This window comes from Nuphar pumila, chromosome 12, assembly GCF_984573655.1.
Source record: "Nuphar pumila chromosome 12, dmNupPumi1.hap1.1, whole genome shotgun sequence".
Classification (NCBI taxonomy): domain Eukaryota; kingdom Viridiplantae; phylum Streptophyta; class Magnoliopsida; order Nymphaeales; family Nymphaeaceae; genus Nuphar; species Nuphar pumila.
The window spans coordinates 31,222,846-31,354,421 of record NC_143260.1 but is presented as its reverse complement, the minus strand read 5'-3'; the positions used below and the strand labels follow the sequence as shown (position 1 = coordinate 31,354,421).

General features: G+C 38.1%; 3 protein-coding genes, 1 long non-coding RNA gene and 1 pseudogene across 7 annotated transcripts; 2 read left to right on the top strand and 3 right to left on the bottom strand.

The window, feature by feature from the left end:
• Positions 1 to 10,352: 10,352 nt before the first annotated feature.
• On the top strand, positions 10,353 to 18,701 carry LOC149820528 (pectinesterase pseudogene; annotated as a pseudogene). Its single transcript, XR_016426375.1, has 3 exons — positions 10,353 to 11,234; positions 11,382 to 11,767; positions 18,178 to 18,701. The product of XR_016426375.1 is annotated as a pectinesterase pseudogene (transcript).
• Positions 18,702 to 47,178: 28,477 nt separating this feature from the next.
• Positions 47,179 to 51,449, bottom strand: LOC149820527 (polyadenylate-binding protein-interacting protein 6-like). Of its 3 annotated transcripts, none has more exons than XM_089983063.1 (3): positions 51,232 to 51,449; positions 48,148 to 48,628; positions 47,179 to 47,555 (listed from the first exon to the last, which is right to left on the bottom strand). In XM_089983063.1, the coding sequence occupies exons 2-3, from the start codon at positions 48,562 to 48,564 to the stop codon at positions 47,433 to 47,435; spliced, it is 540 nt and encodes a 179-aa protein (XP_089839189.1). In that variant the 5' UTR covers positions 48,565 to 48,628; positions 51,232 to 51,449; the 3' UTR covers positions 47,179 to 47,432. The 3 variants fall into 3 exon arrangements, with proteins under 3 accessions (XP_089839189.1, XP_089839188.1, XP_089839187.1); XM_089983062.1 differs by having other exon boundaries at positions 48,148 to 48,594; XM_089983061.1 differs by lacking the exon at positions 51,232 to 51,449 and having other exon boundaries at positions 48,148 to 48,904.
• A 16,031-nt stretch (positions 51,450 to 67,480) lies between these two features.
• LOC149820526 (HXXXD-type acyl-transferase family protein) lies at positions 67,481 to 68,842 on the bottom strand. Its single transcript, XM_089981817.1, has one exon. It carries the CDS (start codon positions 68,840 to 68,842, stop codon positions 67,481 to 67,483), a length of 1,362 nt encoding a protein of 453 aa, XP_089837943.1.
• Positions 68,843 to 69,765: 923 nt separating this feature from the next.
• Positions 69,766 to 77,394, top strand: LOC149820525 (uncharacterized). Its single transcript, XR_016426844.1, has 4 exons — positions 69,766 to 69,856; positions 70,000 to 70,194; positions 76,883 to 76,932; positions 77,089 to 77,394. It is a non-coding gene; the product is annotated as an uncharacterized LOC149820525 (long non-coding RNA).
• A 17,389-nt stretch (positions 77,395 to 94,783) lies between these two features.
• On the bottom strand, positions 94,784 to 116,796 carry LOC149820524 (uncharacterized). Its single transcript, XM_089981792.1, has 3 exons — positions 115,526 to 116,796; positions 96,035 to 96,281; positions 94,784 to 95,491 (listed from the first exon to the last, which is right to left on the bottom strand). The coding sequence occupies exons 1-3, from the start codon at positions 115,829 to 115,831 to the stop codon at positions 95,112 to 95,114; spliced, it is 933 nt and encodes a 310-aa protein (XP_089837918.1). The 5' UTR covers positions 115,832 to 116,796; the 3' UTR covers positions 94,784 to 95,111.
• Positions 116,797 to 131,576: the final 14,780 nt, after the last annotated feature.

The following is a 131,576-nucleotide window of genomic DNA, read 5'->3' as shown; positions in this document are numbered from 1 at the left end:
TCATTTTCCTACTCTTGTGGTTGTGGGTCAATCCAAAACTTGTTTGACTGGGCCTTGTGGGTCTGGTCGTATGAGTTGTCTCGCCTCCTGTGGGTTAGACTCGGTTTGATCTTCTTCCGGGTTACGTCAAAAACTAGATGCCATTTTGCACGTGGAATCTGAGTCGATTGCCTTAGACTTCTTTAACCATGCACCTAGCAAGGAAAATGACGTCCAAACACTGTTGACAATGATAGACGACAATATTTGTGGAGAGAATATATGCTGTGGGTATTCGTCAAATTAGTACTACTTGATGCCATTTGGCCATTGAATACCGATGAATGCCCAAGACCGAGCTAGATAAACCAGGATTACCCGAAACTTCACATACATATGGGAAACTCATTTTCTAACAAACCGTTTTCGAAACCTATGGAAACTTCTAAAAATGCATGGGAAACTCGTTTTCCTTCAAGTGAGAAACCTGTTTCACATCACTCTCAAACATTCATTCTCACATAAAATCTGTTGTAAATTCAGTTTCTAAAAATTTTATCATTAAAATATAAGTTTTCCTTAAAACAACAGTCTTGAATTCAAAATAAACCACACTTGAAAACAACTATTATCTTAAAACAGAGTTTCACTACAAGAAAAATGTCAAGTAGAAAATTTGTGATGGATTAGAGAGAGAAAATGAGCCATCCCTAAAGTTTGATTTAGTTGTGGGATTTACGATGAAACAATTCTGTCGCCAAATCTATCGCTTAGTAGCAACGGATTTGCGACGGACATACATCCATCTTAAACTATGTCGCAACTTAGCGACGATAAAAAGTCATCGCTAAGTTGCGATGGTGTTTGCAAGAGAATGTTTCTGTCTCGAATTCGTCGCTAAGTAGCGTCGGTGTTGACGACAGAATTGTTCCATCGCGATTCCGTCACTAATTTTCGATGTAAAACACCCATCTAGGGCTCAAAATTAACTATACTCGCTCTTGCTCTCTCTCTCTCTCACTCGCGTTGTTCGCCCCGGCCATCTACCTCTCTCCGGCGACCGCCCCGGCCATCTACCGCCATCCGACAACCACCCCGCCCACCTCCCGCCCTCTGGCAACCGCTCCGACCACCTACTCGTCCTTATGTCTGGCAGACACCCCAACGACCCCGAGAACCCTCCCTCTCTGTGTCTCCTCTCGCTTCCCCTGCGGCAACCGGCCACCCGCATTGGAGCTCTGGTGAGCCACCGCCTCCCTGACACTGACTCTCTCTGACCTCATTCGTCGGCATCCTCACTGTTGTCGCTCCCCTCTCTATGTCCATCGGCATTCGCCTGAGTCACCACCCTGCTCCTTCTTCCCTGTGTTCTTTCTGCTAGCCGCCGACGACATCGCCAACCATCGATCAACGTTCACATGTATTGACCCTCCTCCCTTTCTTTTTTTTCATTCCTATAGCCCGTCGGTCAGCGTTCGCATGTTTTTTTTTTTCACCAGGGAGGGGCCGAGCCCCCTCCCTATTTTTTTTTCGCTAGGGAGGGGCCGAGCCCCTTCCCTATCTCCCTGTCTTACGGAATGTGCAGAAGGGAATCAGCCCCCTCCCCTATTTTTTTTCGCCAGGGACTGTCTCCCTGTCTTACGGGATGCTAGGGAGTGGCTTGGCCCCCTCCGGTGTTTTTTTTTTTTTGCCAGGGAGGGGCCGAGCCTCCTCCCTATTATTTTTTTCGCTAGGGAGGGGTTGTGCCCCCTCCCTGTCTCCCTGTCTTACGGGATGAGAGGGAGTGGTCGAGCCCTCTCCTTTTTTTTTTGCCAGTGAGGGGCCGAGCCTCCTCCTTGTCTTACGAGATGTGAGGGAGGGACTCCAACCCCTCCCTGTTTTCTTTTTCGCGAGGGAAGAGTCGAGCCTCCTCCTTTTATTGTTTTGTATATTTGTGCTTTGTAGGTACGTTGCTGAGCTAATTGTGTGATGCTTAGTGCTAAGCATCGCATGCGGCTAAAAATGTAATGCAAAAAGAAATAAGAAAAAAATGAAAAGGCAAAAGCAATTCAAATCGGGTAAATACCCTTGGTGAGTAAGTGATGCAAGCGCATCACATGTTATTTAATTTCTTAGATGCAACACTTTTCTGTTCACACACTCACTTAGTTGTGGATATCTAAGACTACTTTGATGGAGTTTGGAGATCATGTTGAGCATGATTTTAATGTATAAAATAGAAGTGTTCTTATTTTTGGAGTACAGATTCATGCACATATAATCCATTTACAAAATCTGATGAACTACAAATATGAATATACAAAATGTCAAAATTTAAAATACGTGAAAGTCTCAAAATACACAATGGTCCCAAGACTACAAGGGCCACTGATCTACACTACAAGAAAAATGCGTATTAGCGATGGATGCTATCCGTCGCTACTCCGTTGTAAATTCCATCACTAATGTGTTTAGCGGCAGATTCTTGACGGATAGCGTTTGTCGCATAATCTTAGTCGCTAAATGATGACAAAACTTATCTGTCGCTATTTAGTGACGGATTAGCGATGACTTATTTTCGTCGCTAGTCCATTGCTAATTATTGATGGACTAGCGATGGACTATATCCGGATATAATCCATCACTAACTTGTCGTTGGCAAGTTAGCGACGGATTAGCGACAGATTAAACTCCATTGCAAACCATCTCCTGATTGAAATTGGTGACGGCTTGGCGACAAAAATAATTCATCACTAATTTAAAAAAAAAAATTAAAAAGAGCCTTGAGGCATGCGTCTCATACGCCTCGAGGCGAGGCACGCCTCATGCTCTTTAGGTGAACAAAGATCTTGAGGTCGAGTTGAACATAGAAGCCAGAATTGAACATAGAAGTGGTGTTAAAAGATATGAAACATTCCAATATTTAGCTTCTTCAGACCAGACTACAACCAAAAGACAAGAAACATAGGGACAATCACGCAATTAAATGAGGCACTCAAAAGATATCTTAAACGTTTGGAGACAAATATTAATATTGAAACAAAGTAATTACATTGCATCATGTAGAAAGCAAAAAAAAACTTAAACGAAAAAAGGTATTTTAAGTATGTGCGTGCACTTAGGATTGTGCATGTCTTGGTCTGTGTGACCTATTGTCTGTGTTTTCCTCTAGAGTTAAAGGATGTGTTCATGTATTCAGTTTTCCCAAAAAAGAGTGTTTGTACCTTTATAGTTGTACCTTGAACCTTTGGTAGGTTTTGTGTGCTTGTAGACCTTGCCATGTTCACTATCACTAGACGAAAGGTTAAGTTACCTTCTGAGACAGTGGTTGGTCTCACCCTTTCTTACTTTTTGTTTTTTAGGTATCCATATGTAGATGTGGTTGGTGGCGATGTATGCAAGGGTCAAGTATCTTTAAATTAAGCTAGCACTACAAGAAAAATGCTAATTAGCGACGGACATTTACGATGAATTTTTTTCATCGCAAATTAGTGACGGATTGGTGAGAGAAAATAATCTGTCGCTAAACTACAAAATATTTATGAAATTAGCGCCAGAAAAAAAATTTATCGAGATTCCGTCACTACTTAGCGACAGACTCACGATGGAAAAATTCTGTTGCTAATTAGCAATGGATGTGCGACGGAATTTTTTCTGTCGCCAATTAGCGACGGATTTGCGACATAATATTTCTGTCGCTAAGTCCATCGCTAGTTTTCGATAAAAATTTAGCGTGAAAGTCTCCCTCCTTGCCTCTTTCTCTCTCTGATTACCCTCAAATTTGTGACGCCTCACCATAACCACCATTGACCCGCAAATGTTCGTCGCCCTCAGCTCGCGATTCTCTTCTCAGTTCTTTGCCAGAAGGCGGATCTTTCCATTGGCACTCCGCCGAACGGAGACTGACGGCAATCCGAGAGCCGAGATGAACAGGTTGATCGTCGGCTCGAGCTCCTCCGCGTCCATGCTCTCTAAAAACCCTAGAATTTCTTCTTCCTCTTCCTCTTCTGACAGTTGTTCCTCAAATGCCAACCCTACCTTCAGCTCCAGCGGAGAGGCAGCAACGTCCCGATCATCCTCATCATATCCATCCAGAATTGAGGTGAGGCAAGGCGCTGGAGCTCGTCGGAGATGTCGCTGTTTTGGGTGGAGAGATCATTGAATGCTTGCGAGAGATTGAGAAATTTGTGGGCGTCGCAGAATGAGGTAGGGGAGCCCACGAGCCGGGCGAGGTCGATGCCTCCGGAGTCGATGAGTGATGAGGCGTCGGAAGGCGGGCTCATTAAGTCGTTCTGATAAAAGTTCTCTTTATGATGATTTGCTCTTGTCCATGTATTTATTTGAATCTCCACATAAGTTCATTTTTCCTTTCACCAGAGATTTATGTTCCTTGTAGTTTTTAACAAATTTTGGCTAAAATCGATGCAGGATACATATGGATTATTGCAAATTGTATTGCATTTGGACATTGCTTTTCTGATAAGAAGATTTTCACTGTTCTTTATTTCATAAGGTGATTATTTCACACAATTTTGTGGCTTTAGCTTTTTTATTCTCTTTGAAGAAATGCAACAGATTTTCCAACAAATCTTGTTCTCTTGTTTTTCCACAGCTTTGTATGTGATGAGTTGGACGGCCGATTTGCTCGCATGCATAATCAAGGTGAGTAAAGTTTTCAGGAGCAAAACATTTTTCAATGTCTTCAATAATCCATGCTTGTTAATGATTTTAGAGTAAACCATAATCCATGAAAATGCCTTATTTATTTAGTTATTTATATTTTTGTATTTCGTGCTTTAGTACACAACTGTATGTGCATGAAGTCTTTAAGCCTTTCCATTGTGTTTTGATAAAGTTTGTTTTTACTCTTTTATTATCTATCAAATGTTATATTGTGTTTTTTGTAGTGATGATTCTTTAGCAAGGCTTAATCTATTGAAAAGTTTTCCTCCTAGAATACCTTCAGGCATGTAGTTCTTTTAACTTTTCTTTTTACTTATTTGTTTACTTGTTATGCAGTATCAACTTTTGGAGCAGTCCTTGACAGGTTTTCCTCTATTCATTGTTTGTTAGTATTTCCTTGGTATGATTTATTTTGTATGAGTTCGGCTGCAATTTTCTTCTGAGATCTACTAATGCCATTAACCTTCCTACATTATGGTCATAGTTTGCCACATGATTTGCTCGAATTGGTATTGAGACTGCTCGGCTTCCTTCATGCATGTTTTGTAATTGTACCTTATTGATCATTAGTGTCATTAACTTATCTTGATGCCTTCCTGTTGATATGATATCTTTTGAGTGCCTCGTTTAATTTCATGATTGTCCCTATGTTTCTTGTCTTTTGGTTGTAGTCTGGTCTGAAGAAGCTGAATATTGGAATGTTTCATATCTTTCAGCACCACTTCTATGTTCAACTCGACCTCAAGATCTTTATTCACCTAAAGAGCTTGAGTGGCGCCTCACCTCGAGGCGTGCACCTCAAGGAGTATGAGTTGCATGCCTCAGGGCTCTTTTTTTTTTTTTTTTTTTTTAAATTAGCTACTAATTATTTTTGTCCCCAAGTCATTGCCAATTTCAATCAGGCGATGATTTGCGACGAACTTTAATCCGTTGCTAATCCATCACTAACTTGCCAACGACAAGTTAGCGACAGATTATATCCGGATACATCGCTAATCCGTCGTTAAATAGCGATAGACTAGCGACAAATAAATTTGTTTGCCATTTAGTGACTAAGATTATGCGACGAACGCTATTCGTCATGAATCCGCCGCTAAACACGTTAGCGACAGAATTTGCAACGGAGTAACGACAGATAGCATCCGTCGCTAATACGCATTTTTCTTGTAGTGTAGATCATTGGCCCTTATAGTCTTGAGGTCGTTGTGTATTTTGAGACTTTCACGTATTTTAAATTTTGACATTTTGTATATTCATATTTGTAGTTCATCAGATTTTGTAAATGGATTATATATGCATGAATCCGTACTCCAAAAATAAGAACACTTCTATTTTATACATTAAAATCATGCTCAGCATGATCTCCAAACTCCATCCAAGCAGTCCTAGATATCCACAACTAAGTGAGTGTGTGAACAGAAAAGTGTTGCATCTAAGAAATTAACTAACATGTGATGCACTTGCATCACTTACTCACCACGGGTATTTACCCGATTTGAATTGCTTTTGCCTTTTCATTTTTTTCTTATTTCTTTTTGCATTGCATTTTTAGCCGCGTGCGATGCTTAGCACTAAGCATCGCACAATTAGCTCAGCAACATACCTATAAAGCACAAATACACAAAACAATAAAGGGAGGAGGCTCAACCCCTCCCTGGTGAAAAAGAAAATAGGGAGGGGTCGGAGTCCCTCCCTTGCATCTCGTAAGACAAGGAGGAGGCTCGGCCCCTCCCTGGCGAAAAAAAAAGGGAGGAGGCTTGGCCACTCCCTCTCATCCCGTAAGACAGGGAGACAGGGAGGGGGCACAACCCCTCCCTAGCGAAAAAAATAATAGGGAGGGGGCTCGGCCCCTCCCTGACGAAAAAAAAAAAACACGGGAGGGGTTCAAGCCACTCCCTAGCATCCTGTAAGATAGGGAGACAGGGAGGGGGCATGGCCCCTCCCTGGCGAAAAAAAAATAAGGGAGGGGGCTGAGCCCCTTCCGCACATCCCGTAAGACAGGGAGATAGGAAGGGGGCTTGACCCCTCCCTAGCGAAAAAAAACTGGGAGGGGGCTCAGCCCCTCCCTGGCAAAAAAAAAAAAAAACTGCGAACGCTGACTGGGAGGCTATAGGAAGGGAAAAAAAAGGGAGGAGGGTCAATACCTGTGAACGTCGATTGATGGCTGGCGATGACGTCGTCGGCTAGCAGACAGAACACGGGGAAGAAGGAGCAGGGCGGTGACTCAGGCGGATGCCAATGGACACAGAGAGGGGAGCGACAATGGTGAGGATGCCGACGAATGAGGTCGGAGAGAGACGATGTTAGGTAGGGGGTGGCCCACCAGAGCTTTGGTGCGGGTCGTCGGTTGCCGCAGAGGAATCTAGAGGAGACACGAAGAGGGAGGGTTCTCGGGGTCATTGGGGTGTCTGCCAGACACAGAAAGGAGTAGGTGGTCGGGGCGGTCGCCGGAGGGCGGGAGGTGGGCGGGGTGGTCGTCGGAGGGCGGTAGGTGGCCTGGGCGGTCGTCTGAGAGAGGTAGATGGCTGGGGTGAACAACGCGGGTGAGAGAGAGAGCAAGAGCGAGTATAGTTAATTTCGTGCCCTAGATGGGCGTTTTACATAAAAAATTAGTGATGGATTCGCAATGGAATAATTTCATCGTCAACACCGACACTACTTAGCGACGAATTCGAGACAAAAACATTATGTCGCAAACACCATCACAACTTAGCGACAAAATAGCGATGGCTTTTTTTTGTCGCTACTCCGTCGCTAAGTTGCGACATAGTTTATGATGGATGTAAGTCCGTCGGAAATCCGTCACTACTTAGCGACGGATTTGGCAACGAAATTGTTTCATCGTAAATCCCACAACTAAATCAAACTTTAGGGATGGCTCATTCTCTCTCTCTCTAATCCATCACAAATTTGCTACGGATAATTTATGTCGCTAATTGACATTTTTCTTGTAGTGAAACTCTCTTTTAACATGATTGTTGTTTTCAAAGTGGTTTATTTTGAAATCAAGACTGTTGTTTTAAGGAAAACTTATATTTTAATGATAAAATTTTTAGAAACCGAATTTACAACAGATTTTATGTGAGAATGAATGTTTGAGCATATTTCTAGGTTTTACATGCTTTTAATAGTGTTAATGTTTAGTTTTTTAGGTAAAATTTATGCTTAAAATGAATCTTGGATTGAAATGTATATGCTTTAGTTTATGCAGCCCAAGTTCGTATTCATGTTATGAATGTTTAAAAATATGTTGTATGCTTGAAATTTTATGAACTATATGTGTTGGATCTTTTGTTTTAACCCCCAGTATGTTGGGTTGAAGTTTGTTAATATAGACCCACCTTTTGGTGGCATTTTTTAGCTCATAAATGAATTTTTGAGAGCTACCCGATTCTACAAAGCGAGGGTCGACTTGTACTTCTCAGTGTTGACTCCTTTCTCTTTGGACAGAATCGACTCAAGTTTTTAAAACATGGGTCGATTCTTACTTTTAAAGAGTCGACCCATTTCAAATTAGTCGATCACTATTTAGAAGAGTCAAGTTTTTGTTTTAGAAGAGTCGACACTCTCCTAAAGGAGAGTCGACCTTGTTCTCTGTTTGAGCCGACTCTTTTCAGAAGAGTTGACTCTTATACTGTAAAGCCAACTCTATGCAGTGGAAGAGTGAACTCACTCTGTTAAGACTTTGATCCTTGTAACCTATGAGTCGACTCTTGAAAGTAAGAGAATTGACTCATGAGAGTGATTTTTGAAACCCTTTAAAAAACCTAATTACTTATCATAATCACATGATTCAAAATAAGTTTCTCCATAAATAAACTAACAATTGATGTACAAGAATTTAGAAATTTTTGAATAAAAAAGTGTTACTCATTAGTTTCATATCTTTCTTAGTAGCCAATAATTATCATATATATATATATATATATATATATATATATATATATATATATATATATATATATATATATATATATATATATATAGAGAGAGAGAGAGAGAGAGAGAGAGAGAGAGAGAGAGAGAGAGAGAGAGAGAGCACTTTGATTTGGATGGCGACCGAGAGAGACATCTCACAACACAATGATGGAGTTTATGAATTGGTTTTGCTCCACTCACCTAAAGGACAAAGAACAAAAAACGGGGCTCCCTTGTAGGGAAGGGGCGGCTAAATCAAGGTTTGATTCTCATGGGCACCGCCCTTCTACACAAGTCAACGCATAGCATAGGCTTCGGGGCCAGGGCTCCTAGTCTTGGAGTCTTACGCTGCCATCCTGACAACCGTAGGCATGGCAGGCTGAGCCTGCGCGGTTTCTTCAGGTTATAAATTACAAAAAAAAAAAGGTGATGTGAAACAGGTTTCTCACTTGAAGGAAAACGAGTTTCCCATGCATTTTTAGAAGTTTCCATAGGTTTCGAAAACGGTTTGTTAGAAAATGAGTTTCCCATATGTAAGTGAAGTTTCGGGTAATCCTGGTTTATCTAGCCCGGTCTTGGGCATTCATCGGTATTCAATGGCCAAATGGCATCAAGTAGTCTCAGCAGGTTGTATGTTACCCAGTCTCAAGTAGTACTAATTTGACGAATACCCACAGCATATATTGTCTCCGGAAATATTGTCGTCTATCATTGTCAACAGTGTTTGGACGTCATTTTCCTTGCTAGGTGGATGGTTAAAGAAGTCTAAGGCAATCGGCTCAGATTCCACGTGCAAAATGGCATCTAGTTTTTGACGTAACAAGGAAGAAGATCAAACCGAGTCTAACCCATAGCAGGCGAGACAACTCATACGACCAGACCCACAAGGCCCAGTCAAACAAGTTTTTGCTTGACCCACAACCACAAGAGTAGGAAAATGACACGAGCATCTTGTGGCTTCTCTCGGCTTGGCTCGTCGAGAGTTTTATCGGGAGCACAAAATAATAACTTAACATGTGGCTCGTGAAGAATTATCAAGCTGAGCACGAATAAACACTGCACGGCTTAGCTCCAAAATTGTTGTTCTCAACAAGCATAGCTTGAACTCGGCTCATCTAAGTGATCTTGTCATACGACCTAGGATGGCTGGGCTTGACACTCGTCTATAGTTGATTGGATCCGCTCAGGACAGTTGGGGGGTAGAGCAGGTCCAAAGTCCACCAAATCATCAACCAGGCATTGGCCTGGTCACCCTCTATATAGAGATATGGGCTCCGCTCAGCGAATGATGTACAGGTCAACCAGACTAGTTGAGGCCGCTAGTGGTCACCGATTTTCCTGGTCATGTCGGAATGATGAAGCGCTTGAATCGGTGTCAAACGGAGTTCAATTGAATGTCCTGAGTCGCACTGTGTTGGTTCAACCTTAGAGAGAGAGAGTCAATAAAGAAGACAGTTTCATTTGGACGGCTACCAAGATAGACAGAGAGCGAGAGCCGCAGTCTTCAATTGTATTTTACAATTTTTGAATTCTTGGCTCATGTACATCAATCGATAGAAAGAGTAACGTGCAAATATTGTCTATCACGCCTATCAGGCAAACTGAAACAGCCAAGGATTCCTTATATATATGCCTCCTTCACCGCAGCTCTTTCCAACTCGGAAGTTTGATAGATAGATAGAGAGAGAGAAAGACCACCAATCCAAACACGAAGATGGTTCCCTCCAAAGCCCTCCTCATCATCTTCATCCCTCTCATCTTTACCTTCCTCCCCTCCTCTTCCTCACAAGACCTCACTGCCCCACTCACCCCAGACAAGGCCTGTAACCTGATCACCTCCAACCCTTCCTTCTGCAAGTCCCTCTTACCCCAACAATCACTCTCTACCCTCTCCGGCTACGGCCGATACCTGGTCAAGAAATCCGTCGAAGAGTCGACGAGGTTTTCTTCCCTCATCGACCGAACCATAAGGGAGAACAACACCCTCACACCGCAGGCAGCAGGTGCACTCAAAGACTGCCTCCTCCTCTCCCAACTCACCACCGACTTCTTGATCTCCTCCCTCTCAACCCTCAACTCCAACGACATCACCAACCTGACCAGCGACCAAGCCGACTTGGTGCACACCCTCCTGAGCGCCATCGTCACCAACCATCAGACATGCTACGAAGGGCTCACCCAAGCATCAGTATTGCACCGGGGGCACAAACTCTATGCTTCACTTGTCAGTGGCTCCCAGCTCTATAGCGTCTCCCTCTCCATGTTCGTTCATTCCTGCGCCCATAAGAACAACAAGGCCAACCCCGGCAGGCAATTGTTGGACGATCTCAGAGTAGGGAGCGATGGTGCCCCTCGCTGGGTGAAGAAGAAAATCTTCCTGTCCAGCCCCGGAAGGAGGATGGCTCTGCAAACTCTGGGCAGTGTGGTGGTCGCCCAGGATGGGAGTGGCAACTACCGAACTATCAGCGAGGCTGTTGCAGCAGCTCCCGTCAACAACGACGGTAGCAAGGGATACTACGTGATACACGTAAAGGCGGGAGTGTACCAGGAGTACGTGACCATCCCTAAGAACAACAAGTACATAACGATGACGGGAGACGGGATCGGCAAGACCATCATCACCGGACAGCATAGCGTCGCTGATGGCTCGACCACTTTCAATTCTGCAACTCTAGGTTAGCTGGTTTGTAATTAGGACAATGTAGATGAGTTAATATACATCATATTTGGGTTGCCAATCCTAAGTTTTGTAGTCTTAATTTTGGCGTTGCACAATGGCTGTTATTTAACATATAAAGTTTTTTTATGTTGGAAATGTGCAGCTGTGTTTGGTGAAGGCTTCGTGGCAGTTGGCATCACGGTGCGCAACACGGCCGGCGCAGCCAAGCAACAGGCAGTGGCAGTCAGGAACGGAGCTGATCTCTCCACCTTCTATCAATGCAGCTTCGAGGGATACCAAGACACTCTCTACACCTACTCCCTTCGTCAGTTCTACAGAGAGTGCGACATCTACGGCACCGTCGACTTCATCTTCGGCAACGCAGCAGTCGTCTTCCAAAACTGCAACATCTATGCTAGGCTCCCTTCTGCGGGGCAGTTCAACACGGTGACAGCTCAAGGCAGAATGGATCCCAATCAAAACACAGGCACCTCTATCATAAACTGCAATGTCCTGGCTGCTTCAGATCTCTCTGCAGGCAATGCCAATGTGAAGACGTATCTGCTGGATCATTTTTCGGATCACACAGTTTCACAATCGTCATCATGATATAAAACACAATATAAATCAGGAAATACAACAGTGTAAATAACATGATTAACAGACGACAGAAACAATAACAGGGTTCAGGCATATCGGTTTCTGCAAGCAACCAAAATCCAGACCACAGCAAATAGACAAACAGTTGCATATAATACAATGAAAACAACGAACGCATGTTAATACTGTGCAAAAAGCTAAGGCGTACGAAAGTACTCCCCTTAGAGAAGATTCGCCCCCACATACTCTGCAGATCAGGGTCCGGCGTCCTTCCCCCAGGATACAATAGTCACGACGAACCAAACGGTGCACTCCGGCGGATCGTCCTTCGAAAACAGCCTCTTCGAACCAAAGTTGCAGAACAACCCCTTTCGGGATAACTCACAGGAAAGAGGGAGAGAGAGTAACAGGGGAGATGGGAAATCGCAGAGCTCCAGGAATTCGTCTGTCTCAGCCTTTACGTAACCCCAGCCCTCACCACGCTTTTATAACCCATGAACGGTTATGAAACGTGGAAGGACCCGTTACGGATTCTGAGGAGACGTGATCCGTTAACGGTCATCGAAAGATCGATACCCGTTACAGAATCTGAGGGACTATAACGGGCACGAAATACGAGGAGTCGTGACCCGTTATCCATTCCCATAACCCTTTACCGAATCCAAATAACCGAAGAAACTTTGGGTAAAAAGATACTTTGTCTTGATTGGATATGGCCCTAAAGGGCCAATTACCCGAACCCAAGCCCGGCCCGGCCCGGCTCGGCACGACACGACACGGCACGGCGCGGCGGGCGGGCGCGTGTGTGTGTGGTGGTCATCCCACTCCATTGTTCTCAGGAACAAGTGTATGAGTTCACTAATTGCTTATAAAGCCCTCAAAAAATTCAAGCAAAAGCAATATGGGACTATTCCACCTCATCAAGACCACTATCTATAAACAACCCATTTTCTTCTTTGAATTTTCTCTCCCTTCTTTCTTACACCTAACATTCCCCCACAAATTCAAAGAATGAAACGGGAGGAAACCAAGGTGCAAAATGAGACAATCTGCAACAGGATATATCATGCTTTCAGCAATGGTACCTTCCGGTTTGAACCACTACCTTAGTTGACTAACTTTACCCCCACAGGAATGAAGTGAACTGAAGTCTTGAACATGAACCTTAGTTGTAGGAGTGTCCATTAGCAACAACACGATAAAGGTTCTGGTTGTAATATTTAGGGGCGGCGCGTTAAAGGCCATGCGCCCGAATCCTGTTTCATGAGTGACTTCAGAAATAACCCAATTCCTTAAACTGCGGCCACACAGTCACACTCACATAGGTGGGCTTCTCCAAAGATGCACTGCTAACATCTCGCCTTGAAGGCTTTGAATCCATTCAGAGTTTTAACTCTTCCTTAACTTGCAGCTACAACACCTTTCCAGAGTAAACAAGGGAACAGACACAGATACAAGGTATCATATTTAATAAGGTGCTATCCGGTTCACCCTACAACTTGTTATTACCACATTGAACCTACTTTGTGGGATCTCCACTCAGATAGGTTGGGTTGCTACTGTAGATGAACTACTGATGGGTTTCAGTCTCATCCCCTCTCTGGATTTTAGGACTAACGACTTATCTAGTCCTTTCGTTAATGGATCAGTTGTGTTCTCTTTGGATCCAACATAGTCCACAACAACCACTAACTGAGACACCAGTTCCCTTACAGATTTTATTCTGACTTGGATGTGTCTCCTCTGCTTTTGGTTATATTTTGTGCTTTTAATCTTTGCAATAGTGGCCATATTGTCACAATGCACAGATATCACAGGAATTGGCTTGCACATTAAAGGAAGTTCCTCAAGAAGTCCCTTTAACCATTCAACTTCCAATTCTGTGACATCTAAAGCACAGAGTTCAGCTTCAAAAGTAGACCGAGACAAGATGGTCTGCTTTACTGATCTCCAGGCGACTGCGCCGCCACCCAAGGTAAATACATACCCTGTCACGCCATAACTACTAGAGTTCATGGCTATCCAGCTTGCATCACTATATCCCTCAAGAACTGCAGGGAATCTCTTGTAATGCAAACTCAAGGAAATAGTTCCTTTCAGGTATCTAAGTACCCTGTCCAATGCCTTCCAATGAGTGTGATTTGGACAACTTGTGTATCTACTTAATTTTGTCATGGAAAACGAAATATCCGGTCTCGTGCAATTTGCAAGATATATCAAACTTCCAATAATCTGGGAATACCTCAATTGAGACACAGGAACACCAGTCGTATTCTTATGAAGAGTGATAGAAGGGTCATATGGAGTTGCTACAGATCTCCCTTGGTTATAACCAAATTTCACAAGTACTTTCTCAACAAAGTGAGATTGAGAAATGACTATTCCCTCAGCTGAACGAGTCAGCTTTAAGCCTAAGATCACATTTGCAACACCCATATCCTTCATATCAAACTTACTACTAAAAAAGGACTTTGTCTCATTTACAATTCCCATATTGGAACCAAACAAAAGAATGTCATCTACATACAAGCATAAAATAATACAATCATCACTTTTAATTTTACAATAAACACACTTATCAAATTCATTGACAACAAAGTCAAATGATAAAATAATATTATCAAATTTTTTATGCCATTGTTTAGGGGCTTGTTTTAGTCTATATAATGACTTAACAAGTCTACAAACTTTATCTTCATTACCAGGAGCCACATAACCCTCAGGTTGATCCATATAGATCTCTTCTTCAAGATCGCCATGCAAGAAAGCGGTCTTCACGTCCATTTGATGGACCGAGAGATCATAAATGGAAGTCAGTGCAATAAGCACTCTAATAGTGGTCATCCGGGTAACCGGAGAATAGGTATCAAAGTAATCTATTCCCTCCTTTTGTTTGAACCCCTTGGCAACCAGTCTCGCCTTGTACTTGTCAATGAATCCATCTGGTTTTAACTTCTTCTTAAAGATCCATTTGCACCCAATTGTGGAACTACCACGAGGGAGGTCAACCAGTTCCCAAGTACCATTAGAGATAATGGAGTCCATTTCACTCTTGATGGCATTTTTCCAATGCTTTGCTTCAGGTGAAGCCATTGCATCTCGGAAAGTGGGAGGATCATCTTCGATAAGGTAAGTGATAAAGTCACTTCCAAAATCCTTGGTAATCCTTGGTCTCTTGCTCTTTCTAGGTTCAACCACTTCCACAGACTCATCGGGTCTAGGATGGGAACAAGATGGTTCTACCCCCACATCTGTCATCCTTTCCACATGTTCGGGAATAGAACCAGAAGTTGAAGGTATATCTAAAGAAGACAAATTCTGAGGTACACCAACTTTCATGGGAAATACATCCTCAAAGAATGTAGCTTCTCGAAGCTCTACAATAGAGTTAACATCTATGCCAGATATCTCAGATTTAATTACTAAGAACTTGTAGACATAGCTGTTCTCTACATAACCCAAAAAGACAACATCTACTGTTTTAGGACCTAGCTTCTTCCTATTGTGTTCTGGGACAAGTACCTTAGCAAGGCACCCCCAGACTTTAAGGTATTTTAAGCTAGCTTTCCTATTTCTCCAGAGTTCAAAAGGGCTACTGTCCTTATGCTTCTGAGGTACTCTATTTAGAATATGGAAAGCCGTATTCATAGCATCCCCCCACATATAGGTAGGTAATCCAGAACTCCTAAGTAGAGTATTTATCATGTCAGTTAGGGTTCTATTCTTTCTTTCTGCAATCCCATTGGATTGAGGAGAATACGGAGCAGTAAACTCATGAACTATTCCAACAAACTTGCAATATTCATCGAGTTTATTAGAGGTATATTCTCCTCCTCTATCAGACCTCAATCTTTTAAGTTTTCTACCAGTTTGTGTTTCTGCTTCATTCTTAAAATTAAGAAACTTATCAAAAGCTTCATCTTTTGATTTTAGCAGATACATATAACAGTATTTAGTGCTATCATCTATAAAAGTGATAAAATACTTTTTATGATTTCTGGTTAATACTCCATTAAATTCACAGATATCTGTATGCACCAGATTCAATATTTCAGAATCTCTAACAATCGTATGGAAATGTTTCCTACATTGTTTTGCTTGCACACAAATTTCACATTTTTTAGTTTTATCAATGGAATGCTCAGGAATCATTTTCAAGTTCATCATGCGTTTCACAAAGTTGAAATTCACATGACCTAATCTATTATGCCATAAGTCAGATGATTCTATGTTATATGCAACATTAGACAATGAATCAAAAGAAACATTATTTTCTAATTTATCACTGCAAACATGTTCAACACGAAGTTTGAATAAACCATCATCTAAATATCCCTTGCCAATAAAAGTTCCAGAATGTAAAATAACAACTTTATTACATTTAAAGTTAAATTCATAACCCTCTCTAACAAGACATGAACCACTTAGAATGTTCCTTCTAACTACAGGCACATGGTGTACTCTATGTAAAGATAGAACTCATCCTGAAGGAAACTTCAGATCCACGCGTCCAATCCCTAACACCTTAGCAGCCGTTGAATTGCCCATAGTCACGGATCTGCCTGCAGCAGCCTGGTATGAGACAAAGACAGACTTATCAGCACAAACGTGCACATTAGCCCCAGTGTCAACCAGCCACTCAGTTGGCTCATAAACGTGATAGATTTCCTGGTTAACAGAAACATACCCAGTACTGGTCCCAACGACCTCAGTCACCATGTTGACTTGAGGCGTTTCGTCTGTGGTCCCATGAGCTTTGGTCTTCTTGGAAGGACATTCCTTAGCCCAGTGCCCAACCTGCCCACAGTTCCAGCACGGTTTGTTCTTTGCCTTTTTCTGGATTTTGGCCTTAGGTTTAAACTGGTTTTTTATTGCAGATTTCGATTTTTGTCCTTTGCCCTTAAAAGTTCCAATCATCATGTTCACCTTAGGCGGTTCAGTTGGCATTACGATCTGTTTCTAGCTCCTATGCTCCTCTTCAATGGCAATGGCTACCATAAGATCATCTAGAGAAATTTTCCCTCTACGGTGCTTGATAGACATACCGAAGTCTACCCAAGACTTAGGAAATTTCTCTACGATGGTCATAACTTGAAACTTCTCAGAAAGTTTTATTTCAGCCTCAGCCAAACTATGGAGCAGTAGCAGAAACTCGTGTGCCTGCTCAGTGACCGACTTGCCTTCTACCATCTGATATTTCAGAAACTTGGCAACGGAGTACTTTTCAAGACCTTGGTCTTCGGTATTGTACTTCTTGTCCAGTTGATCCCATAAACCCTTAGCAGTGGTAGATGAAGAACAGTACACATCGAACAATGTGTTTGACAGAGCCAACAGTATGCAACCACGGCATATACTGTCCTTTTCTTTCCACTCTACAGACGCAGTGACTGCAGAAGGGTCAGGGTTAATATCAGACACCGAAGGGCAGTCGATTTCCAGAACATTCAACAGCCCTATCGTAGTGAACCAGATCTTCATGCGTTGCTGCCAACGCTTGAAGTTCTGATCGACAAACTTTTCCGGCATACCGGACATGTCCACTTTTGGTACAAACGCAGAAGAAGACGACATGCTTTGAATCTTCTCTAAGACTGCTGGATCATTTTTCGGATCACACAGTTTCACAATCGTCATCATGATATAAAACACAATATAAATCAGGAAATACAACAGTGTAAATAACATGATTAACAGACGACAGAAACAATAATAGGGTTTAGGCATGTCGGTTTCCGCAAGCAACCAAAATCCAGACCACAGCAAATAGACAAACAGTTGCATAGAACACAATGAAAACAACGAACACATGTTAATACTGTGCAAAAAGCTAAGGCGTACGAAAGTACTCCCCTTAGAGAAGATTCGCCCCCACATACTGTGCAGATCAGGGTCCGACGTCCTTCCCCCAGGATACAATAGCTACGACGAACCGAACAGTGCACTCCGACGAATCGTTCTTCGAAAACAGCCTCTTCGAACCAAAGTTGCAGAACAACCCCTTTCGAGATAACTCACAGGAAAGAGGGAGAGAGAGTAACAGGGAAGAAACTTTGGGTAAAAAGATACTTTGTCTTGATTGGATATGGCCCTAAAGGGCCAATTACCCGAACCCGAACCCGAACCCGACTCGGCTCGGCATGGCGCGGCGAGCGGGCACGCGTGCGCGTGTGTGTGTGGTGGTCATCTCACTCCCTTGTTCTCAGGAACAAGTGTATGAGTTCACTAATTGCTTATAAAGCCCTCAGAAAACTCAAGCAAAAGCAATATGGGACTATTCCACCTCATCAAGACCACTATCTATAAACAACCCATTTTCTTCTTTGAATTTTCTCTCCCTTCCTTCTTACACCTAACAGTATCTGGGTAGGCCGTGGCGGCAGTACTCAAGGACGGTGTTCATACAATCCAATCTTGGTAGCTTGATCGACCCTGCTGGTTGGACGCCTTGGTCCGGTAATTTTGCTCTGACCACATTGTACTACAGTGAGTATAACAACCGTGGCCCTGGTGCTGCTACTAGCGGGAGAGTGAAATGGCCTGGGTTCCATGTGATGACTTCGAGTGATGCGACCATGTTCACCGTGTCCAATTTTGTTCAAGGAGATGTTTGGCTGCCCAAGACAAGTGTGCCATTTACGGCTTGATTGGCTTTGAAGAAGAAGAAGCTGATGGTACCAGAAGTGTGCTTAGATCATTAATTCTTTTTGGATTAGTCAAATAGATGACCTTCATTTGTTTATTTATATGCAATTTACAAGGCCCAAGTCATGTTATACATGATTAGTTTGTTCCGCAGAAAAATCAATTTGTAGGAAAGTATGTCACCTTATTTTTTCAATTGAAAAGTATATATACAGGATTGGACATTCCATATGTAGAACGCCATCGTATTCGTTCTTATGTATAAGATTTTTCCTCGTTTAAAGGTCTCTCAGTAACACCTAATTAAATTGTTGGTATTTTCATTTCCTATTATTCACCCCCATCTTCTTCTGTTTGTTTTCAGCTAGTTAAGAAACAAAGATCCACACATTATAACGGTCACGATCGAGTTTCACCGGACCCAGTGGGTCCAGACCAGGATCTGGCTGTGAGGCAATGGTACCGGGTCCAGACCCACATCCGACTGCACCTACCATGTGAAAAACTATACCCAGGTCCTATATGGTATGTTTGAATCACCATCCTCCATCCAAAATGGGATGAAATGAACGCAGGGGACAGTGATTTCAACAAAAGTCGGATGCGGTGACGCTTAGAACAGTGCTCAGCGCATTCTTAGAAAGGTGTTATTTTTGTAACACCTATCCCCCTGTTACAAAAAGGACAGGATGCGGGAAACGCATGTTAAAAAAAAAAGTTGGGGGCAGGGGTCCTCCGACTCTCTCTCTCTCCTTTGCAGTCAGGGGGTCACTGATGCCGGTGATTAGGCCGCCGTTGAGGTGATGCGAAGCCAGCGAGGCGATGCAAGGCCATCGGGGATGAGGCTGCCATCAAGGTGACGTGAGGCCGGCAAAGTTTCTCTTTTCTTCTTCTTGTTCTTCTTTTATTATCAAAGTTCTTTTTAGGACACTTTTAGGTTTTCATTTGTGAGGGTTTTCTTAAGTTTAAGATTTTTGTTTGATTTTCATAGATTAGGTTTTTGTTTGATTTTTTTATTAGGTCTCTCTTCTTGATTAGGGTTTCTTTTTCTTCATTCTTTCTCCGTCAAACAACGGACATTTGTTGGACTTGAACAAAAAGAATGGGGGGGGGGGCAAACAGAACCAATGTTGTGTTCCATTCTATTCATTTCATCCAATCATGGACAAGCCATCAAATATACCCATAAGGTTTAAATAAAATATGCCGGGTCCATGGCCAGTAAAACAATATATATTTTCTTGTCTTTTAATTGAAAAATCTGCCCATTGACTGATTTGCTATAAAATGACACTTGGATTATGCTTTTTTATGAAAAAAAGCTTAAAATTTTCAGCTTAAATATTTTTTAAAGTTGTAGACCATGGGTTTATAACATATCTTACAAAAATGTTTGAGAGAGAGAGAGAGAACACAAAACACATTGATGAATTCCTCGGCAAAATGCTTTAAAAGAAAAACATGTCCAAAGAGTTTATGAACCGGGTGTACATCACTTGCCTAAGGGAGAAAGCATAATGCTCCTTGGTCGGCAAGGCTTTACGGTAGAGTGTCAATCTCTTCCTTGCCCCCACCACTTGAATCAGCGATTCTCCTCGCCAAAAAAACAAAAAAAAAAATTGCACTAAAAGACATTTCTGCCTCCTGATTAGGTTCTACTCATCCCCCATTTGTATACCCCCTCTTAATTTGATCAAATCTGACCCTGCAGAAGCATGGTCAATTTAATAAGAATCGACCATAGGATGGTATTTTTTCAATGAAAAAATGTGATTTTTTTAAATTACCAAAAAAGTCCTACACACGTCAGATTTAGACGTTTTATTAAATGTGGAACTTCAATAAATGAACGATGTAGATCTAATCTGTGGATTCTGATTTACTCAAAACAACTTTCATCAACGAAATCTGGAGGGGTATGAAGATAAGGATGACACAGGGGATGAATGGAATTCATTTGCCTCCTAACTTAGGGAGAGATGAAGCTTCCTTTCATCAGAGACTTCTTGTGGCTTTTTTTTTATAGTTAAGCTGGGGTTAGGCAGACCCCCACCATTTATACAACCATACCATTGGGTTTTGAACTTGCAACATCCCAACAGAAGGTGACGTGCAGTAGCTGCTCCTACCAGACAACGGAGCCCCCATTGGTGTGACTCTTAGTTAGTGTGAGCCAGAAAGATGCATGGACCATGGATTCCATATGAATTACGGATTCTAATTGGTGCCAATACATCACGGGATCATGAGAGCAAACGGTCCGACTGAGGCACTGCTCCAAAGTTTAGGACCAAAAACCATAGTTAGGCGTGGATCTGGATCGACCAAATGTCCAGGTGACTTGTTCGGGCTATGTGGATCCGCTTCTTACCCAACTCAAAATACTCTTGAGGTATGCTTGCTACCGCCTGTGGCACTGTTCAGGGTACAATTCAAGAGATGCAATAAGTACAAGATGTTACATGAATTTGGTCCATATAGGGCTGGACTGGAGTGGTAGTTGTCATGACTTCTACAAATAGTTCAAAATATTTTTAATATTTATAATATTTTTTTAATATTTTTTTAATATTTTTTTAAACTCATGTGTTACTGGCTCACAATCTAAGTTAATTTGTCAATCCCTGAGCCAATGAGTGGACCAAATGCAGTAGGTCCAGAGAAAGGGCTCGAGTCGATTTACGCATATAGCTCATGCGGTCACATGTACTTGGCTTACTTATGGACTTTATCCATCGCAAACAATAAAAAAAAAAAAAAAAAATTGTTTAAAACATAAATATCGAAAAAAAAAATCTCGTGATACAATTTATATTTCCTGTGTATAAAAAATAAAGTACACATAAAAAATACATATAAAAAGCAACTAAAATAATTTATAACTAAAACAATTTATCGATCCACTATAATCCTTGCCAAGTTCTAATTATTTACAAGTGAACATTTACAAATATTTTCTTTTGAAACAATAAGAAGGTACAACAAATTCAACACATGAATCTAATCATCGCCAATATTTTGTGCATCATCTTCTTCATTGTCTCGATCTGCCCCTTCAGCTCCTCTACACTGATTATCTCCAGCATCCTACAAGATAAAAAAAAGGTTAGTATTGATTAATAAAATATAATGAAATAAATTATATGCAATGCACCTAAGTTAAGGCAATCAAAGTAACATGAGTGAATTACACATAATCTAGCTAGCAATGAAGCAAAGGATATTAATAGAATTCAGATGTATTCTAAGGCTGACATAAAAAATTCATAATGATTCAATCATGCAAATATATGTTCTAATCATGCATATACTAGCTTGAAATTTAACAACATGAAACTTTCATACCTGAGAGGCACCTGCAGACGAAGTTTTCCTGTCCTCAAAAAAGTTGCACAACTCATTACGGACAACATCGGAAATTGCTTCATATAAATAGTCATGCATTGTATCATTAACAATGCTGACAGACACCATCCCAAGAATTAAGCGGGTCATTCGGATGCTTGGAGCTGATGCTGTCGGGAGAACTATGTGACCTGTGACTGGAGGAGGCAACGACTGGTGAGGTATTCATATTACTCCCAAACCTGAATACACGACCCTTTTTGGGTTCACCTGTTGCAGTCACTCATGCTGCAGGATCAAAAGGTGGATACTGAGTGTAGTCATCGCCATATCGCTCTACCATCTGTTGCTCATATGACTCCTACAAAGTAATGATTATAGTATAAATTAATAATTAAGAATTACAATATTTATGATAACATATATAATACAATGTTTATCAATACAATAAATACATATCGTTGTCGTTCTTGCCTTCTTTGATACGAACTCTCACGTGGTCTTATATTTATGTGTTTCAACAAATACATCCTTGCATGGCACAATGCCTCATTTTTCTGCTTCCTGCGAAGTTAAATAATAAAAAAATTATTTAATAGGTATGCAACAATACTTATAAAATTGACAATATATATATATATATATATTGATGAGTTATCATTTTCTTCAGGTAGCTCCCAAAAGTCCTAGATCCACCTGTGTGTAGATGGGCATCGGGCATCTTCACTCGATTTTGTGCAGCCTTCACTGAGCGGTTTCGAAATTCATGTTCCGCCCACTTATTGAACATTGCATCCCAAACATCTGACCTGATAGTAGGAGGTTCATGGCCCTTCCACTGCAGTAGATCATCTATCCTGCTAGATGTTTTTCTTGCTGCAGTCTTCATATTATGCAGCATGTCTGCAAATTGAGTGACAACCACCTTCTGTCATATGTTTCTCATGTCCTACTCCTCTATTGTAGTCGCGAAGCGATTCAAAGCCTATAAATAAACTGGAGAGGAGGTTTGATGTTGTTTTCATTGGAAACAGCTTGTTTCCTACGAAAACGTGTGGCCCACGTCCAATGGTTTTTCATATGTAGGGTCATTTTCCCATGAAACGAACAATGTTGCCCAGAGGCACATTTGCTTACATGAGAAATGACAACTTTCTGAGGTCAGTTGAGAAAATTCAACACCCAAGACCTGTTGTCTATTTTCCCAACTCAGCAAATCCTACCTTATGGTGCAGAATGGCATGTCTGTGCTTCACTCCAATGCACTATAGAAACTTGGACTCAGATCATATGATTGTTTGACCCGTACTTATTGTCAGATATTGGCTTTTGAAATTAGACTTGTCTCCCCAAACTATAGATCCATATCCATTTACTATGACCAGATCCACACCCCCATGCTTCAACAAGATTCAAAATATGGGGCCCACAGTTCTAACCGCTCTTGCCATAATGTGAGTCAAATTAATCGTACCCCTGTGGGTTAAGTTGGTCCTTCTCCGAAAGGTCCCATATTTTATTGGCCCTTTGTCATTTAAAACTGAACTAGGGGTGAGCAACCGGCACGGCAGCCCCATGGGCCGGGTTTGGACCATGATTTTAGGCCCGGGCTCATTAGATACCAGGCCAAAACCCGACCCATTATATACGTGGGCTAGGCTCAGACCAGCCTACAGGCTACTGGTCCATCCTGACGGGCCTCATTTATTTATTAAATTTGTTAATAATATAAAAAAATTAAAATTAAACTTGGATAACTATTAATATTTAGCTAATTAGTTGCATTGGAGACTGCCATTTATTAATTATCATTATTTACACAATTAGGAATTAATTGCATGAGAACTTTCTATTCTCTCATTAACCCATAGTTTCAGTCAAGCATTTATGCATTTTAGGATTAGGTCAGGCCGAGCCGGGCTGGACCCGACCTGCTTTACATTGGCCTGTTGGGCTAATCGGTCGGGCAATGGGCTTCTCTTCAAACCCGAGCCTGTTAAAAACCGAGCCAAAAGCCAGCCCATTAGTAAACGGGGCGGGTCGGCCCGATGCCCACTCCTAAACATGACCATCATGCCATTGTGGGTTAGGTATGGAGTGTGGTTAGGATTCGGTCAGACCTCCAATCCAAACCCAGCACATACTTGTAGGATATGGATCTTAAGATAAAATCCGAATTTATGTTTACATCAGATTCAAGAGGATAAGCTCCGTATTCAGGTTCAAAATTGGATCTATAGTTTCTGTCTGATCTACATTTGGATCTAGTCGATTTTTGATGTGTTTGCACTTAATATTACATGTAAAACCTTTTTTTTATCAGATCCAATATTATAATTTTCAATTTGAATTCAGATTTAACTCTACTGTATTTGATCTAATTTGAATTTGGATTCAATCTTAATTACCATTATTGGTATTTCAGTGATCTTACCAGTTTGCACACTTGTACCCTCGTAGATGTGCAAATGGGTTAGATAGGGCTGGATCCTTGTAAATCCAGATCTGCATATAAATCTTCTCATATACTATGCAACAGATCCTAATACCGAACCGAATCAAAAATTCCTATAATGGAGTGTAGTTGACTCGAGATATATTTTCTTTGTTTTTTTTGTCAATTCATTCTTTGTTTCATTGTGGGGCCCTTCCTGGGAGGGATGAAATTAGGGTTAGCTTATATTTAATAAGAATCGACCATAGGATCATATTTTTTCAATGAAAAAAATGTATTTGTATACCTCTCTCTCTCTCTCTCTCTCTCTCTTCTACCTTCTTCCTCCTTCTCCTCTTTCTTCTAACCTGGTCTTCACCCTATTCTGATTTTGATGTAAAATATGTTGAACACATGTTCGACATTAAGGGTATCCACTGTTACGGTATATGTGTGTGTGTGTGTGCGCTGCGACATTTTCTCATTTTTCCCCATAGTTTGATGTGTTGTATGATAGATCTGAACCGTTAGATGTGTTAAGCATGCTTGATTTAGTGGGAATCAACTACTGGATCATATTTTTTTGATGAAAAAATGTATTTTTATGAGTCAAAAAAATTTGATGCCTTCATAGCCATTGATTTTGGATCACCAAAAAAACTTGTATATACATCAAATTTTGGTGATCCAAAAGCCTATTCTCACTAAATGAAACCTATAGATCACATTCATGGAGTTAGATGTGAGAAAAAATACAAAAAAAAAAAACTATGATTTTGAAGGGGCCAAATGAAAAAGTGGCAAAACCACCATATTATTCTCTTTCTTATATAACTGAAATATGTTTACCAATAAAATATGTATACTGGTATGAACCAAGATTTTCATAATTTTTTTTTTACTTTTTTTTAAAATTTCGCTGTTAGGATGTGATCTACATGCTTCATTTTATAGAAACAGACTCTTAGAACATCTGATAATAAAGTTTTCTTATAATCTTGTCACACTCACCAAATCATCTAAGAGGGCTACCTAAGCCCATGGTGAGCATCATATTCTTTTATTTTTATCTATTTTATTGTATTTATCTTAAAATTGATTTGTCTAACATGTCGTTTACTTTGCTTGTGTTTTTCATGTTTTTCTCAAGCTTAGGTCACCATCAAAGTCTCAATTTTCATTTTAAGAGATCCAAAAGATGTATGGAGCACAGGATATGCATAGAACCAAGACACAACGCAGAGGTCTTGTCTGAGCTGATCCTTTGACACTTATGGAGGAAAGGCGATCAACTTGCAAGCTGAAACTTTATATTTAAAAAAAAAACTGTTTTAAAAATCTTATTCATTCTTTCTAATTTTTTTTTTTGGAAAAATTCAGCATATTTACAGAATCCATAAATTTTGGGTGTCAAGAGCATGAGCAAATTAAAAAGTTGGCACTAAAACTGGTTCTATCATTATGGTCGACAACTTTTCCAGATATGTTTAGATATATCCGTTGAAATTGAAATTTGATTTAATTTATAGATTTTATGGCTTTCATAAATTGATTTCAAACATATTCAATGCTATTGTCAAAATATTTCAATTTGATGTTGGCGAAGAGTTCATGGGACACAATGTTTCATGTCCTCATATGCCTGAACAAAATGGACGAGCGAAAAGAAAATATTGTAGTATTAATGAACTAAGTCTTGCGATGATATTTTATGCTTCTTTGCCTCCAAAGTTTTGGGTTGAAGCTTTTTTCACTACCGTTTGGTTAATCAATCGTTTACCAGTTCCACATTAAAAATGGCATTCCCATATGAGAAGTTATTTTGCAAACGGCTCGAGTATGGATATCTTCCTGTTTTGGGAACAAGATGTTTTCCACACTTGCATGATTATGCCAAGAACAAATTTTCTTTGCGGTCTCTATCATGTGTGTTTTTGGGCTATAGCGATAACTACAAGGGATAGCATTGCCTACATGTTGATACTAATCGAATTTACATCAGTCGTCACATTATTTTTTACGAAGATTACTTTCCTTTCCAAAGTACCTTGTCTCTATGATCATGATATTTCTCTTCGAAAGCAAGTCAACCAACATCCAAACATTTATATAGATGATTGAAATCAAAGCACTATCCTAGATTGTCTGGAGCCTCCATAATGTCTTCGACTCCCATTCCACCAGGACCCTCGGCCTCCCCCGCCTCTCATCTCCCGACCTCTTCCCTTGTTTCCTCTTCTTCTACTGCCCTCCCTACTAATGCTCATCCCATGCTGACTCGTGCCAAAGTCGGTGTTGTCAAGCCCAATCTTAAGTATTTTTTAGCTACTCTTGACTTTCCTATTGAACCCATGATCATGCATAATTTTATACGTTTTCATGCATGATCATGTGCGATAAATGTTTAAAAATGTTTTTTTTTGCGAAGGTTTTCACATTTTTATCAAAATTAAAATTTTAGCAAATTTAAGCCTTTTTGGAATAATTTGGGGAGAATAATTAAGTTTTTAGAAAATAATTTTTAGAAAGAGAGGTCTTTTGAAATATTGAAAATTTTACAGACTCTTTCTGAAAGATTTTCTGAAAACCTAACTAGAAAACTATAAAAAGAAGTTTTTTAGAAAGAGAGGACATTTTTCCCCTCTGGAGTCCATGCCCCCTCCTCTGTATCTTTCTCTTCTCTTTCTCTTTCCCCTCTCTCTCCATTGGGTTTCCTCCTCTTTTCGTCTCTTCTTCTTCTTCTTCTAGCCCCTATCTTCGCTGGTATCTTCTTTCTTCTTCATCGAGGAGGTATTTGCGACAAGTGGAAAAGTTGTTTCTTCTTCTCAACCCCTTCATCAGAAGTAGCTGTGACGTTTGCTTCTTCTCCCTCATCTCGTTATTGGAGTAATGCATAGTTTAGATTTATTTTCAGCATTGCATACCATATAATTTATTTCTAGCAATATCGTTTTATCCAGACTAGTTAATTTCTGATTTTGTTTTTCGTTTCTATATATTAGATTAGAAACACACTACATCATAGAATAGTTTTATTTATTTTATTTATTTTTTGGATATCATTTTAGTCTAGTTAACAACTAGTTTTTTTTAGAATACGCAGCATAGACAACATCTATTCCATGTTCTTTAGGCCTGAAAACAAACCTGTGTGATTTGCATACTCATGCAGGTATGTTTGGATTCGTGAAACACTTAAAAGATCAGCGTGATCACGCTGCTTATTTTCATCACTTCTAAACGTGATTTTTTCATAACGTTCTTTTTTTTTTACCAGAATTTGGTCCACACGATGTTTTGTTTGAAACGTCGATCATGTTCTTGGTCGATTCACATCAAGTCATGCACGCCCCGCAGGTTATCCAAATCATGCAGATCACATTACACCTTGTTGAATCGCGCTGATTAACATCCATCATGCATACCAGCATGATTGACGTTGGTTGTTCACAGGCCGCATGATCATGATAGTTGTTGCATTAGTTAGTAGGTTTGAAAATTTTTAGTATTATTTAGATTGGGTTGTTTGATACTTTGAACTTGTGATGATATGAATAATTAGTTCATAGTTTAAATTCATGTCTCACTCACTAGTTAGTTAATTTAACAAGTCAACATTAGGTAATTAGAATTGTTAAATTAGTTTATAATAATTAGTTAGATTAGAATTTTTTGTCTAGTTAGTTTTGATTCAACGTCTTTCTTGAATTTTAACTAGTTAGCCAGTTAGTTAGTTTTTCTATTTTGTCATTCAGTGTTTAGTTGGTTCATGTTAGTTCATGTTTGTTATATGTTGAGTTAGTTCTTCTTAATTATATTCTGGTTTTTGTGATTTTTCCTCAAACTAATATTGCATTTTTGTTTAGTTTTTCTGTTATTTGTTTTTATTTTATATTTTTGCTTTGCAAGAAAGCGTTTGGACATGCAGTGAGCCCTCAAAAATACCCTCAAAGAGCCCTCTGAGGTCCCCTCAAAAGACCCTTCAAGCCTTTCAAAAAGCCCCTCAGAGAACCCTTAAAGAAGAAAAAAGGTACATAAGTTAATATTCAAGCAACAAAGAAGAAACTAGAAGCTCAGAGCACTAAAGACATTTTCTTTTATTTTAGATTAGGATTTATTTATTCAATTCATTGGGTCTGTAATAAGGCACTTCGTAATATTATTTTTTATTTGTTTAAGCCCTTTGCAGAGGGTCACACTCTCTTTTATTTAATTAATTTTATTTTCAAGGCAATAAAGAGTAGCTTAGTTATTTGTGGAATACAAAGTATTTTTGCCGTTCTTTGAGATCGACCCGGATTCCACCACTCGTGCAAGCCGGCTTTTATTATTTGGTGTCTGGCATTCACATTGTTTTTTATTGAAAATATCTGTTTTAAAAATCTATTTTATAAAATTCACACCAAATTTTTGGCGACGTTGTTGAGAAACAGTGATTAAAATACGAGTATTCTCTTTATTGCCATTGTGTGTTCTCGTTTGTTTAGGATTGTTAGTTTTTTTTATTACTTAGAATTTAGAACCACGTGTGTGCAAACCCTAGATACCAGCTTACTATTCTTGCATGACCCACCTATTAGGCTACCCCTAGGAGGTGATTGTGCATGATTGGTATCGTGCTCATAGTTTACTTTTTCGCATAATATCTGTTTAGGTGCAAGTGTGTGGTGCATATTTATTGTTTTTTTGCCTGCTTTATGGTTTGTTGTGGTTTGATTACGTTTGTGCATTAGGTAGATAGAAACCCCCTCTTTAGGACAGTTGCTACACTGGTCTACTCTCAAGTGTATGCAAGGGCGACACTCGCTTGACCTCGAGCTTGTGGACACTTTAGAGGACCCCGAGTCCCTCATTATGAAAGCCCGTATACCCGACCCCATGGATGAGGATCAATAATTGACCTGTCCTCTCAGGGAGTACTTCATTCCTAATGCTTACACTCCCACCTCCTACATCATGAGACCTGATGCAGAAGCAAATCATTTTGAGATCAAGGCTAGTGTCATTCAATTGTTACCAGCATTTTGCGGCCTTAGCAATGAAGACCTCTGCCTTCATCTCAATGAGTTTCTCGATATCACTTTTACGATGTGGATTAATAATTTCGGGAATAACGCATTGAAGTTGACATTGTTCTCTTTCTCCCTCAAGGACAAAGCCAAGCATTCGATGAAGGCCTTAGATATAATTCAGATTACCACTTGAGAATACATGCAAAGAGAATTCTTCGAGAAATACTTTCCAATTGGTAAGACGAACTAATATTGAAAAGCCATCACCAACTTTTTATAAATTGAGGAAGAAATGTTTCATGAGACATGATAAAAGATGAAAGATCTTCTCTGAAAGTGTCCCCACCATTAGGTGCCCTGTTGGCAACTGGTACAATATTTTTATGACGGGATGACCGAGAAGAACCGTCAAATGGTTGATATTGTCTGTGGGGGTACTTTCATTCTGAAGAGAGAGGATGAGGTGTGGGTCCTGTTTCAGATCCTGAGTGAAAATTTGATGCACCACGCTTCAGCCTCACGATCTGAGAGGGCTACATCTGCCCCTATTGGAGCCAAGAAGGTTGGTATCTTTGAATTAGAGACAACCCTTGAGTTGCATAATAAGGTCGACCTGCTGACCCAGAAATTAAATCAGCTATTGTTGAATCCCTCCCCAGCCATGCAGACGTGTGCGTTGTGTACTAGCCCATCCCACCATGTCTTTGGCTGCCTCATGGCGCTACATAATCCTGAGTTTGTCCAAGAGCAAGCTCAGATGGTGCAAGGTTTTGCTAAACCCGTACCCAACCCATTTTTCAATACCTATAATCTGAGTTGGCGTAACCATTTCGATTTCTCGTGCAAAAATCCACAAGTCCAACCCCCATCCCTTCCCAGAACCAACCCAGGCAAGGAGATTACACACCTGATTTTCAGATATCTAGCTACCTCACAACCCAGCCTTCCTATAATTAGCCTCTGTCCCAAGAGCTTGCTTCTAGCCAGTCCTTCAAGGATAAGATGCTGCAGGCCTTCTCGGATCTCAAGGCGAACTTGAATTCCCACACACACTCCATTACAAAACTTGAGACGCAAATGGGACAACTCACTGAGGTGCTTAGCAGCCAAAGCGAAGGGGCATTACCTAGCCAATCGTTGGTTAACCCTAGGGGTAAGGAATCGATGCATGTCCTACACATGACAGATGCCCATCAAGAGCAGGCTCAAGCGGTTATAACCCTTTGGAGCGAGAAGCAATGTAGAGTGAGGGAGGATGCAGAAGAAAGCTAGAGACCTAGTGAAAAGCAGTCAGTCTCTACTAACATACCTCAGGAAAGTGAGAGGGCTCCCCTATCTGAGCCTTCTAAGTCCTATATCCCCAAAGTCCCCTTTCTTGAGGCGTTAGAGAGACCGAAGTCATTCGGCAAGAAGGGAGTGAACATGCAAGAGATGCTTGAAATTTTCAACTACATTCAGATAAACCTCCCCTTGCTAGATGTCATCCAGCAAGTCCTTACATATGCAAAGTTTCTAAAGAAACTTTACACGCAAAAGAAGAAGTTGATGTCCCATGTGCCAAAGAAGATTTATCTGACTGAGCAGGTGAGTGTGGTGTTACAGTACCAAACCCCACCAAAGCTCAAAGACCCAGGGACTCCCATTATTTTGTATGTCATAGGAGACATCACTGTTGAGCGTGCCTTGCTCAACCTTGGGACAAGTATGAATATCTTGCCAAGTTTTTTTTATGACAAATTCAGACTAAAGGAGATGAAGCTGACGCCTGTGACTCTATAGTTGATAGATAAATTAATCAAGGTCTCGCGAGGGATTCTTAAAGATGTTCTGGTCAAGGTGAAAGACTTCTACTTCTCTATTGACTTTATTATCTTGGATATAGAGAGAGTGAATGATATGAGGCATACCTCCATTTTAGATCGCCTCTTTCTGTCCACCACAAATGCGTGCATTAATTGTTGCACAAACGCAATGGATGTTTTATTCATCAATAGGAAGATAAGGCTGTATATTTTTTATGTCGCGATGGGCCCTGTAGGCGATGAGGTTTCTTTCTAAGTTGATCTCATTCAGGACCTCGTAGAAGCGGAGGATGGTTGGACGTTGAATGATCCACCTCAGGAGGAGGTTGATGCATCACTCGAGGGAGAGAGCCTTCGATTGATTGATAGATGGTCAGGCGAACTGAATTGGACCTAGCACTTCGAACCACTCCCTTAGTTGGCAGAGAAGTTTGTCCGACCGTCCATTGAGAGTCTGCCCGAACTTGAGTTAAAGCCCTTGCCGGCTTCGCATAAGTATGCCTTTTTAGGCAATGATCGGACTCTTCCTGTCAATATTTCTGTAAACCTGATTGACACTTAGGAGTGACAGTTTCTTCAGGTTCTACATGCGCATAAAAAGGTAATTGGATGGTCGGTGGCAGATCTAAAGAGGATAGACCCTTCCTTTTGCATGCATCGAATTATCATGGATGAGAATGACAAGACTTTTAGAGAGATGCAAAGGAGGTTGAATCCTCATATGAAGGAGGTGGTGAAGAAGGTAGTCAAATGGTTGAATGCAGGAATCATTTATCTCATCTTCGATAGTCAGTGGGTGAGCCCCACCCAAGTAGTCCCTAAGAAGTTTGTGCTCACTATTGCACTGAATTAGAAGGGAGAGAGTGTTCTCATGAGGACTACCATGGGGTGGCAAGTATGCATTGATTATAGAAAGTTGAACAGTGCAACTAAGAAGGATCACTTTTTGTTGTCGTTCATCGATTAGATTTTAAAGAAACTCACAAGCTAGCATTATTTTTGTTTCCTGGATGGTTATTCAGGATATAATCTGGTCATCGTTCACCCCAAGGACCAGGAGAAGATGATGTTTACCTACTCATATGGCACCTTTGCATTTACAAGAATGTCATTTGGGCTCTGCAATGCCTCAACAACATTTTAGTTGTGTATGATGGTGATCTTTTCTTATATGGTAGATGATATCCTTCAAATTTTCATGGATGCTTTTTCGGCCTATGACTCTTCATTTGATGATTGTCTCATCTGTTGGATCCTCTTGCAATAAGAATTTGATCTCGAGATTCAAGATAAGAGTGGATGCAAGAATCTTGTAGTAGATCATCTATTCAGACTAACCGTGGAGGCATCCACTGATCAGGGACAGATTGATGATTCCTTCCTAGATGAGTAGCTTCTTTATGTCAAGTGTCTGCCATGGTTTGCGCATATCATCAACTTGTTGGTGACCAGAGAGTTCCCTACACATTAGAATATGAATGAGAGAGATCGCTTCTTGTCGCCGAAGAAACATTATTTCTGGGAGGATCCTGAGTTGTTTCGATTATGCATAGATCAGATGATTCGGAGGTGCATCTCCGATGAGGAGTTCAATTATATTCTAGAGTTTTGTCATTCCTTGGCCTGTGGAGGCTAATTTTCTAGCCAGAAAACCGCTACGAAGGTCCTCCTGTGTAAATTTTTGTGGCCAATACTTCATAGAGATGCTCATAATTTTTTTCGGAGGTGCCTACGCTGTCAACGAACAGGGAGCATTTTCAAGCACAATATGATGCCCTTTCTTCCCATTCTTGTTGTTGAGATTTTTGACATATGGGGTATCGACTTTATGGGCCTCTTCCCGCCATTATTTAGTTTTGTTTATATTTTAGTGGTGGTCGATTATATGTCCAAGTGGGTCGAGGACGTGGCCACTCGAACCAATGATTATAAAGAGATGCTTCAATTTATAAAGCATAATATCTTTAGTAGGTTCGGTGTCCCGAGAGCGATGATTAGTGATGGAGGTACGCACTTCCAAAATGTGCAAGTAGCTTTCTTACTCAGGAAATACTCTATACACCATCGAATTGTCACACCATACCATCCACAAACAAGTGGCCAGGTCGAGGTCTCCAACAGGGAGATCCAACATATTCTTGAAAAGACAGTCCGACCAGACTAAAAACACTAGTCACAACACCTTGACGATGCCTTATGGGCATATAGGACTACTTTCAAGATTCTGATTGGCATGTTCCTCGTACAGATTGGTTTTTGAGAAGCCATGTCATCTTTCTGTTGAGTTGGAGCATAGGGCATACTGGGCGATTAAGAAGTTCAATTTTGATATGGCCCAAGCTGAAGCATAGCACAAACTGCAGATGAATGAGCTTGAGGAGTTGTGAAATGAGGCCTACGAGAGTGCCAAGATCTACATGGCTTGAACAAAGCATTTTCATGATCAACATATTTTGAGAAAGCAGTTTGAGCCTAGTGACAAGGCCTGGCTTTATAATTTGCATCTCCATCTTTTTTTAGGGAAGCTGAAGTCCAGATAGGATGGCCCGTTCTGTAACGCCCCGGATTTCCAAAACAAAGCTAAGTTAAAATTTTCATGAATTTTTTTTTCTTTGCAGCGGAACTTAGAAAAGCTTTTAGCAGCGGAATAAGACGATAATGAGTCGGCGATTTTAGAAAACTCCGAGCACGTTGCAGGTATGTGACCAAGCAACTCATTGACCACCAAAGTGTTCCATTTTATCGAAAGCACATGTTTATTACAACACTACTGCTTAGAAAAGTAGTGAAGGTTCAATAAAAAGGAAGCAGTACAACTCTGTCTAGAGAAACCCTGGAACTCGATGCCGCCTTGCTCCGCATATCGCCACGCAGGTTCAACACCTGAAATCCTCATTAAACGGGGTCAAAACCACTGATGGTCTGGTAAGTAGGCAAACACCTATCTATTCAACTCAAGTAAATGCATAGACTACTCAGGGTCGCAGTTCGTAATACGACGCTCAAGCCTCCATGACTTAGCGTATATCGCAAAAGCCTCATCAGGGCTATGCGTTGAACATCCACGCAAGTCTTCATGACTTCGCATAAGCCTCTTCAGGGCTGTGAGTTTGAATAACCGCTTAAGTCTTTACGACTTAGCTTTGACCTCTTCAGGGTCACGAATGGATGTCTAGCTCAAGCCTTTATGCTTGGCACATCCATATCCTACGAATCTAAGGACAACTCTCTGAGCTTCGCTTAGTCGTACGGATATCAATGGGGTTCTTTCTCAATCGGTCCTGTAGTATACCGACCATGACACCTTCACAAAGGTTATGCAGGACTGGCTCAACAACGTCATCCACTCATACATTCAAAGTAGCGCTGTACCTAAGCTAATGCTTTGTTTCGATAATTGCACCTCCCCCTGGGCTTAGGGGACTCATATCTGGGCGACAACGCGACGATCTGGGGGTTGATTATTCTATGTATTTTAGATACCCCAGAGGTCTGTTGACCCCATTCCCCTAGTAGGACGGTACAGCATACCGAAAGAGATCCTTACTAGGTATCCGAATGCATTCTGCTACTGCAGTAGTTGGGTTCAATCCTTAGATATTTAAGGATAACCACGACCTCCATACCTCTGAGTGACGAAGGCCATCAATGAACTCTATCAGGTTTGGGTGAAATATATGTCACTCAAGGCTGCGCCATCACCGTCTTCCTCGGTGAGAAATTCTGAAAGGGGCCTGCCGGTCTTACAATTACTTGACGAACATTGCATGCCTATAGGGCGGCCTTTGAGAAGTATGTACCCGACCCAATCAACCACACGGTTTTCACCGTGGAACAAAGGTTTTATTCATATGCATGCTTAACTCTGCTCTCGGCACTTCGGCCTTGACGAGCACTTCACCTCTTTCGGTGGAAACAACACACTCCGGCTCAGCGGCCCTTACGAGTCTGGTTGTCTGATAATTCTCAATGAGCATGACATGACTTGATCTCTACGGATTGGCTACTCGGCGTATTTTTACGCAACGATCTCAGGACCTCGTCAAGGTGCTACCATTACTTTGGCGCAACGGCCCTTACAAGTATGGTGCCCTTGCAGATGCCAGGGAGACAAGTCATTCTGACATCGTTCCAACAAAGGACATCATTGTGTCACTTAACTGGTTCTGGCAGCTCTTCTGCCAACCATTTTGTCAACACCTTCTCTGCTCTACCGGCAGTGGTGCGACGAACCTTTCTACATTGTAGAAGGCGTTCCATAACTGGGTAGCACTTCTGCTACGTTCTTTATGAGCCATTCTTTAGCTCTTTCAGGAATTTCAGCAGCACTTCCTCTCTTTAACGGAGAAAGCGTCAGTTTTCTTTTATCCATTTCAGCGGCATCTCCCCTCTTTGGTGGGAAATTGCTACGCTTAACTCGGGAAATGGATGCGCACCGTTGTGCGTACTTTGCATCCATCAAGGTTGCAGGAACCTTGGGCCATAGCCAGGCCATACGTAATTGATTTAGTCTTTACGTAAAGAGCATTTTGCCAAAAGGCGAAGCCTTTCCAATAGGGGCTTCATTCGTCAAGCAGAATCTTATATGAGGAGCGATAAGGGAATCGCATGGGCGATTTTGGAGTTGATCTCCATTTGAACGCTCACTTACGCGTCATATATGTAATATAAGCAGAAGCCTGTGCTTTATACAGCGGCGGCGTAAAGGAAATGCATATACTATTGTTCAGGGTGTGTAACTGAACGAAATATTCTACATATATAACAAAACAGGAGCCTTGGCATCGTTCGACGCGACGGCGTAAGTAAATACATTGCAGAAAGCAGGAGCCTTGGCATCGTTCGACGCGACGGCGTAAGTAAATGCATAATCGGAAGTGCAGTAATCGTAAATTGCAGAAAGCAGGAGCCTTGGCATCATACGACGCGACGGCAAAGGTAAATTACATGGCCTGTGCGATATAAGACGCGTCGGCAGTATCAGCAGATATACACCTAGATCTGTATCCAACGATAGTTACGAGGCGAGCGAGTGAACACTGAAGTGTCCTAGAGGGCTCAACCAAGAACTAGGGTGAGATACTATTTTGAAGAACGCATATACTGCGTATTCGAACATATATATCCGACGATAATTACGAGGCGAGCGCGTGAACACCGAAGCGTCCTAGAGGGCTCAACCAAGAACTAAAGCAAGATACTACTTGAGAAAGTATATGCTATATACAAACAATCAAATACTTGAGAGAGATGGTTTAATGAAGCGAACTTACTTCAAATCGTGGAAGAAACGACTCCGATTGCTTCAAACGCTTCGAACGAGGCTCGACTTCGAAAAAGGATCAACTTCGAACTTCGGACGAAAAAGGACTTGGACTTTAACTTTGAACCAAACCAGGTTCAGGTCAAGTCAACTGGGTTCAGACTTAGGTCAAGTAGGTTCAGACCTAGGTCAGGTGGGTTAGGACCAGGTCAGGCAGGCTCAGACCAGGTCAAGCAGGCTCAGGCTAAGTTAGGCAGGCTCAGACCAGGTCAGGTGGGCTCAGGTGGGCTAGGCTAGGTAGGGGAGGTTTGGGAAAGGAGGAGAGAGAGAGGGGTTGGCGATTTTTAAAGAGAGGGGGGCTCCTTTATTTATAGATTCTGAAACTTGGGCCCCAAGTTTCAGAATCTCCTTTTTACCCTTGGCTATTCCGGAAATTCCAAGAGGTTCCTTGGAGTGGGGCCCACTTGGATATTTCCATGGGATATTTTTGTGGGTCCCACCAGATATTTTCTGAGGAATATTCCTGTGGGTCCCACCAATATTTTCGTGGGTCCCGCAAGAATTTCGGGTTTTCGGCGATTTTTTTCCGAAAAATTCTGAGTACGCCATTCCCTTTGTATTGACGTAACTAAGAAAGTTGGCTCGCAGGAATCCTTTGATTTCGTTCAGGTAGGAAGTTATGGCTTCCAGAGTGTTTGGGTATATATTCGCGATTCGACAAATATCCTAAGTATAACTGGCTCGCAGGAATTGATTCGTTTCGCATTCTGAGAAAAAATGCTATTTTTACCGGTAAATGCCTCATGAATTTTATTCAGATATTTTCTGAAAAATTGTGGGTCTTACACGTTCGTGGTCCATAGAGTTTTTCCATGTGGAACTATTGATCTTTTGGACTCTCAAACGGGCACCATTTTCAAGGTCAATGGATAATGACTGAAGCTCTATATTTTTTATGTTGTGGTTAGTCAGGACATCAAGGTCATTGACCTCGTTGATGAGTGAGGCAGTAAACAGGGTTTGTATGTTGTATTTTTAGGATTAGATTTTTGGTTTTTTCATAGTTTTCTTAGGATGTATTTTTCCTTGATCATGAGCATGAATGATTGATTATGTATGCATTGCAGTTTGTGTATTTTTATGAGTTATATACATTAAGACAGGTGGAATCTTTGCAGAGCTAGTATAAAGCATAATCAGGTAAGATTTCACAGTGTGGTTCAGGTGACTTCTACCATGTTTCTCCTTTTCTTTCTGTTTTTTATGTGTATTCATATAGTTTCATGCAAGCATAGGGGAGTGCCACTGAGGACAGTGTCATTCAAGAATGGGGGAGGGTGTAGTTTGCACACCCAATTTTTTTCTGTCTTTATACTTGCACATTGATGAAAACTCATAAAAATTAGGCTTTTAAGGAATGAGTTTGACCTTATATGAATGATTTACATAATCTAATATTTTTAGAGAATTTTTTAGCCCCACAAAAAAAAATTTCTAACACTAATCTAGAAAAATATGGTTATTTATGTGGATTTCAAAGAAATGGTGATAGATGCATGTTAGAATTTATTTTGAATCATAAGTATGAATATGCAAAAAAAAAAAAAATTTAAAACTAAGCAAATGAACAATATTGAAAATAAAACCTCCAAAAGTGAAAAAAAACATATGTTTAGTTGTTTGATATCTTTGTATTCGCCAGGCCTGTAAAGGGCTCTAATTATATTTTAAAAATGTAATGGCACAAAATATTTGTGAAAATGAACTCCTTAACTGCCTAATGCTTTTTAAAATTGAAATCTTTATGCATACATGACAAAGACGTTTGCGGGTAGCATCACTGCAAACCCTCACAAGACCTTACTCCTCCACTGGGGTAACTCAGGGGTTTAAAGGGTTTGTTGTATATGTTAAATGCAATTATGATTCCTATGAAAGTGAGTTAGGTTTTTGTTTTCTTTATCTTGTTTTTGTTTTATTAGGTCAGTTTGCTTGAGGACTAACAAACGATAAGCATAAAAAATTTTGATCATGCATAATTTCATACATTTTCATGCATGATCATGTGCGATAAATGTTTAAAAATGCTTGTTTGCAAGGGCTTTCACATTTTTATCAAAATTGAAATTTAAGCAAATTTGAGCCTTTTTAGAGTAATTTGGGGAGAATAATTAAGTTTTTAGAAATTAATTTTTAGAAAGAGAGGTCTTTTGAAATATTAAAAATTTTATGGACTCTTTCTGACAGATTTTCTAAAAACCTAACTAGAAAACTATAAAAAAAATGAAAAAGAGGGGATGTTTTCCCCTCTGGAGTTCATGCCCCCTCCTCTCTCTCTCTCTCTCTCCTCTGTTTTTTCTCCTCTTTTCGTCTCTTCTCTTCTCTTTTCTTCTCTTCTCTTCTCTTCTTCTTCTTTTTTACTTCTTTTCTTCTTCTTCTAGCACCTATCTTCATTGTTATCTTCTTTCTTCTTCGTCGTAGAGGTGTTTGCAACAAGTGGAAAAACTATTTCTTCTTCTAAACCCCTCCACCGAAAGCAGTTGTGAGGTTTGCTTCTTCTCCCTCATCTCATTATTTGAGTAATGCATAGTTTTGATTTATTTTCAGCATTGCATACCATATAATTTATTTCTGGCAATATCGTTTCATCAAGAATAGTTAATTTCTGATTTTTTTTCGTTTCTGCATATTAGATTAGAAACACAGTGCAACATAGAATAGTTTTATTTATTTATTTTGGATATCTTTTTAGTCTAGTTAACAACTAATTTTGTTTAGAATATGCAACATACGCAACATCTATTCCATGTTCTTTAGGCCTGAAAACAAACCTGTGTGATTTGCATACTTACGCAAGTCTGTTTGGATTCGTGAAATGCTTAAAAGATCAGCGTGATCACGCTGCTTATTTTCATCACTGCTCAACATGATTTTTAGATCACATTCTTTTTTTTACCAGAATTCGGCCCACACACAGTTCTATTTGAAACATTGATCACGGTCTTGATTGATTCACATCAAGTCATGCATGTCCCATAGGTTATCCAAATCACGCAGATCTACACGACTTGTGATCTGTAGCATAGCGTGAGGTCATCAAGTGTTTAGTGTTTTTCGGTAGATGGCACACACACGTGTGAATCAAATCACACTTGATCGTGTTACATCCTACTGAATCACACTGATTAACATCCATCACCATACCAGCATGATTGACGTTGGTTGTTCACATGCCGCATGATCATTATAGTTGTTGCATTAGTTAGTAGGTTTGAAATTTTTTAGTAGTATTTAGATTGGGTTGTTTGATGCTTTAAACTTGTGATGATATGATTAATTAGTTCATAGTTCAAATTCATATGTCTCACTCACTAGTTAGTTAATTTAACAAGCCATCATTAGGTTTATTAGAATTGTTAAATTAGTTTATAGTAATTAGTTATATTAGAATTTATTGTCTAGTTTGTTTTGATTCAATGTCTTTCTTGAATTGTAACTAGTTAGCCAGTTAGTTTGTTTTGCTATTTTGTCATTTAGTATTTAATTGGTTCATGTTAGTTCATGTTTGTTACATGTTGAGTTGTTCTTCTTAGTTATATTCTGGTTTTTATGATTTTTCCTTAAGCTAACATTGCTTTTTTGTTTAGTTTTTTTGTTCTTTGTTTTCATTTTATATTTTTGCTTTGCAGAGAAACATTTGAACGTGCAGTGAGACCTAAAAAATACCCTTGAAGAGCCCTCTATGGTCCCTAAAAGGTTCTCTCAAAAGGCCCTTCAAGCCCTTTAGAAAGCCCCTCAGGGAACCCTCAAAGAAGAAAAAAGGAACATAAGTTAATATTCAAGCAACAAAGAAGAAACTAGAAGCTGAGAGCACTCAAGACCTTTTCTTTTTATTTTAGATTATGATTTATTTATTTAATTCATTGGGTTTGTAATAAGGCACTTATTATTATTATTTTTTATTTGTTTAAGCCATCCGTAGAGGGCCGCACTCTCTTTTACTTAATTATTTTTTTTCAGGGCAATAAAGAGTAGCTTAGTTATTTGTGGAATACAAAATATTTTTTTCGTTCTCTCAGATTGACCTAGACTCCACTGCTTGTGCAAGTCGGTTTTTATTATTTGGTGTTTGACTTTCACATTGTTTTTATTGAAAATATCTATTTTAAAAATCTATTTTACAGGCTGTTAAAGGGCATGAAAATGAACATCTTTGGCTTTTACAGCCCCAGAATTTGAACTATGGTGAGCTCGGTAGCAGAGATTTGGTTCTGACGGAACTAAAATCAGCATGATCGGATATGAAAATGGATAAAAAATAATAATTGACCATAAAAATTTCTGAAATTTAAATGGGGGACTACTGACATGTATATGAACAACTTTCATTTGTATGTATTCAGCATTTGATCAACAGGAAAAGAAATAAAAAGACGACATTATATGCATAAATCAGAAGAATAGATGAACATGCCAAAACAGGAAACTGACAAGAAAAATACGAAACTGGTATTAAGACTGTCCTAAAAATCACAAAATTTTAGAATCAAATAGAGGAAAATTCACACCAACCCAAATCCGTCAAAGCTGCCTTCTCTCACCCCGATTGGCGTCAGGACATGCAGAATGAAATGACCGCTCTTTTCCAAATGAAAACTTGGGAGCATGTTCCTCAAACTCCGAACTTGCATATTATCGGTTTTTAATGGGCTTTTAAGACCAAACTTCATGCTGACGATTTTCTAGATCGTCTCAAAGCTCGCTTGGTGCCAAGGGAGTTACCTAACTTCCCAAAATCGATTTTCTTGAGGCTTTCTCTCTTGTTATTAAGCACACCACTATTTGCATCATCCTCTTTATTGCCTTAACTTTCTCTTGGCCTATTCATCAGCTTGATATAAAAAATGCTTTCCTTCACGGCTCCCTTGAAGAACCTATTTTCATGGACCAACCCCTGGGTTTTCGTGAACCCTCCAAACCTACCCATCTGTGTAAACTTCACCATGCTTTATATGGGCCCCGCCAATCCTCTCGCACATGGTTTGATCTCTTCAGCTCTTTTTTACTGGGTATGGGTTTCTTTTGCAATGTGGCTGATTCCTCTCTTTTTATATGTCACCGTGCCCGCATATATATTTTCTTATTATTATATGTTGATGGCATCATTATCACTGAAAGCAATCCTGCTTTTCTGATTGATGTTATTAAGTAGTTGAGCACCAAATTTACCATGACCGACCTTGGCGATCTTCACCATTTTTTGGAAGGTCAGGTCCAACAGTTTGTTGTAGGACTTTTTCTTGATAAGACTCGTTATGCTTATGAGATTCGTGACAGGGATCAAATGAAGGACTATCACCCTCTCTCCACTCCTATGGTCAGTCGACCATCACTGTTTGCTTCTTCACCCCCCCTATGTTGATGTTCGATATTATCAAAGTTTAGTTGGAAGCCTCTAGCATCTCACTTTCATTCGACCAAACATATCTTGCAGTGTTAATTATGTTTGTTAGTATATTCACAGTCCTACTGCGTTTCATTTTCAGCTCATCAAGCGTATTCTTAGGTACATCAAAGGCACCATCCATTTTGGCATCCATGTTCTTGCTCATAATCCTCTCGTTCTCTATGGATTTTTGGATGTTGATTGGGTCGGGTGTTCAATCACCTATCGCTCTACCTCTGGATATTGTGCCTATTTTGGCAGTAATTGCATCTCTTGGAGTGCAAAGAAGCAACCAGTGGTCACTCACTCAAGCACTAAAGTCGAATATCGCTCCTTAGCCTCTGTCACTATTGAGCTCACTTGGATCACGTTTATGCTTCATGATCTTGGTCTCTATATTTTACAAGCTTCCCCACTTTTCTGCAATAATCTCTTCGCCTTGCATATGACCGTGAACTCTGTGTTTCACAATCGCTCTAAGCATATCGAGATCGATTACCACTTTGTGCATGAAAAAGTCACCCAGCACCAACTCGTTACCGCCTTCATTCTGTCTCATTTCTAGGTTGTTGATATATTCACCAAGCCATTGACCAAGGTTATTTTTCATTCTCTCCAACCCAAACTCGACTTGTGGACCTATTTGAAGGGATGCATTATCAGATCTGGACCTGTTTGGCATGATCACCATAACAACCTCCACATTAGCCATAAACAAGATCGTGATAGAGATACTTCTGTCCATATTTGTCATGATCAACTAGAGACCGATCAATCTCTCAAAGGTGTCGATAACCACATTTTGTCTCTCAAATATCGATAGAACAAGAGATAATTTTGAAGAAAGATATTTTTCTAATAATGTGGAGGAAGTTAGAAAAGATAAGAAGTTTATCTTTTATATATATATATATATATATATATATATATATATATATATATATATATATATATAACAGCAGTTAAACCCGTTGAAAAAACTTAAAAGAAGAAGACTTTATTTGCCCGTGGACATAGGCGCTATCGTTGAACTAAGTATACCGTGTGACTCTCTCTCTCTCTCTCTCTGTCGATTACTTATCGTTTTTACTATTCACCCATTGATTTACAAATTAGTTTACGAGGAAGCCAAAAGAAAAAAAAAAAGACTTTGCCATTGCACAGAGTTGCTTCAATGGCGTCCAACGTCGAGTCCGAGGAGGGCCACATGCAGGATCCTTCTGGAGCTCCACCGCTCTAGTCGATAGTCGTCTAATTCTTTCGGATCTTGGGTGATCGACATCTCTGCTCCCACCCAGACCAGGCATGGAAGTGTCGTCATTGTGACTTGCACTGTTGAGGTCGGGTTTGAGGATCTCTGGCATTTGGCCTGTGGGGCCGCAGGCTGAGAAGTGAGAAGGAGGCGACGAGCATAGGCAGAGCATGGGAGGCAAAACAAGTGAGACAATTGTTCTGGTGCGAGGAGGGTGAGAAGGAAAGAAGATTAGGAAAAATCTTCTTCACCCTTCGCATTAGCATTAGTAGGGAGGGCAGTAGAAGAACAGGAAACAAGGGAAGAGGTCAGGAGATGAGAGGCGGGGGAGGCTGAGGGTTCTGGGGGAATGGGAGTCGAATACATTATGGGCAGCGATTGTGGAGGCTCCAGACAATCTAGGATAGTGCTTTGATTTCAATCATCTATATAAATGGTTGGACATTGGTTGACTTGCTTTCGAAGAGAAATATCATGATCATGAGACGAGGTGCCTTGAAAAGGGAAGTAATCTTTGTCAAAAATAACATGACGACTGATGTAAATTCGATTAGTATCAACATGTAGGCAGTGTTATCCCTTGTAGTTATCGCTATAGCCCAAAAACACACACGATAGAGACCGCGAAGAAAGTTTGTTCTTGTCATAATCATGCAAGTGTGGAAAACATCTTGTCCCCAAAACAGGAAGATATCCTTACTCGAGTCATTTGCAAAATAACTTCTCATATGGGAATGTCATTTTTAACGTGGAACTGGGTAAACGATTGATTAACCAAATGGTAGTGAAAAAAGCTTCAACCCAAAACTTTGGAGGCAAAGAAGCATAAAACATCATCGCAAGACTTAGTTCAATAATACTACGATATTTTATTTTCGTTCATCCATTTTGTTTGGGCGTGTGAGGACAGGAAACATTGTGTCCCATGAACTCTCTATCACCATCAAATTGAAACAATTTGATGATAGCATTGAATATGTTCGAAATCAATTTATGAAACCCATAAAATCTATAAATAAAATCAAATTTTAATTTCAACGGATATATCTAAACATATCTGGAAACGTTGTCAACCATAATGACATAGTACTTGAAACCTTGGTGAGAAACCTCAGGTGTGGGCCCCCAAATATCGCAATGAATCTTCTCAAAAGGTTTATTAGAGGATTCTTCAAATTTAGTAAATGGAAGTCGACTAGATTTAGCCATGATGCAACTTTCACAAATGATTTTATTTTTATTTGTAGGAAAAGAAATCAAACTTTTATTTTACAAAAAAAATAACAATCTTCATACTCGGGTGTCCCAACCGACAATGCCATTTATCCTTGCTCACACTGTGCTGCCGGTTTGAGAAAAATGTCTCTTTTGTGGTCGGTTCTAGGATGTAGAGATCTCCACTTCTAAGCCCCAAAGCTATGTCTCTTGGTCACCTTGTTCTTTATAAGCAACCAATCATTATAAAATTAAAAAAATAAAGGTTGATCATGAGTTAATTGGCTAACAAAAATCAATTTTTTGTTCATGTCAGGAATAACTTGAACATTATCGAGTCTAAGTTTTTCCTAACCAAGTTTGAGATCAACTGAACAACATGGGTAATCAGGTGTTTTTCTCTATTTTCCACCATTATTTTCTTACGACCGAAGTAGGGATTAAGCTTATGAAGCATACCTGGGTCGACGATGACATGAGAACTGGCACCCATGTTAGGGAACCAAGCATGATCTTGATTATCTGAGATTGTCATAACCGCCAATGCTTGGAGAATATCACCAACTTGGTACATTTGATTAAACCTGTGATAACACTTTAATGCAGTGTGATTCAATTTTGAATAAATATGGTAGACTACATGCTTATCCTTCTTTGGATTTTCTTGCTTGTTTTGATGGTTTTGATTATTCTGGAATTGTTGGTTCATTTGAAGGGAAGATTGATTTCCCATTTGAGAAAAACCATGACTTCAGGATGAAAAAATGTTTTGAAAACCTCCTCGCTTATTTTTTTATATTTTTATCTTGGCACTGGCTTATGAAAACTGCATTTTTATTAGGTCGAGAATCCTGATTAGGCGTCCGAAGGGTTTTAAAGGTCTCATGAAACTGAAGCAAAGAAATTAACTTTCTATACGTAGGAACTGATGACTTCATCATGGATATGATGAATGCTTCGTACTCATGTCCAAGATTGTTTAATATAGAGAATACTTTATTCCTGTCATCGACAAGTTTGTCGATGGCGGCAAGCTCATCACAGGTATTTTTAATAGAGACAATGTATTCAGGTAGAGAAAGGCTACCTTTCCAAATTGTCTGAAGTTTCTGCAGTAAGTAGCATTCACACTCTTGAGAGTCAAGAGCAAAGTACTCTTCAAGGGTCGACCACACTTGTGCAGCTATGTCGAGCTCAACAATGAGTCCGGGAACATCCTCGGATAAGGTGCTAATTATCCACCCACACAGTAGTTGGTCCGATTTTCTCCATGCAATGAGATCTGGATTTTTGGCATGGACTCCATTATCATCAACTATAAATTTCTCTAGAATGTGGGAATCATAGCCAATGAATCCCTGGAGGTCTTGACTTTCTATCAACCTCCATAGTTGTGTTCTCTAGAGTAAATAGTTAGTATGTGTTAATGTTAATGACACAAAGTTAGCAACATTCAAAGTTTATGATATATGAGAACTTGATTGAGGAAGAAGAGGCAGCTATGAAATCAAACCGTATAAACTCAAGGTTCTGGCTCTGGTACCATAAACGAATTTGTAAACCAATTGGTGAATAGTAAAAATGATAAATAATCAATAGAGAGAGTCACACGATATACTTCGTTCGGCAATAGTGCCTACGCCCACGGGCAAACAAAGTCTTCTTAAGTTTTTTCAATGTGTTTACACGTTGTTATATACATATCATTTGTAGCTTGATGAGCTTTTTTATGAGATAAGATAGACTTCTTATCTTTTTTAACTTCCTCCACATTATAAAAAAAATCTCTCCAAAATTGTCTCGTGTTATTGATATTTGCGAGAGACCAAATGTGGTTATCGACACCTTTGAGAGATCGATCAATCTCTAGTTGATCATGACAAATGTGGGCAGGAGTATCTCTATCGTGATCTTGTTCACGGATAATGTGGAGGTTATTATGGTGATCACGCCAAATAGGTCCAGATCCGATAATACCTCGCACCGGCAGCTAGAATCGCAAGTACAAGCTTTTTTTATGCTGCCCCCCCCCCCCCCCCCCCCTCAACGATAGCCTCTCTCCTCTTCTGTCGATTCCTGTAGGCAACACCGCCGATCGAGCCCAATGGTTCCTGGGTTTTCCAGTGCTGACTGTGTACCCGAAAAGTCGACGATCAATCAATTCTCTACGCACAGCAGAACTGAGCTCTAATACCACAATTAGAATTTGTACTGGTGGTGTGCACCATGAAGGAAGCTCCAGGTCGACAGAGGAGAATGAGATTGAAGATTTTGTTAAGAAGTTTGCTTCAAGGGAGATTTTCTCGATGCACTTATCAAGCTTTCTCCTATTGAGGCAAGGGCAGAGGTCTAATTATCCTCTTTTGGATAGCGGTTACCTAACCATAAATGTCTGGCCCACCACCAAGATTGTGGCTCTTGGATTTCCAACTGTTTATGAGAATCCCATGAGTTGTGGGATTGTGGTCCCTTGGGGTTCCAGAAGTAATACCTTATTACCGCATTGAATCTGAATCCAGTTCTTGGATCCAACAGGTTGATCATTTTAGTGCTGTAATTTTGCATGGCGTTATTGGCCACTTTGTAAAGCAAATTTTGGACACCTCAACCTGGACAGACAAAGTTTTCCAGAAATGAAGGTGGCATAGGCCGAAGCTGGGGGCTCCACTTGGTGGGCAAGGTGTCCCCTGGGTTTTACTTCGATGTCGTCCAGACTAGGACTTGGTAAATGACAGTTCCTACCGGCAACCAGAAAATCGGAGGTTTTCTTCCTTCAATAGGTGGAACCAGATTCCTCATTGAAATGGATACAGTTGCACAATATGGATGTTCGATAGAGTGATGCATAAAAAGTATCATAAGAGCAAGTCGAAGAAAAAGCTGCACAATAAATTGCCAAATGCCAACAACCATCTTTCAATGGGAGACTAAAACATAAATGGTTACGAGAAAGCACACAAAAAACAGCATCATTTTTGCATTTTGAGAGTAATGGCACTTAACTACTGAGTCCTGACATGATCAGATTGATGGTACAACTGATGGACCTGATTTTCACATATTTTTGCAAAGAAATTACAGGGTACAGGGTAACACTTGTTGACACAATTCAATTCCCTTGTGAAACTGGAGTGGACCTGAAGTTGGAAAAGCTACACATTCATTGCTTGAAGCCTTGCTGCCACAGCACCAAGATGCAGCTAATGACCTGAGGAAGTGCCCGGATCCGTTGAGGAACTGGGTTTCTTGTCATCTGTACACCAAGAAGTCGACGTGTCACCGATGCCGAGTGTGTCAGGAAGGCTATCCACAATTCCTAATGCCTGTAAACATAATGCAGATGATCAAATATGTCAACAGATCATTTAATGAATGATAGAAGAGAAAAAGAACCCATAAAACTCAACAAAATCGCAGCCAAAGCACAAGCAAAGATGTGCTGATGTGCATGTGCAGCATTCATAGGTCCTTTATGCCATCCTGTGTGATTATGCGGGATTGCATAAATGGGCTAAGAGGCATTCCACTGTCATTGTGCATCTGTAGCCATTTGTAATGGAATTTTTTTGCCGCAATCAAGTTGTGAAGATTAAATGATGAGTCTCGATCAGTGGAGTTGTTTTGAGCAATCTATCGATTATAGGTGCGCCAGCTCCAAATTGCATAAGAGTGTGTCATGTCCATGATACAGTATACTGCTACCTGGCACCATCCAGCATGCAAGCTAGATGCTGCTGGTGAAAGATAAAATTGACCCAGCTATTAGTACCAAAGGCATCAGTGTGAAAGGGCACACTACCATTGGTTTCTGGCCATGGAAATGCTGGATATTAGTAGAAGGAATGACATCCTTACAGATGGTACACACACACACACACATATATATATATATATATATAAGCTTTTCTTGCATACCTCCAGTTGGGTCAACATCTCAATTGTAGACTCCATGTCTCCATCATTTGCAGCATACACGTCAAGTATGGATTCTTCTGAGTAGCCAGGAAACTTAACAGCTAAAGACCTCATAACAAAAGGATCATCGAGCCTGATGCTGGGCTGCTGCTCGCTACCCTCAGCTAGAACTGGTTCTTCCGTCATACCCAGAAATTCATGAGCCATCTGTGAAAGTTCTTCTGAACCAAATGGTTCAATATCTGATAGTACATTGGGCCCCTCAGGAATATCACTAGTTTGGGAATTTGTATCCCCCTGAGTTTTCCAGTCTGCAGGAATACTGTCATAACTTCCACTTTTGCCTTGTGGAACTTGTCGGGATCGAGGTATGAAAACTGGAGCATTAGGATTCAGATGGAACTTCTTGGACTCCATTGCATTGGCTTTTTCAACATTCAAAAGGCACTGCTAATCATGCGAGACATCAAATCTACTGGAACTGAAGAATATAAAAAAATCATTTGGTTGCCTATCTAGAATTCCAAATTTTCTGTGAAGTTGAAATAGCATCCTGAAAGGCTCAAATATCCAGTATAACAACATGAACAAAATTTTCTACAGAAACTATTTTATTGCGGCTCATAGGGAAGCTTAAAATAACAGTAAACTGGAGGAAACTGATAAAACAGCGGCTCCCATAGAGTTCACTTCAAAAAAGATGTAAGCCTTATCATGAGTAAAGAAGTGGCCTTCTCACTCCTAGTCAAGTTCCAACCTGTAGATCACCAAAAATCTAAGATAGAATTGGAGGATGAAGCAAAGGCTAATACAGTACAATGCAGACTAAGCCATATATTTCTGAAGGGTGCATGGTTATATCTGAGAAATGCAAATTAATAGAGGACCCAGAAAGACAAACTCAGTGAGATCAAGTCTCTACAACTGGATCAGATAAGAGTAGCTGGACTATCAGGGTCACAATATAGTTAACCAAGTGATCCTTCATTCACAGATGCATTGGCCAGACTGGGTATGTCACATTGCAACCCAGCACCACCCGAAGGGAGAAAAATAAAAAGAATAGAAAAAAAGAAAAGGGTTGAGAAAGTTTGTAGAAAGCATGGGCTTTGAACAATTTAATTAATTTCATCTTTTAGGGTAAATCTGAGGCACGGCATTGTTTGAACACCTTCAAATAAAATAGTTTGTTTACAAAAAACAACTCGAGTGAAATAGTTCCTTATGAGTTGGTTTTGGAGTAAACTCACGAAGGACAACAAAGAAAACATAGAAAATATGTTTAGACAGAACACATTATTCCCCCTTGGAAGAAGGAATAAAGACATGAAAAACTGACAGCAGAGCTAAATAAGCAATCTGTCATTCTTCTGTTAAGAGTTCCAGATTCTTTCAGTTGAGTTGGATGCATCTTTTTAGCAGGTGGCACACATGAGTTCTCAAATGACTCCCATAAAAAATATCAAAGGTTTCTCCAAGTCGCCACAGTTGCAATAACCATATAGCCATGACCAAATGATGAACAAAAACTAAACTTGCTATAAGCAAAACCTGAAGCAGATCAGCATGTCCTTTCTCACTAATATGAGCAAGCATAAAAGTAAACTTTCAATTATAAATAAATAATGACTGACACTGTAAAGTTCTAAACTCAGGCATATATATAAGACCTATTTCAGGCAATAACCATTTTCCATTATTAAGAGATTGCAAACTGCCCACTTAAAGTCAATTTCAGTTGAAGAGAGTAAATTGTCTAATTTGTAGCAACAGAGACTAAATTCTAGAGCAGAGAGAAATAAAATTCTAATTACTTAAAACATCAATTACAAAACTTTTACCAAATTTCTCCCTAGGCAAGAAAATTAGACAGAAAAAAGGAAAATGAAAAGTTCAACAAATAAAATGGGTACAAAGACCAATATGTTGACTATGCCACTAAAGACAAAGGATACGCTAAAACAATAACAAAGATTAATCTTAGGTAATGGAATAATCTAGTGATAATATTTCCAACCATGACATATGCAAACTGAACTCACAATAAATCACCACTCCATGTCAATCTTGCTAACAGATACCAATATCAATACAAGCAAACAAACACAAACGTTCTGTTATTAGAGTGTAAAACACTGTAAAGATGTCCATACTTTTCTTCTTTGATCAAGAAAATTGATCACTGAAAAGGAAAAATTAACAAAAACAAATCAAGATATGAAATTGGTATAACCACGTTAATCAACCAAAACACGAGATTGAAGCGCCGAATAATTATGCATCCCAAGTAACAAACTACGATAATTAACATGTTTGCTATTGCTAACAAAGAATCAGACCACAGAAAAATGATAAACAATCATTATAATTACGATAAATAGCATTGCAATATTCCATGATGGGTTATTAAATTCAACTAAAATTATAACCTCCAACCATTACATATGTCATGTATGTATGCTAATAAAATTGTCCTTCAAGCAAATATTGCTGAGATGCTAAACTTGGCAGAAATTATAAATACCGCAAAATTTAACTATTGGAGTTAATTTTCTCCAATGATCGATAGAATTGAAGGTAGAACATGTATAAGATGAAACCATGGACGTGACACAACCAAATTAATACAAAAAAGTGCAAGATTAAAGATATACACCTAATCAATCCACTCTAAAGCACCAAAAGTAAGATGATCAACATGATCATATTGCTGTATAAGACTAGAAACATGATAAGCAAAATTACAGTTCCCAGTATGATTATGATGAAAATTATGATTTTAGATATTTCAAAACAAATTGATTCTACAAACTTGATGCCATTCTTGTTAACAGAGATCAACGTCTAAAAAAAAGGGAAAATGAAAAAAAAAAGACAGCAGAAACTGAAATTGGTGCAACCAATCATCCACCAAAGCACAAGATTGATACCAACCACATGATGATCCATCCAAAGAAACAAAATTGAGAACATAACCATCAGGATCTTGGCACCAAATCAATCAAAATTAGACAATTAAGCAAAGTAAAGATGACCAACAAATCAAAGAAAACGATACCCGAGAGCCAGAATCAAGAAACCCACCTTCAGGAAAGCCAATTTATTGGTAGTGACCTTGACGTGCAGAGGAGATCAACCTCCGATCTTGGTAGTCAAAAGAGAGTCTTGGTAGTGATATTCTCACCTTTAATTTTTCGAAATGAATCGGAAGGGAGAGAGATTCAAGAAAAGCCAGTGTGGTGAGAATGAGGGGAAGCCTGAGCTTCTCTCTCTCTCTCTCTCTCTCTCTCTCTCTCTCTCTCTCTCTCTCAAGAAAGCCAATTTCTTTTTTCTTTTCTGAGAGAGGAAGAAAGGCAATTTCAATTGGGTGGCAATCGATCGAGAGAGAGAGAGAGAGATGATGCATGATGTGGGGCCTGCCCTCTCTTTTATAGGTGGGCCAATGGGATGTGTGATTTCTGACCACTTTCAAAATGACATCTATGTCCCTTCAATATTTAACCGTATTTTTGGTTGCCTTTTGAAAGGTGATCTGAGAGTGTCATTGGTCCCCTTTTTTAAAAGATTAAATAAAAGTTACCTAAAAATAAGATCACATAGTTGCAAATTGTTTTGACTCAATCTGATCAGTAGATGTATTAGTAAGAATCGATCTTTGGATCACATTTTTAGGATGGAAATAATGTTTTTTATGTCATTCAAAAGTATGGAGAAATTGATGGAGATGTAAATCATAGGATAAAGGTTGGGTGGATGAAATGGAAAAGTGCTACTGGAGTGCTGTGCGATCGTAGAATGCCATTGCGGTTGAAGGGAAAGTTTTATAGGACGACTATTAGACCCGCTTTACTTTATGGTACGGAATGTTGGGCTGCCAAGAGACATCATATTCAAAAAATGAGTGTAGCTGAGATGCGGATGCTTAGATGGATGTGTGGAAATACAATAAAAGATAAGATTCGGAACGAAGAGATACGTAAGAAGGTAGGTGTTCACCCATGGAAAATAAGATGCGAGAGAATCGTTTACGGTGGTTTGGACATATTCGGCGAAGGCCTAATGATGCTCCAGTTAGAAGGTTGGAGAAATGGAAAAATATATTAGTTAAAAGAGGTCGGGGTAGGCCTAGGAAGACTTGGATGGAGATGATAGGAAAGGATATGAATGCTTTGAACCTCACCGAGGACATGGCGTTGGATAAAAATGATTGGAGGAAAAGGATTCATGTGGAAGACCCAAAATGAATTTCTTTTTTGGTTCATATGGCTGACCCCAATTGTTTTGGGATGAAGGCATAGTTGTTGTTGTTGTTGTATGATTGTCCATTTTGAATTGTTGAAAAACCTGGAAAGATGTGAGAATTCGGTAATTCAGGAGCTGATCTCTACTAAATGGACCACCTGTATGATGAGATTTGTTAAAAAAACAAAAAAAAGTCTTAATTCAAATACATATCTGATCGAACACAACATACCTATATATATATATATATATAGTCATCCTCATAATGGTAAGAGGTGTGGACGATCTCAATTCTTTATTTTTTTATCTTTTTTAGAATCTGACCTTGCAAATGTGATTTATATGGTCGGTTTAATAGGAATTGGCTGTTGAATCATCTGATTATATGATTATATGTGAAAAGATTTTATAAAGATTCAAAAATCAATATTAAGAATTTTATAAATTTTAAAACTTATAAAATCATATTTTTTATTGAAAAACATGATCCATCAGTTGATTCCTAGCAAATGGATCATGCTGAACACATATGGTGTGTGATTTATCTAACTTAACTTAAACATGGAAAATCAGTACTGTCCATGTCATGTGGATAATTAGGAGGAACCAATTACTCTCTCTCTCTCTCTCTCTCTCTCTCTCTCTCTCTATATATATATATATATATATATATATATATATATATATATATATATATATATATATATATATATATATATATATATATATATATATATATATATATATATATATATATATATATATATATGAGTGGAAGGGGGATCGTTCAACCAAAGAAAACTCCAAAACCTACATCCAACGATGATTGGATGGTGTTCCTTCTCTAACGATGGGACTCTACAGATTGGACTTTCATTATTTATTAAATAAAAAATATGTTTTAGATTATGAATTTTCAATATTTAGACATTTTTTTAAGTGTCAAAAATTGATGGCTTATTGTATTTTAAATGCATTGTGAACTGCCAATTTTTCACGTTTTGAAAGAACATATCTAGATATTGTAATATATTTCTTACTAAATAAATTATAAAGAATAAATATATAATGTCTGAGCGATGAAATGACCAAACATCAAAGAAGGAAAGTTGTTGGTTCGTTATTAGTTGTAGATTTTGGACCTTTGGTTTGATGATCCTCCATTATTGTGTGTGTGTATATATATATATAAGAAAAGTACTAGCTGCCAACTAGTTTTCTAGGCTATCACCAGTTTCGGGTATGTTCTTCACAAATCTGATCCTTCAATGTGTTTGGCAAGGTGGATTTGCTAGGAACACTTGATCATGTTTTTTTACATACAAATATGACTTTTTAGGCCTTGAATATTTATGAAAGCTTAACCTACTTGCATGTCAGAACGATGCAAGAGTCAATTCCAATAAAATCAAGTATGTACAACACATTTATAAGGTCAGATTTAAGAAAAACATGGAGAAACCTTCAAAAAATCTGAAGAGTGATGGTCACTTTATATATATATATATATATATATATATATAGAGAGAGAGAGAGAGAGAGTCACTTGAATATGAAAAACAAGAAATATGGGCATTTTCAATGGTTTTTTTGCAAATGCATGTAGATATATTCGGCATGGTAAATTTATTAAGAATCGATTGTTGACCATTTTAGATGAAAAATATGATTTTTGAATGCTTGAATATTTATGAAGATTATGAGTCATTGATTTTACACTATAAGAATTCTGTGGATTAGTGACAGACTCTATCCGACGTTAATCTGTGGCTGAACTGTAGCGTCGAATAGAGTTCGTCGCAATTACTTGGTCGCTAATTAGTGATAGAACTGATATGTTGCTACTTTCGTCGCTAAGTTGCGACAGATTATAGAATGCCAGGATCCATCACGAGTCTGTCGCTAAATAAGCACTGATTTGATTTTGCGACAGATGCATATCCGTCATAAAAATTTAACAATGAATATGTATTCATCTCTAAATTTTATGTCGCCAATATAGCGACGAATTAACGATGAATTACATTCCGTCACAAAACAACAGTTGATTCCGTGTTTTAGACAAATAAGTATCTATCCCTAATCCATCGCTAAATACCGTCACCATTTCTTCAGAAAATCCATCACAGAATATTAGCAATGGATAATATCCGACGCTAATCCATCACAAAATTTAAAAAAATTTACAACAATTTTGTTTGAAATATAAATATCGAGAAAAAAATTCTCGTTATACAATTTATATAAGCTATGTATAAAACACAAAGTACACATAAAAAATACATATACAAAATAGGTGAAACAAGTTTAACACAAGTTATAAATGAAACAAATTTAACAACCCAGTATAATCTTCGTCAAGTTCTAATTAGTTATAAGTGAACATATACAAAGAGTTTTGTTAGAAACAACAAGTACGTGAAATAAATTCAACACATGAAGCTACTCCTCGCCAAGATTCAGAGCATTATCCTCTTCATTGTCTCGATCTGGCCTTTCATCCATGCCTTCATCAGCTCCTTTAAGTTGATCATCTCCAGCATCCTACAAGAGAACCAAAATGTTAATATTGATAAACAAAATATAATAAAATAAATTATATGCAATGCACCTAATATAAGGCAATCAAAGTAACATGATTGAATGACACATGGACTAGCAATAAAGTGAAGGACATTAACAGAATTCAGAGGCCAACAAACAGTACATGTAGACTCCCTAGTACAATTCAGAGGAACCTGCACATAAAAGGATGTGCATTCTAAAAAATTTTGGCAGTTGAGAAGGGCACAAAGATGGTGAAGGGTTGAGTGAGAGGTTGGATATATCCACTGAGGATTCTGTAGTGAGAGGGATAGTTGACTGATTTTTCTTATTTATGTGAAATGAGCCTTTTAAGTTTATTAACAAAATGCAACAAACTAAAAAAAAATGATATGAAATGCCATTATAATGAATCGAGAAGTAGAAGTAAAAACAGACCAGAAATGTTACAAATCTGCCATTATAAGTTGATGTTAATACATGGATGACAAACAAAACAGAGAAACTAGTATCTGTAGCTTATATATATGTAATCCCAATATAATCAGAAAATTAATTTCTTTTACACTTTGGGCCTGTTGGTGCTGATATTGTGGCTTACACTTACTTTTGTTGTGTTTTGTTTTTAATGCAATGGTTCTTGTGCCTGACTTGCTATCTGAGTGGACAGGCTCCTCGTTCTGTGAGGATGTAATCTCCTTCTCAGATGTGGATATTATCAGTTCTGCACAAAAGTTGTTAGCCAGGCAACTTTCAGTTGATATATCTCCAGGAAAAGAGCCTGCTTGTTACTGGTGAGTAAACCACATTGTTAGCCCTCCAAGTGCATCATTTTAAATATTTTTAGTCTAATTTGCCATTATCTTTCTGAAGGTCCCAACGGCAGTGGGAAAAGCTCTATATTTTGGGTCCTTAGAGGTTTATGTCCCACTATGAGTGGAAGGCTCAGTCAACCCAGGCAAAGTTCTCGTGAAGTCATAGGATCACGTGATGTGTTCTATGTTCCTCAGTGACCATATACATGTTTAGGAACTTTAAGGGATCAAATTATCTATCCACTCTCTCATGATGAAGCAGAGCTGATGGTATCCGAGATTTATGAATCAGGTTAACATGCTTAGTACAAAGATATCTTAGCTATATTACGGTACCAGAGTTCCACATTGATCATGCCTTTATTTACATTAGGAAATTAGTCAGCTTTAAAACATGGCTAATATGTCATGTTGTTTAGGAATGATGCTACACTGCTGTAATCAGTTGAATATATTGCTCTGTATTCTACTCTGATCTTGTCATTTCTTAAATTTTCTGGAAGTCCAACATCTGTGTTTTTTCAAACAGATTACCATGGCTTTCTTGAGAAAGGCCAAATTGCAACTTTCAAGTTTGTAAGCATTCCATTTTGTGGGTTTCCATTAGCATGTGTTCACCATTTCTGAGCAGTGTTATTAAAAACGCGCCTCAAGGTGCAAAAAGCGTGCCTCGCCTCGAGGCGAGGGGCTTTTTGCCTTGAAACACACATATAAAGCGCAAAAGGCTCAAGGCGTGCGCCTCATAAGGCTTGAGGCGCGCCTCAAGCCAAGGCGTATACGCTTCTATTTTTTTGGTCAAATGAGGGTCAAAGCCCCCATTTGACCAGAAATTAGGGGTTTTCACTCAGTTTTAAAAAGGTATTTTCACTCTCCTCCTTCGCCTGCTCGATCTCCAGCTCGTGCTTCCCTCTCCTCTCCTGCTCGTGGTTCCCTCTCCTCACCTACCCACGTCGCCACCACTGCCACCACTGAGCCGGCTCACTCTCACTCTCCCTCTCTCGGAGGTCAGGTGTGCTCTTTCTCCCCCTCTCTCTCAATCGTTGATGCTCTTCCTCCCTTTCAACGAGTGTCTGCGAAAATCAGCAACTCTGCAACTGTTGTGCTGTTAGTGTGCTATCACAGGCATGTCTAGTGCAGTGTCCCATCTTCTTTAGATGAGCGTGGATGCTTTTAGCAGGTCCAACCTACACGTGAGTTCTTGCAGACCATTCGTTGCAACATTTGATGAATTTTGCAGCCCACGCGTGACCTCTACTTTCGATGGTAGAGGTCAACCTGATGCCATTCATTCATGCAATGAACAACATCCCATATAGTGTCTGTTGAAAAACCTTAGTCGGTTTCTTGTTTCCTGATTTGTTTTTATATTGTTGAAATGAGTGTCGTTTGCATTTCATTTATAATGAATGGTTTTCATTAGCATGTGCAAACAATAAATTGTTGTATTGTTCTACTTTCTGTTCCCTTGCTGTATTTGTATTAGCATTTTATTTTCATTAGATGTTCCCTTGTTGAAAAAAAAAATTGTTCATTGGATGCTCTCTTGTTGCATTAAATTATATTGTGCTATGTCTTTATCCTCTTTCCTCCTTATACAGTATAATCTAAATGGTCTTTAAGATTTAGAATATTTGTTTGGACATTGATATCAACGTTTGGATGTTATTTATTGTTTGAATGAAAATCAGTCTAAGGTGTTGTCAAATGACCTGAATTTTCTTCATAGATCACAATATTAATGACATGATATACTTTTAATATTGATTTTCACTTATCAGATTTTAATATTGATTTCTGCATAGATGCAATGTTCTCAATAGATGTTTTTTTAGCTCTGTTTTTTTTTTTTACAAATGCGGCAAGAGATCATTTTAATTGAAGAGAATTTTGGTTTCTAATGTTTACATTTTCTAATTATGACATGGTATTGTTAATGCTAAGATGCATTTAGTTGTTAATGTTAATTTTTTATTTAATGAATGCCCATGTTTTATTTTTTAGATACTTACATAGATTGTTGCATTAATGTTACTTTTACATGTTAATCTCATATTTTTTTCAGTATTTATTTACATGTTAATCTCATATTTTTTCAGTATTTATTTGAGATTTATTATTTCTTGTTGGTTGTTGCTTAATCAATAAAGAAATTTTTATTTATTTATAACTTTAGATATTTTTTATAAATTTTTTAAGTTAAATTTTTTTTTTTAGGCTTACGCTTTACGCCTCGAGGCTTATGCCTCGCCTCAGATTTTGGTGGAGCGCCTCGCTACGCCTCAACGCTTTTCACAACATTGTTTCTGAGTGAAGAATACCAGTGTATCATGCACATGATTTTTGAATGTTATTGTAGTTCTAATGCATATACATGGAGGTCTGCTCTTATATTGGTTATTACTAGACCTTGTCACAAAATGTTCAGAAATAATTGGCAGTATCATGTATAATAATAGAATAATTTGTTAACATGTCATGGAAGAATCCCTGATAACTTGTTTAATTACAATCATGACCTTATTGTACTTTTATATTATGGAGTGATGTTACTCCTTCACCTCTTCAAAATGATGGTAGTGGCATTCATTCTTTAAGCACAAAGGAGATGTTCTTTGGACTCTTTGCTAATGTTTTTATTATGTGTTGTCTTGTATTAGTCTTTTGTAGATAAAAGATGAAGTCAGGTCTGTGTTGGATCTTATAAAGTATGTCTATGATGTTTTTGGTTTCACATTTGAGTTGGAGTTGTCAACGATATGGTATTTTTCCACTTTCAAAGATCTCTTGCATCTGCTAAACAATAGTTTGTTCAATATAAAGTTAGTTCATTGTTCCATTTTTCTATTAATATCTTATCTTTTAATAATGTTACACACTTTTTGTTTTTATTTTTTCTGGGTCTTTGTTTCAAGTACTTGAGTTCATGATTCTTGGTATTTTGTCTTACATGGAGTAGCATTAGTCACTATTATTGGGTTAATATGTTTCTATTTGTGTACTTTATGTGCTTCATTAAGTTATGTTCATAGTTCCTCTCATGTTATGCATTATGTTGACCTTAAATGGTTTTGTAAATTGCAGCTACATGTTTCTCATTCTTTTCTTGTTTGTTTGTTGTTATATTGTCCAAGTTCTCCAGATTTGGTTCTCATGCATATAACCTTTGGTTATCTTGTTGAATCTGTGAGTGGTTCCATGGACTGGGCTTTTTATTCCCAAAAAAAATGCACTTCTTGATTCAAATCCTGCATAATGGAAAAAGCTTTAGTACTGGAAGTTTTCAGTGAATACTCTTGGTTTGACCAAATATGTTTTCAGTTGTAAAGCCACATCTATATTTGTATATAGAATGACTCAAGAAAAACATTGGTGAATATTAAACAAGTTTGACGATCATACAGATGTTGATATCAGAGTCCAGACTTTTTGCAATCATACATATGGTGGGAAGATGGGCAGAAAGGAATAAATATCACCAAAAATTATCTTTAAAAAAAGAGTAAACCAATGTTACAAATCTCTAGTTTGAAACATGAATCCCCAAGCAACATGCTTTAATACCATGTTAGAATAGAACTGAGCTCGAGTGTGAAAATATCAACCTGTGTGTTATTCCTTTGCGTAATTCATTAAAGGCATTTGTCTTTTTCATTGTATTAGCTTTTATGGTTAGTATTGTCATTTATTCTTTTATTATGTAGATCATATAGTCTTTTTTATTTTTTGTTCTCTTGTACTATGCATCTTTTTATTGTTTCCTTTTAACAAGACTTGCACTATATTGTACTATAGGGGGGAAAACATAGGGAAGTTCATGTATATGTTAATATTAGTATATTCTATTGTGTTAAAATGTTAAGTATTTTTTATCTTATATGTGAATTCTCATATCTGAACTTTAACATGACTTTCGTGCCTGGTCTCTCCAAGATGAATAGTGCACAATTACTATATTAAAGTATAGTAAAATTCACATATTAAAGAATAGTCCAATTCAACTAATATAATCATAATGAAATATTATAGGCATATACGTATTGAAATCTAACGACATGAAACTTTAGATATGTATATATTGAAATAAACGTTATATATGCCTGACGGGCACCAGAGCTCATGTTGAAGGTAGACGAAGTTTCTCTATCCCAAAAAAAGTTGCACAACTCATTATGGACAAGGTTGGGAATGACTTCATGTAAAAAGTCACGCATTGTGTCCTGAAGAAGCTAACAGACACCATCCCAAGAAATAGCAGGGTCAATCGGACGTTGAGAGTTGATACTGGTGGGAGAACTCTGAGAGCCCTGATTAGATGAGGCAACGACTATTGTGGTGTTCATATTACTCTCAAACCTGAACACACGACCTTTTTGGGTTCACTAATTACAGTCATCCATGCTGCAGGATCAAAAGGCGGATGCTGAGTGAAGTCACTGTCATATCGCTCTATCATCTGTTGCTCGTATGATTCTTACAAAGTAATGATTACAGTATCAATTAATAATTAAGAATTATAATATTTATGATAATATAATTTATGGTAACTTGTATATTATAATATGTATTAATACAATAAATACATATCATTGTCGCTCTCACCTTCTCTGATACGAACTCTCCCGTGCTCTTACATTTATGTGTTTCAATAAACATATCCTTGTAAGGCACAAGGCCTCCTTTTTTGGCTTCCAGCAAGGTTAAATGATAAAAAAATTAATTAGAAAGTATGCAGAAATACTTATAAATTTGACTATATTTATATATATTGATGAGTTGTCATTTTCTTATGGTGGCTCCCAAAAGTCCTTGAACCACCTGTGTGTAAATGGGCATCTTCGCTCGGTTCTGTGCAGCCTTTGCTGAGCGGTTTCAAAATTTATGGCTCACCCACTTGTAGCACATTGCATCACAATAATTAGTCTTGATAATAGAAGGGTCATGGCCCTTTCACTGCAGTGGATCATCTATCCCACCAGCTGCTTTTATTGTTGCAGTCTTCATATTGTGAAGCATATCGACAAATCGACTGGCAGCCACCTTCTATCACACTAGCCTCGTGTTCTGCTCCTCCTTCACAATCGCAAAGCGATTCGAAGCCTATAAATAATTTCAAAAAGTTAGTACACATGACTATAACAAAAAATTAAATATGAAACACATTAGCTATGATAAATGATTATATACTATGAATGAGGACCATAATCTGTACAATATCTCCTTGGGTACTCTTTCTATTGAGTGACCGGTTCTGAAAGATGCTGAACTAGTGACTTTTTAATTTCTCGAATCACTTCTTGTGGCTCGAACCTCGTACTGCATATGAATTGGTATACATTAATAATTGATTATCAATATACACTATTTATAAGAGAAGTATTGGACAAGTAACAATGAAATACTTATGGTCGACTATCGATATATACTATTTCAATGAGTCATCATGTGTCAGACTGAGAAGACCCAACATTCATATGACTCTCTTGGACTGTTGTACAAAAATAAGAAAATCCATGTATACATTCTATCTACATGTTGAGTAAATAACTTTAACCATTATGGAACTATACATATCAACCGGCGTTGACTCGTGATGTGTATGAGTAGCTAATGTAGGTGGGTCATGTGCAGGCGAAACATCATCTATAGAATAATGTGTTAGAAATTCACACAATGCATATTTAAACTAATTAAGTATATAATTATTTAAATGATATATTTATCGAAGCTGTACGTGAAGACGAAGGTTGAGACTGACGATCACTGAGTTGGGATCCTATAAAGACGATTAACAAGTAATAATTTTTATATCAACATATAAGCAAAAACATAATGAATGTTTATATTTAAATATAACACAAAGACATCTACCTAATATTGTCCTACGGCCTCCATTGGGTGCTCGACCACTGCAACCTCTACGAACTATATTCTAACAAATAAAAATGTTATTTTGATCAGTTACATAACTCTTGATCTTAGCATGGCATGCATGGACATGACATATGCATGAAATGTAAAGATTTAAAGATCCTATATGAATCAGTTTTATAACTATGCATGAACTGTGTATGTACATGCTAAGTATGTATGGAATGTAACATGATATGCAAGATATAATGTTAAAATAGATGGTTCATATGAGAAATTGATGTGATATGTATTACAAGATGTATTTCACTAGCTCGAGTATGCTTCCTTATCACTTGTTTGACTTTCATATTTTTCTTCTCCCCCCTCCTCCTCTTCGTCCTCTTCGTCTTCTTCTTCATTGGGCAGTCATCCACTTGGTATATCATTTGGATTACATTCTTCCATACGTGTGCCATCAGACAATAGAGATGTGACATGAATGCATGGTTTAATCTCAATCATGTTTAACATAAAATGCAATCACATAAACTATTATGCATGCATTGATAACTCAATATTTTTATATGTAAAACCATCACATCATATTTACACCCATTATAAGGATATTTAGAAAGATAAACTCATAATCACAAACACAATATATTCATTTTAAGCATATTTTTATTATACAATTTTACATGGAATGCATAATCAAATCAAAAATAACTTCATGCAAGCATGAATGCAGGCACATCAAACATGGCAATAAAAATAATCATTCATACCACAACAATGTCAAACATGTACATACAACAAACACACTTCAATATCCTGATAACTACAACCATGACTAGCATAGTCTCTGAACTACAAAAATAAGAACACTTTTATTCTCATACATTCAAACCATGCTCAGCATGATGTTCAAACTCCAACAGAATAGTCCTAGATATCCACAACTGAGTGTGTGAGCAGAAAAGTGTTGCATCCAAGAAAGCAAATAATATGTGATGTGCTTGCATCGCTTACTCACCATGGGTATTTACCCAATTTGCATTTACATTTTTTATTTTCTTATTGCGTTCTTTTTGCTTGGCATTTTTAGCCGCATGCGATGCTTAGCATTAAGCATCGCGCATATGCTCAGGTACGCACTTTCAATGCACGAATATATAGGCAATATAATATAATTCTAGCATTTCTACAATGTGCTTATGCTACAAACTAAGTGTACATGCAACTAACTTTTACATTTCTATCATACAACATGAATTACATTTTAAAAATTTTAGTTTAGGAATCCTACCTTTTCGACGCGATGAAAAGTAAAGCCAAACTCAAAATCTGAAAAGTTTAGTGCAACCACCACACACGACAACCTATACGACCCTCTCACCAGGGGAGAGTGTTGCAACTGCACACACACAAATGATAAATTCTAAATATGTTTTCGCTCACGTGCGACAAAAATTAAAACGTAAATTGGCAATTCGATTGGCCAAAACCGCGAAGCAAAACCCTAACAAGTCCAAACAAAATTAGACAGCTGAGTGGTGCAGCTCCATGGACTACATGTTGTCCCGTGCATCCCCCAATGATGATATAAGCATTGAGGTACCCAATTCCAATGAAATATTTATATATACAACTATTGGAAACAATTCTAAAACACTAAAACCATATCGAAAAGAATCAATAATGCGAAGGTACCTCTCTTGTTACACAAGAGTTCTGCATGATTCCCAATGTTGAGAATCAGGTGCATAGGCTACACAGTGAAGCATGAAGGAAGTCGGCTAATCACAAAAAAAAAAACTCAACAAAAGTAAAGTAGTGAAAAGGGTGACAAGAAAGCTAATCCCGATCGGTTAGGGTTTTGGTTTCCAAGCGAGGAAACATGCAAAAATCTGAGAAAACCTTGATTAGGTCATGTGGCTAAAAAACAGAAGGACAATCCAAATGAATGTTTATGAAGCAATAAAACCCCTGACTGGGGCCATTCTTTTGGCAAAAACAAAGGTCTAGCCACCTACGGTGGCTCAAGTTCTACTCAGATCAGTGAAATCAAACTCCAAAAAAAGAAGACAAAAATTATGATTCACCGGCATGCTTTGCTGAACAGAGAAGAGAAAAAGAATATGGACATTCGGATAAGGGTAGCGACTTACCAAAAATCTTGGCGACGATGGTGGATACGCAGGGAAACAAAGCGGCAGAGGGTGGCCAACACAGTAACCGGCAGCAATGAGTGGTGGCTGCCTCCGATTGATGCTCAGACAGAGGGGAATGCGGTGACAGACCAAAAAAGGGAGAAGAAGAAAGAAGGGGAAGAAGAAAAAAAAGGTAAGGAAGAGGGCGTCAGTCGGCGTGGGTTGAGGACAACACCGCTTCGATGGTCTGCAAATGAGCGAGGTTCTCTCAGCCACGAGGTTGATCAGGCGGAGGAGATGGGGTTTCATGGCGATGACACGAATGGTGTCGGCACTCGAGCCGGAGACACCGAAAAAAAAGAAAATAGAGAAGAGGAAGATGGAAAGAGGAGGGGCGTCGGCGATGGCCGACGTTCAGACGAAAGGGGAAACGCAGGAGAAAGAAAGGAAGGGGAAAAAAAGAAGGGAAGGGAAGGGAAAAGAGAGCAGAGAGGAGAAGGCAGTTGATCCCCGACGTACCTGAGGAGGATGGTGGCCTCGCTGGGTCTTCGATGATGGCGCAAGTCAACGACATAGGTGGAGTGAGGAAAAAGGGAGGAGAAGGGTAATCAGAGAGAGAGAGGGAAGGAGAATTTTGCACCCTAGATGGGCTATTTTATATCGAAAAGTAGCGACGGAAATATTTTGTCTCAAACGTTGCCGTAAATTAGCGACAGCTTTATGACAGAAAAAATTTGTTGCTCATCCGTCGCGAACTTGCAAGGGAGTTTGAGACGAAATATTTTCGTCGCTAATTAGAGACAGATTTTGAGATAAAAAAATTTCATCGATAATTTTGCAACTAATTCCAATTTTAGAGATGACTAGTTTTCTCTAGTTAATCCGTTGTAAATTTGTGATAGATTATTTATGTCGCTAATTAACAATTTTCTTGTAGTGTTAAAGCCTTAAAAAAACATAATAATTGGATGATTCAAAAAGCGATCCTTATAAAATCATGCATGTAGAACACATCTGTATGGTTATATTTAATAGAAAAGAACAAAAAAATTACAAAAATCATGGTTCACATAATAGTTCTCATATTCTAATGTATGTATGTATATATATATATATATATATATATATATATATATATATATATATATATATATATATATATATAGAGAGAGAGAGAGAGAGAGAGAGAAAGGGAGGAGTAGCCTTCAAATAGTTAACTTCTAAGACATAGTTGCATGTGTTTTATGTTTATTTCTCACTTGTAGATGTGTTCCATCATTGTTTATTCACTAAAGCCTATGCTTTGGACAAATTCTATAAAAAAAAACCTTGAATTCTATTTTACCAAATTTTGGTGCATTATGAGCCGTTGATTTTTTATTGCTCTAAATATGAATCTAAACATGAAAATGTCTAATCTAATACATGTTTTCTATTAAGCTATACAGAATATAGCTATGGGCTCAGATGAAGCAAACACTTACAATTTTAGAATGTTTTAGGTGATGAGACTATATATATATATATATATATATATATATATATATACATATATATATATATAGATATATATAGATATTGTGTGTGTTGTAATTATATATATGGGTATATATTGGCAACTAATGAAAGTATGAAACTAATGAGTAGAAATCACCATTTGTTTCAAAAAATTATGATTTTTTGTCGATCAAATGCTACTGATGTGATCTACATAGTTTGTTTAGTAGGAAACTTGTTTTGAATATATATGAGTAGGCACAGGTGCATAACCAAAACGAACTAGCACTGAGCGCGATGAACACTCAGCGGCACTGTTTTCGCAAAATTACTTGCAAAATTCGCCACTAAAAGTCTCAGCGGAGACCTCACCGTTAAAGGTATGGGACCTTTACTTTTATCGCCACTAAAAGTGTTATTTGACGCAAACTTGTGCTGAGCATTCATCGACCTCATCCCAAGTTCATTTTCAGTATATATAGTCTCTAGCAAAAGTCATAGATGCCAGCTATGTTTCCATCAAATTGACCCCCACAAATGTGTTCCCCACAAGTAACACTTAATTTGGATGAAGGAATTATGATCATGAAGTTTTGGTGCATCGGATACTGTTGAGTTTTTAAGCTCTTAAAAAGCCTACGTGCACAACACAATCATACGATTTACCACACAGTGTATCTGTGGGTCTTAAATTGCACATTATCTTGGCTATTTAATGGACATTATAAAATCTGACTGAAAAGATAAATGGGCCAGGACAGCTGAATTAGCTGAGCATGCCAGCCTATTATGGGACTGGCATGGCCAAAAGGGTTGCCCCATCCTTATCTAGTTAAAGGTCTTTGGGCAGAGAGAGAGAGAGAGAGTCCTATAGCCAACTTAGAATCTATGCCATAGTGACAAGCCAGGTAAGGTCCGTGTCAAAGGGGACACGACTCTGACTTGCTCAGACACGCTAACACGACTTGGATAATATATTTATAATTTTTGATAAATTTAGTAAAAATATATTTTTATATAGTGAAACATTTTAAAATGTGTTCATTAATTAAGAAAAAAATTGCATCCTTGCATCCTATTTTTGAAAGAAAAAAATTACAAACTCGTCTCATGGTGCAGGTCGTACGAGTAGCTTTGTGAGAAAGACTGGAAATCACCAAAACCGAGACTACAAAAGATCCATAAAATTCACAGATATCCTGTTCTTCTATGTCGCAAATAAACTTTTAAAATGCCTTCACGAAATTCAGTTTTCTAGGTGAAAGTGGGTTGGCGTGTGGATCCGGATCCCAACCATGTCACATGACATATTGACATGGGTTCAAAATAGTGTTTGTTTTTCTTATGTTGGTTAGACTCTAATTGGACCCTACTGGATCTGGAGTGGCATATATGAGTCATGTTTGGTATGATGTAGCTTTCTTTCATGATCGATGGTGATGAAGAAGCAACTTAGATCCAGTTCCATATTTTTATGCAAGAATTGGACCTGGATGCAAACGTGCAGCAACTTGATAAACATTCACTTTTTGCTGTAGTGTAGGTAGGGGTGTCAATGGGTCAGGTTTGACCCAGACCTGACCTGTATCAAACCCTATAGGGTCAGGGTTTGGTGATAAAAAAGGAGGTCCGATTAGAAACCGGGTCGGTCCCAAAGGTCCGATTAGAATATGAACCTGGGTATGGTTTGTGAAATTTCATACCAGACCCGGGTCTGACCCAACTTCCCATTATGACCCATGATTTTTCAATGTAAAAAGATAAAATGATATTATTTTATCGGGTACCAGGTCTGGTTCATGTAATCCCTATAGGGTCCAGGTATGGTTTTTCTTATGGCAGACCCAACAGGATTCGTGTCTGGACCTGGTACCCATGCCTCAAAACTGATCCGGGTTAGGGCTCACCTGGGTCCGAACCAGATCTGACCAGTTGATACCCCTAAGCGTAGGTATCATTCAGTTCAAACTCAAGTTGTTTCTTTCTCCAACTGAAACAACCACATCAAGTTTTCTGAAAATCTTGATATATATTGTGCAACAAAACACATAACTTCATAAAAAGATTCTACAGATGTTGGAATCATAGACCTTATTTCAAAATCCTGATTCTATAGGACATTAGTTTTTGTTGAACTCATTTATGAACCAATTACAAAACCACTCATATAGTGATATATAGGCAAGTTATCAAATTTCAGTAGAACTTAAGAAGGTAGATTGCATTCAACTTCACTTACATCATTAGACACTGTTTGAACTTAGAAATTGACCATTTAGGCAAGCATATACAAACCATGATTGAGCCAGGGCTTGAACATGCACCGTCTGGCACTGGCAAGAACAAGCATACTTGTGGTGTTGGCAACAGGCCAATAGGTCCAGCATACCTTGGCTTGCCCCACCCAAAGTCCGCACTCTCGTACAGCGAAAACCTTGTCCATGTTGTTATGGTCAACTTCCCGGTGAACTCGAGCTTGGGTCGGGCTAGCTCAATGTAATCGATCGTCGAACGTATGTAACCCTCATCAACTGCAAGTCTAGCTTCCCTCATCAGCCTAGCCACATCCTCTAGAGGCTGATCAACTAGCTCTGCTACCGTGCATGTGGTACAAGCCACCCCAATCACATTGCCATAGTAGCCCCTTGTTAGTGCTGGATCTCTAAGTTTATCCCTGGCGTTGACCGAAACAGTCAACCGCATGAGTTGGGACCTAGGAAACACATTTAGGGCTTTGACCCAACACCGCCATAAGTGTGTCGCCATTGCATCAAAGGTGGTAAATTGAGCTCCACCGCGGGTTTGAACATGTTGCTTGAGCTGAGCCTGGAAGTGGGCATCAATGAGGAAGCACTTTTGAACTAGGCCAGCTGGGCTCAGTATGGAGAAAAAGTTAGAGGTATCATCAATTTGGGCAAACTCAGTGTGGGGATATTGAACACTAGGTGGTACTCTTGGCTTCAAGCACTCTCTACCCCAACTAGGGGACATGATGTTGCTGGTAGGTTCCCTTGCTGCCTGAGCCCATGCACTCACAAACTGCATGGCACCAATTCCATCACATAGACAATGACATAGGCGCAAGCCCAGGCTAAACCCGCCGCACTCAAACAAGGTCACCTGAGCTATGACCAGAGGCATGTCTATGACCTCATACGGTCCTTCCGATGGAAACCGGTAGATGAGTGGGTCCCATGCCGGGTTCGGACCGTCTAGCATGCCCAAGTCATCAATTGTGATGCTGCTATGTGCCTCAACAAAGAGTGCACCCTTGTCAGCTGGGAAGTATACTTCTAGTTTCCCATTTCCAGCATCCCTTAGCCTGCCAGAAAATGGGTAGTAGGGAACAAGCACCTTAGCCAGCGCATCCTGCATGATTTTTCTGACTGGTTTTCTCATGGCCGGTTCTTTTCGAGGGTAGAAATAGATGGTGGGGGTGAAGACTCGTGAGCCGACCATGTCGTCGAGGTTGGAGAGGTAGAGGTGATCACTGGTGCTAGCTGGAACTGGGCTAGCAGGGAAAACTGGCTCAATGGCATCAATGGTTATGGGGATGTCCACATGAGTGAATTGCAGCTCTTGTATGTGAGAAGCCATTTGAGTTGTTTAGTTTGAGATTGGATGGCCTTTATAAAAAGGAGAGATTTTGATGGCCTACTAGCATTGGCACATGGAGTCAATGAGGTGTGTTGTAGGTTGGGTGCAGTTAGTGATGGATTTTTCCATGACCCTCAAATAAAATTCATATCAAATATTTCAAATTGAAGCACACTTGCCAAATTTATACGATTGGTAATCATGTTTTGATTATGATTATTATTATTATCATCATTATTATTATTATTAGGAACCTACATAGGAACGGAGACCACTTTCCCTAAAATTAGCAACCTAACTCACAAAGACATATTTACTAGGCAAGTAATATCTTGGCATCAATTATCGATCACTGGATCTACTGTGTCGATCATCAAGGGTAGTTTTGTACTTTCATCTCAAACAAAAAAAAAAGGACGCTGTTGGTATGGGGTGTCAACGGGTCGGGTTTGGTTCAGACTCAGGTAGAACCAGACCCAAAGCTGATTTGAGATGTTGATATCGGGTCCGAACTTGAAATCTAATTGGATCCATTATAAGAAAAACCATATTCGGATTCGATAAAAATTACATGAACCAGACCCTAATCATACCCGGTAAACTAATATTTTTTAATCATTTTTACATTGAAAAATTGCAGATCTTAATTGAAACTTGGGTCAGGCCCAGGTCTGGTATGAAATTTTACAATCATACCCAAATCCATATATTAATCGGACCCTTCAGATATTTGGATTCTAATCGAGCCTTCCTATTTATCACCAAACCCTGACCCCTATAGGCTTGGTAGTGGTCGGGTTCAGCCCAAACCCGACCCATTGACACCACTAAGTATTAGAATGAACTATTAAGGGTACATTCGTACTTTCATTCAAACTATAATAAAAAAAATAAGTGCACTACATTTCCACCATAATCGCTCTCAGATAAAAGCGAGGAGGCGGAGGAAAAAGCGAATCGCTAAAATTGGAGGCCTCCTCTTGGAAATATCTCTCAGACTCCTTCTTCTTCAAGGTAATTTCACCAACCCCCTCTTCCCCGTTTCTCACTCTTCCCTTCAAAGCACGAAATTCAATTCCATCGAAACCTTCTTCTTCTTCTTCTTCTTCTTCTTCTTCTTCTTCTTCTTCTTCTCAGAATCACGTTCTTTGACCCAGAAATTAGGTTCTCGGATCGAGAAACCACAACGAGTTCGCTCGGAGAACGGAATCACGGGGCGGATTCTTGAGAAAGAGTGCCGGTCTTCGGATTCGAGCTTCGGAATTCGAGGAGGGATTTCGTGGTTGTGGGGTTAGGGTTCTTCGGAACGGCTTCGTCTCTCGTTTTCTCTCCGGGAACCTCTTTCGCTTCAGGTGGATTCTTTTTTTTTCATCTATTTTCTCATTATACTTTTCAAGGAGCAGTTCTGGAGTTTCCTATTTTCTTTTCTTTTTTCTTTTTGGTTTCTCATCCCTTTATCTATTTTTGTGGAATTTTACCTTGCGTTTGGAATATCCGAGATAAAACGGATGCAGAAATTTCAGGTCTTTATTTCGGAACTCAGATCCGGTCCGATCCCGATTAACGTCTGTGTTCGCTTTTGCTAATTTTTTTTTTTCGTATCTGAATTCTACTCCGAATATGATCAGGTTTAATCTGATCCTACATGTAAATGTATTCGGATATCCATCAAATTCGGGTATTTTTTGGATTCGGTGGCAAAATATCAAAACCATATCTGCATCCGATTATGGTTTTGGCTTTACCAAAATGCAACTAAACATAATCGAATTTGGTCGGATATCGAATAAAATCTATACCTACATACATAATCCTTGTATTATTCTCCCCTTAATTCGTTTTAAATGCATTGTATCGGTTCCGGATCTTGTTATAGTCAAATCCAATTTACTTGGACATAGCATTATTGGACCCGGAGGCCAGCTATGGTTGGAACTTGGAAGACTCCCAACCAAATCTGAATCTTATTAGGACCGTGTTCTTATTGGACACTGTAAAGGGTAATTGAATGGGACCTAGGTAGCTCAGATTTGGTATGGGCCCCATGCTTAATCAGAATCAGACTTGGATCTTGTAGTGGATCATAGATCGGGTCATGTTTGTGCCCTTTTGCTATTGGATTTGCTGAAAATGGGTAAAATTTATTGATTTTAATGTGAAAAGATTAGATTGGAATGGAACAGGTGGAACCATCACCATTTCCAAAACCAAAACCCTTGAGTTACTACATGATGTAGCGATCCAGGAAGGTCATTCCTGAAACCTACAGATTTGATACCCGAACGCCGAAGCTACAACCAGTGTTGTGAGAGGCGTACGCCTCAATACCTGAAGCGTATGCCTCATAGGCGAAGCGCACGCTCAAGGTATTGAGGCGTTGCATTGAGGCGTTTCAGGCTTGAAACGCACGCTTCACTCATGTGAAGCACACACCTCAAGTTGAAATGTGCTTCGCTTCTAAAGCGTACGCATCTGTGTAGTCCCTACAAACCGCCCCTTTCCTGCCAAAATCCGCCGCCGGGGACAGTGACGAGCAGGTTGGCGCCATTGTCAATAGGCTCGGTCAAGTTCGTAGAAGGTGAGATGCTTCTGAGCGTTGATGGCAGCATGGCCGGAGGGGTCCTGGTTGGCTTCGGAGTAGTCGAGCTTGATGGCAGCAAAGATGGAGTTGTTGGAGTCGACGACAACGATGGAGTAGACGAGGGTGTGGGACTTGTGAGCCTCGAGAGGGGTGGAGATGGGGAGGCGGGCAGCAGTGTCACGGTTGAGGGCGTAGACGAGCTTCTGCTTCTCGCAGGCGCCGATCATGACGGTGCGGCCCTTGGGGTCGACGGCGAGGAACATACTCGGGACGATTCAGCGGCAACCGTATTTGCCGAAGGTCTCCTGGTGGACCTTGTCGAAGGCGTTGCGCTCCTTGTTGTACTCGAGGATGCTGCTGCAGTCGGAGTCCTTCTAGGAGCCGATGAGGCAGAATTGGGCGAGGGAGCGAACGGTGCCGTGCCGAAGACCGAGAGAGAGAGAGAGAGAGAGAGAGAGAGAGAGAGAGAGCTGTGTGCGGCGTATCTCTGATTCTATGATTTTTTTTATGCCTGGGGTGGTGGCTTTGAAATGGATTTTGACAGGACCAGATCCCTCATATTTGACATTGAGCTGACGCCTTGACCGTAAGGAAACTGTTCATCTGAAATGAGGTCACTAGACCAGCTACCAGCTTGTATCTTATTCTTTAAGTGATGACAATACATTAACGGATATTAAAATAGTCTGAAGTAGGCTTTTTTTAGCTACAACTAGGAGATATCATGCATAACAAGTAAATTTTGGTATCCTTTAATTACCTTGGTGATCTATGGCTCAGTGATGTTTCACATAGATTCATTAGGTAGATCAAGATCAAGGTTTTTCCTGGAGCACCTTTTCCAAATTTGAGGGATGATAAGAGGAAAGATGTCCATTTGATGGAAGTCCACTGGCATTTGTCTTTTTAGATAGTCCTGGCTTTGAGTCTTAAAGTAAAGCTCGACCTGTGATATAATATTCTATGTTTGATTACCAGCTAGGATTTGAGGTTCATTTTTTCATATCTGCACATTTAGATTTTGTTAGCAATATAATATTGTCAAATATATATCTGAACCCGGTGATCATGAAGCTTACACTCCAACGCCTCGAGGCTTACGCCTCCCTTCATAACATGCTCAACGCCTCGCTTCGCCTCAGCGCATTTAACAACCTTGGCTACAACCAATTATCTAAAAATACCTAAAATATCTGGAAAAGCAGGAAATTGAAATGAAAACAATAAATGAACTGGAAATCCAATAAAACTGGAAATTAAATGACAATTAAACTGAAATTCAACTCCCTTAGGTCCTCCGTCATTTTATAGATGAAAGCTTCTAATCCTAACAAATTACAACTTCCTAATTCGATAATCGCTGCCTAATCTTGATAAATCTCATCTTATCATAATGTGATCTAACATGATGATCCAAAACTCAAATACAAATTAACCTAAATAAAAAAATAGAAAATGAGACCCATCTAGATTGTGTAGACCCGGATCTATCCTGCTTTGCTCTTGCATCACTACTATACCTCATCACGTCACTGTAACATCCATTAACATCACCTTTGTATTCATTGCCATCATGTTCTTGCTGTTACTGTACCCACTAAAACCACCATTAGCATGACCCACATTACAACCGCTACTCCATTCAGTTACTATGTCCACCGCTGGTACTATTGTTGGGATTCTGAAATATATGGTCATAAGGTAATCATTGGGAATGATCACCAATGGTTACATGTTTTCTAAGAAAAATAACTATAAATTTAAAAGATGCAACCCCTTGAGTTGAAAGGGCATTTCTCTTTAGGCACACCCTAATCCAGCCCCCCCTTTCACGATTATGAAAAGGCCCTAAGAGCCGGTTTTATGATGATGCAAGTGCATATGATTACAGAAAATCTTACAGCGAAAGGTTAGAGGTTGTCATTCAAAGCCAATGCCTTTGGTCTTCTTCGACAAACTAACAGTGCCCGGTATGTGCGCATTGGGGTAGGAACATGCCACCATCGTTCTTGAAAAAAACAAAAGGATTTTTTGGAAGAAAGGTCAGTGAAAATTTTTATTTTTTCAACAAACGGCGATAAAAGGAAATCCTGTTTATATAAGCCGAAGCGGTTCGTTCCTAAGGGACTTACCCGGTTTATGGTGAATGGCGCCGTAGTGCAGTCATTGCATATGTTGCGCACTGCGACAACGATTGGGTGGTCAAAATTTTTTATGGTTGCTTAGGTATTTTTCGGGTTCCTCCTGTCAGCGCCCAAAACACCTATATAGGGTACGGAACTTCGGAATGTTGAGGCACGCGATGTGCATGGGTGAGGTGCCTTGTGCATGTGTTGCCTACTGTATGGGTTGCATCGGATCTTCTCTCACGTTCAGCGTGTCTGTTGCCCCTGGCTTGCTTGCTCGCTCACTCATTTTTTCTGGATGGGCCGAGAGCTGGGCTCGGCCTGACAAACCGAGCCTACCCCTCAACTCTCCTTTGTGAGCCGGGAGCCGGGAGTTGGACTCGATATTATAAATATTGATTGTCTGCATAATTAATTTTAATATTTTTTTTGTTTTTAGGATAAAAATGACGGATAAAGGGAAAGGACTTGCGTCATCCTCATCCCCACATGTGAGTTTTGCTGCTAGTTTTGTTGATAGTTGTAGTGGGAGTGACGATGTGGGGCCACTATGGGTACATGTAGATAATATTGCAAAAATTAGATAAGGAGGTGGTGGAAACAAGAGATTTCGATGCAAGCTCTTTAAAAGAGATTTTGTTGGGTCTTACACAAGAGTGAAGGCTCATTTGTTGAAGATACCAGGACATGGCATTTCAGGATGCAGAAAAGTTGATGAGGCAATGTGAAGACAATACAAGAAAAATATGAGAAGAAAAAGACAATGAGTGATTCTTGTGCAATTAGTGTGTGATTTAGAAACCACCAAGAAGATGCTGAAAAAGAAAGAAAAGTTAATATATGAGGTAGAGGAACGATACAAGCAACATTCAATACATATGGAAGGGAGGATATGAATAGAAAAGTAGGAAGGTATTTTTATTCTAGTTCACTCTCATTTAATGCAGCTAGAAATCCTTATTGGAAGCATTTAGTAACATCTTTGACAAATTATAATTTGAGTGGCTATGTGCCTCCAAGCTCAGAAAAACTACGAACCACACTTCTTGCAGAAGATTAGGCAAATGTGGAGAGGTTGTTGGAGATTAAAAAATATTTATGTGAACAAAATAGAGTTTCTATTGTTTCTGATTGATGAACAGATATTCAATGGCATCCACTAATCAATTTCATTGTTTGTTCGCTTAGTGGCCTAGTATTCTTGAAAACAGTTGTTGCATTTGGAGAATATAAAAATGTGGAGTATTTGAAGGGGGTATTTATAGAAGTCATAAAAGAAGTGGGTGATCAAAAAGTAGTACAAATCATTACAGACAACGCTCCAGTTTGTAAAAGTGCAGTTTTGAGTATGGAGAGTGAGTAGCCTCATATTTTTTGGACTGCCTGTATGGCACACAACTTCAATCTGGCCCTAAAGAGCATCTACAACCCCAAAGAAGAAGAAAATTTACAATCATATGCTTTCTGTTTATAAATTGAAGATTTAGAAAGAAATGTCAAAAGCATTAAAAAATTTATTGTTAACCACCATCGTGTTAATGCTATATTTAATAGGCATTCTAACCTGAAATTGATGAAGGTCGCTGAAACATGTTTTGTGTCCATCATTGTGATGATAAAGAGGATTAAAAAAGTGAAGAATGCTTTGGTTAGCATGGTGACTGATGAAAATTGGCCATTTTATCGTACTGATGATGATGTCAAGGCTCAAGAAATTAAGAAATTCATTGTTGATGATGAGTTTTGAGACATAGTAGTATACTTTCTTAAATTTACGCAACTTATTTGGGAAATGTTAAGAGAAGTTGATAAGGATGAGCTCATGTTTCACAGAGTTTATGAAATGTGGGATAATATGATTGAAAAAATATAAGTTGTAGTTTTAAAACATGAAAAAAAAAATCTGCATTGAATGATTCAGAATTTTTTAACCATATTCATTCAATTTTAGTCAGAAGATAGGATAAGAGAAACACTTCTTTGCATTGCATGGCACATTCTCTTAATCCAAAATATTATGCAAATAAGTGTCAGGCATGTGGTATTGGTTGTGTCCCTCCAAATTTAGACCCAGAGCTATCAAGGCATAGAAATATGTGTATGATAAGACTTTTTCCAGAAGTATATCTTCTAAATCAAGTCACACAAGAGTTTGAAAAATTTTTATCTTCGAGATTATATGGACCGACACTCTTTGCGAGAGAAGAGGATAATATAGATCTTATCACATGGTGGTCAACATTTGGATCAAAAACATTTCTTCTCCAACGTTTTGCATTAAGATTGCTATCGCATCCTGCTAGTTCATCTTGTTGTGAAAGAAATTGGAGCACATATTCTTAAATCCACAACATGAAGAGAAACAAACTCACCAGCAAGCGTGCAGAGGATTTAGTGTGTGTTTATTCAAATCTTCGATTACTTTCACGAACCAATGATGAATACATGTACTAATTTTCTCTCTTAGTTATTTGATTATTTCTTAGTTTTTCATTTTAATATACTTGTATTGTATTTAACATTTTCAAATTGGTTTGTAACGCAGACAAGGAACATCCAAATTTTGGGATGTAAACTCAAAAGAGTGTGACCTTGAGGGAGAGCATGATTTCAACATGACAAACATGGATTTATCTGAGTCCAGTATTCCTTCTAATGATGCATTTGATGATGAAGAAAATTATTACGATCCATTACTTTATCGTCATATACATTGTAGGATATACTTTTGGTATGTAATTTAGTTTTTTTCTGCTTTATTTGATTGATATTTTGGTTGATTTATGTAATTGTTTTACTTATTTGATTGATATTTAGGTTGATATATTGCATGCATGATGAATGATATTATGACAATGTTAAGTGTTAAATTATGACAATGTTAACTGTTAAAACTTTAAAATTATATATATAATTTTTTACATTTTTGCCCTGCCGCACCCCTGCACCCAATGTTTTTTAAAGTGCCACACCCCCGCACCCGCACCCATGTGACATAGTGCACACGTCTTTGGGATAGAGTACTCAAGGATAAAATCTACTTAATGATAGTTTTGAGATCTATTCTACCTTCAAGTATGGAAATTGCCGTGGCACTTGTACAGACTTTCCTCGGTTTATGTGGGCCCTGGACTTGTCTTAGTTCAATGGATTAGTTTTGCATAGATAGTTGTATTGGCTAAATGGCATGGATTTTGTAGAGATGGTTTCTTTGCAGTCATGGGTTCAAGTCTGGTTACTAATTTATATTCTCATCTCACATTGAGTTGGATTTTGTGAAATGGTTTGAGATTAGCAGTCCACTAAATTGGTGCAAAATTGTTTTGGTTGCAGGGTCCCTATACTCATTGACTGCTTCGACTCTTAACAAGCAATGGGATCTTGTAAGTTTGTTCTGTTAGAAGTAAACAATTTTACTTTAGTGGATGAGTACCCACATATGCATAGATATATGCCTCTCTCTCTCTCTCTCTCTCTCTCTCTCTCTCAACCCAGAAGTTCTTATTGCTTGACAGTAGAAGTGATTTGAATTGTCACAGATGGGACCTTATCTGAAGAGAGCCGTAGACTCGTTTAGACTCCTTCCTCCCACAGAAAATTATGTCCCTCCATATAAAGATCCTTGGAGATTTTGGTGACAATTATTGGCTTCCCAGTAGTTGTGGCATGTAAAGTTTTGGAAACCATTTGGATTGGCTAGTTAAATAATGAGGCCATGATTCTTTGGTGATAAGAAATTCATTTTTTCTGCATTGTATGCCTGAGCAGGGCTGGCAATTTTTCGTGTTTGACCTGTATAGGTAACGAAACATTACTGGGTTGCTTAATGATAAGTAGATTTTATATTAATGTTTTCAATGAGCTCATTGAGCGAATACTTATCAAACTGGTAAAAAAGTTAGGTTGGTGCATTTTATGCTTCACGGCAGATCATTTATGTGCAAATGCCACAATTTTCGATATTCCCTACTTGATATTATTAGTACGCATTCACCTTGATGGTCACAATTGCCTTGGAGGAGTTTGCAAGTGTCCAGAAAAATTGAGAGAAGGCCTTCTGCACGTGAAGGACATCTTTGGTAAAATAATAAGTTTGATATCGAGCAGCTTCCAAATAGCTGCATAGTAATCTTGTACATAAGCATCCTGTTTGGCGGTGGATCGACTGTGCCATTACTATTACAGACACAAGGATCTTATGTGTTCAGTGTGCACTTTATCAATTTTATAGAAATGAGAGTTTGATAAGCATAGATAAGGATAAATTGGGCCTTTGTATCTGTTATGCACTAGCTAGCTATATTTTGCTCCATTGAGACTTGTGGAATAGGTTGATTCTCTAGCTATCATCAATCCAAACCATGTGTAATCTGATTGCACCAACACATCCAGTCCTCATTCATATAAGACTTCATGGGATCTCTTGGTGGTAATCTTGAACTAAAAAATTGGTTTCATGTCAGGCAATTGTTATATTGAAAAGCGTTGGAATTATTGGTCATACATGACCTTTCTAACCATGTTTCACATAGAGTCTCATGGGTTGAGTAGAGAGGTGGGCCATTCTCTCTCCAACTCGTGAAACTGCCCATTGAAGGGTCTTATCCATATGAAGCAAGTTTGAATGTGCTTCATCTGGATAAGCTCGAGTTAGTGAAACAGTTACCGATTTTCTCTTTAAAGAGAGAAAATCGGCAAGTCCCACTGAGAGTTGGGTAGACGGCTACCCAGGAGGGTGAAATCGTCAGCCTTATGTTGGTACGTGTGGTCATGAGCCCTCACGTTCATGCTTATCCATGAGAAGGCTTGCTCATGGATAAGCAATAATCGACCTTTTGAAAATACACAACCGTTTTTCAAAATGTACAAAGCTTATCTTTATCAAAACCTTGACACCCCGATATTCTTTCAACCGACTGTTGAATCGAGAAGAGGAAATCCGGAGGCCTATAAATTGAGAGGGACTCGGCCTCTATGAACATACACAAAAAATACAAGTGTGAGAAGAAAAGGCCTTTGAAGCAAACCTCAAACAGCCCCCATATTCTTCTCCTTCTTTTCTTTCTTCTTCTCACTTAAGCCTGGAGCTCCATCCACCACCCACCTTCCGAGGAGTTGTTCTGTTGCGCCTGCTCCAACAATGGTATCAGAGCGAGGTTCGGAGGACGGATCTTCAGTCTCTCTGTCACAATCTGCAAAAAGAAAACGCATAATTGTGAGTCCTTTCTTTTTTTTACTTTGTGAAAAAGCTCGCGATCTGTCACACACTTACAGATCTTCTCTAAGTTTTTTTTCTAATCTTGAGCAAAGGCCTCAACAGATTGAGGCCAAATCCAGTCTGTACATCTAAGCATATTTGATATCTGTTTAAAAATTATACTTATTTATTGTGTGGGCCTCCTGAAAACCCCAAGGGGTAACCAGAGGCCTACCTCTTGACCGAAGGAACTATCCCTTCACAAATTTACCTATCTTTGAAAACCTAAGAAAAGGGAAAACAGAAGAACAAACCCCAAAAAATCAAAAAGGGATTTTTCCCTTTTCTGTTTTGTCGGCTGATAAAGGTCGGTCAACTGCCATTTTTTTTGCAGCATCGAGTGAATCGGAACAGAAGCCCTCTGGCATATTTTTATTGCTCTTTGTCGGCGAAAAAACCCTCATCGACCAAAACATAGAATCATAAAATAGAAAGACAGAAAGAACAAACCCTAAGTTACCGGGAAAACCGGTTTCAGGCCACCGTTTGGCCTCGGGTCTATGCCCAAAGGAAGCCTGCGTCGAGAGGAGCAAACCCAAACACTGATTTGGGCCATTGCCATCGGAGAATGGTTGAAAAAATAATTTTTGGTAATTTCTGGAAGCTCCATTGGAGGAAAGGTCTCGGGTTTGCGCACAGAGGAAGTCTGCATCGAGAGGAGAAAACCCAACTAAAACGTTGGGGTGTCATCGCCGGAAAACACTCTGACCGCTTTAGGGCTCCGTCGAAGAGGAAAGAGAAAAGTTCAGAAGAAATAACCTTTTCAAAAAGGTTTGGGGCTTATATAGCCCGAGGGGTAAAAAGACCCTGCTACCCTTGAAATTCCTGTGAATTTCAAACAGGGTTAAAATCTTTTATTTTTTAACCTGCATATTTTTCTTTTCTAAACATTACAAAAACAAGTTTGCGACTATTGAAATTTCAGAAATTTTTTTATAAATAGTTGTATTTCCCTTTTAGTACCTAAAATATTTTTAAATTTTACATAACAGCTCTTTTTTTCTAGTTTAGCACTCGGCTTCTCTTAAATTTCTTATAAGACTCGAAATAGTTTTATTCGCGAACAGAGGCATGTTTTAAAGTCTATTCTTAGTTTAGCCTCACAAATTTTTTTTTATTCTTTGTCTCTTTGTGTTGACTTGCCATAATATATATATATATATATATATATATATATATATATATATATATATATATATAATAAATATACCTTAGTATAAAATGGCAAGCCGAGTTTGTGCCTCTGAGCTAGCTAAAACCGACAAGCTGAATAAGACTAACTTTCCTGTCTGGAAAAGACGGATTCCCTTGGCCTTAACCCTTGAAGGTCTGGAATATGTCTTGAGTATCTCTATGGACAAACCAAATGACGAAGCAAACCAAGATGATATCAATAAGTTCGGGAAATTTTAGAAAGATGACCTAATGGCGAGAACAATCATGCTCACCTATATGGACGATGATCTAATTAGGGTCTTTGAAGACTATAAGACCGCCAAGGAGATGATGGAGGAAATAGCCACGAAATACAACACCACATTCGAAGTCCATATCCAGTTACTACTCAAACAATATAATTTGTATAGAATAAAAGAGAGTGACAGTGTAGTAGACCATGTAAATAGGATGTTGGTCATGGTCAAAGACCTATCCATTGCTAGAAATGTCATTCCCGGCATAATGCAAGTGTCCACCATACTAAATAGTCTCTCATATTCGTGAAAAATGGTGACAACTGCACTGAGGTTGAACTCAAAGAATTTAAACCTGACTGAGCTTCCCTTACAGTTAGTCATAGAGCAAGAACATATGGCTAAAAAAAAGAAGACTGAGTTGATGGTGGCTCAAAACACACCATCTCATAGCCGAGTACCCTTTAAACATAATAACTTTAAGAAGAAAGGTAATGGCAAGTTCCAGGGCAAAATGTAGGTTTCAAACCTCAAGGCAACAAGAGCTTGCAAGTCTAATCTTTCAAGTGTGGCAAGATGGGACACATACAGAAGAATTGCAGGACAAAGATTCCCAACAATAAGAACAATTGTAACAGTTGAAGATACAACAACAACTGAAACAAGAAGAATGATAGAAAGGAAGTTGTCTGTGTTGTATCAAAATGCCACTTCACGAATGAAGAACTCTCTGGATGGTGGGTGGACTCTGGGGCTACACGCCACATAGCCAAGTCCACTGATGGAGTTGCGGATCTCAAAGAGCTGGGACCAGGAGAGAACAAGGTCTACATGGGCAATAACTCCTACAGTGATGTTTTGGAAATTAGGTCTTACAGACTCAATGTGGGAGGGACTAGTGTCTTACTTAAGGATGTTCTTTATGTCCCTTCAATGAGAAGGAACCTTGTGTCTGTACCAGCTTTGACTGAAAAAGGTTTTGAGATCCGTTTTGTCCCTAAGAAGGTCTCAATGGAAAAACATGGTAGAATCTTGTTTGAAGGAAAGTTTGACAAGGAACATGGCATGTTCAAGTTATTTGATAATGGAGAAAACTTTTTCTTTTATATTGATCATACCTTAATTATTAATATGAATACATGGCATAAAAGACTTGGGCATATAAGCCTAAAGAAAATGAAAAAACTGGCACAATAATGAATAATTCCTACATTTAATGAATCTCACTTTGAAAAGTGTGATTCTTGCATTTTTGGAAAGATAGTAAGAAAACCCTTTCCACCTAATGCTATATAAGCCACTGAATTGTTAGAAATAATCCATACAGATATTTGTGGACATTTTAGAGTCCAAACACATAGTGGCATGTTATATTTTATAACATTTATTGATGATTTCTCAAGATATGGATATTTATATCTCATCAAAAATAAATTAAAAGCACTTGAGAAATTTAAAGAATACAAGAATGAAGTTGAAAGATAACTTGGAAGATACATTAAAATTATAAGATTTGATAGAGGTGGTGAATACACCTCAAACAAATTTTGTAATTATTGCAAAGATCTTGGCATTAATAGGCAAAGAAATGTGTCAAGAACACTGCAACAAAATGGTGTTGCTGAGAGGTGTAACAGAATCCTCTTGAACATGGTTAGATCCATGTTGGCAGGTGCACAACTACCCAAAGTTTTTTGGGGGTGAAGTTGTAAATACAGCTATGCATACTTTAAATAGAGTGTCATGCAAGGATGTCCCAATAACTCCATATGAAAGATGGACTGGTATGAAATCAGATCTAAATCATCTTAGCTCATGTAAAAATCTTAGATCCAACTATGGTTATCCAAAAAGATCAAAAGGCTATAGGTTGTATCACCAAAGACTGAGACCAATTGAGGGTAGAGATGTTGAGTTTCTAAAAAATCTCAACAATGAATCCAATGATCCAATTGAGGATCCAGTTGATTTGTTGGATGATCCTAATGATCAGGATGAACAGTTAGGTAGCGAACCAACTGTGAAATAGTTAGGTAATGAACCAAATGATTTTGAACCCTCTACTTCTCAAGGACTAAATGGCCATAAAAGGTCTAGAGCTCCTACATCCTATTTGGATGACTACTATGTGTATTTATGTGAGAAACTTTGCTATTTTGTAGACCTTGATGAAATGACTGATAATCTCTCATATGCTGATGCAATTAATTTGAAAGAGGTATCAGAATGGAAAAGGACTATGGGTGAAGAAATTGAATTCATCGAAAAGAACAAAGTCTGGGATGTAATTGATCTTCCTGAAGGAAGAAAACCAATTGGTTATAAATAAGTTCTTAAGAAAAAGTATAAAGTTTTTGGATTTATAGATAAGTTTAAAGTGAGACTGGTTGCAAAAGATTTTTCCCAAAAGGAATGGCTTGATTATACGGAAACCTATTTGCCAGTTGCTAAATTTACGTCCATCAGGATAATTTTATTCATAGATGTTCATTATGATTTGGATATATGTTAGATGGGTGTAAAGATTGCTTTTCTTAATGGTGACTTAAAAGAAGTTATTTATATGACTCAACCAGAAGGTTATGTGACAAATAATGATAAAGTGTGCAAGTTGAAAACATACTTGTATGGGTTAAAGCAATCACCAAGACAGTGGTATTTGGCTTTTCACAAAGCCATAACAAATATTGGATACGAACCAAATCGGTTAGACCATTGTATATATATGTGGAAAAGTGAGAGTCTATTTTGTATCCTATCATTATATGTTGATGATATCCTGTTGACTGGTAATGATAATGAAATGATAGTCAACCCAAAGAAATTATTATACATCAACTTTGAAATGAAAGATATGGGTGAAGCCTCTTATATCTTGGGAATTAAAATCACCCAAAACAGATATTTAAGGACTCTTTGTCTAAGTCAAGAAAGATATATTGACTATATTCTGAAAAGATATAGAATGCATGACTCCAAACTCGTTGGGACTCATGTTGCTAAAGGAGTAAACTTAAGTAAGAGTGATTGCCCTGGTGACGGCCAACAAAGTCTTGAAATACCTTATGCTCGGGTTGTTGGAAGCCTAATGTATGTGATGCTATGTATAAGAGCTGACATAATCTTTGTTGTAAGTCTTGTTATCATATATTAAAGTAATCCAGGATGGCCTCACTAACAAGTTGTTAAAAGGATATTTCGATACCTTAAAGGTTCTAAAGGCTTACAACTGAGTTTTCAAGCTGACAACCTTGATTTGATTGGATACTCTGATGCTGACTTTGCAGGTTGCAAAGATGTCAGCAAATCTACTTCTAGTTACATCTTCCTCTTTAGAGGAGGAGTTGTTGTTTGGTTCTGTAAGAAACAGGGTTGGGTGGCTCAGCATACTCAAAAGGCTGAGTTTATCGCGTGTAATGCAACTGCGACACTTGCAGTATGGATCAACAGGTTCATTAAAGACTTAAAGATAGATCTATTATGTGAACCTGTACAGATATATTGTGATAATCATACTGTTATTGCTCTAATGAAAAGTAGAGTTGATAGCTTCAAGAGCAAGCATATAGTGGTGAAATACCACTACATACATGATATGATTGAAAATAATGAAATATTTGTGGACTACCTTCCTACATTGGATATGGTAGTTGATCCCTTAACTAAGGGTGTTTCAGAAGACTTGTTTACCAAACATGTTGCCTGTATAGGATTAAGATATGTATTATTATAAAGAAAATCTTTAACGAAAAATCTGTAATCAGTTCGAGGAAGCCCACACTAGTGGGAGTAAACTGAGCAGTCTCATGTCCAAGTGAAAGATGTTGGTACGTGTGGCCATGAGCCCTCACGTTCATGCTTATCCATGAGAAGGCCTGCTCATGGATAAGCAAGAGTCGACCTTTTGAAAACACACAACCATTTTTCAAAATGCACAAAGCTTATCTTTATCAAAACCTCGACACCCAGATATTTTCTCAATTGACTGCTGAGCCGAGAAGAGGAAATCCGGAGGCCTATAAATTGAGAGGGACTCAACCCTTATGAACATACACAGAAAAATACAAGTGTGAGAAGAAAAGGCCTTTGAAACAAACCTCAAACAACCCCCATATTCTTCTCCTTCTTTTCTTTCTTCTTCTCACCTAAGTCTGGAGTTTCATCCACCTCCTGCCTTCTGATGAGTTGTTCTATTGCGCCTACTCCAACACCTTATCTCTCCCTTATATGAGGGAGAGAACTTACTCGAAAAGATAACACAGTTATGAGGGAACTCTGAATAGAAACACCCCCTTCTGAAGAAGGTTGTTTACATCCATATTCGCTTCTTTATCTTCACACACATCAGACATCGATTCATCAGTGGTATCAAAGTCGAGGTTGGTGGTGTGTGCAGTGCCATCTCTGGATCGTCGTTTGATGCTCAGAGCCATGAGTCATCAATCAAGAGTCACCGAAAAAATGAAAATCAACAAAAAAAAAGGTTAGTGTTCTCTGTTGATTAGGCATATCATATAGGTCATCGGATTTCGGTGACACCTATCTCAGTTTTAAAAAAAACATAATAAAGGAGAAATAGTGCAGTGAAATCGGGTCTGCCCATGGTTTTTTTTATCCCATCATTTTTTTATTCAGAAAAATCCCCTGCAAGTTTAAAAAATCTCACCCGGTTTTCTTTTAAGATATTTAATATAAGGACTCAGATCCTATATGAGGTCTGTGATAGATATCAGAGGGTCAGAAAAAGAAACAAAAAAAGAAAGAAAACCAAACAAAAAAGGAGTAGTAAAACAAAGACCCTGAATCGGGGCTTGCATAAGATACCATAGGGTCATTGAAAAGAAAAAAAAAACTGAAAAAAAAAATCTTTTATCTCTCAGCCCAAACAAGTTTTTTTAGCCAGTAACCGGCGTCTTTTCTTCACCATTTTTTTTTTGCAGAAGGTCGTCGGCATCAGGCAACCTCGATAAAAGAAAATAGGAAAGAAGAGTAGGAAAACTCCCCTATAAAAAGAAAAGAAAAAGGCACAGACCCTGGATCAGGGTCTGCATTTTGTCTCTAAAGAGTCACCTAAAAAGGAGAAACTTTTTTCTCTGTGTGTTTTTTTTTGTTGCTTAATAATAAAAAAATAGAATAAAACCCGTTTAAAAAAATAAAATAAAACAAAAACAAAAAGCAGTGGGTCATCAGTTTTCGACGACCCTTGGTTCTGAAAAAACCCAAAAAAAAGAAGGGAGTTCAGAAGAGGTAGATTACCTTTTTTTTTCGTTTGTCGGTCGCCCACTATCGTGTCGCATTCGCAAAAGGGGAACCTAAAAAAAATCATAGCAGAAAAACATAGATATGAGGAAGAAAGTTCCCTTTCTTTTTTTTTCCTTTTTTTTTCTTCTTTTGATCTTCCACCACTGCAACCACAAGTGAGGAGGCTATAATGAGTTTTTTTTTATGCCCTTGTCAGTCTGTCGGTAATCGGAACTCAACATTGCTGCCATTTTTTTGTGCCTATAGCATGCCTACCACCAATGGATATGAGTTTTCAGGTTGTTTTTAAAAAATCTGATTCTGCATGATTGATTTGCTAGGAAATCACATTTGGATCATGTTTTTTTGAGAAAAAAATGTTTTTTTAAGCATTGAATATTTTTTTAAATAATAGACCATTGATTTTTGAATCTTATAAAATCCTAACTTGGATTTGAAATCGGATGATCCAAAAGTCAATTCCCATAAAATCAAGCATGTATATCACATTTGTATGGTCAAATTTTAGAAAAAATAGAAACAATCTTTTCAAAAGGTGGTAGGCAAAACAAAAAGCTATATATATATATATATATATATATATATATATATATATATATATATATATATATATATATATATATATATATATATATATATATATATATATATATATATATATATATATATTGATGGCCCAAATTGAAGAACCCAGAGAGAGAGAGATTTGATGAGCAAGATTGATGGCTTGTTTCAACAGAGTTTTTGGGTTATGTTGTTTTTCAACCTTGTATCACTAGAAAGACTCTTGAGCCCATATAGATTACTTCTCTTGGTGTTGCCATCAGCCCAAAAAAATATAAGGAATTTATCATAAATTGTAGATAACTTATCTCACTCTTCAATAACTACCCCCAAAATCATTGCACACTAAGAGTTCACTACCTTGGTCATTATTTGTTTTTTTTTTATAGGCAAGCTGGGGTTAGGCATACCCCTACCAGATATCTCTTAAGCCACATGTGGCAGAGGGATTCAAACCTGGGGCTTCAGCTTGGCACAGGACCTGCTTACCACATGGGATACTCAATGGCAATTTCTAAATCTAATACTTGGATCCATATATATGTGTGTGTGTGTGTGTGTGTGTGTGTGTGTGTAAATGAACCGGCAGTTTCTTGCTGACCAAAAAAAACTTTGTGAAATGCCAAAAGCTTCTAGTTTTTTCAGAAAGGTATGCCCCTTTTATATGCATTTATAGGTAAAATTATAGCACTGCCCTGCTCTTCTCCGATAATTACAGTCATATTCCTGCCAGGTGGAATTACTTATTACCCCTGGTCTTTTCCAGTATTATCGGTCAAGTCCTTGCTCAGTTAAAATTACTTCTTTGACCCTGTTTTTTATTTTATTGTCTATTTTATCCTTCTATAATACATTTATTATACTGCCCTTGTACTTTATTACTTTTGACATCTGTGTCCTTAGATTACGGAACAAGTCTCCATTTTTTTTGGTAATTCTAGAAAGGGACTTGAACTCTAAAATATTATCCAAAACAGGCTTAAGTCTTTGATTTTTTGTAGAAAACCTCTCAGAATTTTTTTAAGTCATGTTTTTTTGGGTAATATTTTTTGTGCAGTACTCTTCTCTAACTTTTCTAAAATTACAGAAAAGTGCTCAAAGATTACAGATTGACTTATTTTCATTGAAAATTATAATACATTTTTTTTAGTACTTGCATGAAACAATAAGTTTGATTTTATGAATTTGCAGATTATGTAAGTTATTATTTATAAGTTTATGGATAATATTCTCTTAATTATCTACTTGTTGAATGTTGGACTTATATTTATCATACTTTGCTCTCTTAAAATACCTAAATTTAGAAAAATTACAAGTAGGGTTTGTGCAAACGAATTAGCCAAAACTGATAAACTTAATAACATCAATTTTTACATTTAAAAAAGGAAGATTCCGCTTGTTTTAACTTTAGAGGGCATCAAGAATGCCCTCACTACTAAAATGTGGGGCTCTGGTGTCGAACCTATCGAAGAGGACAAATTATTTTTTCTAGAATATAAAAGAGACAACATATTGGCTAGAACCATCATGCTCACATATATAGATGATGATCTTATTAGGGTGTTCGAAGATTACCCTACAACTAAGTCTATATTTGATGTTATTTCAAATAAGTATGATATTACTTCTGAAACACATATTCAATTACTCCTAGAACTATATAGTTCATGTCGGATGAAAGAAAATGATAATATCATTGATCACATAAAAAAATGCTTGTTATCGTAAAGGACCTAGTGATAGTTGAGAATATAATCCCTGACTGTATGCAGATATCCACTATTTTGTATAGTCTCCCATCTTCATGGAAGATGGTGCAAACTGCTCTTAGACTGAATTCAAAAAATTTGACCTTGAAAGAGTTTCCTGCTTAATTGAAAATTGAGCAGTAACATATGCAACAAGATAGGAAAAGCGAATTACAACATATGCAATAAGATAGGAAAAGCGAATTACACTTCGCGAAAGATGCTCCTAATCTCAGTCATAGCTCTTCTAGACATCCACATTTTAAGAAAAAAAAATTTAAAGGTAATGGCAATTTTGATAAGAGGAAAAGTCCAATATTTCACAAGCTATAGACAGCCACCTCTTAGGTCAAATGCTTCAAATGTGGAAAACTTGAACACTTCAAGAAAGATTGTTGGAGCCAGACAAACAAAAATAATGGCAGAAACAACAAAAATGTCCAACAAAAAGGGAGGTGAGATATAATCTGCGTGGTATCGGAATGCTCTTATGCAAACCAGACTATTTCTGGATGGTGGGTGGACTCTGGGATGACACGTCATATAGTAATGAGCAAGGAAGGAATGATGAAAATGGTCGAGTATAAGCCTGGTGAGCATTGGATGTATATAGGCAACAACACCTACTCTGATATTATGGGTGTATGGACTTATCACATTAAAACATCTAAAAACAATGTTCTATTGTCAAATATCCTGTTTATACCATCCATGAGACGTAATTTAGTATTTGTTCCGATCTTGGTTGCCAAGAGTTTTAAAGTCAGATTTTTACCAAGGAAGGTTACTATGGGAAAACATGGTCGAGTGTTCTTTAATGTGGTTTTTTATAAAATCATGGATTGTTTAAAATTGATGATTCTGATATGAATAAAATTTCTTTGATTTTTACTTATATTGGCATTGCCTTTAATGTGGATGTAAATGTTTGGCATAAAAAACTTGGATACATTAACTTAAAGAAAATAAAAAACCTTGTTGAATTAAATCTAATACTTGACTTTAATGAATCTTCATTTCATATATGTGAACCCTGTATTTATGAAAAAATGACAAGAAAATCTTTCTCACATAATGTAATTAGAGCATTTAAATTGTTGAAACGCATACACAGTGACATTTATGGTCTCTTTAGGACTCAAACTCATAAAAGAATATAATGTTTTATATCTTTTATTGATGATTATTTTAGATATAGTTATGTCTACCTCATAACTTATAAGTGTAAAGCATTAGACAAATTTAAAGAATATCGTCAAGAAGTCAAAAATCAACTCGGTAGAAAGATTAAAGTTTTATGGTCTGATTGAGAAGGAGAATATACCTTAAATGAATTTTTTGAATATTGTAAGGCTAATGAGATCGGATCTCAAAATACAACTCTAGGTACTCTTCAACAAAATGGTGTGGCCGAAATATTCATTAGGACCCTTCTCGATATGGTTAGATGCATGTTATTTAATGCTTCATTACCCAAAGTATTCTGAGGAGAAGTAATACATACTGTAACATGTTTTAAATAGGGTTGCTTATAAAGCTATTGTCTCTATACCTTATGAATAATGGACATGAATAAAATCTAATCTAAGTCACCTTCGAAGATGGGGTTTAGTAGCTCATATAAAAGTAATAGAGCGATTTAGAGATAAACTCAATGTCAGATCTATAAGGTGTATCTTTATTGGATATCTCAAAAGATACAAAGGTTATAGATTTTACCACCCATATAAGGGTTTAATTGAAAGTCGAGTTTTTATCTTCTTGAATGATCAAAACATGAAAGAAATTATTCTTGAAATAAATAGAGACGATCTTCTTTATTTGTATTATGATTTTGATGACTCGTAAGAATATTTAAATAATAGAAAAACTTTGGCAATCTCTTTATCTTCTTCTTATCAGTCTTATGTTGGATACAAAAGGTCTAGAGCTCCTCTGTCTTACTTAAATGACTATTATTTTTACCTATCGAAAGAACTATGTTATGCTTTAAACATGAATGACATGAAAGATAATCTATCATATGGTGAGGCAATAAACTCATGTGAGTCAATAGATAGGGTAAAAGCCATGGACGAGAAAATTGAGTTCATTAAAAAAAACTAGGTCTGGAAATTGACTGATCACTACAAGAAACCTGTGGATTAGCGACGACCTAAATCCGTCGTTAATCCATCGCTAATTCGTCGCTAAACAGTTTAGCGACGAATTAGCGTCAGATTAGAGACGGATAGCTTTCATCACAAATATTTCGACGCTAAGTAGCAACAAAACTTATCTGTCGCTAATTTGTGATGGATTAGCGACAAAAATGATCCGTCGCTAGTCGGTCACTATTTTAAATTAGCAATGGATAATATCCGTCGCGAGTCCTTCACTATTTTAAATTAGCGACGAATAATATTTGTCATTAATCCGTCGCTAAATTTTAAAAAAAAATTAAAAAATTTTTTTGCTCGCTGCCGGGAGGTATTCCGGCAGCAATAGGCCAGACTTGGAGCGATTTGTCGACGGCGACGGAGGAGGAGGACGACCCACCACCAAATCCCAGCAAGTCGTACTCCCTCGACCCCAAGATCTCTGATTGGGTCTCGCAGAGGTCGGAATGGACCGATCTCGTTGTTGACGGCCATGACAGAGACGAGGCCGGTGTCGGGGCAGATGGCGTCGCGGAGGTGGTCGAGGTCGAGGAGGTCGTCAGAGCCGACGGGGAGGTAGGTGGCGTGGAAGCGACCTGCTCCCTGGCGCGCTCGACCGCCTCGTCCGACTCCCAGCCGTAGAGGTGAGTGCGGGAATGGGGGTTGCCGAAGCGGCCAGTGAAGAAGGGCAGCATCGCGTCCAGCACCCACGGGTCCACTGGCGACGTCGCCTGCATGCCCAGGTACAACGGCTGCCCCGCGATCCGCACGCCCTTCATCGAGATTCCTCCGCCCTCCTCTGTTGCGTCGGAGTTGGGCGACGACAGTCCCGACGGTCGACATCGTCCAGCAGGATCGTCCGGTGAGCCTTATTGTGGCGAGCATGAGGCTCGGCTTCATCGACCAGCGGGAGCACGAGGCTCGGTTTAAATCGAACATCAGTTTAAATTTCAAACGGGGGAGCGAGGGAAAATTTCGCGCCTTAGGTGGGACAGTTTAGATCAAAAATTAGTGACGGAATTAGCGAGGGAATTTTTTCGTCGCTAATCCATCGCTAATTAGCGACGGAAAAATTCCCTCGCTAAATCCGTCGCTAATTTCCTACAGTTTTGCAGTGAAATTTTTTTGTCGTCGATCTGTCGATAATTAGCGACGGATTTGAGACGAAATTTATACCGTTGCTAATTTCAAAAATATTTCAAAGATTGGCGACGGATAATGTTCTCTCGCTAAGTCCGTCGCTAATTTGAGACGGAAAAAATCCTTCGTTAATTTGCGACGGAAAAAATCCGTCGCAAAGATCCGTCGCTAATAAGGGTTTTTCTTGTAGTGGATTTACTAGAGAAAAGGAAAGCCATTATGTGTAAATAAATTTTAAAGAAGAAATTCAAGTCTGATGGTAGTACTAATAAATTTGAAGCAAGATTAGTTGCCAAGGGTTTTTCTAAAAAAAAGATTAGATTATGTTGGCACATATTCACCTATTACAAAATTTGCCTTGATAAGGATAATTCTCGCTATTGTAGCTCACTACGACCTAGATTTGCATCAAATAGATGTTAAAACCGCTTTTCTTAATGGTGAGCTTAATAAAACCATTTTTATGGAACAATCTGAAGGTTATATAATAAAAGACAAAGAAGATAAAGTATATAGGTTGAAACACTCTCTATACGGACTCAAGCAATCACCACGTTAGTGGTACTTAAAGTTTCATAAGGCAATTACGTCTTAAGGGTTTGTGGCAAATAAATTTGACCATTATGTTTATGTTTGAAAAAGTTAGAGTAAATTTGTTATTCTCTCACTATATGTGGATGATATTATTTTGATTGGAAACAACAACGATGTGATTATCAAAACTAAGTCATGGTTAAATTCTCAGTTTGAAATGAAAGACATGAGAGAAGCATCCTATGTTCTTGAAATTAAAATTACTCGAGATAGAAACTTCAAACTTTTAAGCTTGAGTCAAGAAAGGTATCTAAATCATATAATCAAGAACTTTAAAATGAGTTATTGCAAGCATGTTAGAACACATGTGGTAAAAGGTATCAAATTGAGTAAGAATGATAGTCCTGGTGATGAACAAAAAAGACTAAATGTCCCTTTTGCACAAGCTGTTGGAAGCTTGATGTATGTTATGCACAAGGCCTAATATCAGTTTTGTTATTAGCCTCGTTAGTCACTACCAAAGTAATCCTACTTAGCCTCACTGGCAAGTAATAAAAAGAATATTTTGATATTTAAAAGAGAATATAAACTTGAAATTATGTTTTCAAGCTGATGCTTTAGAATTAACTGGTATTCTGATGTTGACTTTGCGAGTAGCAGAGATGATAGTAAATTCATTTCTAGATATGTTTTTCTCCTCAGAGGAATAGCAGTTTCCTAGTCTTGTAAGAAACAAGGTTGTGTAGCTCAACATACTCAAGAAGCATAATATATTGCATGCAATGCAACTGCTATATTTGTTGTTTAGATAAGCCGCTTCGTTAATGATTTGAAGTAGGACATAACCAACGAGCCAGTCTAAATTTATTGTGATAACCAGGCTACCATCTCGCTTATAAAGAGTAGAGCAGACAATTCTAAAAGTAAACATATAATGGTAAAGTATCTTTATATTCATGATATGAATGAAATCAAAGTCAACTACTTACCTACATTTGATATGATTGTTGATCCTTTAATAAAGGGCATATCAGAGAAAATGTTCTCGAAACATGTATCATGTATGGGATTAAGATATGTCTGATAAGACATATGGTTGGATGAGTAACTAAAATATATAACTCATTTCAAGAACATGGATGCATGAAAAATACTACAATAGTGGAAGGTAAAATCCTGCATCATGTTTATTTTTACATGGCCAAGTGGGAGATGTTGATCATGCATGACTTTTGTGAACATGTTTCACGAAGAGTCTCATGGGTCGAGGAGAGAGGTGGGCCCACTCTCTCTCTAACTCATAAAACTGCTCGTTGAAGGGCTTTATCCATATGAAACATGTTTGAACGTACTTGATAAGCTCGAGCCAGTGAAATAGTTATTGATTTTTTCTCTTTAGAGAGAAAATCGGCAAGTCCCACTAAGGGTTGGGTAGACAACTACCCAAGAGGGTGAAACCGTATTTGTCCCTTATATGAGGAAGAGGACTTACTCAGAAAAATAACACAATTACAAGGGAAAACACTGATCCATCAGGAATCTCATGCAAATGAGAGAATGAATCTTATTTGCACAGCTAACCAAAACATGTGATTTGGAAGCACATGCAAATAAGAAACGGAATGTAATTTGAAATCACATTTGAAGTGAATCTCATGTGATTCCAAATCACACGGTGGAATATGTGATTTGAATTCATACGACTTCAAATCACATTTGATTCCATTTCATGTGATTCCAAATCACTAGAGATGCAACCAAACATAAGTCTTGATCTTAAACAGCACTGGATGATTGTGTTCCAAGGGCCATTTACCAGTCACTAACAAGAGCAAAAAATCCGTCACATTAGATTCCAAGTATCACTATTTTCCTGTTTACACAAATCACGCTTCCAAGTCTCGTGTATTTTTCCTCCAAGGCTTTCAGTTTTGATGCTTCCAATCATTAAAGGAGAACGTCATTTTAGATCATTAGTAGATGATGTTCTATTAGGAGAATAAAACTCCTGACCATGCTTATTTTGTACTGCTAGATAGCACTGGATCTACAAAGGTCAGTATTATTATATCTCAGCCTCTGAAGATGGGCTTTCATTAGGCTTTTAGCAACATTACCCTGCTTTGGCCAAGCGGTTAAGGTATGTGCCTGCTGAGTAATGGGGTTTCCCCGCGAGCCTTGGAATTTATCATGCGTTGTTTTGAGAAAAAAAAAGACAAAAAATCACCCTCCTACTAACATGCATGTGTCTACTACTTTCTCATCTAAAGATGCTGCCCGCATGCAACTGATACGTGAATCTTGATCGTTATTCTTCCGTAGTTTCTCATCAAGAAAACACACTGAGTATCATTGTGACAGCTTTGACCAATAACTAAAACAGTGCATGGTTATCAGTGGGGTTAAATTGAAAAAGAAAATAGAAGGGATCTCCGCATGTCTATAATGATAAACAATGTTCAATATACACACTGATAAAAAATTTAAAGGGTAATCCTTAGGTACTTTTGTTAATTATATTACTAGTTTCTAATGTTACTTTGATTTTCTAAAGGATTGCAAGTAAATGCATCAGAAAGGCGGAAATCGCTGTTGATGAAGTTGGTAATGGAGTATGAAAAACCTAATTAATACTGATTTTAGACGCTATGCTTCAGATAACTTACGTTAAACCCAGATAAGTTACATGGGACAATCAGTATAAACTGCTCGATTGTCTTGTTTCTTTACTTGCCTGGATGTCAACATTTGGACTTTTGGTTGGATAGCATACTGAATCCAAATCTTTAAAGTTGCACTGCTAAAAGGTATTATCAGATTCGGGTTCAGTTTGGAATCCGATGAATATCCTAACCTCGATTATACCCAATTAGCATTTTATACTACCCATAACTATCTTTTGTGACATACTAAGTGCAAACATATTGGATACAAGCTGGATCATGCATTATCAAAATCCAACTCATAAATTTAAGGAAAGATCTGAATCCCAATAAAATTATGGTGTCCTTTTGATTCTTCGGAGTGCCCAACTCCTAAACAACCAAGCAGGCTTCAAACCGATTATGGTGTCCCTCCCAAGAGCTCCCAGCTAAGAACCCCACAGACCACCAAACCCAGGGAAGATTGGATGGAAAGATTGGTTGGCACATAGCTTCACCGAGCAGTTCAATTCCCACTTGGTGCAGTAAGGGAAGATGCCTGTACTTATATCATGCTTGTTATACTCGGCTCCCAATATCTCATCAACAGACATTGAGACCATAACAAGTATATATACACAAAAGAAAAGATTTTTAACTATTCAGGAGTACGGAGAGCTATCAGTGTTGGCATGAACTATAAAGGAATACATGACACCTCTGCTACGGAAGATTGAAAATGGCAAAGAAAGTGACGATAACAAGGGTCATTGTTATGAAACCACAGCCTACTGTTTTATTTCTGATGCAACAGATTAACTAAGGAATCCCAGCCTGCAGGAGAGAACAAACACGAAAAAAGACCCTACCGCACAGGTTGTTGATTGTAGTGGTTTTTTTCCTTCTTCTTTGCAGCAGCAAGCCTAGCACTCCGAGCAGCAGCCTCCATTGCAACCCCTTTTGCAGCAGTAGCTAACTCTTTCCCGGATTTCTTCTTCTTTGAAGAAGCCACCTTCTTCAGCCGCTCTTTCAGGTCAATCTGAGAAGTCTCTTCCTCAGTCTGGTCAGCCTCCGCAGCTTCCTCTGGGGCTTGAGTGTGAGCACCATTGGGCTGGTCCTGAGGATCTTTTGCTTCCTTGGCTGACTTCTCTTTCTTAGTTTTCTTCTTCTTTGCACTTTTGCTTTCTCCCTCTTTCCTTTCTGTAGTTCCATTCAGCTCCTCTGCCGTCTTCTCTTCTCCACCACCTACAGCAGCAAATCATCCAGGGACAAAATAAAAAGGGTTGAGACGTGGTACTGAATCCTCAGGGACAAGCGTGCCCAACTACGAAAATGGGCATAAATACCATATGCCAATAAAACTTAGGATAGAGAGAATATATAACATTAACATTCGCAATGTAAAATTGGCCAATTTAATCAGCTTGGGGAATATTTCTGCACATGTAAAGAAAATTCTATATCTTGACAAAGAAAACTTATTACTCAGAAAATCAGATTCATAATTTTTACAAAAGAAAATCTGATATCTAGACAGAAAAAACTTATTAGTTAGAAAATCAGCCCAGGAAACTTCACAAAATCAAAACACAATAAAACAACATGCAGATTTTCAGTATTAGGCGGTTTTAAAAGACCAAAAATAACTCAAGCATTGGACAAGTCTACTAGACGTGGGCCCCTTGAGAGCTAAAAAATTCAAGACAGCACATTCGAGCCTGTCTCAGCCAGTCGCTTGCCCTAACCAACACCTAGTCAGATTAATGACTGCTTAAATCTTGTCATTACCTTGTGATTCTTCTTTTTCATTGGGCTTGTTAAGGCCCAGCTCAGCCAAAACAGCATCAAGTTCTGCTAGCTCCTTCTTCTTCAGTTCCTTTTTAGAGAGCTGCCTTTCAGTCTCTTTTGGAGTCACAGCAGTTTGAAGTGATTTCTTTACCACCGGTTCAACTGGTGCAGGCACATCATGTTCATACTCATCATCATCATCAACATCGTCGCCTTCATCCAGCATATCATCTTCAGTTTCACTTTCCTGTGGATTCCCAAGAGAAAAAACAAAAAAGAATGAATAGAGTAAGAAAGAAGAAACGAAAAGACTGCCTATCCCTAGTAAGAAACAAACTTCCAGCCAAAAGTTTCTAAAATAGATAAATAATTCCACTCGTACAAGGAAATGAATTACAGCTAACAGTACAAAAAGAATGAATGAACTTGGATAAATAAAACTTGAAGGCTAGTGTCAAAATCAAACTATAGGTCTTCCTGACACAGCACCTGAATCTTAATTTTCTCATCTAGCCGAATCAACTTTGACACATGAAAATACCTGTGTGTTTTTTTTTTGCTTTTTACCAAATTCCAAACTATAAAACAAAATAGAAATCTTAGAACAACAATGCAGATGAAAACCCATACTCATCTGCTACCCAGGAGCCAGAAGCCAAAAACAAAACAAAGAAGCAATGCTTGCCAATAATTTAAGACACCTTTTTATCTAAAATACACATTCAGATATAAAAGCCTCGCATAACATATTGATCATTCTGTCATGTTATAGTTTTCTTCAACGAGAATCCAAGCAACATACGTGCAATCTACATTACTAGTCATTCTAATTTCCCTGACCATTTGGAGCATGATGTGTGCCAAAACTTATGAAAAATTTTCCACCACCACCTCAGGCAATTTTACAGAATGTATCAGTAGATTCAGTACTACCAGTACTGTTTCAACCAGAACATAATTCATTTTTGTGCAGAAATCAACACCGTGTAGCTTCCCTCCCCTCTTTTTACCAGAATCTGGTTACACTCAACAGAGAAAGGGCGTCTGTCATGAAGGATCAGGCCCTGGTTGACCTATATGGGAATGTGTGTCTATCAAAAAACATTGCAAAATAGTCCCGTTTCACACTTTAAAGGCTGAGGTCAGGACCCAGATTCAATCTGGCTGAGGTCTACCACCTGATGCACACATTACAGGTGGGTGGCTCCTGCCAAACGATCCCATCGAAAAACTTGGTGCCCAGGCTGAGGCCTGTATGATTATCAATAGGTTGTGACTTGTGATATGCAAGGCCAACAATCTCAGGCCCAAAAGTTGGGCCAAGCATGACCCAAATGAAGACAGGCACCAAAGCTCGTCAGCTGTGCAGCCCAGTATCCACAACATCAGCCCCTAGATTACACAAATTCCAAAACAAGAAGCCAATTTCTTGATTTTGAAACCTTTGCAGAGAAAATTTGTACTCATTTAGCTGTCATCCCAAACATTATTAAAAACACAAATTTCTGGCAATGCCAATCTGGTGTCACCTATATCTCAAGAAATTAAAAATAAAACAAATATATAATTGACCAACAGATTTTTAACTGACCATGAGCCACATCCATATGTAGTTGACCGAAAGTTACCAGATAGATAGGTGGAAAGTGTGCTTCCCCGAAAACTCGCTTTGGAAGCGCAAAACTCCTTGCTTCCAAAACTTGATAAGAATTTTGATTCTCCTATGCTTCTCTTATGTTTCTCACATGTTTCTTATCTGTTTCACTACATGATTCCTATACGTTTCTTTTTGTTTTTCATGTGCTTCCTTTCACATTTCCTGCTCACTTCTCATGTAATTTCTTTAAATGAGCAACCATCATTTTTAGACTTTGAGAAGAATTAAATGTTTACACTACAAAATCACAAAAATTAAGAATAATAATTTCCATTTTAGTTTTTATTTTTTTCTCCTTTAATTTGTATTTTGCTTCAAATTTGATCCTATACAACTTACTCTTTTATTCTGATTTTGCTTTTAAATTGATTCATCACTTCCCGCTTCTTATAAATTTTAAAATAACTTGCATCTTGTTTTTGCTTCTCTTTTTGTTTCCTGCTTCCGCTTCCTAGTCTAGTAACCTTGAGTCAACCTAAGCAGCCAAGCAAGGCACAGCTCACTTCAAACAGATAATGACATTGTTTTAAATTCTGGAAGTGTTTATGTTTCAAAATCTCGAGACAAGGGCAAGAAAAAGGCATACAGAACAGGTGACAAACTATAAGAATGCAAATTATAAGAATAAATGCAAAGTGAGGAAAAGTAGAAACTGGCAGCCAATCCCCAGAATCCCAACTGTGCCCCATTACAAATATATTTTTTGCCACTTAGTGAGGACTCCCACTATATATATATATATATATATATATATATATGTCACATGGGTGTGGGTGTGGGTGTGGGGATGTGGCACTTTAAAAAACCTTGGGTGCAGGGGTGCAGCGGGGCAAAAATGTAAAAAATTATATACATACATACATATATATATATATATATATATATATATATATATATATATTTGAAGTTTTAACCGTTAACATTGTCATAATTTAACAGTTAACATTGTCATAAGATCATTCATCATGCATGCAATATATCAAATTAACAATTCTACAATTTTATTCTACATTACAAAAACTAACACTACAATTAAATCAACCTAAATATCAATCAAATAAGTAAAGCAGAAAAAAACTAAATTACATACCAAAAGTATATCCTACAATGTATATGACGATGAAGTAATGGATCTTAATAATTTTCTTCATCATCAAATGCATCATTAGAAGAAATATTGGGCTCAGATAAATCCATGTTTGACATGTTGAAATCATGTTCTCCCTCGAAGTCACACTCTTCTGAGTTTACATCCCAAAATTTAGATGTTCTTTGTCTGCGTTACAAACCCAATTTGAAAATGTTAAATACAATACAAATATATTTAAATGAAAAACTAAGAAATAATCAAATAACTAAGAGAGAAAATTAGTATATGTATTCATCACTGGTTTGCGAAAGTAGTCGAAGATTTGAATGAACACACTAAATCCTCTGCACGCTTGCTCGTGAGTTTGTTTCTCTTCATGTTGTGGACTTGAGAATATGTGTGCCAATTTATTTCACAAGAAGATGAACTAGCAGACTGTGATAGCAATCTTAATGCAAGACGTTGGAGAAGAGGTGTTTCTGATCCAAATGTTGACCACCATGTGATAGGATCTATATTATCATCTTCTCTCGCGAATAATGTGGGTCCATATAATCTCGAAGATGAAAATTTTCCAAACTCTTGTGTGATTTGATTTAGAAGATATACTTCTGAAAAAAGTCTTATCATACACATATTTTTATGTCTTGATAGCTCTAGGTCTAAATTTGGAGGGACACTATCAATACCACATGACTACCACTTATTTGCATAATATTTTGGATTAAGAGAATGTGTCATGCAATGCAAAGGAGTGTTGCTCTTATCCCATCTTCTAACTAAAATTGAATGAATATGGTTAAAAATTTTTGAATCATTCAATGCAGGATTTTTTTCTTCATGCTTCAAAACTACAACTTGTATTTTTTCAATCATATTATCCCACATTTCATAAACTCTGTGAAACATGGACTCATCCTTATTAACTTCTCTTAACATTTCCCAAATAAGTTGCGTAAATTTAAGGAAGTATACCACTTTATCCCAAAACTCATCATCAACAATTAATTTCTTAATTTCTTGAGCCTTGACATCATCATCAGCACGATAGAATGTCCAATTTTCATCAGTCACCAGGTTAACCAAAGCAATCTTCACTTTTTTAATTTTCTTCACCATCACAATGATGGACGCAAAACATGTTTCGGCGACCTTCAAAAATTTCAGGTCAGAATGCCTATTAAATATAGCATTAGCATGATGGTGGTTAACAATATAATTTTTAATGCTTTTGACATTTCTTTCTAAATCTTCAATTTATAAACAGAAAGCATATGCTTGTAAATTTTCTTCTTTGGGGTTGCAGATGCTCTTTAGGGCCAGATTGAAGTTGTGTGCCATACAGGGAGTCCAAAAAATATGAGGGTACTCACTCTCCAAACTCAACACTGCACTTTTACAAACTGAAGCGTTGTCTGTAATGATTTGTACTACTTTCTGATCACTCACTTCTTTTATGACTTCTATAAACAACCCCTTCAAATGCTCCGCATTTTTATATTCCCCAGATGCAACAACTGCTTTCAAGAATACTGGGTCACTAAGCGAACAATCAATGAAATTGATTAGTGGATGTCATTGAATATATGTTCATCCATCAGAAACAATAGAAACTCCATTTTGCTCAAATGAATATTTTTTAATCTCCAGCAACCTCTCCATATTTGCCCAATCTTTTGCAAGAAGTGTGGTTCGTAGTTTTTCTAAGCTTGGAGGCACATAGCCACTCAAATTACAATTTGCCAAAGATGTTATTAAATCCTTCCAGTAAGGATTTTTAGCCGCATTAAATGGGAGTGAACTAGAATAAAAATACCTCCCTACTTTTTTATTCATATCCTCCCTTCCATATGTATTGAATGTTGCTTGTATCGTTCCTCTACCTCCTACATTGACTTTTCTTTTTTTCAGCATCTTCTTGGTGGCTTCCAAATGGCACACTAATTGCACAAGAATCATCGCATTGCCTCATCAATTTTTTTGCATCCTGAAATACCATGTCCTGGTATCTTCAACAAATGAGTCTTCACTCTTGTTTAAGACCCAACAAAATCTCCTTCACAGAGCTTGCATCGAAAACGCTTGTTTCCACCACCTCCTTCTCCAATTTCTGCAAGCTTATCTACATGTACCCATGGTGGCCCCACATCATCACTCCCACCACAACTATCAGCAACACTAGCAGCAGAACTCACATGTGTGGATGAAGATGACGCAAGTCCTTTCCCTTTATCCGTCATTTTTGTCTTGAAAACACAAAAAAATCAATTAAAATCAAGATTGGCAGGGGAGGGGCCAAGCCCCCTCCCTGCGCCCTCTTAGTGCAAGAGAGGGATCGAGCCCCCTCCCTAGTCCCTGCGCTCCCTATGTGCAAAGGAGGGATTGAGCCCCTTCCCTGCACTCTCTGTTGGCAGGGGAGGGGTCGAGCCCCCTCTCTGCACCCTCTTTGTGCAGGGGAGGGGTCGAGCTCCCTCCCTGCGCTCCTTGTTGGCAGGGGAGGGGCCGAGCCCCCTCCCTATCATCCCTCTTTGTGCAGGGGAGGGGTCGAGCCCCCTCCCTACACTCTCTTTGTGCAGGGGAGGGGTCGAGCCCCCTCCCCGCGCCCTCTTTGTGCAAGGGAGGGGTTGATCCCCCTCCCAGCGCTCTCTGTGTGCAAGGGAGGTGCTGAGCCCCCTCCCTGCACTCTCTATTGGCAAGGGAGGGGTCGAGCCCCCTCCCTGCGCCTTCTTTATGCAGGGGAGGGGTTGAGCCCCTCCATGTGCTCCATGTTGGCAGGGGAGGGGCCGAGCCCCTCCATGCGCTCTCTATGTGCAGGGGGAGGGGCCAAGCCCCCTCCTTGTCCTCCCTCTTTGTGCAGGGGAGGGGCCGAGCACCCTGAAATGAAATGGGGATCTTCGAAACACGAGCTTAGATTAACAAGGGCAAGTGTCAAGAATGACACTAAAGCATAACCCTTAAAAAGGGTATAACGGGAAACAAAATAAAAATAAAAATGTATTCTTTATTGATATGAAAAACCAATTGCTTAAGAAGCATTGGAATAAAATACAAGAGGGGCTGCACCCCTTTATATACACAGCTGAAAGAGGACTCAATAGAGTTGTTGGACACAGTCCAACAGCTCTATTTAGAGCTGTTGGAATGTGTCAGTCCAACAGCTCTATTGCTAGTCAAGTCTGGACAGGACTTGACTAGCAACAGTCATTCTAGTTCAAACTGAACTAGATGACATAAAGACAAAAAATAAAAATAAAGGAAAAAAATTACCGAAAAGAAAGAAATGAAAAATGTATTTATATATATATAATAATATAATATTATTATATATACATATGTGTACAGTTTTACATTTTAACACTCCCCCTCAAACTTACGGTACAATGAGCGAAAGTTTGTCTAAGAGAAAGTGAAATCGGGGAGCAGCGAGAGGCTTTGTAAAGAAGTCTGCTAACTGATATTCTGAAGTGACATATGGCAAATCAATTATCCCGTGTAGATATTCCTCTCTGACGTAGTGACAATCCATTTCGATGTGTTTGGTGCGTTCGTGGATGTTCTGTTACTGACAATGTAGATCGCACTTTTGTTGTCACAACACATTTGTGAAGCTTTTGTTGCTTCAGCTCCCATGTCAGCAAGCAGTCGTCGGAGCCAAACTACTTCCATGGTCGTGGTTGTCATGGCTCTGTATTCAGCTTCGGTGGATGAGAGAGATACCTTCTGCTGCTTTTTACACCTCCACGAGATCAATGATTCCCCTAAAAAGACACAAAAGCTAGTGGTTGAGTGTCTGTTATTGGGATCACCTCCCCAATCAGCATCAGTATATGCAATTAAATCAAGAGAAAGAGGAGGAAGATAAGAAAAGTCCTCGTGAAAGAGAGGACTTGATGTATCTGATAATACGCATGACTGCTCCCATATAAACAGAAGTAGGAGCATGTTGAAATTGACTTATTGTATGAACAGCATGTGCTATATCTGGTCTGGTAATGGATAGATAGGAAAGTGCTCTGACAAGCTGTCTGTAAGGAGTAGGGTCTGCAAGAAGTTCTCCATCATCAATCTTCATTTTAACATTAACAACTTCAGGAGTGTCAACTTTCTTATCATCAGTAATACCAGACCTGAAAACAATATCAAAAGCAAATTTAGTCTGAGATAATAAATATCCTCTAGGAGAATAAGCAACTTCAATGCCTAAAAAATATCTCAACAAGCCCAAATCAGTCATTTCAAAATGAGATTTAAGAAGTGTTTTAATTGTTTCAACTCCCTGTTTATCGCTTCCGGTGATGATCATATCATCCACATAGAGAAGAAGCACAATGATCCCTGCATCAGAATTCTTAATAAACAAAACAATGTCAGTTAAACAGAATTGAAAACCAATATCAATCATAACACGACTAAACCTATCATACCAAGCTTTTGGTGCTTGTTTAAGTCCATAAAGAGCTTTTTCTAAGCGAAGGACTTTACCCTTAGGAATACTTAGACCAGGAGGGGGTTCCATGTATACTTCAACTAGCTTTTCATTTAAAAAAGCATTTTTGACATCCATTTGAAAAATAGACCATTTTTTGATAGAAGCTAAGGCAATTAAGGTTCGGACAGTAGTCATACGAGCCACCGGAGCAAAGGTTTCTTTATAATCAATCCCATATTCTTGGGCATAACCTTTGGCTACTAAACGGGCTTTATATCTTTCAAGAGTACCATCACTCTTGGTTTTAATTTTATAAACCCATCGACATCCTATAGTTTTCTTCCCTAAAGGAAGATCTTGAATATTCCATGTAGAAGCCTTTTAAAGTGCATCTAATTCAGCTTTCATGGCTTCTATCCATTTGATATCATTTTTTGCTTGAAAATATGTGGATGGTTCTTCATATGAGTGAATTAATGCAATAACTGCCCTATATGTGGGTGAGAAAGACTCGTATGATACAAACTTTCCTGGAGGCCTCGAGATTCGGGATGATTGTCTAATTGGAATGTTAGAATATTTTTCAAGTGCACATGGAGGATTAGACTGTTGTCGCCTGGAATATTGAATACTAGTATCTCTATGAACTTCTTCATTTTCAACATTAAGATCAATAATTCTTTTATCATCATCAAAGTTACAATCAAGGTCATATTCATCAGATGTTGATATTAGATCTAGCAAAAAGGAGTACTTAGTGACGTCTTTTAATTTTCTAAAATCAAAGAAGCTCTCCTTTTCAAGAAAGGAAACATTTCTAGACACATATAGTTTATTATTTTTGAAGTCAAAACATCTATAACCTTTCTGGTTTTCAGCATATCCTAAAAAGGCACAGGGAATCACACGAGAGGAAAGTTTATCATTTTTGTCAGTAAATATGAAACAATTGCACCCAAATATTCTTAGTTTAGAGTAGTCTGGAGAAATGTTCATAAGTTTTTCAATGGGAGTGATATTTTGTAACGAAGAAGATGGCATCCTATTAATGAGATAGGTGGCAGTTAAGGCAGCTTCTGCCCAAAAGTCTTTTGGGACTTGATTTGCTATTAATAAAGTCCTAGTGGTTTCTATAATATGGCGATGTTTTCGTTCTGCCAGTCCATTTTGTTGAGGTGTATAAGGACAAGATCTTTGATGTGTGATTCCATGCAATTTAAGATAATTTTGAAAATCTGTGGATAAAAACTCTCCCCCTGAATCTGTGCGAAAAATAGTAATATCATTTTGAAACTTGTTTTTAACCATATTATGAAAAGTTTGAAAGTATGAAAATACTTCAGACTTATGTTTGAGAAAGTACATCCACGTGTGTCGGGAGAAATCATCGACAAAAATAACATAGTAAACAAATCCTCCTTTAGAAATTACTGGTGCAGGACCCCAAACATCCGAGTGTATTAATTCAAGTGGTCTTGAAGAAAAAAAGGTTTTGTTCTGAAATGGTAATCTTTTCATTTTGCCGAGAATACAATCTTTACAATCAAATGATTCAGAGTTATAAAATTTCCCTAGATTTGGAAAATGTTGTATTTTGGCTATATGTGGGTGACCAAGTCTCTTATGCCACAGTTCCAACTCTATTTTTTGAATATTATAACAAAAAGCTTTCTTCGGCATTTCCAAAAAATCCATGTAATAGAGTCCTCCTTCTCTATGGCCTTCCCCAATCAGCTTGCCTGACTGGCGATCTTGTACCCAACAACCATGAGAAGAAAAAGAAATATTACACCCATAATCAGAAATTTGAGATACAGATAAAAGATTTAAATTTAATTTGGGAACATGTCTAATTTCTGGAATAAAAATTTTTTTTGTTTTATAAATTTTTTCAAAATTTTCTATTCCTTCTATTTTAAGAGAAGTCTCATCCGCAGTAAAGACCTTTGACACACTTGTTTTATTTTTAACACATTGGGATAGACTTTGATTATTTGGGGTCATATGAAAAGATGCACCAGAGTCAAGAAGCCAAGAAATTTTACCTAGATCAGAAAAAGATGAGGCTGTTGCACCGGTTGAAGCTTCGGATGAGGAAGAGGCACCTTTGATGAGAGGCTGAAAAATCTCAATTAGTTGGGCCAGGGAAACTGGTGCATCCTGATCTTTAGGCTCCGATCCAGCAATTGCAGCTCTTTTTTCTCTCAGCTCCTTAAGTTTGGGACATTGTGGCCTGTAGTGTCCCGGTTCATGACAGTGATGACAAATAACTTTCTTCTTATCATAGTCACCATTTTGTCGGTTAAAGTGAGGAGGCCTATATGATCGAACATGATTCCCTGGTCTAGACACGGCTAAAACGGAATCATCTTCAATTTTTAAAGAACCTTTCCGGAGACGATTTTATTTCATTGTTAACTCTTCAATAGTTTCAACAATAGAAGGAATTTTTCCCTGGTGAAGTAGGGCCGATTTAGTGGTTTCAAATTCCGGCCTTAATCCAATGATAAACTGGTAAAAATGTTCAGCATCGAGTTGTTTCTGACGAAGCTCGATGTCTTCGGCACAATGCCACTTTGGTTCTAAAAGGGAAAGTTCTTCTCAAAATTTGGACAACCCATTGTAATATTCACGAATAGTTTTGTCTCCTTGTGTCATCATTCGAACTTTTTCTTGGAGGTTGCACACGTGTGCAATATCTTTAAGGGAATACATATTCTTAAGGTATTCCCATGCTTTATCGGCATGATCAAATTTGGCAAGACTTGAGCATTTTTTAATGTCAACGCTATTGATAAGCCATGACATTATCTTCGCATGAGATATTCTCCATTCTTTTCATTTCTTCTCGTATGAGGCAATAGCCTTGATTTTCTCTTCTTCCGATAGAGGGACCTCTTTATCTCCCTCCTTTTTAGTAAGAGATAGCTTAGGTTCCGAATCGGAACCATCCACAATCCCCCATAAGCCTTTTCCCCGTATATGGTGCTTCATGATTGAAGCCCATGTTACATAGTTCGTATCGCTTAGTTTCATAGGCATGATAGTGACTTTATCATTGTCATCCATCGATTACAAGGAGAGAAAGAATAGGGATAGAAGAGAAATAAGAAGGAAAATGAAAAAGAAAGAAGAAAAAAAAACAATACAAGATGTGAAATCTTCTCTAATGAAGTGATAAAACACTTCTCTTCAAGTGGCGAACACTTTTGCAAACGGGCACGAAAACCAAGGCAGCTTTTCCTCAAGATTTAGTACTTCCGCGGCTCTGATACCATGAAATGAAATGGGGATCTTCGAAACACGAGCTTAGATTAACAAGGGCAAGTGTCAAGAATGACACTAAAGCATAACCCTTAAAAAGGGTATAACTGGAAACAAAATAAAAATAAAAATGTATTCTTTATTGATATGAAAAACCAATTGCTTAAGAAGCATTGGAATAAAATACAAGAGGGGTTGCACCCCTTTATATACACAGTTGAAAGAGGACTCAATAGAGCTGTTGGACACAGTCCAACAGCTCTATTTAAGAGTTGTTGGACTGTGTCAGTCCAACAGCTCTATTGCTAGTCAAGTCTGGACAGGACTTGACTAGCAACAGTCATTCTAGTTCAATCTGAACTAGATGACATAAAGACAAAAAATAAAAATAAAGGAAAAAAATTACAGAAAAGAAAGAAATGAAAAATGTATTTATATATATATATATATATATATATATATATATATAATAATATAATATTATTATATATACACTAAGCCCCCTCCCTGCGTCCTCTTTGGGCAAGGGAGGGGTTGAAGAGGAGAGTAGAGTAGAGGGAGTCGGAGAGGAGAGGAGGAGAGCAGAGGGAGTCGAAGAGGAGAGGAGAAGAGCAGAGGCGGAGCAGTCGGCGGCAACGTCGGGGTCCGACGAAGGCTTCAGGAGGATAGGTCGAGAGGAGAGGAAGGGAGGATTAGGGCAAAAAAATTGCCCTAATCCTCCCCTCCGCAGCATATTTCATCGAGCGTAAAAAAATTTAAAGTCTAAAAATTAGACACAAATGACCCGGGGTGTGTTGACCCACCCAGGGTCGGGTTGACCACACCCGCATCGCGTCGACGTGGGTGCGACACCCAGTTTGTTGAGTCCTTATGACATAGTATATAAACTAAAATACTCATCAGGGGTATTTCATGTAATGAAACATGCAGAAATACAATAGAGAACCCAATATAGGTTAACAAGAATAGAAAAGAAGTGCACATGCACTAATCCACCAAGAGATATGACAATCACAAAAAGAGAACAAATACAAAAGCACAACAAGAGCCACTAAGGGCCAACACAAAGTAAAGAATAAATGTTCTCTTGATAAAATGCTTAGAAAAGCATTGAAGGATACAAGGGGTAGAACCTAAGTCACACGAACTCGGCTAAAAGGTCGACGCACCCGCGTCGCCCATACCCAACACGGCTGCGAACACAGGTGCGGCTTCAGACATGGGGCGGACACGGTCAACGAAGTGTCAAACTCGGTCAATGCACCGTGGCCGAGTCCGTCCACATTTTGGACTCGGTCAACTTTGACCGAGTCTATTTTTGTCCATTTATTAAACCGTTGGGCTACTGCAACAGCCATATCTCATAAATAATAAAAAAAGGAAAAAAGTAAAAAACAATAAAAAGAAAAAGCCTCTACTAGGCTGGTACTAATTACATGAATGAAATGACTAAAATACCCCTGATGGGTATTTCAATTTACATATAACAGAATTATATATATATATATATATATATATATATATATATATATATATATATAACAACATATAAATCAATATTTCAGTCATTTCACATTGTAATAGGGGTCAGCCTAGTAGAGGCTGATTTTATTTCTTCCTTTTTATTTTTCTCTTTTGTTTTTGTATTTCTTTTTGTAATGTGGTTGTTGGGGGCAGCCCAAACACTCTTTCTTTTGTGTAGTTATAAATAGGGTTTTCCCCTTGTATTCTTCAATGCTTTTCCAAGCATTTTTATGTTGAATAATATTATTTTTTTATATTGTGTTTCTTTGTGATTGGTGTTTGGTGATCTCCTTTGCAAGATTGTAATTGGCCCATTAGTGGCCTTTTTTGTGTTTGTGCACACCTTGTTTCATTTTATGGTTCTTGCGTTTGAAATACATCTTGATCGTGCTCTTCGAGTGGTCACCTTCAAGTCTTCTTCCTTCTTCCTCACCATGATTGTCATTATGGGTGAAAGTGAATCTTCTTTTGTCATCTCCTACAGGCTCCATAAAAAAAACTACTTGACATGGGCCACAAAAATGAAAAACCACATCAAAGAGAAAAAGTTGTGGGGTTTTGTTAGTGGAACCACTACCGAACCCCAACTAAAGCTAACAAGAAGAGAAGGAGATCAAATCAAATCTCTTTCCGAAGAAAAAAACAGAAAGCTCTACAAGAATATCAAGAATCGAGGATTGGGAGGCTAACAATGATCAAATTAGCTCATGATTCGTTAATATCATGGAGTTCAAGATCAATATCATCAAATTCAAGAAAGCATGTAATGCATGGGTATTTTTAAAGAGCACGTTCATTCAAAAGGACATGACTCAATTATATTATCTCCAAGATAAAATGCGTAATACCAAACAAGGAGATAGAAGTGTAAGAGATTTTTATGGTCTCTTATCTCCCCATTTGGGATGAATTGGCTATGTTAAAATCTAAATGAGAAGGTTCGACAATTGAAATGAGGCAAAGGCAAGTAGAGAGAGAAAATCCTTTCTTTTTATATGGCCTTAGACCGAAATTTGAGCAAGTATGGTCATTTATTCTCCATAAAACTTTTGCTCCTTCTATAAGTGAAGTTCTTGCACAAGTGTGTCAAGAGAAAATTAGACTTGGGATGCACAAGACTAGTGATGAGGGTTTTTGTCGTATCAAGACCCAGAAACTATAAAAACCTATAAACCTCCTCACTTTGAAAAAAATACAATGGACGAAGAATTGTCATTTATCACTTTTGTAATAAACTGGGGACATAAGACCAGATTGTCCCTAGCTCAAAAGAAAGGTGGTTGTGCTGAACGAAGAACCTCCAAAACGTAAAAAAAACAAAAAAAAAAAGTAACTTCAATGATTTGACGATTACTCAAATTGTCGAGGCCGTTTCACAAATCCTATCGCACTAATGAATTTGGTGCTGCCGTATCTTCCTCTTTTGCTCTGAGTAAGTCCTCTAATGAATCCTTACTACTCGATCGCACTAATTCATATTTTTCACGTTTGTCAACCGCCGATGAAACTTTTTTAAATGTGAAAAGTATAAAAAATTTAAACAAAATTTCAAATGATTTAAAGAATTTTCTTGTTCCAAATGTTTATTTCAAAACTTAACTTAAATCTTTTTTCGGTTTCTCAAATCTCTGATTATGGGCGTAAGGTCTTTTCATCATCAAAGGCTTGTTGGGTGCATGATCTCCAGCCAGGGAAGCGGATTGGGCAAAGTCATAGAAGAGGAGACATTTACTATATGGATTTTTTATGCCTTTCTAAAGAATCTTTTTGTAACTATGCTAAAGAGACTAACTTAGCCTTTGGCATAAACGTCTAGGACACCCAAAGTATATTCAAACTATATTTTTTTGTTTTTAGAAAAATCTTGTAAAAAAAACTATGTATGTAATGACTGTAAAAAATGAAAATGTTACCTTTTGGTTCTAGAACTTTTTTATCTAATAAAATTTTTGAATTGGCATATCCAGATGTGTGGGGCCTGCTCCCGTTATGTCAAAAGGTGGATTCTCTTATTATGTTACATTTATAGATGATTTTAGTACACATAATTGGATTTACTTTCTTAGATTCAAATCCAAAGTATTTTCATGTTTTAAAAATTTTCATAATCTTGTAAAAAATCAATTTAAAACTATTAGTAAAATCTTCCGCTCTTATTCAGGGGAGAATTTCTATCAAATGAATTTAAATCTTATCTAAAAGTCAATAGTATTTTGCATCAAAATTCATATCCTAAGACTATTCAACAAAATAAGAATGTCGAGAGAAAACATTGTCATACTATGTCACAGGGATTCGGCTAGCAGGGTGCCGCACCCGCGTCGACGCGACTCGACGCGGGTGCAGGTGCGGGTGCGGCACCGGGTGCGGTCAACCCGATCCTGGGTGCGTTGACCGCACCCAGGATCATTTATGTCCTTTTTTTTGGATTTTTTTTTAAAAAATTGCCCCTGCGAATTTTTTTTTTAAAAAGAATCTGCTGACAGCAGTTGTCAGCTGCTGTCAGCTCCTGACTTTTCAATGATGGTGGTAGCCTTGCTTGTGCTATCGTGCAACTGTATATAAAAAAAAATCTGATGCTGTCAGGAGCTGACAGCTGCTGTCAGGAGCTGACAGCTGCTGTCAGGAGCTGACAGCTGCTGTCAGGAGCTGACAGCTGCTGTCAGGAGCTGACAGCTGCTGTCAGCTCCTGACTTTTCAATGATGGTGGTAGCCTTGCTTGTGCTATCGTGCAGTTGTATATAAAAAAAATTTGACAACAGCTGTGACAGCTGCTGACTTTTCAATGATGGTGGTAGATTTGCTTGTGCTATCTTGCAGCTGTATATACAAAAAAAAATCTGCTGACAGCTCCTGACTTTTCAATGATGGTGGTAGCCTTGCTTGTGCTATCGTGTAAAATTTGAAAAAAACCCACCCCCGACCCCTTTATATATATATATATATATATATATATATATATATATATATATATATATATATATATATATATATATACATTTTTGCCCCTGCTGCACCCCCGCACCCGGGTTTTTTGGAAGTGTCGAATCCCCGCACCCGCAACCGCACCCATGTGACATAGTTGTCATATTGTTGAAACTACTAGGACTTATTTTAAAAGGAGTTCCAACAAGGTTTTGGGGCAAAGCAGCGGTTATTGTGGTGTATTTAATAAATAGAACGCCTTCTCAAATCTTAGAAAACAAGTCTCCAATTGAAAATCCTTGTAAAATTATTCCCGATTTGAAAAGATTAAGGGTTTTTTTATGTAAATGCTTTGTGCTCCTTGAAAAATATGATAAAGTCTCCCCCAAAGCTATTGATGTGTGTATTTTAGGTATGCCGGTAACCAAAAAGGCTAACCATGCAATGATTTAAAAAATGACAAACTTTATGTGTCTAGAAATGTTACTTTTCTTGAAAAAGAAAAAAGATTTGATCTTGAAAAACCTAAGAATCCTAGTATGCTTTTTTGTTTGACTTGTTGCCTAAGTCAAATGTTGAGATTGATGATTGTGAAAATGATAAATGAAGTTAGTGATAATACTGAACTGAGGGATGAGTCAGGTATTGGAGGATAACCAATTCATGATCTTATACATTAATCTAAATGTGGTAATGGGGAGCGTCCATGTGCATGTGCATGTGCATGTGCACTTGAAAGATATAGTCAATCATTTGAAATAGTGGAATCTAGTCTTAGAAGATCAGAACGAATATCTAGAACCCCAAGTATGTTTGTTTTATATGAATCTTTTTTCTCCTAGTTATAAGGCATGTTTTTTAGCCATTCATTCATATCATGACCCATCCAACCATAGAGAAGCTAAAGACATCAAAGAATGGATGGAGGCTATGAACTTAGAATTAGATGCCTTACATAAAGCCAATACTTGGAAAATCCAACATCTTCCTAGGGGAAAGAAGACAATAGGATGTACGAAGGTTCTAAGAATAAAACAAAGTGTGATGGTTGACTTTTTTGTGTTTTCATTTTTGTTTTTCTTTCTTTATTCTTTTTTTTTGCTTCCCCTCGCTTCCTAGGTCGCTTTTGGTTCGCTTCTCTTCTCGCTTTGCATTTTCCACTTCCTAAAATTTTGGAAGTGTCACTTCCCGCTTTCGCTTCCCGAATCGCTTCCAACTCCCCGCTTTCCCGACTAGCAACTTTGGCATAGACTATAAGAAGATCTTTGCCCAAGTAGCTCCTATGACCACCATTAGGACTCTAGTTGTCATAGCATCCATTAAAAATTGACGTATATATCAATAAGATGTTAAGAAATCCTTTCTGAATGAATATTTGAACGAAGAAATCTACATGGATCCTCTTCTTGGTCTAAACATTGAAAAAGGCAAGGTTTTCTGCCTTCGTAAAGCTTTATATAGGCTTAGACAAGCCCCTAAAGCATGGTATGATCGGTTCAATAGGACTATGTTAAATTTGAATTTAAATCATGTTATACTAACACTACTCTTTTTATAAGATCTACAGGTTCTATGATTGTCATTTTGCTCTTATATGTTGATGATATGATCATCATTGAAAGTGATAAAAAGAAAGTTAAAGAAATCAAAATTATGCTTAAAAATCTTTTGATATGACTAACCCTGGTTTCTTGATATATTTCTTAGGTATCAAGTAGTCTATTCACCAAGAGGATATATAATGTCTTAAATAAAGTTTGCAGTTGATATTGTTGCATGCTCGAGGATCACAGACGAGAAATCTGCTACTACTCCTAAAGTGATTAATGCCAAAATGAGAGCTAAAGACAGAGACCTGTTGGATGATCAAACTCTTTATAGGCAACTTATTGGATCACTGAGTAATAGACTGAATACTGCGCATGCAGTGTATATTGCAAGTCAATTTCAACATGCGCCTAGCTGAGAACAATTCAATACATTAAGAACACTATATCTAAAGGGTTATTCTTATCCTCTCCCTCATTATTAAATCTTACTGCATATACTGATTCGGAGCGGGAGGAGATCTCAATAACTGACACTCAACTACGAGTCTTTATGTATTCTTAGGTGATTTTTTTATATCCTAGAGGTGTAAAAAGCTATATAAGGTGTCATTGTCCTCCACGAAAGCTAGATATAGGGCAATTGGCTACACAACAATCGAGGTTGTATGGTTGTGGTCCTTACTTACAGATATGGGAGTTGATGTTTTAGAACCTTCAAGTTATGTTGTGATAACAAGAGTGACATATATATATAGCCATCAATCATACGCTCTATGAATGAACAAGGGAGATGATTGACTTACCATATGCTCTGTCAAAATTTCAAATTGTGAACTTCTTCACTAAGGCTCTTCCTCTACCATGATTTATTTTTCTTCTTAACAAACTTTTATTGATCTCACTTTAAGTTTGAGGAGTGTTAAAATATGTTGTATATATATTTAAGTTTGAGGAGTGTTAAATATATATATATATATATATATTATTTACTATATATGTAAACTTAAATACCCATTAGGGGCTTTTACGCTTTTTATGTTTTATGTGTTTAAGCATTTTTGTTTGTGAGACTAAGTATAGATAATTAAATATGCATTTTTACGTGTTCTTGTGCTTGAAAAACTAGCTAGATATTTATGGTATCAGAACACTCCATTTTGCCCTATGTATCGGTGTCAACACACATCGACACCCAGACACGCCATTTTACCCTCTATACATACAAGTTTGTATTTAATTTATAATTATATTTTCAGTTTATAACTTTATATTTTTAGTATATAATATATATTTTAGATATGGCATATATATTTAGATTATATTCAGTTTATTTTGGATTTATGTGATATTTAATAAATATAGTCGTGTCCCCGTACCCACATTTTTTGGAATTGATGTGTCATACCCTCCACACCCGTACCCGAAACTAGGTGACATAGCTAGATATACATTAACTTTTGGTTGTTAATGTTAATATGCATCATATGATGATCACATGATGTTGAGGAATTTAATTGTTAGTGATTTCGATACTCAATTTTTCATTGAATGCTCATGTTTTATTTGTTTGATAGTTAGATATATCAAGTTGTTGCATTCATGTTACTTTACATGTTATTCTCATATTTTCAGTATTTATTTGATATTTTCTATTTTTTATTGGTTGTTTCTTCAAGAATAAAGCATTTCTTTTATTTATTTGTATTTTTATGTTTTTTTAAGTTTAAAAAAATTGAAGCTTACGTTTTACGCCTTGCCTCAATTTTTGATTGAGAGCTATGCTACACCCTCAACGCTTTTCACAACATCGGTCTTGACCCATGTCCTAGTTTTCCAGAAGGCCATGTCATAGCAGTCATGCATGGCACTTCATCCCAAGTTTCTCCATTAAAGCACTTTTTTGTTAACTAACCTTATTCTTGATATTTCTTTGCCAATTTTGGCAACACACAACAAAACTTTCATAGGCACAAAGGAGTAGCATTTTTTGAGAAAACAGCTTCCCCTAGAAACCAACTTTCTTAGGAAGGTTTTAATACAATAAAACACATATACCACACCAGAAATGTGCAATTAAATAAGTCTTATTTAGACAGCAAAAATATACTCATCAATCTTATCATGTTCTTTTCATTTTTTTCCAAAAGAAAAAAGGATTTTATCAAAAATTGGAAAAAATCGCCTCTTTACATCAAACTGGGTGACATCAAGTATTTAAACACACATAAGTATTTCCTAAGGAATGAAACACTTATGACAACAATAACCATAAAGATGCATGCCAGTTTATTCAATTTTAAATGCAATTGTCAAGTGGAAATAACACACAAGCCATATCTATAACTTACATATCAATTACAAAATATGCAGTGCCCTTCCTGCAGTTCGACTTGCACAAATCATTCTCAACCATGGGCCAGTTATTTCAGTGTTAGTATAGATGACTGAAGAGCAAAGCCAGGGGTTAATTTAAATCGAAAGATCATTTCATAAATGACAAATTAGTTGAACCATAGAGCGTGCTTATGATTCAAGTTGACATGGAGGGCAAGATAAAACAGTTGGGCTAAAACTTAAGACAAAAATTACAAAATAGAGCAAAAATGGTCACAAAAATCAATGGATGTGAATTTAGAACAAATTTCTTCCGTTCATATCCACCACATCATCACCTAGAAAACTTTTAGAACGATAAGGCATGCAAAATAAAATTGTTTATCTCATCTGCAAACGATGAGCGCACAAAGGAAACTTTGATAAGAAAAGACGATTATTCAATTATTTAAAATGAAGTCCGCAAGAAACATCTAAAAGCGAAGAATATTTACCATCGAATATAACAATGATAAACATCAGCATAATACAGAATAAAAATGAAATGGAACAGCCACAAGCCCACACCACAAAAAATGCAAATAAGAAATTGTTATATGCATCCCCACAATATCTTCGCCGACACCACCCACCAACAACAATCTATTAAAATCCCCATTTGAAGGACAGGGAGAAGCAACAAGTCGTAACCAAGAGTTCAAAAGAAGAACGTTCTTACCTCAACGACGCTCGAGGCATCCTTGGTCTGCTGCTGCTCCGACGAACCCCAAACCGACTGAGGAGGAGCAGTTGTGCCATAGTAATCATCGTCATCATCGACATCAGCCCACGATTTGACGGTGAGCGGTGCGGGAGCCCAAAAAACCTGAGGCTCGGGTTCCTTCGCCTGAGTCTTCGAAACCTTGTTCTTCGATGATTCCTTATCAGATTTCTTCTTCCGGCGGAGGCTCTCGAGTGCTGCGAATCCGTTAGATCTGTTTATCCCCAAGGGCCCATCGTCCCTCCTGCTTGACCCTCCAACCATTTCTAGCGAAAGCTACACCAGGCCTCACGCTCCCGAAGGAAAGCCACGTCTAGACCGTCCAAGCAACTAGGGTCTCTGAAACGCAAGTTCGCCGTAACGAACCTTGATTTTACAAGGGCTACAGATTCAAGGAAAAGATGGGCTCGGCGGAAGCCGTAAACTGGATTCCCTTGTACCAGGAAGAAATATGGCTCAATCTCTCCTCCGATCTTCAAGCAAGCTACGAATTCGAATAAAACAGTGCTTGTTCGATCCTTCAGGAATCCCCTTCTGCTCAGTGGCACAGAGAGCTTCCAAAATTTTCAGAAAGCCACCGATCGGATCGAAGATACGGTTACAAACCTCTTAAAACCTCAGAAGCTGAGAGAGTTTCGCCGCCCCGATCTTTCAAAACACAGAAGTTAGGGTTTCAACCTCCCACAAAACTAAGTGTTGGGCCTTCGATTATTGCTTGATCAAGCTAGGATTTCTTTCCTTCGCAAAACGGAAGAAAAAACCTGAACGTCGACGCAAACGAAAGGCTTCACCCGGAGAAGCGGAAAAAAAACGAAAAAACTAGAGTTAGGGATCGCAAATCTCTCAAGATTAGGGTTTCCGCAGGTTCGAAAGTAGAAGAAACTCTAGGGGCTTCAGGTGACGGAAAACAGCGGTATCCAAGGAGGAAAAGAGAGAGGGGAAAAAAGAAAAGAAGAACGTGGCTTCTCCGAATTCCGGAATTAGGGTTTCCGGAGATATTAGGGGTTTGTGGCGACGGAGAGTCGGTGAATTTTCCCTCGGAAACGGGAGAAGGGAACGGAGGAGGGAGGTCAGATTAGGGTTTCCCGCGATAGGATGGAGGGAAGAAGCAGCAGAAAGCAAGAGAGAAAGAAGAATGGAAGGAAACGAGAAACCGAAGAAAATGCAAACCCTAGGGAATTCGTTGAGGCTCTGTCTCTCACTCTAACGAAACAGAAACGAGGACGTCGGCTCGAGAAGGGGGAAGGGAATGGATAAATGGTTTTTACCCTTTTCACGAAAAGTGGTGTTACTGTTTTATATTATAGTTTTGTGGGCGCCCATAGGAAGCGTGCCACAACGGAGCCAGCGGCTCCGGCTCGGCTCGGCTCGGCTCGGGTAAAGATGGGCTCGAGCACGCCTGCTTATTTAGTGTCCGTTTGCTTGTCACGGAAAGTAGGCGCTTTCCGCAGAAACTCATGGACGCCTTGGTATTTTCGCAGGCCCCAATACAACACAAACCTTTTCTGGCGAAAAGCAGCCCCCATTTTACATGTTGGATCCTCTTTTTTACGGATTCAGTTCTCACAGAGGGTGATGTGATCCATTTTCTGCAGAAGAAGGTACCGTACTACCGTGGCAGGTTGACCCTTTTCCATGTCAAGCAAATGTGCGCACTCATAGGGTGAGTTTAAGTGGAGTTTTTGCTGAAATACACCACTTTTGATGTGTTTTCGCAGGGCTCATCGTGGCAACGCAAACGTGATGCTCCCTTTCTTCATGGAAAAAAAAAAACCCTAAAATCAACGTTAGGCTCCGTCTTTCAGCGAAAATGTTTTTCGCTGGGGGTCACGATTCATTTACTGCAAAGAGGAGGTTCCGTGCAAGTGTTAGCGTGTGGAAACCCGGTGCATTTGGAGGAGCTGACCATCTCGGTTTGGACTTCAATCGGCTCGGCTCGGCTCGGCTCGGCTCGGCTCGGCTCGGTTAAAGCTCATGTCTACCGCTTGCTTTCTTCTCTCAGGTTGTAGGACCGACCCAGTTTACGTTTTATTAGTCCATAATGATGACATTTTAACGTGAAAATGATACATTTGCAGGTTTCTCATGAGGTTTTCAAGAGCTTCAATTTTATCGGGTCTTTATCGAGATATCAGCAAAAATGAACAAATACAAAAGATTAAAAAATATTTTCTGAGATTTTGCTAATAAAAACGTAAACATCATGAATAAGTGTGATATGCTCATTTAAGTGATACTATTGCAATGTTTTCATGGTATCGTGATATATTAAACATTTAAAAAGTAGGTGGTAAAAGCTTCAGCCGCTATTCTATTATTCTATTTTGGGGCAGGGCCCACCTGGGCCATACCCATATCCAACTGACATACATCCCATATCCGATATCCCTGATGCGGGACCCGGATCTGTTGAAATGCTTAAACCTTTGGATCTATACAGAAATTATCAATTCATATCCATAGAGGGACCCATATTTATGGGTGAAAACTTGGTAAAATAGGGATTTCAATGGTAATAGTAGGATGTGTCTCGGGTAGCCGATCCGACCTGAGCCTGGATACCCAGGTATGGGCATTAAAAAATGCCAACCTGAGTGTTATTTGGGTCGGTCTGACCTGACTAGACCCAAATAACGTGCAGGTCAGGTTTGGACTATGATTTTTGCCGGATATCCGACCTGACCCAGCTGACATGAGTGTTATGTATTTTTATGCTAATGTGTGGTGGGTTTGGGATTTCATTTTCTCGACCCACATAACCCAAGCCTGAACTTGAACCTGATTATTTGGGTGGGTTGGCTGCACCTTAATGGGTTGGATACACCCTGCACCCATTGACAGCCCTAGAAGAGGGGGACAGCTTTGATTATTTGAACTATTTTCTCATATTCCTAAGGTTCACATGGATTGGACTTGGTTGGATCTATGATCCAAATCCATTGCATTATTTCAAATATGGATCTTAAATTAGAATTTGAATGTATTCAAATTCGTTTTGAACTATTTTCAGATGTACACTTGCATTACGATAAACATTTTTTTGTCATAGCTGTATTCAGATTTGGATCAAATCCAATCAGTTTGTACTTTATCTGTAAATTTGGTCGTTCCAACCCCTTTTTACTAAATCCAATAGTAACATACAAAAATCTGATCCAGATTCAAATGTACTTCAATAGATCTATTTTTGGATTTGGACTTACTGCTTAAAATTTAGACTCAGGTTAAGGTCAACCATGAATAAAGTCTTCAGATCTACCTATGGTAAGTTTGGGCCTTGATTGGAACCTGACCAAGTTAATCAACCCAGTAGTTCTAGTAACGTTGAAACATTGCAGTTCATGAAATTGGCCAAATTTAAAATGGGTCATGTTAGACTTGGCCTGATACTAATATTTGCTTCTGACTAGCAAGGCTAGATCATGATCTGGATCCGATATCCAAAAAAGCCTTCGATGTTTGGTAGGATATAAGATTTTGTGATATTGTATCTGCCAAAACAGGTAAAACCTATTTATTTTTATAGAAAATGATGGTAATGTATGACAAAAATAACACATTTTTTGAAATGCCCCAAAATTTTTGAAATCTGCCTCTTGTCCAAAATCGTAAATGTTTGACTTTTTTAGGACCATTTTACCTTTCGTATCAGTGAACCTCTTGAAGTTTGTGCAATATATTGATACATTCTATGGGTATCATAAACTCTTAGTAAATGGTAGACTCACATGTTTTTTTACATGCCTCACGAAATCCGCATAACCATATCTATAAACTTCTTGTAATTGAAACCTATCGAAAGTTTGCAAATATTTCTCTAAATTTGCATATATAACATGAAGTTCGCATAACCAAATATGTGAACTCTTTGTAACTGAAACATTGTAACTTCATAAATATTTCACTAAATTCGCATATATAGTATGAAGTTTGCATGACCAAATCTACAAACTTCATGTAACTTAAACATGTTGTAACTTAAACATGTTGTAACTTCAACAATATTCTACTAAATTTACATATATAATATGAAGTTCATATAACAAAATCTGTAAACTTTCTATAACTTAAACCTATCAAAACTTCAAAAATATTCTACTAAATTTGTATATATAGTACGAAGTTAGCATAGAAAAGTGTGGATCCCATTTAAGTAACTAATTCTCAAAGAAATCTATAAATATGTGGTGATCTGCACATATAACACATTGCAAGTTTCATGAAGTTCACACTCTGAAAGGACTATCGTAAATAAGGTACTAACTTTGCAAATAAGGTTATTATGAATATTCTAACTAATGCTGATTTTCTGACAAATTTATGGATTTTCAAAAATATCACAAATATTTGGGATGAATAAAATATGAATTTCTTTTATTTATAGAGTTTCGTACAATCATTAAATATGACCCTTCGATTGTTTAAAATTAGGATTTTTTATGGTCCCCAACCAATGGTCTTCAATATGCGTCCCCTCGACAATAATTTTTGCCACTATTATCAATGAGTTTTTTCTGTGAGTCATCGATGACAGTTTATTGTTGAGCTTTTTAGAATCATCGACGATGAGTTTTTTTGGTAAACATGTTTAACGATTGAAGCAGTTATTTTTTTAAAACAACTTGAATCAGATGGGTTTTTTTTTTGAAACATTGGTTTTCAAGTTATCTTTTATGTTCAATAGCCTATTACATTTTGTAGAAGAATTGCATTGTTTTCAAGTTATCTTTCCGTGTTCAATAGCCTATTATATTTTCTTCGTTGACTAAATCATTTACGTGTGAGTGTCTGTTTGTCTAACTAGTTTCTTAACGATTTGTATGCCTCTATCCTCCAGTTTGGTTGTTTATATGTTATGCATCTTGTATTATAAACAAAATTAGGCAACAATGTTTATTTTTATTATTATTTTCTTAACTATTCGAATTTTTGCATTATGAATAGGCTATTCTATTTGTTTTTTTTTAATGTTTTTTCAATAGCTTATGTCTTATCTTTGTTGTCGACCTATTTACCTATATTCTTAGTTTGTTATTGTAGAAAAATCTAAATTTATTTGTTACAATATAGTGATTAAGAAGATTGTCTTAGATGAGTCTACACTTACATTATCCATTTGTATTGGAACACAACAGAAAATGCCAAAGAAGAAAATTGCAATCCGAGTGATGCATCCTACTATGAGTACAGAGTAGGGTTGACACGTGGGTAGAGGAGGAGCCTGCTTCATGAGCAAAAGCCTGGGCATCTGATATTTATCATAGAAAATGTAGTGTCACTAGTCAACAACTCAAAAATATGTACTTAAACAAGAAACAACAACTAATACCTTCAATGTTGGTCAACCATCAGCTAACACATACAAAAAATTTGGAGTTTATAGCCATAATCATATCTCTCATCCTAGAATCATCTAAGGAAGGGAGGACTTAGTGGTAAAGAAATTTGACCCATTGGCTAACTCTGATATTGTTTCTAACCTTGATGCCCGAATAGAGTAAGCTGAGACACAGCCACATGCAGTGGCAGTGACAAGATGAAGATGGAGAGTGTAGAGAATAGAGAGGAAGGATCATATACAAGGTTTGAAGAGGTAGCTCAATAAGGGGAGGACACAAACCCTAAGGTTGAGGTTAATATAGAGGGTCCTGAGGAAGTGAGGGTGAGTGAGGGTATTTTGGTTGGATTGGATGCTCAGTCAAAGGTTGAGGATGCACAAGAGGATGCTCAAGAGGATATAGAGGGATTAGAGAAGCATCCTCAGGAGTTCGAGATTGATATTCTGGTAGAAGAGCCCTTGGACATGAGGAGTCTGAGGAAGAGATCACAATAGGGAACAAGGTCTAATGCTTCTCGTTAGGTACTTTGCACATGAGTGTTATTTTGTATATACATGTTTGTACGATGTTTACAATCATTATCGATTTGATATTTAATCACTGATTAAATTATCATATATATGTGTGTGTGTGTAACACATATTTTTAGGATAACTAGTTTGTTTCTTGCAGTTCAATGTGTAAAATGTTATATGTGTGTGGAGCATGTTTGTAAAATAATTGCATTAAGAATTGCAATTCATTGATTAATTTGAGGTATTGTTTGTAGCATGTTTATAAGATAACTAGTTTCAATATATACATTCATTAATTTATCATACATATATATATATATATATGTGTGTGTGTGTGTGTGTGTGTGTGTGTGTGAAGCATGTTTGTAAGATAATTATATTTAATATTATAATTAATTGATTAATTTGAGGTATTTAAGTGCCATGAGAAAATAATGAGTGCACATCAATGAAAAGATTTTAAGCACATTGTAGGTGTTTATCTATAAGTGGATGACAATGTGTTTGAAGGAGAAAGGTTCAAGTTATTATGGTTGAGAAAACACTATAATCCACTAGGAGAGGAGAATGAATGAAAAGTTGCCATGTGTCGAAGGTAAGGGCAATCTTCGGGTGGACAAGGAGGTGACAACATTCTTGTTATACTTCTTTGGCACGTGCTTATTTATTTACATTGGTGGAAAGTTGATCCATGAATTGTACATCAAACTATTGTTGTAATGCCTCGGATTTTTTAACCCTTTTTAAAGAAGATTTATTTAATAATTGCAAGCCTTTGCATTGGAATTTGTATTTTATATTGATCAATAAGGGTTTTTTGTTAAATCAGATAAGAAAATGGTTGAAATTAGGTTTGAATCAAACCTATTTGAATTTAGGTGCATAGTCATCATTTTTAGAATTGTTCATAGCTTTTTAGGCAAGGGACGTGACCACAAATTTTAGAAAAAGTAAAGGACTAACTTGTCAAGGGATAGGTTAGGTACTTTCATGAAAGATGTTGGTTTTAATGGGAGATGGTGGTTTGGTAAATAGGTATAGGATTAAGGGCAATTTTGGTATAGGAAGGATAAAATGGAAAATTAAATAGGCTATAAGAGTGATTTGATAATTGTGGCAGAGCCTATTGTCATTAAAGGGGACAACTCAGTCCCACTGATACAACTTGTTTGGACATGTGTAGATGGGGTTATGATTAGGGGGTTAATGGTTTTATTAACCCTTAATATAATCTCTCTTCCCCTTGATTACATATACATCTCTCTCTCTCTCTCTCTCTCTCTCTCTCTCTCTCTCTCTCTCTCTCTCTCTCTCTCTCTCCCCATCATGTTTTGGTGGAGGAAGAGGAGCTGCATCATTCAAGTCACGGCTGGTGGTCTTCCCAGCAGAAGAGATTCACGAGCTCACCAGGAGTCTTGGTGAATCTGGGTGTAGATCATCTATAGCTGGTGGATTTTCTGGCTTTTCTTGTGATAAACAAGGTGTGATCCTCTTACTCCATGAACTCTAGGGGCATGTAAGCATGTAGATGAAGTTAGTTTGAAAAACATGCTAACTTAGGTGATATTCGGCATGTTTAGGAAGTGTTTAACGTGTGTATCATGCACGTTTACTGCTGAGAAACTCGTTGCATGTTATGAAGTTGTTTAACCATGTTTTCAGTTTTAGTTTTTTAGAATTTCACATACCCATGATAGTGGTATGTTCAGGAAATGGTGTTTTCAAAAGTAGGCATATGTGTGTTTTAGTGAGTATGAGGATGAATGTATTCTTGATCCTGTTTTTCTTCTAGAAATGCATGTTAGAATGTTTATTTCATATTTTATAATGAAAATCTATCAATTTTTGTTGAAGATTTCTGATTTAGAATTGGGATTTGCAGTTTGGTTCTGTTTAGGGTTGACTTCTGCTGGTGAGGAGTCGACTCTTTCATGGTCATGCCTCTCTTTTGTCCCCAAGGACCGACTTCTACTGATTAGGGTCGACCCACCTCAGTTTCAGAACCCTGTGTTGGGTTTTGGGGACATAGAGTCGACCTCCGACATTCAAGAAGTCAACTCCTAGAGTGTCTGGTTGACCCATGAATCATAGAGAGTCAACTTATGAAAAAATAAAAGTTGACCCTTGTAACAGTGAGTCAACTCCTTGAATGTGAGGAGTCGACTCATAAACATAATAGTTGACTCCTACAATAGAGAGTTGACTCAAATTGTTTAAAGAGTTGACCCCTGCAGTGGAGAGTTGACTCATGTTGTTTGAAGAGTCAACCTCTACAATGCTTGAGTCGACTCTTGAGTGGCCTGAGTCAACTCTAATACTTGTGAGTGGGATTCTTTTGATATTTTGTGTGCAGATTGATATGATTGAACTTGGGATATGAGGGATCCAACCTAGTATGATGTGGTGTGGTCTATGGGACCCTATCTGTTTGATATTGGAGGTTATATTCATAGGTTTCACCTATGTATTAGGTATTTTTTACTGAGGGTTGACTAATGAAGGCCAGAGATTGAGTCTTCTATATTATGAATCAATTCATCTGTGTTGTGAATAGACTCTTGTTGGTTGCAAGTCAACTCTCTGCTTTGTTGTTTTGGTTTTGTTTGAAGAGAGTCGACTCCTGCTGAAAAGAGAGTTGACTCTTGAAAAGATGAGTTGATCCATGGGTTTAGTAGAGTTGACTTTTGAGATAATCAAATGTATTTTTCTTGGTGTTTTGCCTTTGAGTATGAGTTGTTAAGCCTGATATTCGATGAATCAGGTCTGAAATACCTGTGTATGAATAGACAATACTATTAATTATTGTTTTTTAGCAATCTTTATGCAATAAGACACTAATGTGATTTCAGGTGGTTCAAGAGGAACCTATTTTGTGTATAGGTACATATTATGTGTTATGTGATACATTAGGATGTAAGTTCTCATTATTTCAGTTATGAGTATTACAAAGATGGTAATACCAATGAGAATAAAAGATTATATATATGTATAGTTGAAATCATATGGTAATGACCCTAGAGGTATCTCGTTACAAGAACATGTTTGGATGTTGATCTATAGTACTAAGCGGGTATCTTGAGTTGGCCTTTGTGTTGATTGTCATTGTGTGTGTTGCATTTTGGCCCAAACTCAAGTACCAGAATGGTACTGTATGGTATTTGTTGTCCATACTTGTGTGTATGTAGATTTTGGATGTTTGGTCCTTGTAGATCATACCAGAGAGATATTGTGAGCTTTGACCTTGGGTGCAAGTACCTAGAGGGTACACATGTTCTATTGGTCGTATGCCATTTTTATGGTGGTAGTTGTGTTTTGACCAAGATACTAGTATTGTGATGATATGATAAGTGAAGCATTGGCTCGGGTTGTCTTAACCACGAGGGTATGATACAATGATGCATACTATGTTATAATTGTAAGCTTATGCTATTGGTTTGCGCCATCATATATATATGAGTTAGCTTATTAGATATGTTATGCTCGTCGAGTTTTCTTGTAGTTTGAGCCAACTTACCAGACATGTTACGCTCACCAGTTTTTCTTGCAGATTGAGCTAGCTTATCAAATATGTAATGCTCATCTGATTTCTTGCAGTTTCAATCAGTTTTTCAAATGTATTATGCTCACCTAATTTTCTCATGGTTTGAGTTAGCTCGTTTGTTGTGTTATGTTCGTCTGGTTTTCTTGTGGCTTGAACAAGTATGCACCAACCTCGTGGGAGAATTTTTGAGACAGTTGAGCGAGCTCCTATCATTTGGATCTAAGGGATCCATCTTCCACCATGGGCTTAGACGACACTGGACTCTGATTTCGAGGCAAAGGTGGAGTTGTTGCAATATACCTAATAGTGCACTATGTTGACTCTTTAGTTGAGAGAGTCCACTCCTCCTTGTGTTAGTAGTTCAATTAGATTAAGGGTCAACCCTAAGTTAGGAAGGTCAACTTCTATTTGTGTCGATCAGTGGCTCAGTTGCACTACAGGTCAACACCTTTTTTGTGATATATTATGTTATATTCCAAGTGTTGACTTTCGAGTTGGGAGAGTCGACTCCTCTTCAATTTTGGCATTATGTTTTGCTCTTAGAGTGGATCCATGTGTTTGGGTGGGTTGACTCCTCTTGGTTTTTGTTTGGTGTTATGTTTTGCAATGAGGGTCGATCCTTGTATTTAGATGGATCGACTCATTTTTTACATTTGTTTGGTGGTTCTATTGAGTTGAAAGTCGACTCTTAGATTGGGAGAGTCAACTCATCTTCTAGCTTTGGGTTATATATGTTCAGAGGGTCGACTCCTCAGTTGGGAGAGTTGACTCCTTGTACTTTTAGAGAGACTTAACCCCCAGTTGAGGGTCGACCCCTAGTTCAGTATGGTCAACTCGTTCTGAGTCTCTTTATCAGCGTGAGTTCTCTTAAAGGTCGACATCTGATGAGTTAAGGGTCAAATCTTCTTGTTTGAAAAATGAAGTTTTGGCCAAATAACTTTGCCAACTGACTTGATCTCTTGCTACTACCACGTGACATTTGTGTTAAGTAGTTGGATCACACTAAGATTGTGGTTTGTCTCACTCCACTACTTAAATCATTTTTAAAGTGATGTCTTGGAGGAACGAATCAGCGAGGAGCACTGAGCTCGATGGACTTTTGGATGTGGACCCAGGGCTACTTTTATAGTTTTGAAACTTTATACATTGATGTAAACAATGATAAACATTGTGTATAAGATACATTTTGTGAAATGAATGACTTTTATGTTTTGCATAAGTGTGAAAATTACTTTTGATATTTTAGATCCTGGTTTGGAAACCTGTGTTTGAAAGGTAAAGACCTTCGCTATGTTTGCTTTCAAAATAGGAAAATTTAAAATAACGTTTACTAAAAGAAAAAAAAATTAGGGTCTTACAATTGCAAGACCTTGATCGCGTCAATGAATATGCATGGAGAGCAACCTCACATGCATACCCATATGCAAGTTTGAGTGCACTAGGCATGAAAGAAAAAATATCTCTGACATGTGTTAGAGATATTTATTCATTTATTATACCTAAACTTTTGAGTTATTTAACATTGTTGATATAGTATAATGTGTATTAATATATGTGAATTCTTATATTGATCCTTGTAGGTTTAGATATAAGATGACATATCCATTAGAAGGCCTCTAAAATGTGATTGCCTTCCTCATTTTTCACGTGTTGCAACGTGGAGTCGATCACACAACGAAGATGAGAGAAATGATCGAAGAGTGTTGGGTCACTATATAGAAAATGCTCATTAGGTTGCATCACTGCGCAGGCTAATGAAGGCACATGTAAGTATTGTTGAAATATTTTTTTATATTTTTATAAACAATACAATATAGGACTAATCATGCATGAAACTTTATTTTATAGGTAAACTGGTGCCCCTACGAAGATGTGAAGGAGGAGGAGAATTGTCCTCGCTTATGCATTTATAGAATTTGATTATATGCTTCTTGTAGTTTGTTGCATTATTCTGAAAAAAGATTATTAACAAACAACTAACTATAACTTATATCTCAAAAATATAACAAAATATGACACATAAAGGCATACATGCTTGAAGTTCAATTATGTGTTTCTACCCAAGTACTGTATATACAGTAGAACAAATACACCACAATCAATCATGTAAACGTCATATACCAAGTCAAGAACATGTAAATACACAATTTGAGTTAACAATCATATGCAAAGTGATTACCCATTTTTTTGTTGAGGAATACCCTACATAGGTAGACCATCCAATGGGTGTAACAGTCGAAGTCAAATCACCTTGTAAAAAATGAACCTGCAACACAACATTTAACCTACAGAGTACGAGAGATCAATAAGCACATTATTGAATAAGTAATATTATTGTATTAATGCTCTGATGTTCTTATTTGCATTAGTTGTGGAATCTATCAAATTACACAACCTAGACTCTCTTGCATTCATATCCAGTTTTCAAAAAACCCAGTATTGATTGATCCAATTGATAGGAATTAAAATATGCAACATAAATCGAGTTTAAAGTCATTGTGCACATAAAAATTTATGTTTTGTAAGTATGAAAACTTGACCAATGGATACCTTATCATATTCAAAAAAAGATATGACAACTGACCAGTCTCTAAGCATTTACGAGCCCCATCTACCATCCCTTTAGTTCCAACTATTTGTTGTGAACGTTTAATGTTCCAGTTAGTTTTTATTAGTCGGTAGCAAAATAACAAAAACATCACTTTTGAGACTGATGGAGAAATACGGGGCAAGGTAAATGGTCTTACAAAGTTTTGCTCTTGTTGTCATGTCCTAGTTATGGGATGCTTGGAGTCTTTTTTTGAATCTTGCTAGATGCTATATAAGATATTAGATATGTGATGCATTTATGTTAGATTCAAATGAGTCTACATACAAATATAACAAAGAAACAAACAAACAAATATGCAAACTTAACACTTATGTTGTTTGTCAAGATAGGTTCATCGTAAAATTCATGCTTTTTCAGCTCTTTTGGTTGTCACACCCCTCTTGGTGATCGACGCCTCCTCTAACATATTCATTATACCTCAAACACCATAATTGAGTCATCGCTTAGGGGTGGGGGTTTGGTTCTCTTTTTGTTGTTATGTTTCCCTTTATATTTATAAGTATTCATCACAAAATACCTAAGATATAAATAGAAGACATAAGATATTTGAGCAATTCATTAAAAATAATAGATAAATATAAACAAGCAATTCATTAAACAACTCTTAACAAATAAATTACATAATATATTGGAGCAGTTCACTAAAAAATAATAGATAAATACAAAGTAGTTCATTAAAAAACTTTTATTAAATACACATTTAGAAAAGCATAAGTACCCATACATATTGTTATTTATGCTTTTGTTTGTTATGGCCAACCTCAACACATATGTTGCACTTGTATGATGCAACATCCTTGTGTTATATTCTCTGTCTTTTCACCTTAGATCGTCTTGTTTTGCATATCACTTTTGGTGGATAAACAAGAATAAGAGTCGATGAAGTGATGTGTGGGACATTATCCACCAACAAAAGTAATGTATATGCATTATATGCGGCTCAATATGATTCAACTGGAAAGAACTTGTCAGAGTAATCCTCTGGTAGCTTGCTCTCATTCAAAATATAAGTGATTATATGTTCAAATAGAATCCTGCCAACCTGTCACTCTTGACACGAGCATAACTGCTTCTCAAAATCAACATTGTAACTGTGAGATTGGTCGCGGGCTTCGTATCGAAGTCAGTGACAATGCACTACTTGCACACGTAGTTGTGCCTTTCACTTAAGTGCCTCTACATTTTTTTTGAACTCAAGCACCACAACATCTGACATTTTATGTCTGATATTTTTTCTTTTATCAAAAAGATTTATCAACATGAGACGAAGCCTTTCAATGAGAAGAATTTGGGGATTGTCACATATAACGAGAATCTACAAATTTTAGCTCTCGACTATATTAGATGTTAAGCACCCATATCTTTTTGCTGAAAAGTAATTGTTTATTCATTCTGTAACAACTATACTCCATCTAACGTTTGTTTTAACTGGACAAGAAGTTGTATTTTATATGTCCAGTGTTTAATTTATATTGTGAGGATAGTTTGTGCACACATGAATAATGGGCTGAATAACTTCATTTTATATTGTACGACCCGATCCACCCCACCATATGAGTGTTTTGACATGTTATTATGGATTTTAGCCCTGGATATGGTTTCAGATTAGATCCAAACACCAAAAAATATTTAAAAAATGGGTCATTTGAGAAAAAATAAAAGTTGATATTTTTTTAAATATACATGCTTTAATCGGTATCATATTGGATCTAATCATGAAAGTTTATCAAAAAGTTATGAATTTTAACCTTGAATATGGATTTCAAATTGGATCAAAGTACCCAAAAAGTTTAAAATTTGGGTAATTGAGAAAAAAATAAGAATTCATATTTTTTATATACAAATGCAAAAATGATAAATAAATCATAAAACCTTAAAAGACAAGAAAATAAATCATAAATAAATAATAAATAAACAAAAAAAAACTTAAACTATAAGAAAAATAAATCATAAATAAACCACAAAATCAAAGAAACCATAAATAAACCATAAAAGTAAATATAGAAATCCCTAATCAAGAGAGAGAGAGAGAGAGGGTTGAGGGTAGACCCTCTCCCCCTGATGTTTCATTTTTTATTTTAATATGTGTTTCCCCATCCCTGATTGTAGTGTATCAGGGGGTGGGGGACACGACGAACACACATTTTTACCGGTGCAACATCCCGTGGGATGCACAATCAAACACACCCCTAGGGTGCATCTAGGGATGGCAATGGACCGGGACAGGACTGGGAACACGGTCTCCACTCTCGCCTCGTCTAAAAAACTGGACCTCCGTCCCCGGTCCAAACAAGGGTGAGGCGGGGCGGGGGCCTCGTTTTCCCTCGGTCCATTGCCATCCCTTACAAGGATTTGGGACGGGGCAGGGCAGGGATCTGGACGGGGCAGGGGAAAGCATAAGTCCATCCCCACACAGGTTTTGATTTTAACATTCATCCCCGCCTCCATCCCAGTTTCATGTCCTTCATCCCAGGTCCAAACGGGGCGCAGCGGGGCGGGGCCCCGTTTTCCCCCAATCCACTGCTATCCCTAGGTGCATCCAAATATTGGGTCATGCAACAAGTAGAGAAAATGGAAGCCCAAACCTGACCCATAATTAAAAATGTGTTTAAAAAACTTTTTAACTTAAAATTATGTCTAAAATGCTCAGTTTGGGTAAAATCGGGTTGGATAACAAACAAAATCATAGTTCAGACCCGACCAGTATATTTTCGTCCCCTTTGCCTCGACCCAAAAGTAGTTTGGTGGGCCTTGTATCCCCATATCCAAAAATTCAGATTTGGGTCAGGTTGAACACCCCGACAAGGATCCAACCCATCGATAGCCTTAACTATGATTCTGTGAAATTCTTTTAAATATGATTTGAATCTAGCACTACTCAGGTTGCATTTTCTTAAATCCACATCAATGTCCGGCCATCTTAGTTGATGTGTAGTTACGATGGGGATCATAATTGGGTCAACTACGAACCCATTTCTTCTTTCCCCACTAGAATTGCATGTGGAAGCAAATAGGGCCAGATTCGGGTGGGATGTAGGCATTACTAATACATCACTAATTACGGGTTAACTGGATCCACCTTACTCTGATTCAAATTCAGATTTGGATTAAGAAAAAAACATTAACCAGATCCATATCTGTTATCTAATTAACTTAGTTGGATACAATTTTACTTATGTTTGAATTCGGAGTAATTGAAATTCCAATGTAAGAACTTGAACTTGAATCCGATTTGTTTAAGATATCAAATCTGGAAAGCTTTGGTAGATTCATTTAACTGTATTCAGGTCGGTCAAATATCTTATTTAAACATGTTGCATTTGACATTCATAATCAATCATCAGAAGCTTCTGAAAACCTAGGATGCTCGCTTCTCAAGACGATTTGCTTTAGAAGCGTGAAATCACAGGTTATTTTAAACTTCTGAAACTTTACGGGAAGCTCATTTCTCAAAAATGAAAAGCTTTATTTTTTCATATATAAAATTGAACTATTTTGATCTTAGAATCGAACTTGATTGATGTTAGAAAGATGCTTAACAGTAGGAGATTTGTCCTTAAAAAAAATGTTAATGCATTTACTGTAAAAACTTACATATATTAAAGATATATTAGAGTAAAAAGATCAAAATATGCATTTAATTGAAAATGCTAGAATGCCCCATTAACCTGGGAGCCAGTTTTGCAGGCCAATATCCCAATCTAGTTGGAAGTCTCTGACCATAAGCACTGGAGCCATGCACTTGGACTGCAAAATCTTTTGGGCTGACATCCATTGTTTGATTTCCCTCGTATGATAACTTCTCCTTGCGTTACACCAACTACGGCCAGCTTGGTCAAGTTATCCCCAACTCCAAACCTTCCCATGGTGGGTCGCTGCCATCAGCCTGCAGACAGACCAACTGTATAAGTCGAGCACCTGCGAGCAAAGCTTCACTGCTTGCCCTCTATTTTTTTGGTTTCCTTGGTTGTGTTATCGACTCAACTCCTTGGATTATTTGTGC

Excerpts from the sequence above, each read along its gene's own strand:
- LOC149820527 (XM_089983063.1), bottom strand. The coding sequence starts at position 48,564 with ATGGAGTCCAAGAAGTTCCATCTGAATCCTAATGCTCCAGTTTTCATA. Across the intron at positions 47,556-48,147 it reads AGATGTTGACCCAACTGGAG|GCATTAGGAATTGTGGATAG; the intron begins GTATGCAAGAAA and ends TTATGTTTACAG.
- LOC149820526 (XM_089981817.1), bottom strand. The coding sequence starts at position 68,842 with ATGGCTTCTCACATACAAGAGCTGCAATTCACTCATGTGGACATCCCC.
- LOC149820524 (XM_089981792.1), bottom strand. The coding sequence starts at position 115,831 with ATGGTTGGAGGGTCAAGCAGGAGGGACGATGGGCCCTTGGGGATAAAC. Across the intron at positions 96,282-115,525 it reads ATGCCTCGAGCGTCGTTGAG|GAAAGTGAAACTGAAGATGA; the intron begins GTAAGAACGTTC and ends GGGAATCCACAG. Across the intron at positions 95,492-96,034 it reads TGAAAAAGAAGAATCACAAG|GTGGTGGAGAAGAGAAGACG; the intron begins GTAATGACAAGA and ends TTGCTGCTGTAG.